The sequence below is a fragment of the Triplophysa rosa genome, linkage group LG24, assembly GCF_024868665.1.
Source record: "Triplophysa rosa linkage group LG24, Trosa_1v2, whole genome shotgun sequence".
In the NCBI taxonomy this organism is placed as follows: Eukaryota; Metazoa; Chordata; class Actinopteri; order Cypriniformes; family Nemacheilidae; genus Triplophysa; species Triplophysa rosa.
The window spans coordinates 5,005,680-5,149,858 of NC_079913.1; the positions used below are offsets into that span (position 1 = coordinate 5,005,680).

General features: G+C 39.7%; 5 protein-coding genes and 1 non-coding gene across 21 annotated transcripts; all 6 read right to left on the reverse strand.

The window, feature by feature from the left end:
- Positions 1-8,750: 8,750 nt before the first annotated feature.
- Positions 8,751-23,734, reverse strand: asb13a.2 (ankyrin repeat and SOCS box containing 13a, tandem duplicate 2). Its single transcript, XM_057324082.1, has 9 exons — positions 23,590-23,734; positions 23,243-23,430; positions 22,770-23,061; positions 22,461-22,652; positions 20,484-20,671; positions 20,227-20,383; positions 20,003-20,137; positions 19,560-19,751; positions 8,751-18,642 (listed from the first exon to the last, which is right to left on the reverse strand). Exons 1-9 carry the CDS (start codon positions 23,630-23,632, stop codon positions 18,515-18,517), a joined length of 1,515 nt encoding a protein of 504 aa, XP_057180065.1. The 5' UTR covers positions 23,633-23,734; the 3' UTR covers positions 8,751-18,514.
- Positions 23,735-24,156: 422 nt separating this feature from the next.
- gdi2 (GDP dissociation inhibitor 2) lies at positions 24,157-32,264 on the reverse strand. The gene is made up of 11 exons (XM_057324754.1): positions 32,131-32,264; positions 28,458-28,565; positions 27,874-27,973; positions 27,467-27,601; positions 26,959-27,157; positions 26,640-26,771; positions 26,429-26,528; positions 26,159-26,330; positions 25,914-26,058; positions 25,757-25,811; positions 24,157-25,430 (listed from the first exon to the last, which is right to left on the reverse strand). The coding sequence occupies exons 1-11, from the start codon at positions 32,173-32,175 to the stop codon at positions 25,275-25,277; spliced, it is 1,347 nt and encodes a 448-aa protein (XP_057180737.1). The 5' UTR covers positions 32,176-32,264; the 3' UTR covers positions 24,157-25,274.
- Positions 32,265-32,837: 573 nt separating this feature from the next.
- On the reverse strand, positions 32,838-34,950 carry ankrd16 (ankyrin repeat domain 16). 2 transcript variants are annotated; one of them, XM_057323598.1, is made up of 7 exons: positions 34,560-34,950; positions 33,897-34,117; positions 33,755-33,797; positions 33,576-33,684; positions 33,339-33,500; positions 33,187-33,265; positions 32,838-33,068 (listed from the first exon to the last, which is right to left on the reverse strand). In XM_057323598.1, exons 1-7 carry the CDS (start codon positions 34,832-34,834, stop codon positions 32,914-32,916), a joined length of 1,044 nt encoding a protein of 347 aa, XP_057179581.1. In that variant the 5' UTR covers positions 34,835-34,950; the 3' UTR covers positions 32,838-32,913. The 2 variants fall into 2 exon arrangements, with proteins under 2 accessions (XP_057179581.1, XP_057179580.1); XM_057323597.1 differs by having other exon boundaries at positions 34,500-34,950.
- Positions 34,334-34,421, reverse strand: trnay-gua (transfer RNA tyrosine (anticodon GUA)). Its single transcript is given in 2 exon segments — positions 34,334-34,369; positions 34,385-34,421. It is a non-coding gene; the product is annotated as a tRNA-Tyr (tRNA).
- An 88-nt stretch (positions 34,951-35,038) lies between the features above and the next one.
- pcloa (piccolo presynaptic cytomatrix protein a) lies at positions 35,039-81,179 on the reverse strand. 14 transcript variants are annotated; one of them, XM_057323590.1, is made up of 28 exons: positions 80,774-81,176; positions 78,129-79,278; positions 75,703-76,791; positions 64,962-65,273; positions 58,290-62,493; positions 56,460-58,006; positions 55,476-55,874; positions 53,834-55,367; positions 52,543-52,611; positions 51,358-51,446; positions 50,981-51,056; positions 49,114-49,239; positions 47,486-47,594; positions 47,295-47,356; positions 47,009-47,202; positions 46,869-46,919; positions 46,172-46,302; positions 45,461-45,487; positions 45,030-45,123; positions 44,188-44,259; positions 43,732-43,981; positions 42,404-42,589; positions 41,041-41,202; positions 40,164-40,305; positions 39,912-39,967; positions 38,977-39,111; positions 38,654-38,799; positions 35,039-38,263 (listed from the first exon to the last, which is right to left on the reverse strand). In XM_057323590.1, exons 1-28 carry the CDS (start codon positions 80,953-80,955, stop codon positions 38,120-38,122), a joined length of 12,738 nt encoding a protein of 4,245 aa, XP_057179573.1. In that variant the 5' UTR covers positions 80,956-81,176; the 3' UTR covers positions 35,039-38,119. The 14 variants fall into 14 exon arrangements, 12 of the variants coding, with proteins under 12 accessions (XP_057179573.1, XP_057179569.1, XP_057179571.1 ...); XM_057323586.1 differs by having other exon boundaries at positions 47,033-47,202; positions 53,834-55,874; XM_057323588.1 differs by having other exon boundaries at positions 40,164-40,263; positions 53,834-55,874.
- An 8,247-nt stretch (positions 81,180-89,426) lies between these two features.
- Positions 89,427-120,557, reverse strand: sema3aa (sema domain, immunoglobulin domain (Ig), short basic domain, secreted, (semaphorin) 3Aa). Of its 2 annotated transcripts, none has more exons than XM_057324232.1 (17): positions 120,044-120,557; positions 109,582-109,742; positions 107,557-107,619; positions 103,439-103,558; positions 101,192-101,285; positions 100,989-101,108; positions 99,650-99,792; positions 99,085-99,199; positions 98,898-98,967; positions 97,217-97,361; positions 96,527-96,746; positions 96,276-96,367; positions 96,074-96,115; positions 95,798-95,955; positions 94,198-94,265; positions 93,968-94,113; positions 89,427-91,901 (listed from the first exon to the last, which is right to left on the reverse strand). In XM_057324232.1, exons 1-17 carry the CDS (start codon positions 120,153-120,155, stop codon positions 91,146-91,148), a joined length of 2,625 nt encoding a protein of 874 aa, XP_057180215.1. In that variant the 5' UTR covers positions 120,156-120,557; the 3' UTR covers positions 89,427-91,145. The 2 variants fall into 2 exon arrangements, with proteins under 2 accessions (XP_057180215.1, XP_057180217.1); XM_057324234.1 differs by lacking the exon at positions 120,044-120,557 and adding an exon at positions 114,997-115,106.
- Between the last annotated feature and the right edge of the window lie 23,622 nt (positions 120,558-144,179).

Below are 144,179 nucleotides of genomic sequence, written 5' to 3' on the forward strand. Positions count from 1 at the left end.
AACTCGATGTATCCGGGTATTTGTTTTAACACACTGATTCATCATGCGTTGTACTGGTTCTAGAAGTCACTTCAGATAAGTGCAGAAAGAACGTTCCAGAATGTCAAGTGAAGTAGTCCATTCAAGACATGCATATACTATGAAGCGTCGTGCCCACTGAGGCACGTGGTTGTTACAGGAAGCTCGGTTTAAAATTTGTTAGGTTGATAAAACAACGCTTACGAGGTAAGATGTGAACAGTCTCATCGCATGTAAAACAAACCCTGTATTACTAGACCAACACGTACCTGAGCCGTCGGGCAACTGGAAACAATTCTGAACAATCTGATGCCAACCATCTTATTCTCACTACGGGATGATTACATTATATTCCAATGTCATTTAATTGTATTCTTTAGTAAACAGATGAGGACATGAACTTCGAGTGAGACTGGATGTAGTACAGCGATGTGTAATGCTGCAGATATTTCCAGCATTACCTTATGAGGCCTCCACAAGGAATACATCATGTCATAGCCGTTGCGGCTTCGGGAGAACAAGACAAAGGCGGCGGCGCTGCGTGAGAATGTGTGAGTGCATGCGTGTCAAAGCGTGTAAATCAAGACGAGTTTTCATTGCATGCTCATTTAACCTAACCTGCAGCTCGGGCCAGGACGGAAGTTAGCTGTAGGAAGTAAACTAAGATGCATTGTACACCTGTATGAAATAGGCCAAGGTGAAATTCAAACCACTGTTATAGTTTATCAACAACAGTCATGTCTTAATAACACTTGTTTGTTTTTCTTAAAAGCGTGCATGGGGACCTGGGTTCAAATCCAAACAAATAATAATGAAAACTTTTTATCAGAAAAATTATGCTTTTTTCCCAATTTGAATGGCTATAATGATTTACGCTGTACGTACGCATACAACACCAGCTTTTCTAGTAAACACTACGATAGTGAACACTAACATCATATTAAAAACAACTTCCTCTGGAGTCTGAACTGCAATAACATTAGCGCCACTGTTAATTTAAGGGTAAGACGACGTCACAGAATTACCCAAACAACCTCAAACATCTGACACCGAGATCATTTGTTTACAAACGGATCGTTTATTAACTCGACACATTTACACCCGAAGCCCACAGTAACCGTGACACACCGGCCACCGATCCTACCTCAAATCATCAGACACATCGAAAACCACATGCCATACCCACACATTTTTTTAGCATGATCACTGGCATCATTTTCTTTTTATCAATTACAATATTTGTATATAAAGGATTTTATTGTTATGCTTTTTGTTTTGAAGCCATAACCATTTTATGACTTTCAGAGTGTCCTCACATTGCTCCTGTACCTGCGTCATATGACAAAGGTAAAAGTTAATTGCCCCGAAAGACTGTAACTTCATTATGTGTGCTTTTGTATCTACAGAAGAACAAACAAGTACGCACTGATTAAGCGGCAAAAATAAAAGTCTTTGCATTTGAAAGAGACAAGCTTTTAATTGTATGAATTCATTCATATATTCAGTGGCGTTATAGGTTTGGCGGTGGGACTTCATTTTTTAAAAATAATTGTAAGCTTTTAAAGGATTCACATCATACAAATATATGCAAAATTGCCACCTTGTAGAGATTAGGTTGGACAGTTAAAAATAGTATTTTGTCTTGAATGGGACATCAATAGCACCATGAAAGTGTGTGCAAGGCGCTAAAGCAGTAGTCGTCTCCAAATAAGAACGGCCTGTTTGTCAGCAGACCAAAACTGTAAGCTATTCACAGACAAGTCTTCAAAGCAAAGTGGTTTGGCTTGGGCGAGAGAATACATTGCCATTTAACACTAATCGTACACTACAGTTCTACTTCACCCGACCAATAACCAACAACCAACATGTGACTTCTGAACGAATTGATAACCGCTCGCAAGGAATTATGGGAGATGCACGTCTAAATGCATGCCCTGACAGCAGTGGGAACTGTGCGTGCGATAGACTATGAGCTTATTTAGGTGTGATATCGTATTGCTGTCGCTTACCGTTTTTAGGGTTCCCCTGGCGCTCCTCTTAAGCCTGCTCTTTGTCACGTCCGGCAGCACAGCCCCCCGAACGGAACACTCCTTCCGTCCCTCAAGCATTCAGAGTCTAAACAGGGATGATATAGAGAGAAGCAGAAAGGAGATTTTCATGTTAAACTTTTGAAACTCAAGCTCCCCGAGAGACACAAGGCCAGACGCAACTGCGGCTGAATTTAAACACGGCGTTTTTTGTTCTCTGTGGCCCTCGTCAAGTACAAAGCCACCCGTAAAGCACGGTTTATTTTATGTTGCTTAAACACAGGCGATCGAATGGAAACAGACCAGACGCTGTCACGAGAAGAGTTTTTAAATTTGAGTGTTTTCTGTCAAAAGAACAAGACCACTGACCACACAGTATGAAGATTTCCTTTTGATTTTTGTTATGCTACAATATTTCACACCGTTACACAAAATGACTTCTTTTATTTAACCCGTGGCGTACTGCAAAACGATTTTAGAGTCATAACAGGTCCTTACGACCACTGTGAAATTTCAGATTTGATACGGCATTCTATACCTAACTAGAGAGGATATCTGGAAAAAAAACATCAGGAGAAAAAACGTTTTCCTTCACCAGACGAAAACAAACATGCTGAAGCTGAACTGTAGGAAAACTCTGCTCAGCAATCTTTACACCTCCCATTCTCTCACAGACGCTCTTGTATTCTCTCGTTCTTCCTAAATACAGTACATAAATCTCACAGGTTTGCAGTAACCTGCCTTTATTTCAACCTCCAGATCCCTTCGCAGTCAAGAGCGGATGAAGCCTTTCATGAGGAAAAGGCCGGTCCCTCTGCAACCCATCAGTCACGGCCACTATTAACACTTCATCTCTGCGCTCTGCCCTCGTTCTTTCATTCCCTCGTTCAGCAGTCTTTTCCCTTAACTGAGCCGTTTCCTCAGGATAGGAGGGGTGAGGTTTTTTCCCCACTTTCTTTCCTGGCACGTTAATGAGGCTATGAGGCCCGAGTACTCTTCTTAGATTACGATATTCCAGACAGACCCAGTACGGGCCAGACAGAGAACCACTTCTTTTGAAAGACTAATCTTTTTTTATTTCGATGTGTCGCACTCGTTTTTTTTTTATCGTCATAGAATATTAACTAGATTACGTTTCATATTTCTTCCCTTGTTATTTTATTTGTGAACCGCTAACATCACCAAACTGCAAAAATAATGATTGTTTTTACACGTTTTAGATTCAATCTGCTATTGGTCAGCCCTACAAATTGTCCCATCCCCAAACGCCCGTCATTGGTTGAGTAAACGTTGCTTTGACAGACTACTTGGGCTGCTCAAACATGACAATGTTTTGCCAAAAACACAGCGCCAGTGTTTACACATCTTAGGGGAGTCAACCTTCAAATGGCGTACTTGGCAGTCCGTGTACATTAAGCTGGAATACTAAAAAGTACTTTGGCATCAAAAAAATTGCACACTTCAGCTTCTCTCTCACAACATGTCAACACGTTTCTGCTTATTCTCGTCCATTACATAGCTCATGGAGACTGCGTTTAATCTCCGTTCATAATGTGCTTTCTTTTAAAGACCGAAACACGTGTTTTATTAAGTCCGTGACCTCATGCTCGATACTTCATTTATAAATGCGAAGGTCGTGACCTTTTATGTATTCTTTTAATGACGCTTGGATTATCTCTAATGCCATTTAAAGTAGGCTAATATGAACAGTCAACATTATTCTGCAGACTTTTCGGGTACAGCAGAGCCGATCAGACCTGTAGGGCAGGAATGAGGTCTGATCATAACGTCATTCTCCGCTCCACTGGCCATAAGTGTAATTACCTGTCATCAAATGCCAAACTCGGTCTTGCTTAATCTAACACACACGCATGCTATTTCAGTTTCTGATGGGAACGCTGACAGATGTTCGTTTTAAAAAGGAAGTATTTGCGGCCCGATTATGTGTGCGCGCTCAATAATGCTGGATTTGATTTCCATGTTGAGAATCAATGTAAGACATTAACAGATGTCCATATCAGTCCTGGTTTCTTATTAGGTAAAGGTGCGCAACATCACACCATAGGTTTTGCGTCATAACTAGCAGCTTATCTCTTGGTAAATATCAGTTTAGCTCGGCGAGTGGTTTGCTGTCATTCAAAAACTTGCCAACATTTCATGTGACTTCTGAGAACAACCCATGTGTCAAACATACTTGAGACCAATACATCAAAACGGTGCACCTAGTGACAAAACACATTGCAAACAACGTGTAAAATTACTTTAAGATGCATGGAATTGATCTCATGAACATGGCGTTGCAAGCATTTTATCGGTTTCATAATCACCAGTACCATCAAAAAACTGTGAACTAACATAAAGGCATTACGTACATTTAAAGGGACAGTTCGCTCAAAAATGAAAATCTGCGTATGACTTTCGTTAGAACACAAAAGAAGATATTTTGAAGAATGTTGTAACCTAACAGCGGTACCCATTGACTTGAATTGGTTTTGTGTCCACATGGAAGTCAATGGGAGCCAGTGTTCTTCGGTTGCCAACATTCTTCAAAATTTCTTTTGTGGTCTGCAGAAGAAAGTCATACAGATTTGAAATGACAAGAGGGTGAGTGAATGACAACAGAATTTTCATTTTTGGGTGAACTATCCCTTTAAAGTGGAAAACTCTTTCGTTGACTTGCATCTGTCTAACCATCTATAATCTGCCCAGATGCTGTTTTTATTTAAAACCCCATTAAATCAACTTTCTGAATCACCTTTTCTAAAGCAATAGTCCTTCGTTCTATATAATCACACCTTCAGTAAAATGTACACCCGACTGCCTGACGCCCAGGTCCCTGCTGTACAGATCATAGAACAATAACTGGCCTCCATATCTCTCCCGTTTACTGGACCTGATGCTAACAGGGTGTGAAACGTGTCTACAGGCACTCCAAGACTACCGTTTTCTGCTGCCCAGACAGGAAACAGGAGGCTTTGGTGAGAAAAGAATGGAAAAATAGTCCAACAGCCTCCCGCAGCTAATGTTAATGAACGGGCTTATTATGACCACGCCGGCACGGCATTCACACGTAAGGCTTGGATTTTAACATCTGCACAGACAGAGAAAGTAAAATGTCTGAATATAACACGCATGCACAGGTTTATGTATGCTGGTTGGTTTAGTTCTGCAGCCGCAGGGCCGCTCGGTTTGATTGGCAGGTTGCCTGAGCGCTTGGCTGTGTTTGCTGCTGATGCTTGCAGTTTTTCCCAGCGTGCTTTGTTTCTTTAGCGCCGATTCACTCGCTGTGCAAACAACACTAACACGGCCCACTTTAATTACTCTTCATTTCCTCTGCTTCACCCACGAAAGAGATTAATCCTGTTTATGAGCACACACACAGACACACGAACTTGTACACAAATATATTTGTGGGGACCTTACATAGACTTCCTATCATTTATATGGGAATTGTTTCACCTAGACAACATACTTAAAGAGAGATCAAATTTAGACTTTTCCAATTTTATCACAGGACCTCAAATGGGTCTCCGCCGGAACTAAGTGAGGATCTCATTGTCTGCCATGAAAAGTCAGAGATTTCAACACAGTTCACCCAAAAATGTGAACATTTGTCATTATTTATTCACCCTCGTGTCATTTCAAACCTGTATGACTTTCTTTTGTCTGCAGAACACAAAAGAAGACATTCTGAAGAACATTGATAACCAAATGACATTGGACCCCATTGACTTTTCTCTAAATATCTTCTTTTGTGTTCCACAGAACAAGAGTCATATACTGGTTTTGAGTGAATAATGACAGAAGTGAGAATTTTTGACTCGTCAAACAAATTATACTATGTGCCTGTGCATACACATACGAATTTCTCATTTAGATGCAGCCATAACATACGTGTTCTGAACATGAGATAGTGGCATCACCGAGCTCAAGTCGGTAATGCGTCTAACAGACCCTTTTTAAATTGTCAGTGAGGTTAGCCGCAAGTGGTTTGGCCTTACGGGCAGACATTAAAAGAGCGATTCTAGGGAATGCTCGGTTTTCCGGCCTGCTCTCCTCATACAGGCACAGACGGGTAACTGGGCTCCGTGCGCTGGCACATCAAACAAGCTGATCAGCTCCCTCCCCTCTTAACAGCGTCCATCACGTTCCCTTGTCTTCGATATTTTCCGAGAAGCGGTTAACCCCAGACTGTTGGCCCTGGAGTGTTTCTTCCTTTGAGCGGCTTGGATTTAGATCTCCGAAGCCTCACGTGCACCCTTGTGCAGACCTGCTCTTTCTTCAGATCTGTTTTTACTCCTTATTCTGACATTTCTAAAACGTTCATGTTTCATGCAAACTCGCCAGTTGACCACGGTACAAAAAGCAGCGTGTGTTTTGTGAAACTGAGTTTTATACTTTGTTCCTTTAGATCGTGTTGAATAAGATAAATAGGGCGGGAAAATAGTGGCACTTTGTTTCAATTGATCGTCGGTTCCGTTAATGGTTAATGGTTAACTGGTATGTCAACATTCTTCTGGCAGTGCAAACATGGTATTAAACACTATTAAAATACTTTGACAGCGTTTCCTGCACTTCTGTATTAATACAATACACAAGCTGTAATTTTATGTTAAATCAGTCACATTAAGCGTACATTAAAAAGATTCACAACGGTAATGATCTATAAGTTGAGCTTTTGGGTACGATTTCACAGTTTGACATCATTTGGCATCAACATACACGAAAAACATGGAATTTTTGGACGGAAGTTATGAATTGCAGCTTTAAAAAAAAAAATAGGCTAAATGTTACCAAAACGATAAGTATTTGGTTTTAGTTTAGCATTTCCTTTTTGTTTGTTAAGTACATAACTAGGACTTCTTATTTCTCAAACAAGAATAGTTAAAGAACAGATACAGTGGATTCAGAATTAAAAGAGTTTTTATAATTCCCAGTACGCTAAAACTCTGTCTATCGAGACAATGCTGTACTAGTTTTTACCTACTAGACTTATTTGCATTTATTTCCTAAAGTCATACTTACATGCACAGCTCTTGCTGTACACCAAACAACTGAAAAACACGTCTAGAATGACCTTGAGATGATGGGGCCTTTGGTCTCTACCGATTTCAGTTTATGAGGCCAAAGAGAGTCTGGCAGTCAGAAGAAAACGCTGATGTCACACTCAAAGGCTTCTTTGTCTGAAAACTGCCGACGTATGAGCCCCGACACGGAGTTTGGTCTGAGTGCATGTGTGTGACGCAACGGCTGAAATTGAACGTCTAGCCACAGCAGATGTCAGAAGTAAAAAGCAAGCGGTTCAGCCATAAATCAAGTAAATTAGAGTCTACTCGTACACTTTAGAGTAAGCTGAAGGTAATGTATTTTTACCACAGATGCAGCGATACAGATGTTTTTCCTCTGCGCAGTTAGTAAATGGTCTCATAACCCATTTAGCGGAAAATTTATTATGGCCAACGATTATACCAATTAGTTTACTAACACACAAATATTGTTTCGAAATAGTGTATTTTTGACTTAGACCAAGTTAAAGACCTCCACTGACAAAATCGTCGAATGCAATTTTGATGTATTTTTCCTGAAAGAAAATGTTGTGCGAGACATCAAACTTACTTTTTTAAACAGCCAATAAGCAACAGTTATATAAAAGGGGGAAGTAAAAAGGGGGAGGGACTGTCTTACTTGAGTGGATGTGATTGGAGAAAATTCTGTGTAGTACAACATGAGTCATGTCATCTATATTTTTATTTCTAAAAGACAAATGGGCACGCATAGACTAAAGGCCATTTAAATTCCATGGGGTTGTTAATTATCTAGAATGATCACATCACATTTATCTTATTGGAGAAACATGTTGTTGTTTATTGCTGCACTTTCACGGATCTACGTGACTTTACAAGAGTTATTGACCATCTTAGTGTCGTATCTGCACTTACTGATGTATATGTCAAACTAATAGTGGCTAGATGCACTTGTCGACGTCTGCATTTGTAGAACATACAGTACTCCACACAATAGTCTTTGCTCAGCATTTAGTCATCTTTTTGGGTCACTCCAGTTCACATGCCTCAAACACAGACGATTAAATCCAGGTCGTCTTTTGCTAATAATGGTTGTCATTAAACTTCAGTCCAGAACATGCAGATCGTTTCCGGCTGAATCAGAAGGACATTGAATCTACGTTCAAGGGTTCCTGGAGTTGCCTCAAAAACATGCAAATGTTCATCACTATTAAAAGAACACAAGGTGCAAGAATGTGGTGGCATTTCGAAATGACAGGCTTTTCCATTTGAACTACTAAATAAGATCCGCCTGACTCCTAGCAGAACATTCTTCACCACGACTTCCAGGTTCATCAGCCGATCTTTTTACAAACGTTATTTAGCTTTGCGTCACAATTTCACATTTTGGTCCTTCTATCTGGAACAGTCCGTCCTATCATTTAAAGACGAGTGGCCGTCATCAAATCACAAATGAAATCACTTCTGTCTCCCAGTAAAATATTACACAATTCATTTCATATTTATTATTTATTTTTCCATCTTTGATCAATTTTCTTTAAATTGTTTTAAGTCTTAATTTTCTATGTCAATTTGCTTATTGGTATATCTTGTTTAATGATTTTATACACAAATACGTTTTTTAAGGATTTCTTGGATTGTGTTGTATGTGCAAATAAATAAAACAAGATTCTTGATCTCACTTTAATTATTGTGTAAAAAGAGGTAAATGGATGGTTTTACAGTTGATTTAAAAACAAAATAATCCAGAAAATCTTTGTGCAGATACTTAAAAAAAGAAGCAGGGAATACAACACAAACCACAAGCCTGCAAAGCCTAACCGGTAAGTATTTGACGGTTGACGTTATTAGATTTACAGCTAGACATTAATTTTACATTTGTATTAATTTCACTCTATTTTACCTAATTTAATATCAGCAATAGGAACATAACAGCTAACCATCTAATTACATTGCATAGGACTGAATATTTCTGCAAAAACAACATCTGCTGAATTCATCTGTTAAGTGTCAGGTGAAACATCCGACTGACACAAAGTAGTATGATGATCACACAAAGAGAAAAAACAGACAGGAAGATTGAGTGGAACTGGACTCAGACATGCTATGACAGAGAGTCCAAAATCTTGATCTGACCGGAAATCTAGACGCTTGGTTTGCATTAGTGGAAACAGGGCGTTACATAATACGAAGACCAATAGAGTCATAGTCTATAGAAAAACAATGTGCCATTCTCATCAGCAGTGAAAACTGAGACGTGAGCTTAAAACCATTACTGACTTAAAACAACAGTGATAAATGAGGAGAGAGAAATTCATTAATTGAAGCTTCTTTTCATACAACCTTAAATCTGATACATTGGTTACAGTAAATAACTTTAATAGCTGCATTAAAAGCCATTATAGAGATCGGGTCATGACATTAAATATTTAAGGTCTTTTTTTATGGTGAAATAGTTAAATGCAATCGTTTTTCCTTCACTGTGTCTAAAATTAGCACATTATATTTAGATCCTTTGTATTTATTTTAATTTGATCATAAATTGAATATTGTCACATGACCCCTTTAAGCACCTTTAATATGCAGTACTTGTCAATTTTTTAGTTGCAGTGCCAATGACTTTAAATAACACCACAATCCATTGTTTCCATTAGAGTTTCATTTTAGTTTCAATTAGCATTTTCGGAACCGATTTGATCAAAAACAGTTGAAAGAGGGTCTACACTTTTTGGGCCCACAGACAATAAAGTGCCATGATTGCATCTTCAAACCTGCAGCTGAAGCGGCCGCACACCCGACCGCTTACTCGTGCTCAGCCTCTGACCTTTCCGTTACCATTTCAGAAAACGTTAAAACTCACACCTGCCATCATTTCAAGGCCGTGTGCCCACCCACGTGAACACACACGTTTTCAGACCATCTTTGTCATCAGTATCATTGTGAGTGAGCGAGTGTGCAAAGCTTCAGGGTTAAAACAGAAAAACACTCATGAACACACACACACAATCTGTCAGAAGCATTTTAACAGTCTTATAAAATATTCATAGTGGTGTTCCCTCCTAAAAAACTAAGATTCGTCCAGGAGGCCTCATAATGAGATTTAAAACCGCTGACTGGCCCGCTTTTCCATTGACTGTTATTATACTAAGCTAATTACATATTGTATTCATTAACCGCACACCTTAACTTAATCCTCACAAGAAACATTCTTACATTTGAATCAAGACATTAGTATGTTTATTAAACTAATGTAGGTATGTGCACACACAAACTCAAAGCTATTTAACCAAATATCTTATTGAAGTGGTAGCAACGTGACATGCTCAGCTGACAGCAGGCAAAGAGCCCGTCTCGGAAAAGAAGTATTCAGTTTAAAAAAGTCACACTCTGAATCCAGAGAATTTGATTCCTGATGGTAATATGACATTTATTTTGCATTTTCTACCCAACCACAACAAGAGCATCCCAGACATTACGCAAGAGAGCGCCTTCTACCCAAAAGAAGCCATGCTGAAAACCAGCCAACCTGTCATTTAAACCTGCGGTTTGAGATTTTTCTTCAACAGTTTCTCCACGACAGCCAAATGGTGATGTCTTTTCAGTTTGTGTATTTGGAATTGGTTACTAAGTGTGAAAGAATTTGCTGATTTTTTTAGCATGTATTATGGGAGACTTATCCCTTTAAAGTAGCATACATTTCTATATGTTGGTTAAAGGAAAACCTACTCTAGAAATAGAAGTTCCTAAATGTTTTCATGTTGTCCAAACCCTTTTCTTTTTGTAGAACACCAAGGCAGACCTGACCAAATCTTTTTTCTATACAGTGAAAGTGAATGGTGACCGAGGCTGTCACTTCCTCAAACATCTCTTTTTGTGTTCCATGGCAAAAAGTAAACCATCCGGATTTGAGACAACATGAGGGTGAGTACAGAACATAAAAAAAACTTTTGGATGCACTGTCCCTTTAAGATACAAACATCCAAAGCACAACACGCTCTTCACAACTTATGACGTCAGGGCTGTTTAAGTGAAGCCTTACTTACAAATGCGTGTTTTAAGTTTATGCGATAACAGAAATGATAAAAAATAAAAATGATTTGAAGTTAGTACTAAGCTTAAACTTTAAAATCTCTTCTACACACAAACAATGACTTTTTTATTGGGATCTTATAAAGGACCACAACTGTTCAGCGTTAACTCACTGAAAAACAGATCTCGCAGAGAAATCTTCCCCCTCTTCAAAGCGAAAAGAAAAAGATGTGGTTTGATAGTATGTCCACCTTTAACAAGAACAATTTAAATTGATCTCATCTGCATGCTTGCTAATGCTTAGGGCCCTACACATGGGGTCCGATAAGTAAACAGGTTTACAAGGGTCATGTCCTTGCGGTATGTGCAGGGTGACCTTTAAGACATTGTGTGACTTCAGAAATTGAAAGAATGCAGGGAGGTGTCCTGTAGCATGACGGGTCAGGCAGTGATGGACAAAGCAGCTGTGGTCAGCAGGCATCTTTACCCAAATCCATTTCTTATACCACAGCCTACTGGACTTCACTATTACGATGTTTTGCCGAATGCGTGGTTACCAAGGTTAAAAGTCAAACAAGCTTTCAGCAGTAGGAGGTCTGTATACAAAACCAGTATCTCAACCGAGATACCTAGATGGAAGAATAAATCTCGCTATTACTAAGAACAGAGGAAGTATATGAGGTGTGGGGTCTTCCGGGGGTCAAACCTGAAAGTGAACAGATCCAGCGAGCTTCAAAAAGAAGGCACTTAAACGACTGAATATTGCGCTAAAAGCAATGCCAAGACCCGCAACGCAAACAAAGTTCCAGCTAAACCGAGACAAATGACTTATGACTTCTATAATGCACGTGAGGCACTTAAATAAAGATACAAACACGTGCCCTCCTGACTTTAACAAATCTAGACAGCACCGCGGCACACTTACAAAGCGGCCAAGGGACACAAACGCTTTATTCGCTAGCCTGCAGAAATTAGCCCTATAACCTCAACGCATGCAAGATGATCACGCTGGATTCCGCCCGGCCTAAACTGTGAACATAAAAGCCAAAGAAGAAAGGTGATCTGCGAGTAAAAGAATGTATGCGATGAAATCTGGAATTACAATCTCAGAATAAATCAACTGCACCAATGGCATATGTACAAAACATTAAAATATATTCATATACACACGCTCGACTCTGTAACTCCATCAGACTGGATAACTAGCTCATACAAAGACTATGTTGAGGTTCAAAAGGAGCAGGCGACTCTCAGGTGGACTTTTTCATGCCAGCTTGGCAGCCGGCAACATTTCAGAGCGGCCTATCTTATCGCAGCGCTAATCCAACCTTTAAACAGCCCTGTGCTTTGGATACAGCGTGATCGTGATTTATGCCAACTTGGTTTATGTAAGATCAACTCGGTGAGGTTGTGTTTGGTGGCAAAGCATACACGTGAAATATAATGCAAACATTGAGATAGAAAGAGAGAGATTATCAAACACTGTCTCAGACTGTTTTTATCTTAATAGTTCTTCAGAAATGCACAAATTTACAAATCATTTGTTTGAGATCAAGATATCACCATAACAACATAAACTTAATAAGATGGTGGTTGGGTGTCATTTTTACCTTGAGGTTGTGGTTATGTTTGACCAACAGCATGCAGCAAGTTCCATGTCCTAACAACACCTGATTGAAATGAGCATGATTCTCTCAGCCAATCATCATTGACCAACTGAAAAAGAAACGTGTGAACCTATGGAATACTAGCTTACTGCATACTGCTCACTGCATACTATTTTCAGATTTTTAAGCAAACAAGTTAAGTCTTGTTTTCTAAAATAAATCCCAATTAAGAGTGTTTATGCTTAAAACAAGCAATAATGTTGTAAGAAAGAATGTATTAAGTAAAAATGTAATAACATTTTAAATAAAATTCTTCGTTAAGAAAAATGATTAATTTCCTTACAACATTTGCTTATATTGTTGCTTGTTTCAAGCATAAACTTTCTTAATTTTAATGTAATGTATCTTGATCTTAAAATAAAATTATTTGTAGTGGTAAACAAGACAGAAAAACGCATTCATTTTTTTGCAGTCTAACTTGGAAGTCTAAATATGAATGAGATGCTGAATTGATTAAAAAACTGAAAAAATCTAGTTTATTTGAAAAGGAAAGGCACATTGAGAGTGTTGCATTATGGGATTTTTTGTGTGTGCTCTGTTGCAACAGTTGTTTTTTAGCAACAACAACAAAAAATGCTCTCAAACATGCCAAGATAGTAAAACATCTGAAAAAGAAAAAAACATTCGGCATCAAAATCATTATGCTATCCACATTCATTTTGTAGTGCTCTACTCTTACTGTACGTCCATTATTGTATCTATTTCTATTTCCACATTTTAAGAGAACCATTATGCCCACAGCCATTAAAGAGAAAGCTTTTAGCAATAAAACTTTCCTCGAAGCAACTTTTCATTTCTCTAGGTTCCTGCACTTCTTTGAACCTTCTAAAGGTATACGTGACACCTTGTAAACATCCACGAACACCGTCAACTTAGACAAACAAATAAAAGCGTTTTATTAAACCTATTTTTGTAACAGGTAACAAAAAGATGTTACATAAGGCCCGTTCAGCAAGGTCGGCCCTCCCTAACATCTCCTCTTTCTCATTGACATCCCAGGATGAACTTGTAAAGCCAGATCTGGAGGGCATATGGCTGCAGGCGAGAGCAGTCTTTCATAAGTGCAGAACAAATCTCGAACTTCAAAAATACTCACTAGTGACACACCTTGTCATTAGTGCAGTGGGTAATTGTTGGTTTGAAAGAGCAAGAAGCCACCTGGAGCACATACTGTTCTTGTTTTGATTTTCTGCATGCGAGCCGCAGCTCCCGGTAGCTCGGCCGGTGGCAGATGACGACCTCGTACTACATTATACAACCAAACATTTTTGCTCCATGGTGGGTACAGGGGCGGCAATGTACTCTGCGATCATTCCTTAACCGTCACACAAAAATTCCCCTTGAAGCGCACGAACGTAACTGGTTCAGATAACCGCATGTTATTCAAGAAGGTTGAAACACGCATTTTTACATTTTAATGTGAGCTAAATCAAAAAGAACAAAATGTAAAACGGGTAAGTGGGGCATGTCTTTGTAGATGGTAATGGTGTCGTAATTTCACGCCTCGAGGAAAACCCCCTGAAAAATGTTTACTGCCAAGCAGGCATGTAATTGAGGGTTGATCCAAAAATGATAGTGAGATTCAGCCCACATATGTAAACATGAATACAGACAAAAGCTTTAAAGCCACGGTAAACAACTCACGCAAAGAAATGCAGTACATTACGCCAAACAAGATTATAATAAAGTGATTTTTCAATTTAGATTAAAGAAGAATTTGATGAATGTTTTCGGGTTATTTCGTTTTAAGCTCAATTCATTTACTAGAAAAGATGAAAGGGATGTGTATGCCTCTGTGTGAGACACCTTTGTTCTCAGTGTTTGACATGTGCTGTGACCCGGGCAGCCGTGTGCGAAAACAAAATCAGATTTACCTTATGGAGCCACACTACTGTGACTACTTACTGCATTGTAAATTACAACATATCCCTGCTGAAATACACCAAACAAGTTCTACTGGTCTCAATACCCTTACAATACACTTCAATTACAAGGTTACAATACACCTCAATACACTTATGAACCAGTAGCTGTTTACCATTAGAACCTAAATGATTTGGCTGTTATTTCAATATGATGTGAAAACTGTTATGTTGGTTCCATAACCACCAACAAACACGCACAAAACAGTAGAAACCTACAGACACCATTAGTTTCCATTAAAGGAGCAATGTGGAGATTTTAGCAGCCCCCTTCCGTTCGAAGCACTATGGTGGCTGACACAGGACAAAAGTGTTTGCTTCTTTGCCAAGGAGATAACGTATTTACGAAATGCGCTCTGTAGAGCAGTTTGTCCGTTTAGGGCTACTGTGGAAACAACATGGCGAATTTCATGTAAGGGGACCCGCGGTGTATGTAGATAGAAATAACTCATTCTAAGATAAGAAAAACAAGACGCTTCATTGTTTATACACCACTGAAGACATAGTTATGTATGTTATATTGCATTTCTCTCAATAGATCCTCCTTATATTTCCACACTGCCCCTTAAAAAACATTTCTGTTAAGGTTTCTATTTTTCAGCAGTGATGTGAAATGTCAGAAAGACTTTAAGGATTATAGTTCATATCTGTAAACGTGCACCATAACAGATGATGATTTCTCCATACAATATAGTGTGCGTATACGCTGCATTCCTTTGTCGACGTAGCCTTTTGTCACAATATTTTTGGAAAGTCTAGAGTGCGCTTCAACGATCACAATCGTGTAGCAACAGAGACGGCTAAAATGGAAAGTTGCTGAGGTCACAATGTGGTGTGTTGCCTGAATACCCAATGGAGGGACTCCCTTTAGGAAAAAAACACACACAGATGGTAGGATCATTTTTCGAGTGAGCAAAAGCGAAGACAGATGACTGTGTATGAGTGTGTAGTCTAGCCTGTGCTAGTGTCAGCCGAACAGACACGCATTTGTCTGACTAGAGTTTTTTCTATCATCTCGGCTCTATTGTTTTGGGGACGGCGATGATTGTAAACTAGTGGTTAATGTTTGATATGTGGAACAATTCTAATGTTGTCTGTATATTGCCTAAGTTAGCACTATACAAACAAAGTTAAGTAACACAAACACAATGCAAAACGTCGTCTTAAAGGGATAGTTCACCCAAAAAGGGAGATTTTTCATCATATGCTCACCCCCATGCCATTCCAAACCTGCAGAACACAAAAGAAGATATTTTGAAGAATGTTGGTATCCAAACAACATTGGTCCCCATTGACTTCCATTGTGTGGCCAAAACCACAGAGACATTTCTTAAAACATCTTCTTTCGTGTTCCACAGATGAATGACTCCTAAACAGGTTTTGATCGACGTGTGGGTGAATAAATGATTTTTTCTTTACAAGTTTGTCAGTGTACGAGGTTGCAGAAAACAGTCCAGTGTGCAGTTTTCGAGCCGAGCTTGGCCTTCGTGGCAGCGCTTCATACGCACACATCTGTTTCTCATCGAGTCAGAATTCCTCAGTGGATTTGAGGAAATTTGTGCTTGGGATGTTCTAAAGACAAGCAGCGGACCATCTCACAAGCGGAATCTGCTTCATCTGTCTCCCGCAACTTCAGGTCACGATCTTTTCCTCCGAGAGCATCGTTTACAACTATCCGTAACCACATAAAGCTGTTCTCTGTCAGATATTTGCACCGGCACGAAAGCCTTGATTGCGTAATCAGATGAGTTGTTATACTTGCACGGAAAGGTTCAATGTCAATCAATTGATGAATATGTAGTAGTAAATCAACAGCAGCGTTCTGGTACTGTATGGGAAGATTTTTTTCTGTGGATTGTTTCACGTCCTGGTAGGTGAGGACCTATTGCTTTCAAAACAGCCGAGGCCATCAGCTTCTGTTGAAAAAAAGATGTAAAACTCAGAGGTCAAAGGTCAGGGGGACACTCACTGTAGTGAGGTCAGGCAGAATGGCAATGTTGGTTCTAGGCTAACAAAACCAGGGATTAGTTTCTGAGGAACTGCTCTCTCATTGACCAGTGCTTTCATGAAAACAAAAAGCTTTGTTTCACGTGACCGGTGCTTGCCAAATGAGCAACTGCAAAAAAAAAAGAAAATGAATTGTGTGATATATTTTTTAAATATAAGCACGACTGTTTACAAACTGAAAACTCAGATTTACAACATGCAGTGCCCCCTAGTGGTGAATCTAAAGACTTACAAAAAAGGCCAGCAAAATACTCCATTGGATGGTCCAGGAAGGCCAAACCTTAAACAGCCGCTGTTAACATTTTAAATATCCCTTGATTTCTAACTGAGGATTCTTTCCAAACAAAACAGTCTGGTTGAACTTAAAATAACCATGTTATTACCATAACATGTTTAACAACATCACACATGTATAGCACCCTAATAATTCCTGACTAAGCTAGTGTGAAAAGTATTTATGCCTCAAACAAACAAGCAAACATCAAAAACCAGCACCAATCTGACCATTCCTGCCATTTCAAAATCTGCAAAGTATAAAACACGCAAGAATTTGGTTCAAACAATACATATAAAAATCCAATCCTTTAAAGGCTATTTTTAAGACGAGTGCTGGATGAAGAGAAAAAGGCAGCATTCTTTTAATAGCAGCTGTCCTATCTCAGTACGCTTAATTTCAAAACACGGCTCTAACAACATTCCTGGACTCTCTCTGTTTTGAGGCTGGATGGGCTCTGAATAAGTGCACATAAAGAGGAACTCATTTCTCCAGCTCACACAGAAACACAGGCGCGCTGGATTCTATTTTTGAGCCGCCTGCTATTTATAGAAAATTCTGTACTTTATAAGAGGCCGAAGGAGGGAAATGGCATGTGCAGGAGGATCAAATGGATAAAGTTGTGTGTCAAACTCGTTTAAAGAAACATTTGGCTGGGCAGTTTATGGAAAACTAATATTTTTAAAAAGACAGGAACATATTTTGACCTGTCTGGGATGAGGAGGGCATAATAACATACAGCATTTTGGGGACATTTCATTACCATTTTCATTCTCTCACAGAAATAACAGCAAAGCAAATCTTGATATATGTTCCTGTTCTTAATTCATTAGTTTGTTTGTCGTTCTATGAAATCTTTCACGAAAGCACAATCTTCTCTGCCAAGAGCTACAACACAGTCAAAGATGAATAGCATTCAAGTACACATTCAAGTCCCATCCGTTCTCCTATTTAGATTAGAAAAACCTGGCATCACTTTTGTGCAACACAAACAAACAATGTCACAATACTTAATATAAACAGTCGAATATCACCGATAACACTGTTTAGCTTTATGTTTAGTCTGTGTTATAATAAATCTGCATTGAAGATTTATTTTTAAGAGAACAGTTAAGTGCATATAATGCATATCCATCTTCTTAAGTTCTTGTTTAAATTCACCTTAGTGATGATGCATTAAGACAACATATTTCACAGCAAGTGCCAAAGTCCTCTGTTGGGAAGTGCAGGAAGTGAAGGAAATGTAATGCTTACTATTGAGTCTACTGTGCTCCTATACTTACAGGTGATGCGTGTCATTTTTGCAAATGCTAATGGCACCAAATGGATTCGAGACTAAACATTCTTACCATTTGCCATTGGCGGGCTAACAGGTAGTTTATGCCCTCAAACTCACACCATTGGCTGAAACCTGAAAACGACACACTTCACCTTTAATGCTGTACAGTGGAAATCTAACTAGCGTTGGTTGTTGGAGAGATTAAGTTTTTGTGCAGTTGAGGTAAAAATCATCTTCCAGAGTTCCGGTTTTACGATCTCTGTGAATTCATTGGTATAAGAGATAACTGATAATACGGTTTGGAATATCCAGTTTGGTGATCACGTCCACAGCTCTGGTACCCAGCACAGTCCTCAAGGTGATACGGCTGAGCTGCTGCAGAGACAAAGGGTTGCCTGCAGAAACACAGATCAGCATGAAGGATTCTTACACTTTGATGCGATTCATACAGATTTGAATCAGACACATCCAAACCTAATTCCTCACACTTGGCCCTCCTACGTAAATAAAGACACAATGTCCTCTATTTCGACATCACCCTCCAAGGTAACCAAATAAAGACACAAAAACGAGCAATAAAAACAGCATTCCAGAAGATAAAAAGCATTTGTTTGATAAAGCTACATTTAAAGCTGCCGTGATAGACTAAAAGCAAATGTTTGCATTCTGAAATTCATTCTGGAATGGTATTACCAGGCAAATATTTATGTGCTCCTTGGTCACCGTTTCTTATTAATGTCGTTTACATTCTGGAGAGAGTGGCACTTGTTGCGCTGGGACAGAGTCGCCAATGTGTCTTGCGGATGACACTGGAATCCAGACATGACCTGACTAAACTAGAATTTAACTTCAGATCTCATCATCATAAACTTCCAGTGAATGCTCACAACATCACACTGAAAACATCATGAGCAGTACCAGGGAACTGTACATCTCAGTTTGGTACATCACAATATAAACTGTGTGGAAATTAGTGACAACATTTTACATAAACAACATAATAATTTCACTCCTCGTTTTATTTTTATGTAAAGAACATATTGAACCAATATGATGTAAATTCATTATATTATTTGTGAAATGTATCATTTGAAGTTAAAGTCATTATTTAGTTATCATCCACCATAAAAACAAATTGTCAGGCTACAATGAGAACATTTAACCATGAGCACCATCTAGTGGACACTTTCTGTACTACAACCCATGTACCGTTTCACAAACCTATAAAGGAAACCACTTCACATCAACACTGTCAACACAAGAAAAGCAACAGAGCTTGTTAAGATGTCATGAGATTTTGATTTAAACTCACTGTCACAAAGCTGAAGGCAGTGTGCTGCGGGTGTGTCCGGTCTCGTGTAGTTGACTGGCTTCTTATCCTGGTTGTCTCTGGCGTAAATGTTAGCCCCGAACTCCACCAACAGCTCGATCATGTCTAGATTGTTGGCCTTAGCTGCATGATGTAGGGCCGTCTCGTGTAACCTGGCGGCATTTACTTGTGCACCTTCACACAGAAAAAACCCAAACGAGAAGAGAAACATATATATTTTTTAATTTAATAAACAGCTTTAACTGACAAGCATCTTAAGCTTTGTTGATTTTCGAACATGCTTTGAATTTGTTATACAAATAAACACATTTTAAACCGTTTGTTTTATTGTTTGTGTGATAGTGGTTTACACTGCTCCCAAGTTATATTCAGCTCATAAAAATAAAATACAATTACGTTTCTTGGGTAATGGACTTTGAGTCTACCTGCATTAAGAAGCACCTTGACACAGTCCAGATGTTGGTTGGCACATGTCACATGTAGCGGAGTACCATAGTACAGATCATAAGCCTCAAGACTTGCTCCTTTAGCGATTACCAACTTCACACAGTCTGCATTACCTGCAGTCACATAAAGATGTTCAATAAGATTTCATATTAAAACATGATGTTATACCACATTTCATAAAAAGGCATCCATCAACACACACCTCCCATGCAGGCTTCATGAAGTGGGGAGGTGGTCCGGGAGGTAAGAGTGGGGTTGACTTTTGCTCCGTACTCTAGAAGGAGACTCACACACTCAAAGTTCCCGATGGAGCATGCCTCGCACAGCGGGGTGCTTCCGTCTACGTTCCTCGCGTCCACCTGTAACTCCAAGAGACGATATTTATTAGATCACTTCACATATTCTTACAATACAATCTGCATCATTTGAGTCAACTGGGTGTGTGTGCATCACTGGTACCTGAGCCCCAGCGTCCAGCAGCAGTCTCACACACTGCGTCTGTCCCCGTGTGGCAGCCTCGTGGAGGGGTGTGATGGAATCCACAGCCACAATATTCACAGAAGCTCCACTCTGAATCAAACCTTGCAGCACAGACACCTGACCCTGATACGCAGCCTTATGAACCTCTGTCCTCTCCGCCCAGAAACCTAAACATGCACAGAAGTCAAGCGATGACTAGACATGTATTGCCTACTGTAATAAGCAGAGCAAGCAAAATGCTAAAGTACTAGTTTAGGCCTACACTGCACCACTTTGTAAAGTTTACATTTATCAATAAATAATTCACAAACATTGTTAAAGTTATATATTGAAATAATTATGGTAAGATAGGTGTATTAGGCAATTCTAGAATAAATATAATACAAAAATGTAGCACCAGTTGAAAAAAATCATACCACTATGAACCATCAGTTGTGCGTCATCAAAATCATTGCAAAATTCTTTTGTAGTGTTTTAGGCTTTATTCCAGTAGGATTTAATTCAACCAGACATCCCACCAACAGAACCTAGCCCCAAATGCATAACCACACTGCAAAAAACGACTTTCTTACTTAGGCTTTTTTTCTTGTTTTCCAGTAAAATGTCTACAAATCGTGGAATCAAGATGCATTTTCTTGATGAGCAAAATGACCTAAGAAAATAAGTCTTGTTTTTAGTAAAAAAATATGAAATTTCAGTGAATTTGTGCTTAAAACAAGCAAAAAAAAATCTGCCAATGGGGTAAGAAAAATAATCTTGAATTAAGGTTTACCTTTTTCTTAGTCACTCAATTCAAGATTATTTTTCTTACACCATTGGCAGATTTTTTTGCTTGTTTTAAGCACAAATTCACTGAAATTTCTTTTTTTTTTTTACTAAAAACAAGACTTATTTTCTTAGGTCAGTTTGCTCATCAAGAAAATGCTTCTTGATTCAAGAATGTTTAGACATTTTTACCAGAAAATAAGAAAAAAAGACTTAGTAAGAAAGTCATTTTTTGCAGTGCAGTTGATACCTACAGAGATCATCATCACATTTGCCGTTAAAATCAAAAGCCTAAATTTATAGCAAGGTAATTAAATACATTAATTTATTAAGACTGTACGATCCGCTTAGATGTCATTGGCATATTGTTGTTGACTTGCAAGTTATGGCACGGAGTATCGTTACAGCGGCACTGCGGCAAACATACACTGTATGTATATACTGTAACTTACCGATGTCACCGAAAAAATAAGGTCGTGCTGTTTCCACCTCCATTTCTGTTTTCATTAAAACGGCTTTTACATTAAAACAGAACGCTAAACAAAGACCGAGAAAGGACGAATTTTGCCGTGTTTATATTGTGCGGCGTGTACTGTAGGTCACGTGGGCGCATTTATTTCATAACCAATTACGTTTTACTATGAATGCTGGGAGTTGTAGTTTCCAGTTCAATATTTTTACTTTTGGTTCAAATATAATTTTAAAAGCACAATTAACAGTTCACATGTTATAGTAACAATTAAATACAGATTTTGCATTGACAAAGTAATTTAAATGATTGCAGCACAGATTATTTAGGGCTCTAATTAACTAAATATATATTACACAAATTAAAAGATGTCCCTACTTTTCTGTCAATGCGAGTCATTTAGTTCATAAACGTAATACAACAAATAAGCCATCTCATATACATCGTTTTTAAATAAACCCAATTGATTTTCCTAAACAAGTCAAGATTTATATGTGAGGTAATCAATGATGCGATGTGAAATGTCCAGTTTTGGGACCACCACCAGAGCTCTGGTGCCCAATATAGTCCTCAGGACAATACGGCAAAGCTGCTGAAGAGACAAAGGGTTACCTGCACAAACACATTAAAATACTCAGACTCAAATACTGTCAAAAACATGTGATCATCTATCAGATGCCAATAGTCATATTTATTCTCAAACTGCAAATAATCGAACATACTCTCATAGTGCAACAGACAGCCATTGGCAGGAGAACCAATTTTTGTGTAGTCTCTGGGCTTGTTACCCATGTTATCGGATATATTGACATCTCCACCAAACTCCACCAGCAGCTCCACCAAATCCCCCCTCTCTGCTCTCGCTGCATGGTGCATCGCCGTCTCGTGGAACTTTGTAGCATTCACTTTAGCACCTTTGAGATATCACAGAGAAATATAATTACATTTTAATAAACACTGTGCATTTCAGAACAGAAGTGCATTGCACGATTACTTCAGCTTCTGAATTTCTAAAGAGGTATTCCTCCCACCTGCATTGAGCAGCAGTAGGGCGCAGTCAAAGTGAGCTTTGGCACAGGCAGCGTGTAAAGGGGTCCCAAAGTAAATGTCAAAGGCCTCCAGCAGCGCCCCTTTAGCGATCATGAGCTTCACACACTCTGGGTTACCCCGTATGCAGGCCTCGTGGAGGGGTGAAGCAGTAAGGGCGGTCAGGGAAGGGTTGATGGATGCTCCGTGATCCACCAGCAGCTTGACACTTTCTAGGCAGCCAGCAGCACAGGCGTGACAAAGAGGAGTACTGCCATGAATGGTGCGTACATCTACCTGTTCATACAAAGCCAAGAGTTGCTAGTGTTCCCTAGTAATTGAGACCATGACATCTGCCCTGCTAAATAAAATATACAAATTCTAATAGTTTCCAAAAGGCCAAGCAAATAAACCAGCTTTAGTGTTTTTAATTCCCAACAAATCCATTAGAATTTTGAGGGTTTTTTCAGCGACTCACCTGAGCTCCTGCCTCCAGCAGTATTTTAACACAGTTGGGGTGGCCCTGGATGCAGGCATCATGCAGAGGAGTGAAGTTGTCCACGGTCACTATATTAACAGACGCCCCTTCCTCTATCAGCTGTTTTAGCTGCACAGCTCGACCCAGAGACGCAGCGTCATGCAAAGGAGTACGATCAGCCCAGTGACCTACACATTAACCGTTTTTTATAGTGTTGATACAGCACACCAAAAATATAATCTTACTCCTCCACTACATAAAGTGCACATACGGCAAATACATGGCATTGAATCTGTTATTTGTAAGATTTTAGGTTAAATTAATATTCATTATACAATACAACTCACCTATGTCTCCATAAAACGTTGACCTGGCTGCGGTGACATCCATAATTTGATATACAAGTTTTTACTTTCTCCCCCCCACAAAAAAAAACAAAGCACGTTACATTCTGGGAAGGCAAACTTGTTGTGAAAGTCGTGCGCGCGGTTTGTTTTTATTTGCGACACTAGGGGCGGAATACGGCTAAACGCGCGAGCAGGATTGTGGGAAATTAAGTTTTTAGCGCAGTTTTGCGCTTACGGTCAAGATTCTTTTTTAACGAAATCCCTGTTGTACTGTGTTGGTAATATAAATGTGCACAGAAATAGTTGAATATACATCGCACAACGCCGCGTTTTTTCTGGACTAGTGGACTACAAATGATTAGAGATACACAGCAAATGTTCAACAAACTCAGAAAAAAGTAACTCATCTAAAATCATAATTTTATCCTCTACACCAAACCCTGTTTTAAAACACCCCTTGACACAGTAAAATGCCAATAACGTATTATTAAAATTAAAGTTTTCTTTGTAGTGTGCTGTACGGCTCGTCCTTTGAGCAAGTTGAAAGAAATAACAGAAACACTCAAGTTTTCCACAAGTTAACATTTTTACTTTGCAGTACAGAAATCATTTGAGCCCCGTTCGTTCAGCATTTGTTTAAAACATCGGTGACATTTTTGCGCAGGGCCATGGTCATGTCAATACTGCCAGACATTTTGGTCCATTCTAACACATCAGAGGTGTTGAGAACTTGGCAGATACTACCTGCTTCTCTGTGCGCTCTGAGGTGAGGGAGAAGGCGAGCTCCAACACACACTAGACAAGCAGATTCCAGACTAACAGTTAAGCAGCTTTTCCCATTGACGTGTGATAACCTTCCTGTTTAGTGGCCTTAAAATCACGCATTACCCATCAGAAAAGAGATGCAAGACAAAGCTGAAGAAAACGCCATCAAACTCCCACCCTTCCAACAAGTAGCACAATTAACAGCTAATAGGGGGTCCGAATCACATCAGCGTATTGCGAAATGAATACTGCATGGTTGGACACAGGTTACATGAACGATTACCTACACTGTGTGTGCTTGATGCTTCCATTCAAAGTGTAAACGCAGGAATAGGAGATATATTGAGAACAGAAGATTCGTAACTAGTTGAAGCACCAGTTGTAATTTGTAGGAAAATAGTATGTCTCCCTGGAAGTTATCTTCTAAGTAGATAGTTTTGTCTGAAAATAACTTGAGAAAAAAACATGTGCTGTTAACCTGACAGAACTCAACAGATCATATCACTTCTTTCACCAGTCGTCTGCTGCTTACCATGTTCAAAGAAAACACCAATTTTTTTCAAATACAGATTTCTTCACATCACTTGAATACATCTGATCATTTGGCATATTTGGACTTAACACATACCATGTCTAAGCACGCTGAGATAAAAATCTCATGATGGTAACTGAATATAGGGCATTGATATACAATCGGTGCAACATATATCTCATTTCCTGATTATAAAAAGCAGACTGGCAGAACCTTCTCCCCCTCTCCCCCTGAAAATGCTAAATTTGTAATGGTTTACATGAAATTCCATTATGGGCAAAACATACACGTGCATAGCCAGCTTGCCCATTTTTCTTTTTTTTTTCTTTTTTTACATTAAGATTATGATCGTCTGAATATGTGATATTCAAGAGCAGCTGGAGCTGGTTTACTGGTCGGCCCCGTCTCCGAAGATGTCGTTCTTCTTGCGTTCCATTTCGGCAAAGTCAAACTCTGTGCCCGTCATTCGCTTGTAGATGTCTTTGATGTCATCGCAGGTTGTTTCGAAGTGGGTTGTGGCATCATAGGAGCGAGAAATAAAGATCTAGGAACAGAAAAAAAAACATGAAATTGACCAAAATACACTGATATTATAGGGAATGATCATCATAGGTGAAAAATTTGACTAATCTTTCCAAACTAAAATGTACGTAATTTCTGAAACAGTCTTTCACTATGAAACATTTCACGATATGGACGTAAATACGTTACAAAGGGGTTTCATGTTGTCTGTAAAACACTTTATATATCACGTGAACGCAATGCAGAATATGCAGACACTTAACACTTTGAATCTCAAATTGAGAGGAACTATAAACACAACTTGTTTCTTATTGCTTACAATAACAGTGCTGCATTCTGAGGACCTACCTGACTGTCCAATCCCATGTCAGTTGGTGCGTGCAGGTCACTAATGCTCACAAACCTGCAGAAATATCATACGTGGTGAGCTAACCTTCTATATCTGATGACATCAAAGTATGTTTCAGAGATCAGTAAGCACACACACAGACAAACACAAACGTACTTCTGCTCAACCGGTTCCAGAAGGTCTAGGGCTGGTTTGATCTCTTTCTCGGGGTCGTTGGTTTCCACAGTGGTGCTGATAATGGCCACATATTTACCCTGTGCTGCCACATTGTGTGCGTAGGAGATCATGCACACGTAGATGTCTGAAAACAAATTAAAAAACAAGATTTTTATTAAAACCCTACAATGCATTTACATTTGCAAGTTTGGCAAAAGCATAATGTGGTTTCCTGTCAAACTAACCGTGCTTCCTGTTGACCTGATTCTGAGGGATGATGATCTGGCAGGAGTTGGCATCACTGGTGCTCTTGATGGGGTGGCTCATGATGCAGATGACCCGGATGACCTGACCAACCTTCTTGGCTTGGTCCTTGAAGTAGCTGGGGTCGCAAATCAGCTGCTTACAGCGTGCAATCTGACCATTAAGAAGAATGATATTGACGTTTCATGCTCATTCGGGAGAGTAATTTGGTGTCATGCTTGGATTCCACAACTTGCACCTCTACAACTCACCTCTCCTTCCGATTTGACGCCCACCACTTTGCCGTTCTCTATGACAATCTCCTCAATGGGCTTGTTTAGCATGTATGTTCCTCCATAAATGGCACTTAATCTGCAAGTGACAAAAACAAATTAATGAAGCATTGCAAGTCAAGCACATACAGGCTTAAAGTGATGTGAAACTGAATGTAACGATCAAAGGAAGTATGTGGTGAAAACTCACCTGGCGAAGCCTTGGGGCAGCTCTCCCAGGCCATAGAGAGGGTACAAATATGGACTCTTTCCATACCTCGCCAAAGACTCACTGTACAATTTAATCCTGTTTATCGTCTCTATGCAGGGCTGATCCAGGTAGCTGGATGGACACATGCAAACAGGCTTAACTTCAAGTGACAAACATGCTGCTTTTGTTTGATTTTACAACATTTTGTTACCTTACTACCAAGTACAGTGGACTAAATATGAATAAAGTTTTTGAAACAAACAATATTCTTTAGGTTCTGTTTTGAAGTGGAGGTTAAAATAAATAATTTTTGACGTACTCATCTGTGCGGTACAGAGCGAGAGCGTGGCCTGTGAAGTCCACAACATCCTGCCCGAGGTCAAACTTTTTGTACACATCTCGCATGGTGGTCTTGTTGGGGTCCACACCCTCCAGGGTCTTTGGGTCATTCTGATCAAAGTTGGCAACAAACACAAGGAACTTCCTGAAACGTCTTTTCTCAAAAAGTCCCATGAGGCCTGAAAGAAAATTAACACATTAAAATAATTTTTCAAGCATCAGCCTTAATGGCATAAACTTTATTTTGGTGGTGGAACGATAATGGGTTCACTATTCAGTTATATGTTGCATTTCTCATTTAGCATGCAAGCATAAAAGAGGAACTTCAAACTGTTTTACATGCCACAGAAAACACAATCCACTATAAAGTTCATCAAAAAGGAAGCAATGTAGGATGTCTAAAATCATTCTTCCTTTTTAAACCACGCTCAAAACACGCCAAGCAAAGGTAATGTGGAACAATGTCTCAACCCTCAAATGTCACTTACTGGATGCCAGTGCTTCTGTCTCAGTGGAGGGCACTTTGTAGATGCTGCCCTTTTTGTAGACGAAGCTGCCCTCGATCACTTTAAAGTCCAGGTAACGCGTCACCTGTGTGATCAGCAGCATACGAACCAGCTGACCTATGACAAAAAGGTGAAATACGCTCTAAGATCCTTTCAAAGAAAGCCTGAATTATCTTGGGGGCCAATGAAAAATATATTTTTGAGCCATTCGAGTGTAAAAGAAAACGGCCAAGGTACAAAATAAGTGTAACTGTGGTATCCAGCAGTTTCTGGTGCTGAGCTTTCCAAAACATGCTGTGTTTTTGACACTATCTTTGGCTTGAATTATAGATTCCAGGAAGTTATGACAAAAGTGTAAATAGACAGAGTAGGATGTTGTTGCTTTGTACCGTTGGCCATTAGAAATTTTGGAATGAGGTCCACGTTCCAGTCGCGGCCTTTCCCCATGGAATCAGGAGGGCTGCCTGGAAGGCTGAAACGCTTGAACAACTGTGAACAGACGGAGAGAGGGTGTTAGTGTGGGATGATCACAGGCTTGACATTCACTATCAATCCAAGCTGTTCAAAAACCATGTAAATGCCATGCGCCACACAATAGTGCTTAGCACAGGAAGCTCGATTTCACTACCTTTGTATACACAGCACATGCATTTCTCTTGCTTCATCTGCGATCTTTGATTTAGGTTTCACTGCGCTCAGCGCAATGTATTGCTATATCTGCAATACAAGGTATCACGGAAGCATAAAAACCTTTTGGGAACAGCCATAGTGTCCTATGATGCCTTAAAATGCTGACTACATAGGCACCTCACTAGTATTTGGAAAACAAACCGTTTCTGCACAACATCCGAATATTTCCCCAAGTGAGACATTCAAAGCAGTATATACGGCTGTCATCTCCCTTCATGCTACTTTTCCTCCTCATGGAGATTTAAAGAAGAGCTGTAGGGTCAGAGGTCAACAGGAGACTTACATCCTCCAGGGGGGTGATGGAGGCACTCTCCCCGCCATAGTACGAGTTCCTGTCCATGTGCAGCACCTTCTTCCCCTTCACGGACATGATCCCAGACAGGATGCATTCCTGCAGGAAACACAGCAGAGCAGCGTTAATACAATCTCAGATACAAGCAGCAAGGCCTCATTTTAGACTGAAAATCCTATTACATTACAAAAAATTGATGGAATGTTAATGTGGCTGGTTGGTATTTTGGGAACACATATAGATAAAAAAAACTTAATCGTAAGTTGCTTTGGATAAAAGCATCTAGCAAATATAAAAGTAATGCTCAGCAACATGTATTCAAATGTCTTTTTCCAGTGTTCTCAAACAAAGCTTGCATTATTTATTGTATAGAACAATACAAGCAGGCTCAGATGTTTTTAAAACAGGCCATATCACATGTTTTACTTGTTTTTATAGGAGATGAAACGTCCCGTATGCTTTACATTACACAAATTCCACAGCCGGAACAGAGAGCTCTCCTTAATGTAGCCTGTTTATCATTGCAGCTGTAAAAAAATAACCAACTGAACGAATAAAAGACATAAACTGAACAGGTACCTAACTAAGGAAGACTGAATTAAGGCCTTAAACAAGACTTTGAATACCACCCAAAACGATAGAAGCTTTGGGTCACACTGGCAGAGCAACAACAACTACAAATAATCATGCCAAAAGCTGTTTTGTAATTGTGCATTAAGACTCCAAAGTGCAATAAATTCAGAAATCGGTATTAAAGACAGATTAAGAGTTAAGAAGTCTTGCAAAATCAACTCCAGATTCACATTACACCCCATTTCAAGGTTGGAATTTGAAAAAGACTGAACCGTTCATTCTTCTCACATGACATAATAAAACATAACAGATCATGTGATGAGCGAACTTTACATGCAACGCAGACCACAGAACACCACCATCCACAAAAACACACTCTTAATGACATTAACAACAGTAACTCTTTAGCTTTTTGTCATTGTGGGCGGGCTCACCGATCAAATCACTCATTGGGGTTTGCAAGCAAAAAAAAAATGTTCAAAAGGAAAATGACTCCTTTGTATCAGAAGGATCAAGACCTTTGGCAGTCAGCAACATTAGTGTAATTTATGTTCATGATAACAGCAGGATCCATACTTCTGATATTTAACACAAAGCTATTGAATGTGACACTCTATTATCAAAAAATATGAAGTTTTAACCCCCCCCCCGTCTGTGATTGATTTTGTGGATGGTGTCCAAGCCATCCTAAGCCAAACCCAAACTAATATATAAAAACAGCACCTAAGCTTTGGAATCGTGTAAGCCAAACGGTGGTTAAAAGAGTTTTCAGCCTTTTGAGGTGTCTGAGGATACAAAACCTGCTGTTCTTCACTGGAAAAAGTCATTTCTCATGCCAACACTGGGCAAAATCAAAGTCCTCACAAATGTCCATGACTCAACAAGAAAACCATCTCTTGGCTCAAACAAGGGGACCGCCTAGGAAAAGGCCACAGTAAGAGTGAGTTTTAAAGCAAAGTTGTTTACATGACTATGGACTAAAGTCAAAAAGCTTCTTTAACAGCAATAAGGGTTAAACGTTAACAACCTTTCTAAACTTGAGAAGCCTTCTGCTTCTCAATACGGAATAAAGTCAGACTATGACATTCTATGGCTCTTTCAAGGTCTTCGACACCTGCAGTGATCTTGAGATTTGGCTTCATATGACTTGAGAATGTCAGCACGTTATTTCAACAAACCAAGCTTCCCTTTGCATTTTGAATTCAACTGCATTCCGCAAGCTCGATCATCCTGCAGCCTATTTGATTTCTCTGTTGTCTTTAATCTATGCCTGTCAATTCACTATGAATGATTCACCACATTATGCAGAGAATTAGTGGCACGTCCACAATAAGAGACAAGCCCAACACACATTATAAAGGCCAATACAACGAAAGCTGCCACGTTACAAAAAAACACTCATTTTTACTCTTGTGGGCTTCTCACATCCAGTCAGTACACTAGCCTGCTCAGCCTAAAGGGATTATGCAATAAACCATGTAATACCAAAGCTGTACTACGTTCAGAGGAACATGGATTCAGGAACTGTGAGGAATTCCTCATAAAAAGCCAAAAGGACACATGTCGCTCATTCATAGTGCTCACATCACCACCATAAAACAGTTTACCATTTTTGTCCGATTTGCAGAAGTAAACATAAGATGTCACTCTCGGTTCCTCAGCAAAAGATAGGCCAACGCCTTTTAGCCAAATGCACTCTTTCAAAACATGTCTTTGGTTATCTTTCCAGTAAAATGTATTTTGGTTATTTTTCTCTGTTTAATAAACAAACTTCATTAATTCATACAAAAGTGCATCCTAAACATCCAAAACCAGTAAGCCTTCGAAAGCACACTTGACAGTGAAAACATTACTATTTTAACTATCTTACTATCAAAACGTATGTGGCAATAAATTAACTTATTATTTTATGAAGGTCTAGAAGGGTGATGAGCAATAGACAAAACTGTGGACTTGATCCTACTATTATGACTGTTAGAGGGAAGCTATTCAAGGACCGTCCCACAAAACAAATTACGACGTCTGTAATGCAAAGTACAGTTGAAGTCGGGAGTAATTCTCATCACGGGTTTTTCCTGTCAAGCTAGATGTATAATCTCTATGTAAAGATTTACATGCCACAGTCGTAAATGCGCTGGATGATTTCATTCAAGAGGCCAGAGGATATAGGTTATTTATACACATTTAACTTGTTTTGTAAACATAACACAACTTTCAAAAAATTGTTTGTAAATTTGAACTAGTTTCTTACCAGATCAAAACACAAGCTATTACTTTAGACGGTAACGGACTGAAGCAATGAGGATTCTGTCTGTTTTGAGGGTGTGGTTGTTTACCGACCTATATAAGTGAAAAGAGTCATTTAAAAACTGGGCAGAACACTACTTCGCATTTCATTTTAAAGAAACAAGATGAATGTAATCCTCCACCCTTAAAATAACTATTAAGTCAGCCTCTTGTTGACCACCTTGGTAACGTTACTGCGGATCGTTCACCACTATCATGTTTAGAAGTTAATATGTAACATTACGTGTAAAATAGATTTTTTTAAACAACATATTTTAAATAAGCAATTCGTAATCATTTATAAGTCGGCCTCAAACAGACCCCATGCTGATTAACGTTAGCACTGTCAAACCTGCTGAATGCAAGAAAGCCACAGGAATAAAAAAAAACATATCGAGATAACAAAACGACATTCAAACAACAGCTTTTATAAGGCGTAACAATAATTACATGAAAATTAAAATGCTTTAGGACAATAGCCTAACGTGGTCATAAAATAGGGTACATTTGAAAGCGAGGCCTGCCAGACAGCGTTAGCTGCAGCACTGAGCGCCAGCGGCTAGCATCATTAGCACGATACTAGTTAGCACATAGGCTAATTAACACATCTGATAGAGTTAGAATGGACGCGGATTAGCATGTCGCTAAAATGAGCTTTTTCATAAATAGCCTGCTAGACTGAGCAGTCCGTTTACAGCACCGCCTAGCAAGACCGAAGCACACTTTGACTCTGCATTTTGTGCAGTTACAAACTATTCAAGCATGCGTAACGGGTTACAAAATATCGTATTCATAAATTAGATACCGTTAGCCCAGTTCCCAGCACGATAACATCGTATTCTTCATTCATTTTTCCTCGTCTTTAATCCCCTTTTCCTGTGCGTAGGGCCGAAGAAAATGGAGATCTTGCAAAGATGGAAATGAAAGAAGTGCACTGTCACGTCACCCTAGTGGGTGTGGCGGGAGTGGAAAGGGTGAAGACGTTATTCTTTTTCTGAGACACGATTGGTAGACTGTTCAGTCTATCACTGGAATCATTGAAGGGGGAGGAACTCATCAAATGTGGAACAAAACAAGTGGTGCTCGCTGGAGCGGGGTGCGCAGAGCTCGCGCAGCGCTGGCATGTCATCGGCGCATAAACCGAGCCGCGACACCGTTTGAGTGTTCTTTTGTAAAAGAAAACTGTATTTGTTATTCTTACTATTGCTTCTATTAACTAAGAATATGTACAACATATTTACTTGGGGTAAATCCGTTTTTACAGATTTTTTTTATTTTGGAGAAATGCACGTTCTTTAATAAAACACATAATCACAATAAACATAATACAACTTGATTGTCGTACGGCTTGATTAAGTTTAGAATCGAAAACTAAACTGAAACTAGTATAAAGGTATTCTTATAATAATCGAAAGGCTACAAAATTTAATCACAGTTGTTTGCCTCAGAAAAAAAATATTGGATAGAGACTTTAAATATGTAAAGACAAAAAAAGAATACATTTGCCGCATCATTTCATGAGAAAAATGTTTATTTTGCACATGATTTAAAGCAATAATTTATTCATAGTCTTAGATCTGGTCAAAATTTACATTTCAAGACTTTCAAACACCTTTCTTATGTCAGGTTTTTTGGCATACTGTCTGGCTGTATTGCCGGCATTGTCTTTGGTGTCTGAAAGTCCCAGTTGTAGTAGCGTCCTAACAGTTTCTGCATGCTGGCCAATGCTTGCCATGTGTAGAGCTGCAAAACAGACAGAGCAGTTTGTACATTGCATTCAAAAGTAATATCCAATTCAAGATTTTTTCAATTAGGTAAGAAATGCAGTGTTGTGAACCCATACAGTGTACAGTAGTTTTACCTGATCTTTCTTTTGTGTCTCTAGCATGCAGATCGGCGCCAAGGGCAAGCAGGTTTTTTATAGTACCCGTGTGACCTTCCTGAAAAATGAAGAATGAAAATTAAAAAAGATGAAAGAGATATATGTAGATAGATGTTATATGTGCAATTTACCTTAGCAGCATAGTGCAGTGCTGTCAACTCCAGCTTTGTGGCTCTTCCGTTTACATCGATACCAAGATTACGAACAAGAAAAGACAGCGCCTCCTCCTGAGCTGTCACAGAGGCCTGGTGCAAGGGCTGAGCTCCGAGAACATCAACCTCAGAGGCAGATGCCTATGCATATCCATAAACAGAAATATAAGCCATCTCAATACATAGGTGTATATTAATATTGAGTCTCTGCCTTACTTTGTGATTCTCGAGTAGCAATTTAGCTATAGCTATATGTCCATTCCTTATGGCGTCCATAAACGGTGTGACTCCACAACTATCTTTCCCATCAGGCACATAGGAGCACCTAACATGAAAACAGTATTAGCAATATGAAAAGGGATACTGTAATAAGTATTACTGTATACGCAAGTTACCTCTCAAGCAGAATCTTAACTGCATCCTCACAGCCATGCAGAGCTAGGAACAGATAAGAAAGATGATAAATAAATGCATGACACACCGACACAGAAGTCTGAAACTAACAAGGTGTTTCTATTCATTCCTGTTGTTGCTTACCAGCAGTGTGGAGAGGTGTCCTGCCAGTTTTACTCGTTGTATTCCACACCTCTGGTTTGGCCAGTAGGAGGTGCTGTATGATGGCTGGATCTCCTTCTCTGCATGCGATGTGGAATGCGTTCCACCCATCCTTGTTCTGTAGCATTGGGTCCGCACCGTGATCCAGAAGCTCGGAGACGACGTCAAGGTTCCGTCGGGTACAGGCCATCATAAGAGGAGTCCTAGTTTTTAATGTGTGACATTTATTACACGTGCAGAATCGCAGTGCATTTAAATGTAATTGGACCCATAGGAATCAACAAAGTCGTATTGCATTGAACTTGCTCAATTGTTCAATTACTGAACAACAGCTTTACAAATAATGATTAATGGCAGTATTAAAACTCGCACTAATGTATTACATTGATAAACAACATCATTTGTTGAGCAAAAAAGTTTCCTTCGAGCCGGATTCGAACCAGCGACCTAAGGATGCCAGTGATAAACCTCTACAGTCCTCCGCTCTACCAACTGAGCTATCGAAGGCGTTGCTCACTTCTATGCATCCTGCTAACATATCCTTTCAGAACATAGTTGTAAACCCTGATCGAATTTATTACATACCAGTCTGCTTTCTTTAAACTGTCTATTTTTGTTCCTTTGGCAATAAGATATCGCACGCACCCATAATGACCCATGGAAGAAGCCTCATGCAAAACTCTTTTGTAGTCGTTGTTGTACACCTCAATGTCCATGTCCAACTCGTCTACCAGATAACGTAAAATGTCCAAATGTCCGTATCTCGCAGCATAGTGCAATAAAGTATCTCCAGATTTCCCAAAATGTGTATAGATGACAGACTGCTTGTTGACGTGGTCATTGAGTTGGTGTCTAACTGTGCACAGCTCTCCGTGTTGAATTGCTTTGATTAAATGCTTTAATGTGCTTTCTTCCTCCATTTAGTTCAATTAAAGAACGATAAACAAAGCACATTTAATTGCAATAAACGCACTGCACGTAGCACCGAAACAGAGGAGTCGAGGAGCACGAACCATAGCTAAACACTCTTCAAAATAAAAGCCCTATCATTGTAATTTTAAAATAAACATTAATTTAGATATAGATAGACAGATAGATGTTCACAAAATAATTCACCTCTGAAGGAATTTTACATTATTTAATATTTAGACTTGTGGCAATAGCCTTTTATTTGACGGTTCACGAGCCATAGAAAGAACTCTCTTCAAAATAAAAGTCTCATTTTCATTTTAAAATTAGATAGTTAGATAGATAGACAGACAGACAGACAGGCAAACATACTGACAAACAGATAAATAAGTGTTTACAAAATACTTAACCTCTGGGAAAATGTTACATATATTATTTAATATTTATACTTATGGCAATAGCTTTTTATTACAGCACAATTTGCATAATTTATCAATACCGTTTGTGTACAACCACAAAAACCATGACAGTTGATTTTTTTCATCAGTTTACATTAAGTGGAAAACCAGACAGATTATACAAGCATATCTTTGTACAGTCAGCATACATATTTAGGTCTGATTGAAGTTTCATAATTTTTATCTGTTTGTAAATAGAATCTGGACACAAAAATAGTATGAACAAACCAACAACAAAACATGCAACATCCAAAGTGAAAACACCATACGTTTCCTGATTCTACTTGAGACATTGAGGTCAGCTTCTGTTCTTTATTATACATGGTTACATTTGTGTCTGTTGTGCGGGTCAAGTCCAGTTCATCGAGACTAGTATGGGGAAGCTTTTACCATAGTGCATGTACAACATGTAACACACAGATCAATTCACAATCGCTCCGTTCCTTTCCCCACACAAATGCTTTTTTTGAACCACAAAACTAATAGAAGATTGTACAAAAGAAAAATCTTTTATTTACACGGCTTTTTTATTATTTTTTAGGAGTGAGAAATTCAGTGTGGTGAAGTGAGATTTGAGCATGCTTTGATTATAAGAAAGTGGCTGTGTTTATTACAATGAATTAAGTCACATTTGTTCAAATGACCACTTGTTATATGATGCTTTGATCTCATCTAATTTATAAACATAAAAATTAATAAAACACATTCTGGGAGATCAGAATATATAGTGAAAGCTGAGCATTTCTGTAGCTAGTGCAATGAGTAACTAAGATAGCTTGTTCTTCCAGACTGCAATGGCCCATGACGAACACAACATGACTAGTCTGCTATGATCTTGTAAACACTCATTTTTTATGTACATTGAAATTCTCAAAACAAGCGGTTAAATAGTTACGTTTGGTAAGTTAATATCAACTTTTCTTTTTTGCAAACTTATTGTTACATGACCCTAAAATAGCAAAAATTGATAAAACAAGCATCAAACAAAAGACACAACCAAATATGTAAAAACAAACACCATTTTTCACATGGAAAAACATACAAAAATAAAAAAGTCCTTATTCATAATGCTTTATCTGTTCTCTGACCACTACATGATCGGTACACCAGATGTCTTTTAAATTGCATAGAATAACATATACAGAACCTGTGGATTTTGGTAGTCTCAACCCTTAACCCTGGACAATTAAGAGATTTCTATAAGGAGTGATGTGCCTGACACGGAAAAGATTAAATCCTATGGGAATGTATGTGTAAAAGGTTGTATCCACACTAATTAAAAAAATATATACGTAATTACTTAAAAAATCAATACAACAATAATGGCAATGGATTTAAGGGTATTTATCTGCACTGAATGGTCAGGTGGTCACAGTTTGGAAAGTATGAGATGGTGTGCTCAGCATTTAAATGGAATCTGTGCTTTTAAACAAAAAACATGTAAACTAAATACATAACTGCAGTTATCCATAATAATTTGTTAAACTTAAAAATGAACATATTGTGATGTCATCACCCAGATCCTCATTGTTATCGCACGTGATATAAGCATCATGCCTTTAAGAATAAAGATCAGCCTGCTTAGGCCATAGATCAGCCAATAACATTAAAGTATTACAAGGCTATTCACAAAAACCTGAGTGTTTAAGATTCTGTTTTATAATAAAACATAATAAAAATATTGTACAAGACATATGAGAAAACAATTCGACATCCAGACAGACACTACATTAGCCCATTAATTCTAAACTTTGATAACCAAGAGGGACTGATGGGTATTCATTTGTTTTGTTTATCGACCGCAATAAATAAACTCTTCTTTTTTGAGCAAAACCACTACATTCTTTAACTGCTAAACATGAAGTGCAACTCATATAACGAAACATTTTCAACTGATGCTGCGAATTGGAGATATGCCGTCACATTCATCAAATGAATTAACAAATCAAACCATTTAGCAAACAGGCTTATTTAAGCATTTCTTTCAATTAATCCTATTCATTTCCCACAATGCACCATCTTTAGCTCAGCAGAATAAAAGAGAGTTTGTTTGACATTTCAAGGATTAGGTATCACACAAACAAGAAATAATTCTTCTGTGAGTTTAAAGGATGAATTACCATACCAGCACAACAAAATCATCACAACACCCAATAAATCATATTTCATTCATTTATATCTGTCTATAATATACCATAAAAGTTTCTTCTAGACCATTAATAATATGCTTTAAATATCTGTTCTGTCAACACACAGTAACATCTGAGAGAAAGCAAGATAAATATCTAAAACTGAATTTGTCTGTATCATACAAAAATAAGGTATATGATATCTGTCATCTGTAAATAATCACAATTATAACATCCTCATATGATTGATGCACAAACATTAGACTTGGTTCCACAAGTCAATGAATAAAAGGGACAAATTACTAGAAATAAATGGTTAAACTTTCATTCTAGCATCTGTCTTTTGTGCCCCGATTTACACATTATTATACAATTATATAATACGTGTACATAAAAGTGTGAGTAAGTGCGATTGTGGGAAAAAGTATTCTTGTTAATGTAGTCTAGACATACGCTTGTGAACGCACACACTGGATACGATTTGCACACGTGAGAGCGTTTTCTACCTTTCACATGTTTCTTCGAACCCATGGTTTACTCTCCTGTAAACACTGTTATTCACCTGTTTCTCCATGGCTTGGGTTAGCACAAGCACACGTGCCTGTGCAACCGAGAAGCCAAGTCTCTGCCTACAAATTCAACAAGAGTATGGCGGAGATCAGCGACTCCACGTCCTTGTCTGTCCTCAAGCCGCGTCCACCCGTCTTCTCTAGGACTGGATCTGAGCTGTGCTGGCCAGCAGCTTGTGCCAGCTCACCACCCGTTTCCGCAGGTCCACCTTATCCAGCCACACGTACGCCTCGCCGATCAAGGTCTTCTTTACGAACTTGCCGCCGTTTGAAACCAGAAAGAGCTGCGGGGATAGGAATCGCATGTTTGAATGCATATCAAGTCAGGACATGAATGGAACGGTTCATCCAAAAATGGCAATTCTTTCATTATTTATTCACCCTCATGTCCTGATGTCTCTCATGTCCTGTATGACTTTCTTTTTTCTGCAGAACGCAAAAGATGATATTTTCAAGAATGTTGATAACTAAACAACATTGGACCCCATTGATTTCCATTACATGGACACAAAACTACAAATACATTTTCAAAACATCTTTTGTGTTCCACAGAAGAAAAAGTCATATACAGGTTTTGAGTGACATGAGGGTGATTAAAGGATGACAGAATTTTATGTGTTTATATGTGTCGCCTTTGGTGGACAATGAGCATTATTTTATTCGACATTACATACTTGAATGGAATGACCAGTTGGATTCATGCAGAAGCGAAAGGTTTCGTTGAAAGAGGGTTCGCGATCATGGCGACACACTCTGGTCTTCTTCTTGATTATTCTCTTCTGAGTGGCCACATTTACAACATACAGCTTCACATACAGGTCTGTAAAACATATCATGAATTGAAAGTCATATTCAATGTACTATGCATGTTCAACATATGCGAAAACAGGAGTTTAAACTTCGTTTGCAAGCACTAACAAACTGCTATTGCATTTAACTGCCTGACAAATTGAAATCTGCTATTATTAGTAAGTGCATATGTCTTGTGTCTTGTCACCTGGGAGGTGGTCGGGAGACTTGAATTTATAGGTGATGTTTCTGCACTGTAGGATCTCAAGCACCAGGTGTTCACCTTCTGTTTTCATCTCCTTTTTTAGGGCGATCTTGATCTCCCCCATCACCTGAGTTTTACCTGAAACCCACACAGAAACATCTTAATATCTATATTATTAATAAGAGTCAAAAATGCTTTACTCACTTCAGCTTTTAGATTTAGATTTAGATTTAGATTCAATTTATTGTCATTGCACATGTACAAGGCAACGAAATGTGACCTCTGCATTTAACCCATCCAGAGAGTAGTGAACACACGTATCCCCGGAGCAGTGGGCAGCTATCACTGCAGCGCCCGGGGAGCAAGTAGGGGTAAGGTGCCTTGCTCAAGGGCACCTCAGTTGTTACCCGCCGGCCCTGGGAATCGAACCGGCAACCTTCTGGTCATGAGTCCGACTCTCTAACCATTAGGCCACAACTGCCCACAACTGCCACAACTTTACAATACTGTACTAACATTTAGAGTAACTTACATAAAACAGTACTCAGCCTTACAAGCACAATTCACTTTGGAAATACAGCTGTGTGTGCTATGGCAAGCATTTTCACTAGTAAAAATGTGAATTCTTGATATCAACAATGACGTCATCACTCGCAGAAATGTGCATTCTTGATATCAAAAATTGAATTTCAACTAGTAAAAAACGTCATTCTTGATATCTGTAATTGCATTTTTACTAGTTAAATATCACAATAGGCTGCCATTCAAATTCAATTTCAGATATCAGTAATTCGTTTCTTACGTGTTAAAAATCTTATTTCAGATATCAGAAATGCAATTCTTACTAGTAAAAAACATAATTTTTGATATCTCAAAATATGGAGATACGAGGTTTCAGAAGGACAGCAGCGAAATGTAAAAAGTCATGCAAATATTACCCTCCGACTCGCCATGAGCAGATTTCACTGCTTCCATGCCGTTTGGAATCTTTCCACTAAAAAATAAAACAACATCGGGTTTCCGCAAGAATGCCACAAAATAAGGACAATGTAAAATGTAAGAACAACTAATTATACAAATTAATAAATGTTTATCTACATACCAGCACCTTTACCAGAGTGAAGAAAATAAAATCTTAAATTGAACAATTTTATAAACATATTTAAAAAAACAAAGAAAAAAACACTTACAATCTAGGAACCTGGAAAATGGCACTATCCACCGCATTGGTCACGCCCTCTTCATCCAACAGGCTAAAGGCACTGCCGCTCAGACCGCTGTCCAATGAGGCTGCAGTAACAGGAGCATCACCAGATCGATGGCTGCGGGATGCTGTTTTTGAAGTGGACTATATGAGTTGCATGAGTCACGTTCACTATTGACATAACTGTGTTGCCTGGCAACTATTGTTTTATAGGAAGCGAAGGGGCAGGGGTTGATCTCCACGCATTCACCCCATCAAACACACAGAACTATAGATACTAGCGTTGCTGGCAACATTTAAAGAAAGCATGACAGTACACCATAAATAGAAATATCACAGCACAGAGATATGCTAAGCACACGACAGAAGCTGAAGCTTAGAAAGACAGAACACATTTTAAAAATGTTTATTAGTAATTTGCATGTTTGTGCCCGAGTAATTAAATAACGCCGATTCTGTTATAGTTTTACTTTAAAAGTTGAACTACTTATATTTGAGCAACTGGGAATTTTAATGTGTTTTTATAATGTTGATGCATCTGGTATTGAGTGATGAGTGATGGTTGGATGTGGGATGCGTGACATTTCAGCACGTAATTCATGCACACAGTCTTTCCAAACAGACTCGGCAACACTAATACCAGGCGACATACTAAACTATCTTAGCGGTAATAAAGTTAAGCATTAATGTTCGGTCCTGGTTTTAGCACGTTGCGAGCCTGTTGAACCAGACTGAGTCTCGCTGCATGAATTTCCTGTGAAGTGGCAAGATTGTCCTCGCTAGTTCCGCTACAGATGTGCGTTAGTAACTCAACATCCTCTCTCTCTCCCACATCGGCAATCATACGAGACGTCAACTCTCACCTCCGTCCGGCTGCGGCCTCTCTTCCGACAAGGCTTTCCTGAGGGTCAGGTGAAGGCCGCCTGGGATCTCATTGGCCGGCGACTCGGACGGGGCTCTCTGAATGGTGAGCACACCGGGTACGCTGTGCCTGTGTTGCCTCAGGGCGAGGCGGTCGTTTTGGGCTGGGGTCGTATACCAGCCACAGTGGGGGGGAGGTCAGGAGAAGTTTGGAGAGGGGAGAAGGGAGGCGAAATGGAGACTCAGAGTATGAACTAGTCACAACACGGACACCACCAGCTTTACTGTAGGTCAGAGTCACGGGCTTGGGCTCAGTGCGTCCACTGAGGTGCAGTGTAGGCCAGCGAGAGCCGCAGAGAGGGTGGAGGCAGGATGGGATGGTGCAGGCGGAGGCCACATGCACGGCCGTCTCGGTGGGCAGAGGAGCAGCTGCTGAAAAGCCGGCCATTTGGGATAGAACACAACTCGATTGGACAAATAAGGAGGTGTTTAAAAAAAGAAAGGGGGGCTGTCCTTAGGGGCTCAGGTGGGGTTAGGCTCCGGTGGGTAAAACTTAATGCTAAATGTGCTGACAAGGGATGTCTTATTCTGGTCTTTACATTTTAATAATGCGATAAGCTGAGCTGTTTTTACTTCAACAGTAGGAAATGCACAAGTAGTCAGAGATTTCGGCACGTCTATGTGTCGAGTTAGATCTTCTCACAGCGTTTGAGAAGCGGCTTTACTTTGTTTGAATAAGATTGAGCACAGTTAAGGTCAAAACAGTTCATACCATTAATTAATATTTAATAAATACTTTTATCCACATTGACTAACACATTGACAATTCTCATTCCCTGGGTATCGAACTTATTACCTTACCAGTTGATGCATATTTAGTTGTTTCCAAAGTCAAATGATGCGTAAGGATGCTTTAAAACTGCAAAAATCGGCATCGTATTTTATAAAATTGTTCACAATTATAAATTAAGAAATAAATTAAAAACAGACTGATTCTTTGGAGACATAATACAGATGATCTCTGTTACTTCAATGATATTTATTATATTTTGAATTTGAATATTTGATTAAATTATTAGCCAGACTAGAAATATATATCAAATATATTTAAATATGGCTTCGGAGTTATAACTGCTGAAAAGTATGCTAAAAAGTAATAAAAGGAAAACAGGACTGATCCAATACGTGTGCGCTGGTAAGGAGGATGTGACGTGAACAGACTGTGACCACACAGGGGACCAGAGGAATATCAAAGGGAGAAAACAGAAGGAAAGGAGGAAAAAAGGGGAGATGAAAACAAAAAGGAGGAGGAACAGATGAGTGCGGAGGCAGCCATGCTGTGGAGGTTTTATTTGCGTCGTTTACTTGGTTGCTGGCGAGGCTGCTGGCCGGCAGCTTCGGTTGATGCTGCATTGTCAAGGTGTGCCCGGGCCGTGCCGCTTTTGCCGTGAGCACGGGGGCCTCCACGGGGACGGGCTTGGCCCTCGGAGAGGGACGGCTTCGATGTGCTGGGGCTACTGTGAGATTTCTCAATAGTGGGGACCTGCGTGTCTAAAACAACCAGAACCCAATTACCACAAGGGCTGTTTCATTCTCTACTTTAGACTTATTGCTGCTTTACTTTATCTGTTTATATTCTACATGAAGTACAAGTATTATTTCTTTAGGTTATTTGAAATGATTGAGTCTCCATGTACACTTCAGGTCATCTACGGTGCCCTAGTTAGCATCTGAACAGGCTGCTTCCTGTCTAAGTGGCCCTGTCACACCCTGAGTGAGGTGGCTGAAGTGAAGCGCTGGTGAGCTCAGCGCTTTTGTGAACTGAACACACATATATGGAGAGCAGGAAGCCAAAGCTAGGAAGCTTGAGTAATATATAATGGAAAGATCACGTGAAGGACAGAAAAAGAGAAGAGAGAATGGATAGAAATGACAGCAATAGAGGGATGAAGACAGTGCAGAAGACGAAGAGAGGAAAACATCACAACTGAAAGAGTGCAAAGTGAAAGTGTTTTTCTTGATCAGTATTTTTGTCTTGATTTTCAATAAAAATATTCCTTAAAACATCCTTAAAATAAATGTATACTAGAAGGAAAATGAAGTAAGACAGAGAAACTTTACATTGCCTTAGATCAGAGATTAGAGAACACATCTTGATAAAGAAAAACTCTGATTTACTCATGCAAATGAACGTTCTAAGAATATTTTGGCTACATTTTAAAGAAAGTGAACGAGAAATGGGACTGTTCTCCAAAAATGGTCCAAATGATTATGTACTGTGTTCCAAGTCTTCTCAAGTCACATAATAGCACATGTGAGGGCAAAACCAAAGTTAGTAAGAGATGAAAGTACTTTTGGGATCTTTGTTATCTTTCAAAGCTAGAATCCATAATCCAATTATTAAGCACATAAAAAAATCTGTGTACCTTAATTTATAACAGTAAGATTATAATGATTTATAATTGAATTGTCGAGTTTGTGTTCATTTGATATCAACCCACGTTTTGGATAAATTTGCCAATTTGCCAGTGGGCTTAGAAAAACGTAACTTTATTCAACTTTAAACAACCTTGTCTTGTGTTTAAGGATGTTTAGATATTTGTCCTGGAAAAATACTGATTATGAAAAAGATTTTCTTGCAGTGAAAGAGTGAGAGACGTTGCAGAGTGATGGCATGCCACGTTCGTTCCTACCCTTGGAAGGGTCGGGGAAGATTCCGTGACTACGGCTCTTGATGACGGATGATCTGGGCGAGTCGTCTTTGCTGTGGCTGGAGGTTTTCGGCGAGTGCTGGCTTCCATGTCCTCCGTGAGGTTTGGGCGAGTGTTGGCGACCATGTCCCGAGTGAGAACGGCGATGATGCTCACCGTCGCTCTGCTCCTTCAGAGGCAGCCATCGGGGGACGTTGTCCAGGTGAGAGGTGTTTGACAGGTCAATCAGTACCTATACACACATATAAAGTTTTGTGAAATGAAACCATGCATTTATACAAGCTCAAAATATTTTTTTATATAAAAGACTACTGAATGTATTTAATTGTAAAATGTAATTTCTAAGGCATTCTTTTTGCATTTTTGCCCCCATTAATTTTCGACTTTGGATACAATGGACCAGATGCGTCTTCACGGTTTGTTTAAAAAGTCTCTCACCTCTCCAAGAAAGTCATTGGCGGAGCTTTTGTCATAGTCCCACACACTGACCTCCAACGTCTTCTTCCTCAGCTAACCACACACAGCACATCATCAGCATCTTTATCATCCGTATCTATGTAGAGTTTTCTATAAACATCTTTAAAACAAGATAAACTACGATACACAGTAGACTCAAAGATTTATTTGTTCAGTCTCATTTTTTTCATATTAAATATAAATAAGATCCAAAAAAACATAACAAGATACACAAGTTTAATCCAGATGGTTTGGGGGAATTCAGTTAGTCTTCCTACCGTCATTCTAGCTTCTGACTTTCTATCTCAATTAAAACCCATTCGCCTCGCATCAATAGTGCGGTTAAAACGCATCAATCACATCTGTCAGCGGACGCCTTAGAGATCTGAAGACACTGAAGGAGATCTACGGTCTTAATTAGGCTTAAATACGTCTGGGAGACTGAAGACTTTTCTTTGTTTGCACCAAAGCCTTGGATTGTCTCCGAGGAGTCTGACATAATTGAAACCTCAAAACCGATGTGGAGTTTTGACAGTAAAAAAACATCTCCCATCAAAGTGAAATCAGATTTCTCTTGGCTTTTCTGACATCTGATATGATGAAAGTGCAACGTTTTCGGGAACAACGTATTATTGTAAAGGTAATACAAAATAAAACATCAATACTTGGCCAGAAAGAAGTGAACATTTGTCTTTTCTTGAATCTCTGCAGAAACTGGTGATAAAATTACAATATACGTTGCATTAAACACTAATTGTATTACATCATATTACATTTTTACGATGTTTAATAGCTAATAGGAGTCAGATAGAGAAAAAAATCACCTGTTCCAGGTGTATGTTTTTGTAGATGACAGTTTGGTTCCACTCCGGGTTCAGACTCTTCTGGGCGTGTTTCGACCTTCTTTTATTCTCGGCACTGCAATTGTATAACACACCACAAGAGGTCATCCTGAGGCACGAGTAGAAGACCACAGACAGGTTTTTCAGTCAACTAAACACTAGTCACCCCCACATTGATGGCAAATGTTTGCTGTCTATGGAAAATGGTTTGCACGATGGAAGAATCCTAGTATAAGCCCACTTGTGTTGCAGTGACCTTATACTACATTGAGAAAATGATCAAATGTTTAATGATGAAAGAAAAGGCAAACGAAGGCCCTGTAAATCAATAAAAGTGATATCATTTAGCCATTCTTGTCCGAGCACGGCCGGTCTTGTATAATATGCTGGTACTATAGTAAAGAATCACATACCTGGCATTCTGCACAACCATGACCTGACTGTGAAGATCCAGCATGCAGCAAAAACAGACAACAACCAGTGGTGAGTGAAAGCCTGTAAGTGTGTGTGTGTGTGTGTGTTTGCGGGTAAAACTGTTTTATGCAGTAGCTCATGCATTCATGCCCTTATGGAGCAGAGAGATGGACAGCTCCTGTTCCCGAAGATTCAATCCAGGTACTGCATGAACAGATGAGTGCCAAGAAATGGTCCAATGCACACACACACTCAACAATCGCTATCATTTTACACACAAACAGATCTGGCATTGATTTTCTCTATTGCTGACTCACTGCACACACAAACATGTGGACACACACACACACACACACACATATTTGAAAGATGCTCACAGGGCTTAGACAAATGACGCTCATCTTACAGACTTTGTGCTTATCAGATCTCGACGTTCCGTTTTAATTTTAAGAAAGCCACGTTAGTGTTTAAAGAGATCTGATATGTTCGAATCAAACATCTAAAAACCTAACTAGCATGTCATGTGTTAACACGTGCATGGCCAGAGTTTTGACTTGCATGAAGTCAGCTCCCCATTGCAGCTTATTCTAACCAAGAACCGCCCAGAAAGAAGACAGACAAACCGGTAAAGTTGACTTTTTTAAAGCGTGATGTTTAGAGGTGGGGTCACTCTGAAAAGTGAAAGTTTTAAGTTGAGTTTGACTACTTACCCTCTACCTGGCAGCAGGTAAACTTTAACAAATGGATCGGAGTAGCCGTTATTGTCCCGGGGTGCCAGATTTCGCGCTTGAAGAACGTGGACGATGAGATTGCCCAGCTGTTTGTCATAATTTATCTGAAGCTGCAAAATGAAAATGAAATCATCCACGTATGAAAAGTGTGTTCTATGATATTACTAATAAGGAGCATATCGCTGCTGTCGGGTGGAAAACGTATATCTCCACAGCTCTTTTTAATATGTTTCACTAGTTAAATATTTGTAAAACATAAGGGCAACCAGTAGTAACGTTTTTAAAAAACAAATGATAAAAACTAAGAAATATGGAGATACAAGCCCCTTTGACAGTGTTGATATTTTTTACACTTATATATTTAATATATAAATTAAGAGTTCCTTAGCAAAAACAGATTCATTTCATTTACTAAATTATATTCATTTTCATCAATCATGTTTTTATTGTGTTATGTTTTTGTGTTTTATTGTGTTAGTTTTTAGTATTTTTGAGTTATTATTACTTAACAAAAACAACCCAACTGCAATTTAATTGATATTATTTGAAATGCACAATAGAAAAACATGATTATTTTAACGCTTTTGCAAATAAACTATTTAAAAAAAAAACATTTCAAAACTAAAAAAACAGCATACAGGTTTTAAGCATACAGGTATTTGTAAGACATTTCTACCTGGATCTCTCCTGATACTGGGTGGGACTGAGTTTTTGCAACCTCAGAGCTCTAAAAATGAAAATCACAGCATTATAATTAATATAAGCATCAAACAAAAATATACGCATGTTTGCATGTTTCATATGCGCTCGCCGGACCTTGCTGTGGCGTTTCTTGCTTACAGAAGGAGACCCGGGTTGGCCGGGGCTTGGAACTGCACTGGACCCAGTTGATGCTGATGGCTTATCCAGAGCTGACGTAGATGAGGACGGCACCTGCTGCTGAGACACTTTCTGCAACTCTGCAGCCAGCTGCTTAGGGTCCACACCTGGGGAGCGCGGAGGTCTGTCACCTATATATTTAAAAGTGCAAATCATTGGTTTAGCGAATACAGAACCAATGAGGTTAACCAAGACATTGACGTCAGATGTGCTGTGTTCTCACCTTTGATCTGATCTTGAAGGTCGAGGTGTGAGCTTTCAGAATCAGACAGCATGTTTAGGTCTCTAGAGATGGAGAGAATTTCGAGAAAAACAAAACAAAGCGTTCAATTCAATCAATGACAATGCAATTTGACATTATAATGGAGAAATTGCACCCTTTAGAACAAGTAGAAATGTGAATCCGACACTCACAGTCTGATACAAATCTCTGCCTCTCCGACCTGATGACCTACCAGACCCTGGACTTCCTCGTACGTCTTACCAGTCAAGGAAATGCCGTTCCACTCCAGAACTTGCATTCCTACGCAAACAAACAAGAAGGTATAAAAATCAGCCATGGAAAGCGTTTCATTCTCCGCCAGCTGGAGGACAAACTGTTCTACACACTGCAACGCCACACTGTCGGCTCTTAAAATAAAACTTGTTATTTCCTAAAAAACCCTGTGAGAAAGGAAGAGAAATGCTCACGGCAAACACAAACTCATGCCCAAACCACTCCGATGGTGCACTTACACAGATGAAAGCGTGTCTTCAGGTAGGCCAGGTAAGATCTCTTTGGACGTTTTAAAGCTCCCGCTTTACGGTTGATGCTTGGACTCCCTGGAGGTCAATGTTTATGGTGTGTGTTATTTACAGTACATACTGTATGTGTGTTATTTGTATGCACTTAAAGTTAATGTAGTTTAACGTTATAGTGGAACTGTGCTGACCGTATGTATACACTAAGCAAGAAGAAACATTAGACATTTAACTGCTTCAGAACAGACGGGACAAGAGAGAAGACAAGAGTAAGCATGAGAAGATGAGATCAAATTAAATGAATGAAAAAAAGGAACAGATATGAAAAAACTAGAAAAGATATGATTAGACGAGAAGATGAAGGCAGAGGAAAGGAAGGAATACGAAGCAATATCTGACTGGGAGGAAGACAGATGAGAAGTGTCGGTCACAGTCAAAGCTCACAATGTTCTCCCACAATGCCCAGCTGATGTATATGGCCTCATAAATAAGCTTCTGTATGGACAGTCACTCCACTCCCCCCAGCTTCACTTTCTCATTCGCCACCCATCCCATAAATTACCACCTGCAGAAAGCAGCACAAAAGCGGGAGCCAAGCAGACCTAATTTACAACGCACTCTCGCCCTCCGGGGAAAGCAAGCGTTAATGTCTTAGTCACAACTGAGATCAAAAGAGCTTGTAAAATTCGGCTCTATCAAAATGGCTGAAACAGTCTATCAAAAAGTCCACAGCAGTCATGCGATTGTGAAAGTCTGTGAAAGGTTTCTTCCAATTCGATGACAAAGTTTAGCCGTCAGCCATCATTGGGTGAAATTGTCACAATGGGGTCGATTCCAACTAGGTAAAGTGTACAATTACATAACCGTGTTTTAAAATATAGCATTAAACCACAAAGCCGCTTCAGACAATTTCAGTGCAACTCTTCAGAGGCATCTCAGTCCAAGTTTCGATATAAATATAACACTCAACTCCCTTACCGGCATCTTCACTATCATTTGATCCCTAAAACACCTACACTGAAAACGCACACCGTGTGGGATACACAGTCATGAACCTTCAACTTGATTTTATTTTCTCTCTTTATCTCTCACATCCCGAATGAGTCATTCATGAGGCCCGGAGGTGAGGAATCGTGCGGATCAGCATCGTTTGTTTCTCGTGTCTCCTACTCTGAAACATCACATCAAATCGTGACCCTACGTGCTTCTCTCCCTCGGCAAGTCTGTGAATTGATACACCTCTGCAGCTCAAGCAAAACCAATGAACCCACAAAAAGAAAGGTTTTGAGAGTGTCGCTTACCTTCCACCATTTTTCCTGTCTGCTCTGCAGCTCCTCCAGGCAGTATCTTGGCTACGTACGCACCAATGTCACCGCTGCTTCCCGGCACCTCTTTTCCTCCAACTATGCGGATGCCCAGTCCGTTACCTGTAAAGAAATCCAAAAAATAAACACAAGCAAATTTATAAATCTAGTTTAGTTGGCTGTAATTGGCGAAGTGCTGCGATTCACTTTGTTCATGGGTTCCTAGGCCTTTGGCCAATCAATTTCCATGACTTCTCCATGACCTTTCCAGATGTACGAGTTTATCGGATAGTGCTTTTAAAAAGATTTCCTGTTTTATGCTACGTTTGCGTTTATATATCAATGCTCAAAATAAATATTATTGTTGATTGAATTTTAACACCATTTGAGCAACAACACTATTTTCATTTAACAAAAAAGTAGCGATGGAAATTTACGCCAAAATAAAAATGATTTCACCATTTATTCACCCTCATTTCATTCAAAACCTGTATATGATTCTTTCTTATGTGGAACACAAAAGAAGATATTTTGAGAAAAGTGGTTTTGTGTCCAGTCAATGGAAGTCAATGGAGCCAATGTTGTTTGGCTCAAAACGTTCTTCAAAATATATTTTTTCTGTTTCGCAGAAAAAACAAATGCAGAAATTCATAAATAAAGAAATACAGGAATATGTAGAGATGTAGAAATAAATGTAGAAATGTTGATATTTTTGAGTATTTATTTCTGCATGAATTTATTTATTAATTTATTAATGTACTTATTAATGAATTTATTTCTACACTTATGCATGCATTTATTTAGTTCTATACTTATGCATGCATTTATTTATTTCTACATGTATTTATTATATTATATAACTACTTAAGTCATTTCTCATCCTCCATCGAAAGACAAGTTACAGGTTTGAAACGACATGAGGCTTAGTAAAAGATGAAATGTTCAATTTTGGGTGAACTATCCCTTAAAAATATTTAAAAGATAAAAAACATTTTGGAAATACATCTTTAAAATACTGATTGCCTATTTGTAATAAAAATGGTGAACATCCTTGGAATTAACAGATGACTGTGCAAATATCTCAACAAAAATGCAGAAGGTTTGGTATTCTTTGTTCTGTGCTAACTTTTCCTTGACGTTAAATGTTGTTACATTTTACAACGAGAACCCTGTTTGTTGTGTGACAAGCATCCTGCAATTTACAATCCCAGTCCAAGACCCCTCCATCAGACTAATTACCAATGCACACATTACCTTAATTACAGTGCCACAAATGTACCCGTCACTGCTCACTTGCATAGCTTTTCATCTCGTTTCTTAAGGCGCCTGTTTGTGCGACGGTTCCTAATTACGAGGATAATCCGATGTGGGCATTACACGCCATTTTGAGCTTTGATGACTGATGGAGGTGGAGGAATGCCAATCTGCCACATCGCTGTAATGTCTGCCCTGTTCTAATGCTTCGAGCAAAGAGAACACATGGGAGAACCACACCTACATGACTGTCTAAAATACCAAAGCATAAGGAGGGGTTGTTTCCTTGCCGTTTTGCTCAGCTGTTGACATCACGTGTGTAATGATGTGGCAAAGCATTGCACCACAAGAGGACGCTGAAGGCAAATTGGAACAGTGGTAATGTGTCGTTTAGTAGTAGCCATAAAATGACTGTGCCAACATAATCTCAGCATGTTGAATCTGATATTTGAGTAGACATAAGCCTCGGGCGTCTCTCCATGCGGGCCTGGTAGGCGAACAGATTCTCTTTTATCAGGGGCAGCGGTCCCAAATGTCTGTCTACTTTGTCAAAGCATGTCGGTAAACCAAGTCGCACGGCATTTTGGGTTGGATTGGTTGCACATCTTACCTGATACGCTACGATCTTTAGAATCCTTCTGTAGTTTTATTCTGGTGTGAGGAAACGGGTAGTGTGAAGACTTTCCCTAAAGGGACAACACAAAGACAAACCAGATGAAGTATTTGCATGTCACAGGATTTTATATTTTATTTTTTGGGGTTCGCCCCAAAATAAACATTCTGTTAGCATTTATTAACCCCCATGTTATTCAAAAACTCTGTGGAACACAAAAGAAGAGAAATGTCTCCATACATATATGTTTGTGTCCATACAATGGAAGTCAATGGGGGCCAATATTGTTAGGTTACCAACATTCTTCAAAATGAATTGAATAAATGATATTAAATGTTTGCATTGCATGCTTACTACCAAATGTGATTATTCACCTGTCTTCGATCCACCCCTTGTCCGTTCTCTGCGCGTCCATCTCGAGGTTTGTCAAACCAGTCCGTCTCCTCTCGGCGCAGGTGGTACGCTTCGGAAAACAGATGGAAATGAAAACTTTACAGTCCTGCCTGTCAGTCTGTTAAAACTCTAAACGCCCTACAGTGTTGAGATATTAATATCAGCTACCAGAGACAGCCAAGCTAAACAAATGCACCAGTTTCAAGCATGCTGAAAGACCAAACAACGTAAAGCTATCTGGGGCAAAAAAGGAAATAGTTCTACAAACTAGAGCAGTTATTTTAAAATGCAAACTTAAATCAAAATAAAGCCCGAGGATACAAGATTTAGATTATATTGTTATGTGTTTTATATAATTCCCCATGCTGTAAGATTTAAAGCAAGTCAATATGATCTGTAACTGTACTGTCCTATCAGCAACTTCAGTTTTTATGAATGCTTAATGACCGACAGAAGGTCTGATGATAACTTGGCATGCCTGACACGTATCTCTCATCTACAGTGTGGGAGAAGGGAGTTTAATAGTGTAATTGCCAATCACATTATGTAACATTGCTTCCTTGAACATCAACAAAAGGCAACAAAAATCTGATGTGTACTTGACTTTTATATTCTTTTAATTCATCCTTTAATTCTCTTCTTGACATTTATTTGGTTATACATCATCATAGACAGATGAATAGGTGACCTTGTGTTATCAAAACAAACAATTTTAGTATTTACAGACCTGACATTCAGATGTAGAATGAAGTGACAGATGAAGATCCTATTACTGTATATGCAATGTGGAGACTAATTCTTGCAAATGTTTTTTCATCAAGACGTCTGTACTTGTATTACATTTGATATGCAAAATTATGACTAGATTTACAGGAATGCTGTTCTGTTCGTCGAATCGCAACAGCTGAGAAGACTCGTTATTTTTAAAGAGAAAGCAGTGTGAAATTCCAATTTAATCGCAGATGCGAGGGCTGCATTCACTAACGCAGCATTACATCAGCGTGCAAATTCACCACACTTCCTGCAACATGTTGTTATGGAGATGAATTTGCGCTCGATTCGGTTGCCTAACGGCTCATGGGTGATTGGCAGGTGGGTGGTCATGGGAGCGGGAGGTGTGGGGGAGACGGGAGGCGTGCAGGAGGTCTAAGGTGGTTATACTCTACCGTTGGCGACATTCTCATGTGAGTTTCCTGGATCGTCTCTGTTCAAACCCATCAGGGATTCACTTAGTGCTGTAACCAAGGCAAATGCATTTACTTCCAGGTGGCACATATGATGAATGCATCATATGCTGCTAAATGTATGGGGACAGTTACTTTATAAATGAAAACAAAAATACATGTTATTTCGGGATTGAGTTTCAGGTTGTGTGGCTTTGGATTCTTGTAACAACTACAATAACCATGCGTTTTGGAACACATAGAAGTAATGTTTATGTTTTTCATGCACTTTTATGAGGGGAAAGGCACAGGCCATGCATCGGCTACCATGTTACATACACATTAAAATCTTATGTACACTGTAAAATTCATGATATATTTTTTGCTGAGCAAAAACATAGCCCATACTATGTGAAGGCATTTAATATAGTTCTTGAAAGCGCAAAAGCAAGCAGAAGAACATGCAGGAAATTAAACATTTATCTAAACAGAGGAAGAGACGTGCACATCACTGAACATTTAATAAACATCAAACTTGCAAGCAGAAACCGAACATGCAATAATTATTATTGACACACATGGCTTCATAAATTTTGCGTATGCGCTATAACATTTCCCTGTGGAAGGGAACTAAACTATCTTTCAATAAATAATTTATATATCACTATAAACTAATATCTGGCCTTACAAAGAACACATTAAAATATCTAAATAATACAGGTCATATTGTGTATTTTTATGGAATATAATTCATTCAAAACTATAAAACAATTTTAAAGATTGTGTAGTTTTATGACAGATGCATAACCATACTGAGAAGAATATGCTAGAAGGCACTTTTTGATAACTAAAAGGTGGCAAATCAAGAATACTGTATATGCTGCTCTATTGTTTAAAACCAGCTTGACTAGCAACTTTTAGGGTTATTAGGCTATTATTATGCTACTGACAACAATAATAGTACACAGCCTGCATAATCATACGTTTTGTCATTTATCCCATCCAGAAAGCAAATGCAATGTTAGCTTAACATGCAGAGACTGAAAGCACGCAGTACAATTGTGCGCACAGAAGAAAAGGGCAGTCAGCAAAGAAATCACATGCAAAATACTGTTAGAAGAAAAAGCTGTTAGAATGAATTCTTAAGCCATTATTGTAGCATAGAATATCAAATCCAAAGAACTGTTGCCTTCACATAGTCATGAGCAAGCACTTACAAGATGAGACATACATGGATACAAATCTGTGTATGAAGTGTCACTCCAAAATGAAAATCTGTGGACAAAGAAATTACCTTCACTATCTGACATGTTGCCCTGCAGATCATCCATTAGCACATAGCTACGTACTCTTGATGGATCGTCTCTGAGATGTTGCTGTTGAGAATCCTGGAGAGAGAGGCATGATCCAAACTGATCACGGGAGTCTGCAGATATGGGAGGGAGAGGACCTGCGGATGCTCGTGCCATTCCCATTGGCTGACCCACTGGACTAAGCGGGCTCTCTTCCTCTGAGTTTTGTGCCACGATTGGGATACGCCCACGTCCACCCTGTCCAATGGGCAAGCTTGTAGGTTTTGACCTGCCTGATGGAGTCTGAAAAGCTGAGGTCTCTGAGGAGGGGTCACCTTCTGCTTTGAGTCTCAACGAGGAGCTTGAAGTGTCTCTTTTAAGGGACAGGTCAAGGCCGTACACAGAAGATGGTCTAGAAGAAGGACGTGATCTGCTTCCACTGGGATAAGCGGAATCTTCTCCCAAAGACCTCATACCTGGGCTCAGATTCAGGCTTTGGCCCAAATTGAGTGATCCTGCCAAATTGGCCCCAAGTGTGGACCCCAGGTATTTCTGCTGTTCAGCGATATTCTTTCGTAAACCAAAAGTGATCTCATCCTGTAGAAGTCTGCTTGATCTTTGAGAAGCACTACTTGACCCCAAGTAGCTACTATAGTCTGTTTCTAGACCTCTGCTATCCTGGATGGAGGAATATTTGCCAATGTTGCTGGTGTTTTTGTGTTTCTGATAGAGCACAGATGTTGGGAGTTGCTTGGCAGCCTGCTTTTCTAAAGTCAATCTACTGATGCTGTACTTTTCTGTTTTAGGGAAGGCTCTGTAGGCTCCACTGGACACTCCAGTGCTGGATGTATAAGAATGGGAGAGTCCAGCAAGTTGTTCCAAGCTTTCAGTGCCCCCTGTGCTTCTTCTGAACTCTTGCTTCAGTTGCTGCTTCAAAAGCTTCAATTCAAAAGGTTCTTCCATCGGGTCATCTTCATCTTGGGCTTTACCATACGAATGAATTCTGGAAGAGGTGCCAAGGTAGTCCGTACCAACATCTGCAGCAGTACGTCTCAGAAGTCGCTCTGCTTTGGCCAGCTCCCTCTCATAGCTGGTGGATGAAAGGCTACCAGTGCTCTTTGCAAGTTCCGCAGTGTCCTCCAACAGCATATAGCTCCTTGGTGTTTGATGATGTTGATCTAAGTCCGCATAGAAGGAGTCTGCAGACACATTGGACATTGGACTGACTGCCATGCTTCCAGCATGGTCCTCTAAGCTACGCAGGTCAAGGTGGTTACCATATTTTCCTCCCAAGTAAGATGAGCTGTCATAGTTTGTAGCAATTTTAGTGGAATCAAGTTCAGAGAGGAGAGCAGCTTGTTGCATGGCTTTCTGTTGCAACAGGAGCATTTGGTGGTAGCTCTGTTGTTGTGAGGCAGTTAGAGAGGGAACAGAAGAGTACATGGACTGGGATTGGTATGGCGACTGAGGCTGGTACAGAGACTGCTGGTACTGTGGGTACTGGAACTGGGAATACTTTCCGTACTCGTGTTTGGTCTGTGGAGGAACAAAGTCATCAAGTTCTGACTGTGGTGCAGTACGAGGTCTCTCAAGCCCATGTCCACCAACTTCCTCTCCACCTCTCGTCTCACGAATGTTACTCACCTCACTGTCAGACATGTAGTCACGGTCCTCTGCAACACTTTGTAAATAGGCCCTTTCTCTCTTCTCCCTTTCTTTGAGCAATGCATCCTTTCGCCGGTTAATTCCCATTTCCAGGTAACGCAGCTTGGCATCAATCTCCTTTTCCTCTTCATCCAGTTCAGCTTGCTTTTTACGCAGTTTCGAGGATTCTCTTTCAACAAGGTCCAGCTCACGGTCAATGTCCTGGAGGATCTTTGCACGTGCCATGTTAGTGTTCCGGCAGAGGCGCCGACGAGCAGAGCCAGTGCTGTAGGCTGTTTGGCCAGCATTAGTGGCTTCTTCCTCTGAGGGTGGGTTGGGAAGTGTCCTCTTAACTTTCTTTTGGGTGCCAGATGGAGTTCCGCTAGGAGAGTCCTTTGCCTTTGAAAAAATAAATAAAAAAATCAGTAACAATGATAACAAGATGACAATTTTCCATAAATAAAAAAATCCAAATAAAATAAACAAATAAAAAATTGTTCTTAAGAATAAGTACTTTTAGTAATTGTACTATATTTAACTATATTAAAGCTGGTTTTACAGAAGCACTTGAAACTAGAGTTTCTCCAGTTCAACTGAGAAGAAATGAAAACAGGAAGAAAGTCTCAAGTGGATTCTGCACACTCATGAGACAAACTCTATACTCAGTTATAAAACCACATACTCAGTTTCAGCTGTGCTGTTGCAATGCCTCTAGAAAAGCATTGAATAAGCATAGCAAATGTTAGACAAAACAGCAAGCATCTCAATGAAACCAGGCCATTCACAACATGAGAAAAACTGAAGAGAAATTTTGTATTTTTATCAAAAAAGTACTAGAGTGGTACTTTTGATAAAAATTCATGAAAATCTTAAATTAACCTAAAATATTACAGACAAATTTAAATGCATAATTGACTTCAAATTTGCACGTATGTAATGAATTATGGCATAAACATAACACTTAGAAAGATTACGTATACTCACAGAGTAGCTCTCAGAATACTGGAAATTTGCTGCAGCCCTTTCTTCTGCAGTTGGGCTCATGGCTTTGGGGTCAGACATTGATCTCTGTATGACCTTGGGAGCTCTAGGACTTGGTGGGCCTTTGGAAAGATCTGTGGCAGAGGGTATTCTTTGTGGGCTTGTCTCTCCAAGGGATTTGTCATAAGACAGATATTCAAGGGACTTGCTAGGGGACACACAAGGGGAAATGGGAGAGTAAAGTACTTTTGGGGATTTGGGTGGACCTGGGGCAACCTGAAGAGTAGAGGCATCTGCTTTCAGGTGAGGGGACTGGCCTATATCAAGTGGAGTGGGGCGTCTCTTTGGAGAGGACGTTCTGTCAGAATCAGGATAATCTACTCTAGTGTCTACCTGCACAGAGTGCCCTCTAAGTGTTCCCAAGGAGTCCGTTTGTACAGAGATTTCAGTAAGGGCCTGAACTGAAACCCCTCCTCTTTCACCCATGCCATTTTTACCACCACGTGCTCTACTACGCCTGCCTCGAGCTGGAACTTCCCATTCATCCTGGTCCTCGTCATCTGTCTGTACACAGCTATCAACACTTTTCTTTGCACTTTTCTTTTTCCTTCCTGCAGTGTAAGCCTTTTCAGTGTCATCCTCCTCATCGGTCTGGCAGCCACTGTCCATCTTTCTTTCTCCTACAACAAGAGCCTCTGGCAAGATCTCGCCTGGATACATCTGCCTGAACTTCTGTTCCTCCAGCTGTTGTCTGAGCTGCTCTTGAAGCCGCTGTATCTGCTCTAATTGCTCCTGCTGCTGAGCGTAAGTCTCCTTTTGCATTAGGAGGTGGACCTGTCTCTCATCTTCTTGCTGACATAATATTTGTTGCTTCATGGCCTGAAGTTCCTCCAGCTCTTTCTGCACCAGAAGCTGTTCTTGCTCACGGAACCTCTGGATCTCCTGCCTCTCCCACTCAAGTTTTTCAGCGAAATGTTGCTGTTTCATCTTCTCTAGTTCAAGAAGCTCACGCTCCACCTGGTATTGTCCATCTCCTGGAACCATGGGCGAAGACAGAGCCTCTAAGGAGGCTGCAATTGCCTCTAATGAAGCATTTGTGTAAGTATCTAGTCCTGCCACTGTGGTGGCAATAGAAACTACATCTGAGAGAGATGTGGTAAGGCCAGCCTTTGAAACACCAGCCTCCAGATTCAAGGGCAAGTTGTTTGGTTCCTCTGCTGTGGTTACAGCAATGGTTGACAGAAAACTGTGAGATCTAGTGAGAGGCTGATTCTGTAAAGTTGACAATGATGGCATAGTATCACTTGTGTGCATACTCGACAGAGAATTGTAAGATGTACTGAAGATAGAACCAGGCTGGGTGGTTATGGCATATGTTGAAGGGACAGGTGCTGCTACAGAAGAATAAACAACACCATTTGAACATCGTAGGACACTGGAAACCCCATAGTGGGTTCCAACTGCTGAAGTAATCCTGGCTTGTGTGTATTGTGGAACTGTCATTCCAGAGCACACTCCTGTTGCTTTGTTCGAGTAATCCACAGCTTCACCTGTTAAAAGTTCATTCTGTGAGATCATCAGCACATAAAAATAGTGTAATGTTAACAACACCAAGATAGCCATGCACCATCCAAAGGATAAAAAAACAAAACAAGCAAAATACCATTGAAAGGCATGCAGAGACATGCATACACATCCAAAAAAAAAGAATAAAAAGGACATGCAAAACCAAAATAGAAAACACATCAAAAGAAAAAAAGAAAAATTAGCTTTGAATAAGCAGAGGTAACTCATATGGACATCGACGAGAAAGATCTTCAATCTCATACTGACCTGACATTTTTCCAGATGTCAGATCTACAGCACCTTCTGTGGCCTCCTTGTAATCATAACTATGCTTACTTTTATACAGGAAAAGACCAGCCTCAGCCAAGTTTGTGTCAGACATTGATGGATTAATTCCACCGAGACCTCTCATGCCATAAGGAGTACGGTCATATTGATAGTGGTCATCCCTGTAGCCGAAACGATCCTCTGGTAAAGGGGCGGAGGGCTGCTGAGTTGCACAGCTCCCTGCAAAAGGAAGCTTATATACTACATCACAGCAGACAGCAGTTCTTCCTGCTGTCAGATCTACTGGTTTACCATCATCCTCCGTAACTACCGCAGTAACCATCTCTGCAGTGGAGCCGTTCATTGTAACTATGGTCTGGGCAGGTTTAACAGTGGTGAGGTCAACTGCACCTGATAAGCCTATTTCTAGTCCAGGGGTTATTTTTGCATTAATGCCATTGCTTGTAATTGTAGGAGCTATTGTTACAGGAGTGTGAGTTTTACCCACTGTTGTGGAGAGATTTATAGGTTTCTCTGGCTGAGAGTCAACGGGTTTGTATATAATTTGAGATACAGGCTCAAAGGATTTAACTGTCGTGAGTTGGAGAGGCATTGATGTGGAATGAGATGTATCATTGCCATAAGCTACAGTGGCTGTGCATGTGAGGATGGTGATGCTGTCGGTAACTACAGATACTGAGGAGGTATCAGTGCTTAGGTTTACAACAGATGACTGCACCGCACTTTGCTGACGTACAACAGCATCAATAGCAAGGGACTGTCTTCTTGACTCAGAGGAAGACAGATCCACACCCTTCATGGATGTCTCTGAATCTATTTTTGGGGTTCGAAGATCTACCACCTCACCAGGATGGTAAACATGGCCATTCTGTACTTGAACTGGTTCAGGTTTCATGCTTTCGAGAGGAACAGGGACACCAGTGGGTCTTGGAACAAGACATGGAGGTGGCGTTCTTTCATGCACAACAGACACTGTGGTCCTTTGGAGTTCAGTTGTAACTACCTGAACATCAACATGGGGGATTATCGATTGAGGCTGTGTTGTGGCTGAAATAACCTCACAGACGTGGCTCATGCTAGACACAACCTTTTCTGGGCCACATATTTCTTGACTTTCAATAGACTTAGTAATTCGCGTGAATGCCAGTGGTACTCTGGTTGTTTGTGGCTGTGGAGGTGGTTGAGTTTGGGGATGTGAGGAAGGCTGTTTCTGAGGTGACTCTTGACCAGGACTTGGGGCTTGGGTTGTAATGCTGTCTGTAGGTGAACCAGGCTGAGATGGCAATGTAATAACAACATATGTATCACGTAAAACCTTGGCAAACCTGGGTGATGAGGGGGACCTGAGCGGAGATGTGGTTCCTGTCTTGCTCTCAGCAGAAGGACTAAGATTAAGGGCACTGTCTGCACCGAGTATTGTAGGTCTTACTGAAGCATGGGCTGTAAAAGTTGGCTGAGAACCAGTTATAGGTTTGGGAGCTATAGGTGGTTTTACAGTTTCCCCTGGTTTGTGACTGAAGGTAAGGCCTGCAGGTATGGAGGATGGCTTTGGTGGTACAGGAGGAGGAACATGGGGCTTGTAGTTTGAAGCAAGAGGCTGTCTAACTGGTACACTGTCCACTGAGGTTGACATTCCCACTGGAGCAGTTCTTGGAGGGACCTGTGGTGGAGTCTTTTTGGGATACACAGAGGGTTTTGGTAGTGTTGGAGGGGGTAAGGGTGGAGGAACTGGAATGTCTGCTTTTTCCAGAGATGCACCTCTACGCAAAACTGCAGGTTTGGGAGGGACAGGTGGAGCAGTTGACACAACACTAGGTGCAGTAGATACTATATATTGAGGTACAGTGGGCAAAGAAGATACACTTACAACTACTGGGGGTGACGGTCTTGAAATTACACTAGGAACTAGTGTGGAAAAAGAGTCAATTTGACTTAAGGCTGATGACTTGGACAAGTCAACAATACCAGTTTCATCAACATCTTGATTTGTCTCTGAGGCATTTTGCGAGACAGATGATACTGCAGGTGATGCTGTTTTTTTTTGCAGTGACACATCTTCTAGACCTGACTCTGAGGCTAAAACTGAGGGTAATGTTTGCTGGAAGTCTTCATTAACAAGTGGCTTTGTAGCTGAAGCTGCAGCAGTCTCGCATTCCTGTGCCTGATCAGTAATGCTCTCTTCACCAGATTCCTCTTCACCCGAAGAGCACTGTGTCACTCTCAGATCTGGTATAGGAAGTATTCTTCGTAGAGGTGCTGTCTCTGTTCTCTCAACTTGGGCATCTGTTGTTTCTAGTGTAATGCCACTTAGATCAGGGCCTGCTTGAGTTGGACTAGTTCCTGGAGTGAGCACTGCTCTTTGTTTTTTCATAAGATCTTCATAAGCTGCCTCTGCATCTAATAACGGTCTTCCATCCTTACCAGACTGGCCAGTGACAACTGATGAGATGTCTTTACTTGAGTCAGTAGATGGGAACAATATTTCTGATTTAGGAATATCCTCTTTTGGCTTGTCATGTGTTAGTTCTTGTTCTTTAAGCATTATCTCTTTTTTCTTTTGTATCATGTCTTCATAAACTTCATCTGGAGATCGCAAAGGTTTTTTGGGCTTCTCGGATACAAGAAGATTTTCTGGTACCTTCTCATAGGATCCATCATCAACAAGAGATTCGTATGCATAATCTTCTATTAGCATGCCCCCGTAAAGAGATTCTTTCCCAGGTGGGGTTTCCTTTACCACAGTAGTTGGAGATTTGGCCTTAAGCATGATCTCTTCATATGCCTCATCTGCACTTTTCAATGAACGCTTTCCCTTTTCTTTGGAATGAACTTCAGCATGCTGCTCATCTGTTGGAGAGTAAAGGGACACTGATGTTGGCAACTGATAGACTTTTTGGACAGCAACAATTTTCTCTGGGAGAATTTCAAAGCTCTCTGTTTCTGAATCCATGCTTGGGGAGAGATCGGAGCAGGAAGACCTACGGAATTCCTCCATCTCTGCTTCCTGCCTTAGCTCTTCTGTGGGAGATGCATCCTCGATTGGTGAGAGGTTGCTTGGTGGAGTTTTGGGCCTTTCTCTCCTTCTCTGTGCCCGTATCTCCTCTTTGTCCTTCTTTGACTTTTTCCCTGAGCCCTTCTGTTTCTCCTGTTCTCTCAGTAGCTCCTCTTCCTCTCGCAGCTCGTCTTCCTCAGACGAATCCTCAATAGTGGGAAGCATCTGGCCTTGTTGCCGGTGCTTTGCTTTCCTGTGCTGCTTGCCCTCACCACTAGATCGAACATTACTTGGGCTGCTGCTGTCACTGTCTTCATCAAGAGAAGACAAAGATGTTGGAGATGTTCCTGGTGTAAAACTGGATGCATGTAAGCTAGAAGAACCTTCACCTCTAGACCTATCATCAGGAGAGTCTGTAAGACTCTCCGGTTCACCATCATCAGATGTCTGGCGTACAGTCGCTGTACTGTTAAATTCAATTGTCTTAAAATGGCGAATGCCAGTTCCACTGTCTAATGAAGGTTGTTCACCTTTAGCTAGTTCCTCAATTTTTGTCACAGAAATAATGCTCTTTCGCTCTGGTTCATCTTCTGGACTGATGCTGCTCTTTTTGAGAAGCCGTCTTGACTTGGCTGACTCACTTTTGTCCTTATCATCCCTCTTCTTCTCATGATCTTTGATTTTCTGTTTGACTAGGTTTTCTTCATCAGACGGTGATGCATCCTCATCTGCACTCATATCGATGATCTGCTTCCGAATGAACTCTTCATCCACAGAGGCTGGACTCTCTATTTCCACTTCTTTTTCTCCAACAGTCTTGTTCCCCTGAAGTTCAGGTGAAGGTGCTCCGTCACTACTGTCTTCAAAAATATCTCCTTGGATATCTGTTGGAACAAGAAGTTTTTTCCTCTCTTTTTTTGTAACATCATTATTTTGATCATTAGTTTCATGTTGGTCTTCCTCTGAACTGGGTTCTGGAGACGTTGGCAGCACCTCCAGTCGGCGCTTGACCTTGGAAGTTTCAGGTGTTGGTTTCTCTTCGGTCGTTGCCTGAGGTTCTAGTATCGGAAGGACGGTGCTTTCCAACTTGGCCAGGGCTGTGGGACTTGAGGGGCTGCTCTCTTTATCTTTCTCACTAGGTTCTCTCAATAGCTCATTGTCTTTTAATGGAACAGAAGCCTCTTCCATTTTCTGCAAAAAAATAAAATAATTTATTTAGAATTGTGAACAGAAATAAAATGCATAATCAGGAACATAGATATAAACTCTAGAATACAGTACGGTAGTGTGCATCTTAATATCTACTAGAACAGGAGTACCTCTACCACTACATGTACAGTTACCTCTTTAGATTCATCAACTTTATAAGACTTTATCAATGGCTGTAGCATGTCATCCTTTTTCTCTTGTGGTTCAGAGGTCAGCACCCCCTCCTCTGAATTCTTTATTTCCTGTTGGCTAAATGCAGTGTGTGGGGAAGCTAGTTCTACAAAATGGTCTAGGCTATGGGGCAGACGTTCGGCTGCGCATTCATTTCCAGTATTTTGGGAGATTTCTAGGTCAGCTACAACTGGTGGTTTTATCGTCAGCTCTTCCTCATCTAATTTATCTCTCTCTCTAGATATGGGGGATGCTACAGCAGGGAATTTTATTGTAGTGTCTTGTTGTGACGGTTGTATCATTTGAGGCTCAATTTTAGTCCCTGTTTGTATGTCTTCACACTTACTAGTTAAAGGATATGAAGAGATTTCTATTTTCTGGTCGGTAAGACCTGATAGAGACTGTTCTAAAGCCTTTTCTGTGACAACATCAGGTATTTGCCTCATTTCTTTCTCTTCTAATGACATCTTTTCTACAGTCTCTGGAACTTTGTTATTATTAACAGAAGTGATTGAGTCATCCTGACTGACTAGACATTTAGTTTTGTCAATAACAGCCTCTGACTCTCCTTTCTGCTTAGAAACATTTTCTTTATTTATTTATTCACTTTCTTCAGAGGGTAAAGAAATCTCATCTGTCTGTTTTTTGGATTCAACCATTACTGGCATATCTGCCACAACTTCTGTTTCTGGTTTGACCATGTCTACTTTATCTGCTAAATTTAAATGTTTTGGAGAAAATGCTTCTTCCACATTCTCCTCTATTTCTGAACTGTTCAATACAACTTCCTCAACATATCTTTTCTCAGCTTCTACATGCTCAGTGATTTGCTTTTCTGTTTTTGAATCTCTCTCTTTCAAACAGTCCTTGACCGGTTCAAAATGTTCTGTCAATGTTTCCTCTGTTTTAGGAGCAGCCTCTAAAATAGCTGGAAGGTCTGCATACTTCATTTTCTCTTCTGCATCTAGATTAACCTCTTTGTCTGACAAAGTCCCATCAGAAAGAAATTCAGCATTTTTGATGTCAGACACAGTCTCAAGAGTAACCCTCTGTTCTGTTGTCTTAAAAATCTCAACAATTCCACCTTGGTCGGCTTGATCTGACATACAATTTTTTATGTCTGTTTTATCTGTGCTCATGTTCTCCTTTGCCATTGAATTATCCTCTTTTTCCTCGCACAGCTCTGTACTCAACTGCTTATTTGAATTATATATAACTTTTCTATCTTCATTCTCCACAGTTTTTTCTGTGGACACAAGCTCAATACTTGGATTGAAGGGCAGTGATGAGGGCATGTCTAATTGTTTCTGTGACGTGGACTCTTCGGTTTCACTCTTTTCAGAGTTTTCTTCTTTGTTTTCTACAGAAACAGCATCTGCTATGAGATTAGAGTCTCCGCAAGTGACCTCTGACTTTTCAGAAGGGTCTATCACCTCTGACTTTTCTACAACAAGCTCCTCTGTCTCACACACATCTAAATTATGTTTTGGAAAAAACTGCATAGATTCTGTAACCTGGTTTTCCTCTGAACCATCCTCGACAATGACCTCTTCTATGATGCCATTTTTCTCAATTTGATCTGCATGATCTTCTAATCTCACAGAAACATCCAGATCAATATTATGAGATGGCTGATCATTCCCTGACTCAGCAAGGGTTGGAGCCTCAATTTGTACAGTGGCCTCAGGTTTCTCCTCTGGCACATTCCCTATGCTACTCTGATCGAGATCAGTAGTATCTGTCTTGATAGGATTTTCCCTTACAGGTTGGTTATCTACTGCATCTACATTAGAGGTGAGTGAGATCTCCTCAGAATGTTTTTCAGTAGCATGACTGTCTGGTTCATTGCATATAGGAGGAGAGCCAGCACTGGGCTCTGTAATTTCAACCTGCGTATCTGGCTCTGTTGTTTCAGTGGATTGTGAATCTACTGGAACAGCTTTTATGTAAATAGCCACATGGGCCTCAGTATGTTTTTTATCAGCGGTGTCTGGTATAGATGCTTCTTGTGTAGTTTCAGGCTCTTTTGTAACAGTGTTAGCATATTCTTGGTCTAGTACCTGGCACTGCTCTATCTCAGTTATCTCAGCTTTTTGCACTTCTGCATGGGCCTCAATTTGTTCTATACTTTCTCTACTTTCAACATCGGTTGTCACTTCTGAAAAATGATGTGAGGCAGGGGTATCTTCCATAACCGTTTGCTCAGGTAAAGTTGACACACCTTGTGTGTTTTCAATAAGGGTGTCAGGGGAATGTTCTGCACCCCCTTCTGGTAGTACCTGCATGCTGTCTGATTTGACCTCCTTAACTGCATCTGTACTTTTGACATCTTTAGCATCAACTTTGGCTGAGACGGGTTCAGCCTTGTCAGCTGAAGCCTGAGTTATGCTGGGCATCCGCATTAGCCCTTTGGCATGGGTGGCAGTGGGTGCAGAAGAGGAAGGGGTGGAGGATGTAGCGTGGGCTGGGGAGGAGGGAGGGGTGGGTTCGTGTTTGGCTGGCAGCTTGGATGGAGAGGGTGGAGGTGGCATATCCCCAAGTTGCCCAGAAAGAGCCCTTTGAGTCTGGCAGTTTAAGCAGAGCCATTCATTCTGTAAAACATAAGAGTGAATACCTTTATCATTTAGAAGTCTTGAACTATGAGGTTGCATTATTAAACAAAATATCAAACCATTATAACTGTACATGATGGATTTCGTTCAACACAATAAGTTTTAATGCTAAAGCTAAATAATAACAGCTTATAATAACAGAGTATCTGGAGTGCTTTTGATTTATGTAACTTTGTTATCAATTTATCATCAGTATGATATACAGTATAATGAAGCTTCACCAGTTTGGTGTCAGAAAGATTTGAATATGCAAAATGTACCTCAACTACAAGGTTGGTGGGTGTGTTGTTTGTGTTTTTATAAATGTCCATTGTTAATTGTATAGTACAGCCAACACATTGCTTTATGGTGTCAATTAAGCAGATTAAGCCATGATTTATGTTATTTCTCCAACTTTACAAAAGGCAAACTGAACCTAGCTGATGGGTATCGCAGATTCTCACAGTAGAGTGAGCTAAGCTTGTCTATTTAGAGCCAATTAAAACTGTTGGCAAACGCATAGGCCAGTGCAATAAAGGAACTGCTGTCTTTAGTTGTTTGTGTGGACTAGGATCCTTTCACCATAATTTACTTTGAGCAACCACATGGAAAAACTACCACTGCACACCGAAGTTGTCATTTGAACTGTTCATGATGTCACATTTTTAGCCCACTAGAATGCATTTCAAAGTTATCATTTAGTAAAAAAACAACTAAGAGATACATATGATTTTCATGCCATCAAGTAGATACTAGGCTAAGTGCGCCACAAACGGTGGCGTCAGAGATGAATATTACATGTTTGTGGGGGGATGTGAATGCCACATGCAGGCGGCATCCCTCTCAAGAGGAATCATGCCCCACTGGCTGACGTAAATCCAGAGCGATCTATGTTAGGCTCCAGTGCTGAGGCATGCCTGTGTACATTCTGTCCCCATGGTTCCCCCATGACTGAGCTGCAGGGTTTAGTCTAAATCTAGAGGCGGCATGGGATCCCTATGTCATAAGTTGGCAGACACATCAAGAAACAAATATTTTACAGCACACATGATGGTGTGTATTGTGGAATCAAATATGTATTTTGTAAGGGCAGATCAAGGACAAAGACACACGATCCTAATGACATACCATATGAGATGAAAGTGAGATGTTAATGTAACCTTGTGGAAGTTGTTTGTATTTCAGCAGTATTAAGTAAGGTACAGTATGTAAAAAGAAAAGGAAATATTATCCTCCCTATCAAATGACAACATCACACCGCCTGGTTAAAAGACCATGTTTACTAACAATGAAATGTTGGTTTTGTCAGGACAACGTCAACAAGAAGAAAATGCTGTTTATATGTTTCTTACTTGCTAATGTTATTAAAAGCATTGAGATTTAAAACAGGGGGAATGTTTTAAATAATAAAAACATTTCATCACTAAACATTGTCACAACATTGCAGTAATGTTTTCCAAATTACATAATCCATCAGATAAGTTCTTCATAATGATGTGTGCTATCACATTTGACTAAATGTTAAATGCTCTCTCATTTGTAAGTGGATAAAAGCGCCTGCTAATAATGCTAATAAACAAATGCAAATTTAAATGTACTTACAATGCAGCATGCAAATAAGAAAAATGAGTAATTCAAAAGCATTAAAAACAAGTTACTAAAAAGCAACAAAGGTGCATGTGCAAAATGAAATTTTGATCATATGTGAGAAATTTTGACCTAGATCAAAATGCATCTGTTTGACTTGAAGGATATAGAATCGCAACATAAATTTTGAGTCATTTTCTTCAATCTCTGGCAAATAACAAAATCCACCCCTGCATGACACAGCTAGACCACTCGTGTTCCAAATGCACTTGGTTTACTAGCCTTGCAAACTGAGGTGTTAAATCCAACAGCCTGAGAGGTGGAGAGATTGTAACTTATGCGAAATAACTAGAACTCAGTCAGTTACATGATTTGAGTCTCAGGCTATAAACAGTGCTCGTCTTCGCCCCGTTCATGCTTTCATATTTGCCGAGTCAGCAGACAGGGAAAACAGACACGGGTACATAGAGCTCTTTTATGAGTGCTCATATCTAATATAAAGTCAGACATTTTCAAAGCGTCTCAGGGGAAATTCTTTAAACAGAGGCCCCATTTTTGGGCACATTAATTTAGCGCACAAACCTGCATCCTCATGAAACGCCCATAAACTAGACGCAAATTGAATTTAGCACCGTTTCATTCTGGTGTGACTGCATTGTGTTCTGATTTGCATAATTCCTTTAGCAGATTGGATGCTAAAACAATACAGAACGAGCAAATGAACACTGTCAGTATGTACAGCTAAATTCTGAACAGACAAATGATTGCGTCTGAGATTTATTAAAGATTATTTACAAGCTAAGATGTACAGTACAAAATGCTTCAATGCTTCAAAGCAATGTCTCTTCCACACTCGCTGTGTTTGTAAATAGCACCCGAGGCTCATTTTGGATACAAAGTGAGTCATGGGCTGTGCAAACAATAGTCTTTTCTAAGGATGTGTGTTCTAGAAACAAATACAATTTACCGCTAATGCCACAAGAGTCTGCAATTTTGGCATTCATGTCCATCGTCTAAGTTGGTTCTAACTATCCTAAATTTAGGAGTAATTGCAAATCGGATTCATCTTTCTTTTTGTGTAAAAACACTTACATGCTTACGTACATGTTATGCACAAAAGCATGAATGGGTAGTTAATGAGAACCATTATCCTTAAGTGGACATTACTTACAGAGATCAATCTCTCATTTGCAATGTGATGCCCCGTTCAGAAAGATTTTCACTGGCTTTCTCTTGCTATCACACTAGAAATCGCTAACTCAACCCTACATAACTGAAGGAAAGTATCTACTCCCAACTCAAATCAAAACAAGGCTGTATAGCAGTTAATAAGGAAAATTGTGCTTGAAAATTCTAAACCAATGTTGCTAAATCTGTCAATAAAGGTGCGATACAGAGCTAAAATTATTTAAGCCCACAAAGATTACATTATTTTGCTAATGCAATCCACTACCTTGCAAAAATTAACTGTTACCAATAGTTCCTGCCAAAATGCTTACTACTGTTATAACTTTACAAGAGCGCAATATGTTAATATGGAACCGCCTCAAAACAGTCTATAAAGATCTTTTATTTTGAATGATCAAAATACCATTGTCAAATTGTAGTAGAAGCAATAACAGTGCAAGTGGCCTGAAAAATGGATTAGAAACCTTTGGAACACTCAAGTATGTCTTTGTTTGCATTATGTTAATAAATATCAAACAATTTTAATAACATATAGTATGGCACAGATACTTTTACATTTCAAAATGATACACATGTTGTTCAAAGACAAATGTATTTGTACACTTTCTGGTTAGTGGAACATGCCATTAGATAATATGATTCACAACACCTATGGTTAATACAAAAGGTCATCTGTGTACCACTATTGACCTTAAGAAGCTGGGAAGAGTAGTTGCAAGATGTGAAAGCTAACAAAGTGTAAAAAGAAAATTTCTGAGAAAAGGTCGAGCATCTGCAGACTGTTATCTACTCCAATAACATTTATGGACTTCCAAGTACACTTTACACGTCCAAATACTTTTTGGGGTCACTGTTCACGTTTTTGCTGTACAAAATGATTGTAAGTAAATGTTTTTAAGGACTAATAAAGCAGACTGTACATATGCCAATATTATGCTGCATATTTTGTGGACTTTGATGTTACATAAGACCTAATTCTCTACATAAAATTTTGATCAATAGCTATGCGTTTTCACTCATTTGTACGTCTATTGTAAACATAACTTTTTTTTCTGGATGCAAATAGATATGAAATCAATGACCTTTCCTCAGATTTCCTCCTCTCAGATCTAATATCATCTCCACCTCCTCTCTGAATCTCAACTCTTTATTTCTCCCCTCCTCTCACATCCGGCACCCTCGTTCTCTCATTATCTAGCTGCAGCAGGTCTGTGCGAGGCTGAGACTTCCTGTAAGACTGTGTATTGGCACCATACTGACTCCTGATGCTGCCTGCGTGGCTCAAATGTACCACTAAACGTACGAGACAGTAGCTGAGACACTTGGCTTAGAAACCTCCTTTGTAGTTTTGAGGCCATCTATAGGCTGGTCAGCTATATTTTGCTCAGCCATGAGCACATTTTTGACCAATAAAATGCTGGAAGGTCAATGTCCTTTTCACCCAATAGCATGTGTAACTGACTAGCAATAAGCAAGCAGAATATTATGATCTCCGACATAAACCGACACAAATAAACAAATCATGTTTGTATTCATGCACACATTCATGCACACATTGACAGGTATACTATAAAATAAATAAATAATAAAATAGAATAAAATAAAATAAAATAAAGTGTGATGTTCAGTATGTAGTGCAACTTAAAGTGGTTTATAATACATGTAAATATATGAAAACACAAATAAATTAAAGTCTCTAACTCACTCACTCTCTCTCTCACACACCTTTACCACATCTAAAAATACGACTGCTTTCAAAACATAAGGGAGAGGATAGCATGTAGTGGATTCTGCAGGAGTGTGTCTGGCCTAAAAGACAGGCTTTTGATCTCAAAGGAAAAATGCACACATCCATTCCATACCAATAAAAGCTCGCTGCCACAAAGAGAACCATCTCCTGTAATGCAGCCTGCAGACATTTTTGGCTCTGCCTCTACCACTTTGGCTATTTCTAACTCAATGCATCAGAGAGTACTGAGAAGCGGCTTTGTCTGCAAGACAGACAAACCAAAGAAAAGTCTATAAGTTAGCATTCCTAGTCATCTCAATGGAAGTTTCTCAACTGGTACCAAACCCGTCGCCATTTTTTTCGCCAACCACAGTTTCAGCCAATCATGTGACCAATCATCTCCAGTTTGCAAAAAAAAGACACAACGACTGAGTGATGGCAGAAAATATAGAAAATGGTTTGTAATGGACATTTTCCATTGAATTGACTGACTTCAAATGGAGAAAGATGCCGTGAAGAACAAAATGGTGAAGTTATGGGATCTTCAAGCAGGAAATAAGAGGACCATGCCAACCAGCCAAACCATGACCCAGTGAGACAAACAGACCATAGACAGGATGGAGAAAACATACACTTCAATTAAATTCAAATGATTATACCTGGTAGAAATGACAAAGACGAGGACAAAATGCAGAACAAATGGAAAGACCATTATGCAAGCACACAATTGGACAGGTTATGCTGTCGATGAAGAGAGCCAGAGGTATCAATGAGAAAATACAAAAATGCTGTCTAGCAATCAGAAAGCAGTTCAAGATATACACAGCAAACGTCATAATCAAACAGACAGGTGGACAGATCTCCATGGCGATGGAAGGCACACAGACATGCACGTCTGTACTCTGTACACATATAAAGTGATCAAACAGACAGATTGGGAGACAGGGGCGTAACTATGGGAACAGAACACACATACTGAGGACGATATGAGCACTTCATCAAGACGGATTGTCAGTTTTATGCTGAAATATTACGGATAATTGCCATAAATTAACATAAAGGTGTTTCTTAAAGATCTAAATGAAAGTTCAACACCACCTAATACACAAAGCAAGAATACTTTATAGACCAATGTAGAAGACATAAGCAACGCTGGGCCCAACGCTGGTCCAGAAGATCTTCCTGTTTGAGTTTTTTTTAACACTGCACAAACATTTGAACAAAATATACCCAACATCACATTTAAAACTGAATCAAAATGTTAAATGAATATCTTTAAGATTGAATTATACATGTAAGATTAAATAGAAAAATGAAACCAGAAGTGCGTCTGAACCAGTGTTTATGTTTTGCGAAGTCCTTGACACAGGTGAACAAGCGTCCCAAAAGTGAAATCGATTGTAAATGCAAAGTATTTCCGAGTGAAACTGGATATTACAAAATCTAAGGATCTGAATTCATCCAACAAGAATTGATTCTGTTTTGGTTAAACTTATGATTGTAATATACATCTGCCATTAGTCAGACAAACAGACTAATTTAAAATAATTAAATCAATGTTTATGTGTAAGACTGGCGAGAACGCCTAAATTAACATTGCAAAGTTTTGATAGTGCCACAGAGTCAAGATGTTCACACTTTTCTCAAAAATCAACCTAATTATAGGCTTAACATTAAGTTGTGATAGGAGGAAGTAAAACATAACATGCTTTTAAAGATAGCATAACTTCTAAAATAAGTGTTTTATATAATTCATTTTAAGATGTGTAGCAAAGATGTATCTTATTGAATTGCATCCATATTTGGCAAGCCTGAGTCAAAACAGGTCAAATGCAAAATGCGATTGAGCCTGCACTACAGCGATAGGGAGACAATAAAACAGTATAAAGCCAAACTCTGATTCAGGGAGGTGGTGGATTATGTAAAATCCGAGTTCTGTTCTGAGGGAGGCCAAGCAATGCTTTATGTGACCCGGGGGCAGAAATGCAGAGGATGGGGGAGTCAGCTAAATGTATTAGGCAGCTGGAGTGGGAGGTGGATGGGTCATAGTGGGCGTGAGAATGTGGGCGTAACCCTAGAGAATGGAGACATGACACAACCAGATACAGAGTCTGCATCACGAAAGCAAAAAAAATGGAAGTGAAATCAAAACCTTTACATTATCATTGTGCGAGAGGATTATTTGGGCTGTTACTGTATGCATGGAATGAGCAGATCATGTTTTGAGGAGGGGGCACACTGTAGGGAGTTACAACACATCAGGTGGCCGGTAAGTGACTCAAAGCCTGAGGCAGATGGCCAACCAAAAAAAACCAAGAGTGTGAAATCTAATCCCTGGTCCAAGTTCTCTGTGGGACTGCTGTGAAACTGTCAGCGCTGTGCCACATGGAAAAAGCGTCACACCTGATTTGTCCAACAACGGCTTGCTCATTAGCCAAAAGGGAAAAGGTTACATCTGATTGGCTAACAGGGTGTTGCGCAACCAAGAGCAGCCTTGCCAATTACGAGTTCCGTACAGTAAAAATATTCTGATGACTGAATGGGAATACGGAGCAAAGACCATTTAAGCAAAGTCTCTCCACTTGGCAGCAATATTTGCATTGCCTCTGGGCAGCTACGTAAGTCATACAAGACTAAGTCCTATATGGGATAAGGCTCATTAATTTCTATGAAATACAAAATGAAATGACATGTCAGCACATTTTTCAAAAAGTAAGGCCATACAAACAACAAAAGATTTTGAACTGCTGGTCCTGTAAACATTGATTCACAGATTGTAATGCCTGGGGAGAATTTCAAACCTCTCAATAACAAACAGCTAGGAAAGGCGAGAATTGAATAGGAATGAAGAAAATGACTTTTTCTGAGAAAAGAGATGAAATGGGAGTTATGGGAGATAATAATTCAAGTCATAAATCCATGGGGAGAGAACAAACGAGGTGGTGATACAGCACAACAAGGAATAAACTGCACTCGGGATAAGTGGAAAAACCCCATGGAGAAGCTGCGTTGCTACTGGAGAGACAGAAGAAAGAAAACAGAGAAGATAATCTTTGAAAGTGTTATAATAAATCTAAGTAAATATTGAACGATTTCAAGATATGGCTCTCAAATGGCCTACGGACAAAAACTAACAAAAATTCCTACACACAAACGCGCACTCAAAGATGCACACACGCATAAATGCTTGTCCCATGTTGTCACGGCAGCACACGCAGCATTGAAAGCTAGCAGTCTGAAAGACTAAATCTAATCTCCAGTGAGGATGTTCTTCAAGTGGACAGACTTTAGCACGGATCCTGATAACACAATGGTGTATGGCCCTTAGCTTTGTTGATCGGACCGATCTAACAAATAAACAGCTCTCAACAAAGGTCAAACAGTCAAAACAGTAGACATCAACAATAGCAAAAGAGGCTATTCTAAGAGGAAATGACAGGATTTCCAGTTGGGACGAGTGGGTGGTACTTGCCGCAGGTTGCAGCCAATGTGCAGATTTTTGGAGTTGACAGATTTAAAATAAAATCACATATTGTATGCTGTGCACAGAGCTAGATGTGTGATTTCATTTAGATGAAGGACATTCAATTTGGCACAGAATACCAAACATGTTTAGAGTAAATCTCATAATCGAAGTCATAACGTATAACCACTAGAAATCGTGTGAACTCACAAAACTCCAAACAAGCCTAAAACATGAGAATGTTTTTTATGCAAGCCTGTTTTTTCTTGCCAACTTTTAAATGGCCATGCATCAGACATTATAGCCATTTACAAAATCTTGCAGTGTAATCCAGTCCTTAACTCCTTATACCAGTGGTTCCCAAACTTTTTACAATGGCGTACCCCCCCCCCAGGGATTTAACATCATTCTGCGTACTCCCTTTTCTTACAGTCACAATTGTAGTCTCAAACATTTTTTTATTGCATTTTAAATAAGTGTAATTTTCTTTTATCAAACAATAAATGATATATGACTCATATATAAATAAATTACTCACTGCTTAATGAGACGGATGTGCTTGAAATGACTTGCATAACTCTGTGATGTTTGGTTGTATCGGAGAAAGTCTGAGTCTCAAATCATTCTCTATGCAGAGTCTGTGTCGATATTTGTTCTTTATGTGGGCAAGTGCTGAAAACCCACTCTCGCAAAGATACGTTGTGGAGAAGGGCAGTAATGTTTTCAAAGCGCGATCGGCTATGGCAGGATACTCTACATGCAAAGCTATCCAGAAGTCTGTCAGTAATTTTTGTGCGAAGTCACATGTGGTACGTAAAGATGTGCGCTTACGCATGAGTGGATGCATACTTTTTGATTGGATGTCATGAATTTGACCTTTTATGGCATTACGTGACTACTATTTTGCTGTGTGTACACTAGAGGGAGCACGTCTTTATATTTAGCTTGTGAGAAAAACATGCCTGGATGATTGTCAGGTGCGTTATAATGAAGTAAACAGTAGATTTCAGGATTTTGTTCACGTACCACCTCCGTCACCTGGCGTACCCCCGGGGGTACGCGTACCCCAGTTTGGGAACCACTGCCTTATACTATCAAGGAATCAAGTGTCTCAGACCAAGATGGTGGACACATTGATCCCAGCTGAGTTAAGTCATTGGCTGTACCATGTGAGATGAAACCAGACGCACATGCTCAAGATAATCTGAAATAGACTCACTGGATTAGACAGCAAGCACAAGCAACCTGGTGTAGCAGCCCATAATGAAACACACTAGGTGGTTTACACGTGACGTGAGTGCCAACAAATGTTGTGGTGCATGTGGCAGCAAAGCCCAACCCTTTCATTGATAGACAAACATGAGGCGAAGCAAGTAGCTTTGAAGAATTGCGTAATTAGCCAAAAGTTGCTCTCTCGCATGGAACATCATATATACAGTACTATATATATATATATTAGTGCTGGGCAACATTAAATTTTTTAAATCGCATTAGTCGCATGTAGCCACAAGTCAGAAAGCATTCAGACAGCAGTCTGATTCAGAAAATATGCTTTTGTTCTTATTATTATAAGAAAATTCCAATACAAACGAATAAAGCCATGCGTTAAGGGTTATAATAGAAGCCCACAATCTTTAAGGTTACACTCCTTTTGTAACAACTGATTTGGTTACCACCCCAATTTAGTGATTTCTTTCCAAGTGATTTATTTTTGTACCGTCTGTGAAACTTGCTAGAGTTGTTCTAGATTTCTAATGATGATAATGACATCATAAAGATACACAGATTTAGAAATGCAAGTACTGAGGCTTGATACATCTCTATGGCAAATGTTGCTTTGTCTGTCTCTCTCTGTACACTGCTGGGGAAGACCACTTTATGTCCCTCAGGAAACAATTATTAGCTCTTAGTCACACAGGCAGTTAACCTCAGTGGACAGACTAATGTTGATGTTGAATTTCTATTCAAGTAGAACTAGAAGAAAAAGCAGAACTAGACGAAACGTAATATAACACATTTTTGTAAAAATTAAAGTAACAAAAATCCAAGGCCTGTATTCTTCAGCGACAGTTCTGCATAAACCCCTTACAATGATTTTCGCCTTTTCTTTTCCAGTGTCTGTACATGTCATGTCAATGTGAAGGAAGTGATTCATTACTAATTCAAAGCCTTTAAACAAAGTTTCTCACTCCAATTTTCGTTTCTACCTCCTACCTTCTGTGTTCATTAAATAGCAAAGGCTAACTTCCAAACAGAAACCAGCCAGCTGGTGAGTCATCTGAGATGGGACCATGAGCCTCTCCCCTGTACTCAATACTCACACACAAACTCAATCTCCAGGAGCCTCTGACAACAGTAAAGAGGAGATGTAATGGGCAGGAGTTGATTTACGACCCTATAAACTTACAATTTGCAGGTTTCAATCCCAATTAGCATAGAGGCATTCTCTTTGAATTTCTTACCTCTGACAGATGTGGAGTGGGGTTAAATCCACACAGGTTGCACACAATCTTCTGGCACGCTGTACAGGTGTTGTAGTTGGGCGTCTCTACTGATCCCACATTCAGCTGTGCTTTACAGAGCGGACAGCAGGACTGGCCATCAGAGCCTGAGACTTGAGTCAAAGGCTCCTCTGCTTTCGCTGATTTTGAAAATGTGTCTGCCAATTCTTTTCCCTCTGCAGGTGCGGGTTTTGGAGATGCTGGGTCTTTGGAATAAGCGGGTGGAGTGTCGGGTGGTGACTCTGAGCCTGAGTCGGGGGGAGATCCAGGTGGGGACTCCGCACCTGACCCAACGGGGAAATCAGGGGGCGATCCTGGAGGAGATTCAGGAGGAGACTTTGGTTCCTCCCCGGTGATGAGATTGGTGGCAGAGCTCAGGATGGACGAGCCAAAACCGAACATTTTTCCAGACACACTTTCAGATGACTGAGATGATGGTGGAGGCTTCGCTGACTCTGTGAGCCCGGTAAATCCACTAAAAAGTTTCCCAGTGACCGACTCACTGGCCTGAGCTGTGGAGCCACCCTGAGGTTTGGACGCTCCACCGAAACTACCAAAGAGTTTCCCTGTGACTGATTCTGTGGCCTGGGTACCCGCAGAAGGTTTTGTTACCTCTGTCAAACTCCCAAGACCAAACCCACCAAAAAATCCCCCTCCGTCTTGTTTTGGGGTGGTTTTTGCAGGAGAAGGCTGGGGACTACCCTTCGGGCTTTGTGCGGGTTTTTGAAGCGGAGGAGGCTGTCCACGCTTGGCCCCTGGTGGGCCAGGCTGGGGTCCCTGTGAGGCCTGTTGTGGCCCTGGTCCAGATTTTGGTGTTGCTGGAGGTGTAGATCCTTTCCCTGTGTCAGCAATACTCTGTTGTTTGGTTAGCATTGGGGGCTTCTTCCCTGGCTCACCCTTGGAAGGTGATCCAGACAGTGGCTCTTTCTTTTGTGGGGAGGGAGGGGCTGAGCCCTGCTTGGGGGGCTGTTTCATCATGGGAGGTCCAGGGGGTTCCATGCCACCCACTGCCCGCTGCATCTGACAGTTTAGACACAACCATTCCTTACCCTGTAAGAACAACCAGAGAGTAAGTCATGCATCACAGAAACGCATAATATTATTTCTGATTTAGAATTGCATATATTATACATATAATACACAAAGTCATTACAAATATCTCAAAATGCTTCATGTTGGCGATTCTTCAGTTAAGGGCAAAACTACAAAAAATTTAAAGTCTAATTATGTTTTATATACATTTACAAATGTATACAAATGTGCTATCCTGTCATATAATTTTTATCAAAACAAATAAAAAACCCTACAGTATGATATTACAAAAAACCTATGACTGTTTTTTGTAGTTTTATTGGGAGTTATTTCAATGCATCTAAAAAGTTAAAAACTCTGGGCAGTGGCCAAGCCTGGAAATGTATTATTTCAATATGCTTGGAAAATCAATAAAGAGTAATTAAAGAGATGCAGTAAAAGCCCAGATTACACTCTACCCTGTAAAACCAAAATTATTTTCATTACTTTGAAATCCTTCTGAGAAACTGAATAATTCCACTGATTGAAGAATCACCAACATACAGTGTAACACTGAAGAAAAACATTTATAATACGAAGAAGCACAAATAAAATATTAATTTGCTGTGAAATTCCTGTTATTAAAAGCCATTCATCCTCGTTGGATAAAATTGCAATAATAACAGATTGACATAGTAAGCTACAAGAGTCACAACTTTATGGCCTAATTACTGGAATTTTGGTGCCCTTTTAGTGTATTGGGTTTGATTATGGTTTCATTTCAATTTCAATTCATGTTGGATTTACTTTCAGCATACTTTAATTAAAGCTCATAGATGTAGACTCTCAACACAGTGAAAAAAACATGTTTCTGTTTGGGTGATGTTAGTGAACTCGATAAATGTCTGCCCTCTGCGGCAATACTTTTCACCAAATTTCAGGATGAGAGGAGACTACTGGAGGCTGTGTCTCGAGCAAAACCAATAAAAGGTTATTAAAACAAAACCCAGCATGGCTTTAAAACACCTTAATAGACAGATTTTAAACTGAGTTAACAAGAGTCTTCCATTTTTAGTCACAGAATATGGAGTCTGGTGGGACGTTTTGCTTTTTTCTTATTTCCTCCTTTCTCATTTGTTCGTATTTCCTCCAGAACTCGGGAACAAAAAAGTGATTTAAAAATATATTTGTCATAGCATTTGCAGTGCTTGGAGAGATATAAAGAGCTGTGAAAAATTCTTCTGAAAAGGAGAATCTTTTTTATATAAAAATTACTGTCATTTCATCTCATTCTTAATATTAATATCTGGACCATGCGCCTTCGTAAAGACAAGTGTGAGAACTATGAGTGAAGACAGCAGATATATGTCTCTTACCTCAGAGTCTGGGGGACTGAATCCGCACAGGCTGCACACCTGCTGTTTGCATTGAGTGCAGGTGTTGTAGTTGGGTGGCTGGTCCTTGGCCTGCACATTTAGTTGTGTAGACTTACAAAGAGGACACATTGTCCCGCCAACTTTCCCCTGGACAGGCCCAGTTTTACCAGGCCCTTCTGTTTGAGTTGCTGGACCAGGTTTACCCTGCTGCTGAGATCCAAGTCCACCAGGTTTAGGCCCTTGCTGTTGAGGTCCCGGTCCACCAGGTTTAGGCCCTTGCTGTTGAGGTCCCGGTCCACCAGGTTTAGGCCCTTGCTGCTGAGGTCCCGGCCCACCAGGTTTAGGCCCTTGCTGTTGAGGTCCCGGCCCACCAGGTTTAGGCCCTTGCTGGTGAGGTCCCGGTCCACCAGGTTTAGGCCCTTGCTGCTGAGGTCCCGGTCCACCAGGTTTAGGCCCTTGCTGCTGAGGTCCCGGTCCACCAGGTTTAGGCCCTTGCTGTTGAGATCCCGGTCCACCAGGTTTAGGTCCTTGCTGTTGAGGTCCCTGCCCACCAGGTTTAGATCCTTGCTGTTGAGGTCCCGGCCCAACAGGTTTAGGCCCTTGCTGTTGAGGTCCCGGCCCAACAGGTTTAGGCCCTTGCTGTTGAGGTGCCGGTCCACCAGGTTTAAGCCCTTGCTGTTGAGGTCCCGGTCCACCAGGTTTAGGTCCTTGCTGTTGAGGTCCCGGTCCACCAGGTTTAGGCCCAGGACCACCAGGCTTGCCTTGTTGAGGTGGCTTACCCCCTTGCTGTGGAGGACCCTTCCCGGCCCCACCCTGTGGACCAGGAGGCTTTCCATCCTTCTTGGAAGCCCCATCCTCCTCCTCATCATCACCAAAGAGGCTAAATTTTGGGATGCTGGCAGAGGAGACCGCAGAAGAGACAGCACTTAGGGGATTGGCCCCACTTAGGAAGCCAGATGAAAACATGCCGGTTCGTGGCTGTTCTGGGTGTTTGGGCTCCTGCCGAAAACGTGATTCAAGGAGACTGAGAGAGGAGGGGCTCCGTCCAGGCTTTGGCTTAGGAGGCGGGCCCTCTCCAAATGCATCTACAGTCCGACTCTTACTGAGACCCGATAGGGCTCGGGTTCCACTAGCTTGAGTCTCTGGTGGTCTGTGGAGTAAACAGACATAGGGTAAATGTTTTAGTCAACCCAAGAAAAAATCTCCATTGTACTTTTACAGCTAAATCAACTCAATTTATTTGTGCACTGCTACTCTGGATAAATTCCAAAAATAAAAGGCAATGCAGACAAAGTTGTCAAGCAATCAATCAATAACATAAAAGTAAAAACAAAATTTATATAAATCTTAAAAGACAACATGGCGAAAGCATTAGTCAAACAAGCAACACACATATCCTCAATCTGATAACATGTGCATTTTATTATAGCTGTCAACACCATCTGATACATTTAACTACAGCAATAAATCTATTCAGACACATCACTAGTCCAAGGATTTATTTCAGCACAACAAACTTTAAACAGTTAATGCTTGTAGCGGGTGTTATTTTACATTAATGTTAGTGTTATGTATTTTTTAACCTATCAAACAAGACTGTCACTTAATATCCAAGATAGGTCTACCGAGTGGCGCTTTTCAGCACCACGGAGATTTTCAGCACCACGGACAGCGAACAAATGCATTTTAATCGCATAAAATGGTCGGTCCTCGTTCTCAGGTGTTCTACACACGCATGCCCACTAAAATAACCAAAGCGATCAACGAGTACGATGGCATCTGTGCTTGCAATGCTATATATAGTCATATTAATATTTATACGCCCTTCCCCCATTTGCGCTTGGGTAAAAATAACAAATTTACGCCTATGCAACTTTAAAGACACGATAAAATGAGCTTTCAAATAAGCACTGCTTGTGTTTTATGAAAGGGAATGTCGGTCGCGTGCTTTCACGGGATTAAATGTTCACACACTTGTGTTTAAAGGCTTGTTATTTTCAGGCAGCGCTCATGACATCACCTACACAGCCCATAGGAGGAAGATGGAGTGTGCATGGAAAACGCAATGGGTTAGTACAACACAGATCTGGATGCACAGATGACGAATATGTAGCCGAGAGAACGAGGATCATTCATATTTTTAACAAGAAATCTACACTGCAGGACATTTGATTTCTGCAAATAATCTTGGAGTATTGTGGACGGAAAAATAATCGAGAAGCGATTTCAAGACAACAACATTGAGGAAATGCGATGTGCACATCCACTGACCCTTCATAATAAAGATAACCACCCTTATTATGGACATTACGCATAGCTTAAATATAGAAGTGCAGGCAAAAGTGTTAACATTTGGAAGTACTATTTAATCAATCTGCAAAACTGGACTGCATTACATCTGCTATAAAACGATGGTTCACACACAGCCGATCAACGCTCTCGATTACAATTGCGTGCGTGAATGGGTGTGATCCTGTTTTGCATCGGTACCGCTGTCGTGATGTGCCATCATGCAATGCCCCGATCACAACACACCTCTTTCAGCACAAGAACGAGCGCTCGGGCACTGAAGGGATGGACATTATCATTACTGCATTCATTTATAAAACGCTGTTTTGCGCGCACCCCTACGCGCTTCAACTTGCCTGGACTGCGCTTTGGCCATAGCGGCCACGAGCTGCTTCCTCTCCTCCTCGGACAGACTGCTTAGGTCTGCCTCCACCCCTGAGGGCATCTGGATGAAGCCACCCTTCCCATCGGATGCGAGTCCCGCGGGTAATCCAGCGAGCGCGCCTTCACCGCCTTCCGCGCTCGCTTCGTTCCCCATGATCGAGCCCCTTTCTCTTAATGAGTCTTAATGTCCGGATTAAGGCGACGGTCTCCGTGTCCACGGTTGTTTTTAACGCTTGTCATTTTATTCCTCCATTTTAGTCGATGGTCTTTTTGGTAAAAACGCGCATCCCGAGCGTAGAGCCTCTCCGTGCGGGTCTAGGTCTACAGTTGTACGCCTGCCTCCTCCATCCAACGCGCATGCCCCGCCCCTCACAGGTGATCGTAAGACGTCGCCGTTAAAAAAAAAAGAATTAAAGGGGCAAACCGCCTTGAAATTAACTAATCTAATAATAACCCTATTTATTCGGCATTCAGAGGTATAGCTAATAATTTCTCAATTAGTTAACTCTTTTGGACGAGAGCAATCGGTTTGTTATATGGTTACAAAATGTATTGTAACATTACAACTTACCACGTTACACACATTACCTACAGATATTTAATCGAGGTATACTTGCTTAAAGAAAATAACTTTTACAAAATTCTAATGACTCACATGACAATAATAGAAGTTATATTGGTTTTAATGGACACTAAAATGGGCTCTGTGGGTCTCTCTAGATAATGTGTTGGCTTCTATTGGTGGGATGTCATCTGGCAGATGGGAGCCAATATATTTACCATAAATAGAATAAGACCCATAACAATACTTCATGTTTTCCTTAAAGTATGAAAAAAAATCTATTATAATGCTGTATCAACTGGTAACGCATGGTAAGGCTGCCTGGAATACACGCTGGCTCACATTTTATGTCCAGAAAAAGATATATATTTTAAATCTTTGCTATACGGTCACTTCTAGAGTATCTGAAGTTACTTCCTTTTCTAGGCTTTAAAATGGTATAAATATTATAAAATTTACGTTACATGTTCTATATTATAAAATAAATGTAATTGAAATTATTGTAGTTTAGACTAAAATTGAAACAGAGCTTTATCCTCTATTTAGAGCTTCATACCTGCCGATAGGTTTAGTCATCAAACCACTGCCTACACCGCGCTCGCACACATCCATTCACAGACCCACTCTGTGCGTATGTCTCCTGCTGAATAGGAATCGTGAGTCACTGCATCAATATGTTCCATAAGACATCAATGTGTTATTGGCTCATCATAGCTTTGCCAAGGGCTATATAAGACAGAAGGAGACTCTTCATTGACTTTAACAGCATCAGTTTGGGAGGACACACTGTTCACAATGCAATGCAAACTGTTGTTTATCCAAAAAAATTCAACATCAGATGGTATAAAACCTTATTGTTTATGCCCCACAAAGCAAAATCACACGGACATATTGATGCTTACATTATATTAATTTTGCTCTATGCTACATGTCATTAAGTAGGCCCTTGTTCTTAAAACTGTGCACTTGGAACTGAAAGCCCCAGACATGCAACTTATTATTCTTAGCAGCCTTGAGGAATGACTAAATAAAACCCAGTCTCCATTAGCAACCTTTATTTATTCCCACGTTTATGCAGAGATCAAGCGGACTGTAGAATCACAATCATTGTAACATCAACACACCACTGAACCAAACAACACACCTAACAAAAAAATCCAAAACAAAACGATAGATGATAAAATGATAGAAATGTCATACAGGCCTATAAACATATTTATTAAAGTATAACGGGTGACATTGAGTAGCAAAGTAGAGACAGGGCCAGTAAAAAAATCTTTGTAAAAGTAGGAGCATCACTAAAATGCTTAAAAATACTTACAAAAACAAGACATTTAGCTGAAATATGTAAGAGTCATTCTGAATTTACAGACCCGTGAGGTGACATATCAATTTATATAAATTTGACAGATTACAGGTACCAGTGTTAATTTTTGCTGCTTAATGCTATAGAGATCATATTACCCGCCCTATTGCTGAATTATTAAAGACATCTCTTCTATATCTCTAAATCTCAAATACAAGACCCCAGAGTCATGGCATAGTGGTTAACAAATAGGCATTTGACCTTGTGAGCCATGTTTGACCTGTGTGTTCGAGTCCGGCCTGCTTTATTTTGTGTCCTGTGTCTAGTGTAAAATCAAAAGCGACACAAAGGCAGAGAAAATACACGAATAGCGTACTTGGGAATAGGGTCGGAACCAAACTCTGCAGTAAAGAAGATCACCAGAAATACATTTGAGCAACTGCTTGTGGATGTTTACAGTATCATATATGGTTCAGTTCTGAAATACTCGTACCAAAGAAAAAAAATGAAACAACCTTCACAGGGTTAAAAAGTCAAACGTGCTTAATCACAGCAGCCCAGAGCGTAGCTCTCCCGAATCAATGCCTGTGGATGTCTCTCACAGTGCGTGAAATTCCACGATGACGCTGTTTCTCAGCATCCATCGCTGTGTTAGTGAGAGCAACACATTCGTACACGCTTAGGCATCATTCGGCCCTTTCATATGGGTCTTGGTCAAGCACTGAGCGGTACACAAATCGAGTCATGCTACTGCATGCTATTCCTGTAAGTGGATATCAGATTCCTCTAATGGTGTTTCTGGCTTCCTTATAACGGTGGAGGTTAAGCGTTATCCTCTCCGCCCTGCTTAACAGCCCAGTGACGGCTGTGTGATGTGACAGCGGAGGCTTATTCAGCCTAGTCCAGAGCTCCGGGGGGAATTTGTCCTCTGTGCGACCAGCTGGAGTCCCCAGGCTACATAGGAAATGGACTCTTATCAAGAGCCACAGAGCCGTACCGATCTCTACACATCAATTAATGAGATCAAACGGCATTAGCAGTACGTTAAGCCCTATATTACTGCTATCTGCTGTTGACACTAATCACAAAATACAATGACAGACAAGACACGGATTACGATTATGGCAGTTTGGGGTTATTCTGTCCTTATTCCCTCTCTGTCGTCTACAGTGATGAAGGGCAACCCGGAACAGATACTGAGGCTTTCCTCGCACAGGGCTGACCATCAAAGCATACGCTAATGACCTTAACGCTCTGGAGCCGAAGTAAATCACACACACAAACATATAAAGTAACACACACATACATGTAGAGGGCACAGTGCTTAGACTTGTGAAGACGGTTTCAAAACTACAACGTAAATAAACATTAGTGGGCATGCACGCTTTTGTGGCCCAAACTTAACTTCCGGTACACAGCCACAAAGAATAGAGTCCCTGTAGACAAAGTCCGTTTAGGGAAGTAGTGCCACTCAGCAGCTATCTTTGTAACGCGCCTCCGGGCAGTTTTTATGTAATTCAAACAAGACGTAAATGGAAATACTGATATTTCTACAATCGGTAGCTAAAATCACAATTGACAAATTTAAAAACGACATTTAATAATGATGTAAACTGTACTGTAACGTTTGTTTCCTATGGTCAAACTGCGCTTAAAAACATTATCATTTTGCTTTAGATACTGCGCAAAGCTTCGCTAGGGCGGCCATGTTGAGCGTTGCGTTCACCCCCATTCATTTCAATGGCAGTGAATCTTGTTAATATTAATATCTTTGCTGTAGATTATTTCTTATAACAAGCAAAAGAAATAACAAGAAAATTACATTAGCTAGCAAATTAAAAGTACGTCTAGTCAAGTTTTAATTTGGTTACCAGTAGAAGAAGCGTTACTTGACTAAACTTAAATGCGACAAAGTTAAACGACCCTTTTATCAAATTGTTTATTTAATAAAATTAACATACAATAAAATATTAGTATAAATTCATATGAATGTAAATGACATAAATATAGTTATATTATTAGCCACTAGCCAGACCGATCAACAAACACACAGCGGAAGTTTGGGTCCGATGAAACTGTCTATAGGTAAGACAGAACATTTTTTTACAGGTTTTACTGTACTATTTACTGTATTAATACTATAAGTAATTTTAATTTCAAGTTAATTTCTGTATGGGCACATATCTAGGCTAGAGAAAAGTTATTGAATAGCGAAGCATACTGTTACACCATTTCGGGGTGTGATTTTATTAAGTTCACTCACTCACATAAAGAAAAAACATTTAAAGCTATTGGAATTCAATTAGTGGTTTCTAAACAGGGTGTTTGAAACCAACATACGAAAGTACAGAAAACTCCAGAAAAACAACTTTTTGAAAAATATCCTGGTCTGCCCTAGCCTATTTCCTACCAGACCCTATCATGTATGTTTAGTATGTATGCAAGTGTATGTGTGACTTACAGCGCACACAGAAGCAGAGAAGTGTAACTGAAGCCTGAAACCCAATCACACACACAGCGCGTCACTCATTAAATTTGAATATGTGCTTCAATACAGAAAATATGGCTTGCATGAGTCGGCAAATGTCTATAAGGGAGATAAAACACCTCCACAACAAAACAATTCACACGTTACGAGCCTCATATGAACCATGACTATCCAAAAAACAGCATAGAAGTCTTTATACACAATCTGTAATAATGTTATTTGATGTTTCAGGCCACCTGTGAATACAATACTATGGCTGCAAAGGTGATATAAGGCTCACTGGTATAAGAAGTGACTGCGCACCCTCGCACACACAACAGGTGGAAAAGTTATACTGTAAGTTCTGCTAAACTGAAAGAATTAAAAAGAAAAGAGTGACATTTTTAAAGCAATAAGGTCACATACCTTCGGGATAAGCTGAAAGTCTGTTTGCTGTGGTACTTGAGAGTGGACAGGTCCTGGTACCCTCTGTTCCCTCGGGACACCGTTTCATTTGTGATGTATAAGTCACATTCTTCTTAGACAGCCTACATGGGCCTAATTCCTCCCTTAACACCCTGATTTCCCTCCCAATGAGCACTTATAATTGCCCGGTTAAAAATACTCTCTTAAAGGGGTGGTGTTTCTCTCCTCTCTTGCTTTGCCTTGCATCTGCCTCGGTGGAAAGCACACCACCTTTAATTCTCTAGTACACACGCACCTCTAATCTGCTTTCTTATGAACCACCGGCCAATCAGAGAGTCTAGAATAAGACACAAATAGAGCTGAAGTCACTTATACACAGTGCACATTTAAAAACACCTGCATGCATGAATAATAATATACAGAGAAAATCTCACGAAGCTAACTAAAAACATGTATAAATACAAATAAAAAAATGAAATATTTTATTATACGTTGTACAAATTGTTATTTAATTTTGGACCATTATGATTTTAATTAGATTTTTTCCCAATTGAAGGAACAGTTTACCCACAAATGGTCCCCTTTGACTTGACCACAGTCATTTTTATTCCTACTATGGAAAGTCAATGAGGACCATTTTTTGGGTGAACCATTCCTTTAAGCACATTTCCTATTATTCTCAGTAAAGTGAAAATCATTTCATCTAAGAAATTGTACCTTAAAAGATTGATGCCAGGGTGAGAAGGACTGACAAGGCAAATCTGTATTCCAGAGTTCCTGTAATTCTAATATTGTCATGTTATTATACAACTGCCAACACAAATTGACACCTGACCTGAACCTGAATTTTGAGCTGACACTGTTAAGAGACATTTTACATTATTGTAGTTTACAGTCTCTAAACTAAAGGGCAGATTTGACAGAACATGCCCTTGACAAATCCATTACATAATAAGGCTCCAAGTACCTCTTTCCTTGTGCGTGTAGACATTTATTCAGGCCAGAGTCAAACAAAGGACATGCTTTTCGTCACTTTCCTTTTGATGGTATCTTAAGGTCACTGTTGTATCCGAGATCCTGACTTTCTTCGGCCACTGCCAGCCTGCTCCCTTTCTGCAAATCAGCCCAAGTTCTCACCTGTCAGTCAAACCGCTACTGTAAGATTACTAGTTTTCCCATGTTGCTTTGCATAGATTGTTCTCCTTTAAAAATATAAATTATAATGTACCAGTTTTGTTGGATGGGGAATGGTTTACAGGAAGTTAAAGTTCATCCCCTCCAGCGCATGCTGTGAGAAGAAGAAAGGCATCACATACTAATGAATGCAAACTGTGGTGAGATCGCCTCTATACCGCTCCAAGGTCTATGCCTCAAAGCTCTAAATAACAGACTGAAAATAACATAGAAGAGATTTGTTAAAGAGATGGGCGAGACAGGGGAAGAAATCAAGAAGGCAAGAAGAAGGGGGATGGAGAGAAGGAAATTCATTAGGTGTGGTGAAGTGTACCATGTTCATCAAGGGCAGACCTCGTTTTAACTCTATGAGCCTGAGATTAGGGGCTAACGGGGGTTGAGCTGGGTGACCGGTTGCTGACTTCATTGTGTGTGCTGTGATGCTAAATATAAATGTACTGCTTGAAACCTAGACAGGAGGGAGTCTATTTCATTATGGAGTAGGAATAAAAAGGCACCTTCTTGTCAGATAAATTTTATGGCTGCCGTTCTATCACCTGATGATGATCGGGCCACTAGGGTACATCCCTCAGGGATCCAGCGTTTCCATAGTAACCAAGCACTCCTGTCCACCTGGGAGATTGTAATTGGGGGGTGTTTAACTGACACTTCTCAGACAACTGTGGGAAACAAGCGGCTGATTATGCTGAGTTTGGATGTAAAGTATGACGTGGTCAGCGTTCATTGTTAGGAGAAACGTGATACTAAATTAATCTTCCAGCATAGTCAGCAAACAATTTCATGACCTAGATTGCATTCATATTTTTACTTTGTTATAAAGAGAGACTCTTTGACTGGGCTATGACACAAATCCTTTTTCTACAGAATGGTCAGGGCCAGGATGTGATTGGGTCGGATAATGGCCTCTGATTCACATATAGACAAAACATCTACAAGAACACACTCACACATGTTTTGTACACTCATAACTGTGTGCTTATCACGCACGCACTCTCTGAGTGACACGCTTGCTTTCTGAGGACGTGGGTGACATGATGGATGTGTTGAGGGCAGCTTGCTCTCCTACATAAATACACTCTCTTTAGGTCAAGCCATGGCCAATAACATTCAATTGAGTTTGCACCTTAAAATCAACACTCCTTAGTTATTCATAGCATTTAAAGAATATGTATACAAATTACATAAAAATATATTTGTAACGGTATGTCGTATACAATCGCTTGCAGCATAAAAAGACGTTGCACGCCATCTAGTTGCTAAGCGTCTGAACTGCGTGCTTAAAGACACGTCATTTTCATGAAATTAAATTTCTTTACAAAAACTAACTTCAAAAACATACATAAAACATACTTCTTTAATTTATGCTGGTAATACACCTACAACTTCTATCGTATCCAAGTAAACTATTTTCTTTACCACTTCTACAAATGTAACCACACATGCATAAGCGAATATCAGGTCACTATCAAAATTTCTTGTCTGCTGCTTGTCTTATTTATTCACTTTTTACATTTTATTCACGGCAAGCTACGTTGTAACGTTTAATGAACAGAAATTTAACAAGTAGTTAAAAATGTTTGTATACATTTTGCTTTGCATTGACGCTATTTAAAACAGTCAATTTCTAAACGTCAAACAGAACATCAATAGAACATTCCAAAATAAATGAGTTAATCATTATAAACATTACAAGAAGTAAAAAAAAGCAATATTTTACTCACCTCACTTCCACTGTATGTATAGGCCTATCTTTGCAATAACGGGGGTGTTAAGCTCCAAAAGTACCATAATATTAGTCAGTACAACTCCTGCAAGTCATTCATGTCCTCTAATGCCATATGAGTGCTTTGGGTACAAAACAGAGCAAATTTGTATCTGCTATTTTTAGTCATTAGTTACATTAGTCACTTGCAAACATTAGCTACTACAACAGCGCAGAGCCGCCGTTTCTTTGAACTTGGCGGGTGACGAGACACGTGACAACACGTATGAGGGTTGTCGCTCCTCCTCTTTTTCTTTATAAGGAAGCTAGCGCACTGCGCTTCCGGTTACGAGCATACAAAATGCGCACTTCTTAAATCCCACGCAATTTTGTAAAACTTAAGGACATACAATAAAGTCTTCTGCACACTTTGTTCAATTACTAACTACCTTTCAATACGTAGATAAGTTTGATACGACCAAACTTTAGTCAGCTGCTTTTGCCATATAGGTATCAGGAAGCTTTTTTATGGTGAAAACCTATTTTTGGATTATAGCCGAAGAAACTGATTGTTTATTGGATGCAGCATCACATTCCTAGTATGTGAGGTTTTTCACACAGGTCAGGTCCAGCTTGGATCAAAGTATCTTTCATTGCCCAAAAGGTATTTTAGGAACAAAGTAACTAAACAACTAACAGATGGGCGATTAAACGCATTCAGGATTCTTTCAGTGTTTTATAAAAATACACACTAATGCATATTATTGTATACAAAGAAAATTTGCTTTTGAAAACTTGCCAGTTGTCTACTTAAGTAACGAATGAAATAATCAGACAGTATTACTGTATGTAATAGCGATGAGGACACTTTGAAAAGCGTCAACAACATTCAGAAATACATCTGTTCTCCAAATGTTGCCAAAACACAGAGACACATACAAATAATCCACCCAGGGCCACCCTGAAATTATAGAGGAAATATTTATTCAGACAACCAAATGCATGCCAGAAACACCAATTTTACATAACTGACAGCTCCCTTCTACTCCCTTCTTGCGCCAACCAGCTCCAAATCAACTCCATCTGGAGCAGGGAGTGGGTGGGAGCGCCATCTGGTGGATAAAACTCAGTATTGGATTTAAATGTCAATTTTGTTGAACAATGGGGAAACCTTGTATGTGAAGACTAAAATACTACATTAAAGAGACAGGGTATGTTTAGATGGGGTGATCTTTGCAAATGGCAAAAATCTCATTTCTCACATCTCATACATCTTGCGTGGCACGTAAAGGACCTTTCACACAACATAATGGCAATAAAATAAAAGATGGACAAATTCACATGCAGTGTGAAGACCTTACCCACACACTTTTTAGGGAGATTCACAGCTAATTCTTGGAGATGATTTATTAAGTCTTGTTGGTTTTGCACAACGATTTACTGATTTAATAAAAGATAAAGACCTGGCTATGAAGAAAAAAGAAATGAAAGGCAAAAAGAAAAATCACAAAACTCTAATCATACAACTGCATCTGTTAAAGTTTAACAAGAATATTAGGGAAAAGAAAAAAAACCCCAATTGGTCCATCTAAGGGTATTGTGGCCTGTCAGTAACACGTTTACAACCGAATAGAAAAAATATCAAAAATAAATGCAACCCTTTGAACAATAAACAATAACCAGCAATAAATAATCACATAGAGTTCCGCTGTATATATGTACATATACTAGAGTTACTCTGCATTCAGCCTAACATAGACTGAGTTAGCAAATTAATGACGCGATTTGATGAAATAAGAGTAATAATAATTTAGAAATACACTACAGACATTATGGAACTATCTTAATAACATCCTTTAAAAAGATGCCATTGTTTACACAAGACATTCTTTCATTTTTAATTCAACCGACATTAAGAACTATCGCCTCGACTTGTGCGATCTTAAGATAGATCAACTACGTTCTGGCTTGGAAGAGCTTATTCATTACACTCATGCACGTTGTATTTGCAACCTAACTTTTGGCAGAAAGGATCACCACAGGTGTTGACTTTTTAGTCCGCCAAGCCCACCTGATTATCTCAAACATTATGAATTACACGAACATCAAAACTCTTCTGAGGATGAAAGCTTAGACAAGCGGTTACCGAGGCATGCCTAAAGTCTTTCACCTTTCATATCCATAATTAGTGTGGTTTTATATACAGTACAATGCTTGCTTCTATAGTGGCTATATTACAGTCTTTTACAAATGATGGTTCGCTCCGAAGCATCACATTCACGTCCATATCCTGTCAACAAATACAGACAAGTACATTTGAGAAACAAACACCATGTCGTTCGATACCAAAAAGCACATCGTATTCCCTTGGCACCATCACATCTCGTCTCGGAGGTTTTTGGCAAACGTCTCGGAAACGTCCTGCTGTCTTGAAAGGGTCTTGTGGATCGGCACGCGCTTGTATCCTATATGAAGTTTGGACATTCACTAGTGAAAGAGGTCTTTGCTGTTACATCACAACAACAAGGTGAATGTGCTTTCCCGGCATGAACGTGATTCCAGTTAAGTTCACTTTTATAATCTGTTCGTTTACGTATGAATGACTGATGGCGGATATCGTTGACTGTGTGTGCGTGTGTATATTTATGATCATGTCTGTCAGCTGTCAATCAATCAACGCGTCTCTCTCACACGCTGCGCGGTGGTCTCTGCTGTTCGTGGGTCCGACGATTGCGGCCCCTCTTGTTCTCCTGAAGCTGTTTCCATTTGGCTGTGTTTGGTGGTCCTCTCTGGGGGGTCTGGCTACCTCTCTTCCCCTGGTTCTGTTGTGATCTTTGGCTCTCCGAAGCACTCTGGACCTGCGTGCTCTGGGCGATCCCTCCGCTGTCGGGTTTGGTGGTCTGGCGCTCCGTGCTTACGGTACTTACTGGCATTTGACTCCGTTGTAGACCAGCTGACTTGGGCAGGACCTGAACGCTGGGATTGTTCGGCACCTTGGGCGCGTTTTGGTTCCTCTGGCCGTTCTGATTCTGCGCCGGGTTCTGTATGCTCTGAGCGGTGGTTTGAGGTGATTTATCTGTTTTCACGCCAGCGCCAGCTCCGGGGTTGATTTTGGGCACTTTCTTTCCTTTCGGCTTTCTTTCTCTCTTCCAAACCCGCTCGCAGAATTCGTCCACGCTGTTGAGATCGGGATGCTCCAGGAGGCTCATGAAATCCCGGTACCACAGTTTGCGTTTGGGGGTGGGCTCTTTGTCGCTGGATCCCGCTCGGAGAAGCAGCTCACTCACGCGCTGAGAGGGGATGACCTGCAGGTTAATGCGACGCAGAGGCTGGATGAAGCCGTGCTCCACAGCGTGACAGTGGTAGACCCCCGAATCAGTTTGGGTTAGACTTCTGATCAACAAACCCTGGCCTGTAAGACTCATCCGCTCATCAAACATAATCTGAGAGAGAGAGAGAGAGAGAGAGAGAGAGAGAGAGAGAGAGAGAGAGAGAGAGAGAGAGAGAGAGAGAGAGAGAGAGAGAGAGAGAGAGAGAGAAGTTTGAAAACCCATTGACAATTCGTTTTCCCCAGAGGACTTGAGGTCAATTGGTAGATCACATACATATGTGAGGTTATAACCTCTTTTGATTTGGCAATATAAATCGTGAAATATAATATTTCAGAGAGTGCATTTATTTGTTACCAATATATTGAACCACTGACCTTTGCAAGGATTTTTAGCACAGTAATTGAAATATAATGTAGAAAAGACGTATGAACACTGCTTTAAAGTGCAAAAAGGTAAATCGTCTTTATAAATATAAATCTTCTATACTCACACATTTTGTTCTTTTTCTATTACCATTATAAAATATTTGAATCTGAATAACTGGGGCCACACCAGGATATAACACTCAAGGTCAAATGTGAGGTTATGGGATATACCAGAGCTCAGTTTGGAGGTTTTCTTACACAGCAGGCAGGCTGAAATCTGACCGTTATTAAATTAACAATGATGACCGTCTGGAGTAAGGTGTTACTTTAGCACTATTTTTGTCTGATCGTATCTGAAAGAGAAACACAGCTGGTGTAAAGGAGCGTCTGTAGGTGGGTGGTAGGGGGGTCATTATGTCATATCCTGTTCAGTAAAACACATAATGTGCTAGTAATATATACCTCTTGACCTTTGTTAAATAACAGCATTTTACTAAATACTGATTACATTAAAGGTCAAGTGTCTACATTTTGAATGTTACATATTTTTAAATATCACAATGTGGTTATACAACTACTGTATGAAGAATGTTTTGGTATGTAATTTCCCCAAAAAGTGCACATTATGGTGTGTTTAACAGGTCAGAAACAGCAGCAATGGCTCAGCCAATGGCATGGAGGGTTGTTAGCCGAACAAAGGCAGAAACATTTAGATCAACTGTATAAACTATTTTTTTGTGCTAATGACACTGAAATGACACGCATTTTTATGCTATCCACATTCAAAATGTATGCCATATATAATGACTTCAACGTTAATCAAAATTTTCCTTTATGTTAACTGTCTATATATTAAACAGTGTTGGGTAAGTTACTCTGAAAAAGTAATCAATTACTAGTTACTAATTACATATTCAATAGTGTAATTAGATTACTGTACAAATTACTCTCTCCAAAAAGTATTTAGTAACATATTACTAATTACTTTCTATATCCTAAATCAACCTAGATTAGTTAAGTGATTAAAGAATAGACATGAAAAGGCTAATTTAATTAATTCAAATAAATAATATTAAACTACATAAAGTAGTATTATTAACTGACCAAAGTATTACAAATGTGAGAATTATACATTAAAGCAAGGATTTTAAAGTTAGACTTAGAATTTTGATGTCAATTCCACTATTGCACACACATATTACACAAAGTACTTAGTTTAATTACATCAGAAGTAACTAATTAAATTACAGAAAAATAAGAGTAATCCCTTACTTTACTTTTTCAAGGGAAAGTAATTAAATTACAGTAACTAATTACTTAGTAACTAGTTACACCCAGCACTGATATCAAATAATTAAAAACATATTTATATAATATATTGAATAATACATCAAAATTGCCGCTTTTTATAAATTGAAAAATATAGCCGCTTGGTTCCATGTAAATGTATTATTTAATATACTGCATTATTTTGCAGTATGCTCCCATGTATATTTTTGTTTCGTAAGGGTAGGCCTATTACAGTAGCAATAACACTTCAATAAATTAAACTTGTAGCGCTAGACTGTTAAAACTCTCAGACTGCCAATATGAGGAAGCTTGTGCTCTAATGTGTGAAGAATCCGGAAAGCTCAAGTCGAACTGAGAAAAACATTTCATATATAATTACAGTGGCTATGACATGAGAGGCCACAGTGGTTTCTGGGTCTCTAAAATCTTATGTCTCAAAACACACTTCATTCAAAAACACACGCTGTGCCAGACTATGTTATGTTATGCTATGCATTCTCAAGTGTGCGCGTATGCGTGTACCTCAAGTTTATGTTTGTCGTTTGGTTTCTGGAGCTGCCAGTAGATTAACGCTCTCTGAGATTTTGGGCTGCATTCCAGAAACATACTGCTGTTCTCTACGCCATACACGCTTCTTTCCTCCACGCTGCTGTAACCCTCCAGATCATCTAACACACACATACACATGCAAATAATGTTCAGTACTCATCCGACTGTTAAAACTAAAGCGTATACGCATATATGTATATTACCATTGTGTTGTAAATCTGAGCACTGAGAAAGAGGATCTCCATTTCGGATGTCCTGGCGTCTCGTTCTCCTGTGGGACACAGATAGAGTGGATTGGTTATATGTGCATGCTGTTGTGTGAATCTTATGGTATACATTTACATATACACCAGACGCTTTAGACCAAAGCATCTTGAAGCAAAGTATATGACTGATTCTCTTGGAATTGAACCTATGACCCTGGTGTTGCTAGATCTGTAACACTACCTTATCAACACCACTAGAGTGCACTGTTGCTTCAATCACTGAACTATATTTTACCATTGCTATTCCGGTCCTGGAGGGCCAGTAATCAACCCAAATCAAACACACCTGAACCAGCTGATCAAGGTCTTGGGCATAACTTGCAAATTACATACAGGTGTGTTTGATTTGAGTCTGAACAAACTCTTAAGGACAGCGGCCCTCCAGGACCAGAGTTCAACAGCCCTGCCTTATGCACTTAAAGGATATGCGTGTAATTTTTTGACTGTAAAATATTTTTGCTTTACGTCAGCTTAACATACGGAGACAACTATGAAAGTAAACCATTCGTATAAGTGGATTTGCTAGAATAAACACCGTTCCTTTTTTTAAATCCTGACGTAGCAACTCAAGGGCGTGAGTTTGAAATCTGTGTGTCCAAATGATTGAAGACGGCTGAATGTTTTTACCTTATTTTTTGCAATTCCGTTTCATGTCCCCAGAGGCGTAAAAATCACACACACTACGCTCTTAAGAATGTCGGGGTACACTTGATATGTAATGGTGCCCCAGTTGGTGTTCAGAAATATGACTCAATGGGAAATATTCCATGAAGGCCGATATGGAATTCCAAGCCTCAAAAGCTTCCAATATCTCTTAATAACAGCCCTGCCAAGGCCAGCACTCTTACCCTTTCACAAATGTACTCAAAAGCTTAAAAGATTTCTCGTGTTGAACTGAAAAACACTCCCAATCTGCTGTGAAGGTTGGCTGATGTCGAAAACGTTTAGCTGCAGTAGGTCTTGGGGAATAAATCTGAAAACCTGAGATTCTGTGTAAAACACCTTGTTTTGTCATTTCCCATAATCCTCCACTTTTCCTGTTTCTTTGTTCATATTTTAGTGTTTCTTTCTGTACATCATTCATTATGTGGTTCTCTGGGTCTTCTCGTGTTTCGCTAAGGCGCACACGCATTCCTCAAATCTGGCCTTCTAGGCACGTGCGGTAGGTGCGGGCGAGACGTCTGCTTTGCATTTCAGGCACAGTGAAAATATTTGGAGTGGCGCAGACCATCGTAGAGTCGTGGACTTCGAGGGCGTGTCAGGCTGCGGTTGAGCTGACACCGCGACCCACTTCTTACTTTGTGAAGGTGTAGCTGGCACAGTTTACATAACTAAAATAATGTGTGCGTTGTGTGAATGTGCACCAAAAGTATGCCATAATTTATGCAAAAATATAAGTAGAAGTGAGGCATTAAACATAAGTAGGATCGGTTAAGATGACTTGCGGTACTCGGATGGAATGACCAATCAGAATGAAGCATTCCAGAGAGCCGTGTCATAGTATATATTACATATAATGGTATATGTATATGCCTACCTCTTAGCAGTTGGAAAATATCTGGAGCATTCGGTCCCGTCCCATGCACAATACGGATCCCTCGCCAGGCAGCACTCCGCGCACGCTTTTCCATACACCTCACAGCGGTGCAAAGGCATCTGGGAAATCCCTAATTCCGACCCCAGGTACAGCTGTTGCTGTTGACAGATGAACACATACGTCAATTAGAACAAATGAGCAGCACACAATTTATTCTCAGCGAACAGCTTGTGAACGGTAATTTGATAATTTATATGTAATAGCAAGCAGACGTACTTGTTTGGTGGAAAGCTCCATGGCTGTAATAGGTGTTGGCTCCTAGAACGGAAAACAGAGTTTAAACTTGTTGGAAGATCCAGGGATGTTAGTTTAATGACATACTACATCCACACAGATTTATGAGGGAGCAACTGAATATACTTGAAGGTGCAAATTATAAGGATTTTGATTCTCATAGCAAGTGGAAAGGCAAAGCTACCCTGAACACAGTCATCTCCTCCAGCACGACTTCCTCCAGATCGTGCCAGCTTTCCCTGGGAATGGTCACCACCTTCAGCACAGTTCCTAAATCTGATTCAGAAACATATTTTCAGGATGAATATATGCAATCTATCTTTGTCACTTCAATTGGAAGGGCATAGTTAATCCAAAAAATACAATTCTGACTATATTTTCCCACTCAACATTTAATCTGTTCTTATTTTGCATGTATTGGTGGGTTGTACTTGCCTGTGCCGATGAACATGACATCATACTGGCCGTCCTCAGCTTCCACGCGGTCCACCACCAGCTGATTGAACTGGTACTCGACGTTGGTGCGGACAACGATGGGCTTCCCACCCATCGGCTGCACAGGGTTGTACATGGCTGGGTGCAGGCGTGCAAATGTGATGACATCGTCCGGCAGGTCTTTGGTGGAGTCGAAGCCTCCGAACGTTTTGCTTGGACACTGGAAGAGAGAAGAGGGGGTTAAACTTGAAGTGATGCAGAAGTTAAAGTTAGCCTGGCAGTCCTGTTATTTTATTGTGGTATTAAATTATGACAAACTACGATTTTGTGGTCATTAAAATAAAAACAAATACGTACACATTTTAAGTGTGCAACACTATAAAATTATAAAACAGATGAACCATGTTTTTGTAAAAAAAAATGCACAGCTGTGACTGCACGTCATTTTTTTCATGCAGTTTTATGTCTATCTACCATGTCATTTAGACTACTGGACTTTATTACTCGCCAGAAAAGAATTGTTGTTTTATTATTATAAATAACACAACACATTATATATGTAATAGTAATTTATTATAACAGTGTAAAAATAACATGCCTCACTGCTTTATTGCGCACAGATATAAAGCTGTAGTTTGTCAGAAAAATTCACAGTTTTTTTTTATGCCAAATATATTTGCCGGTACTCACTGTGCCAGGACGGGGGTATGGCACTCTGCCCTGGAAGGGAACCCACTGGTAGTTTGGCCCATCCCTGTGGGCATATGGACCCAGAAATACCCTTCGGATGTCTGCCATACTATACATGCATATAGCGGATCCACGGAAGATATTACTGAAAGAAGAGATGGAAAAATAGAGTAAAAACAATTTCATACACTACATGACACGTTTTTAATAAAACATGCAATGAGAATGAAAAATATAGAATTTTAGAATTAGAGTGTTTCAAGTCAATATAAAACACAACCCATTTTACATCAAAAATCTGATGATTTACATATAGTATAATGAGGGTGAAAATGAAGGGATGGCCTAAATTAGATTTTTAGTATGTGACAGGATAATGAAAAAGTGGGAATGACATAGCAGAATGGCGCCAGGTGGTTGAAAGGGAGGTGTCGAAAAATATGTGGGCTTGATGACTTCAGTTACAACATTTCGATCAAAACCCCCATATTTTTGGTTTGAAATACATAAACACAATAAGACCAGAAATGTGTATAATAAAAGTACATTTTCATTTCAAGTCGAAATCCATGTGCATTTGCTGATGTAAAAAATTTGCATATGTATTACTTTCTGTGTCCAAGCATTTATTCTCCCTGAAACAGCCACAGGGCCAAACACACTGCGGTGATCATCCCAAAGCATTTGTAAAATGTTAATTAGTATGAAAATCAATTAACCACAGGGCACATGAATACACTAATACTCCATTACTCAGTCAGAGACTCACACACATGCCCAAACATGTGCTTACACACTCCAATACACACGCAGACTCCGAAACAGCGAGAGATAAAATACAGATCCATCACTGCAGCGTTCAGGGCTCATTAAATAGCAATATTAAAAGCAAGTCCCCAGAATGCACTTCTATTCATCTCTGAAACAGGGCACTTAGAAAACCAATTAAAGCCATCTAATTCTTTAAAGCCCGTAATTGAATTTTCGAGTGTTGTGTTCTCCGCATGCATTAGGAAATCAGTGAGGTGGGAACAGACGAACGGGACGGGCTGGGTCCGCTTGTTGTGCCCCTCTCGCTGTTCGACAGTGATTAATCGTGATATGTTTGTCCTCTTTCACATCTCGTGTTTACAAGCGCACACACCTCCGAACACGCACACGGAGAGCTCATCCATCATTTTAAAAGTCTTTTTTTGAATATCGTTTATCTGCTTTTGTGACTTCCACAGCCCCGCCCCTCCAGAAGGCCAAGCGAGAGGGTGTCTGGTTGGGGAGCGGGGTTCGAGTTACCACCTTAATCATATTTCCTCTGAGCCGAAGCTGAATGCTGAAGCAGGTAGAAGGGGGTAAAAAAGCAGGATGAGGAGGAAATTCCCATCCCGAGCACTGCGACGTGAAGGGTCTAACCAGATTAACGGACTGCAAAGCCTCTTAAAGGGCCAAACATATCACACATCCTAAAAATCACTTATAGGACAAAAGACAGCAGACATGGAAAGAGTAAACAAACACGCAGAAGGAAAGGAAGGCACACACAAACAAAAGAAAGGAAGGAACAAACAAAACAAAGGAAGGAAGACAGGAAAGAATGAAAGAAACAGACAAAAAGGGAAGGAAATACAGGAAGGAAGGAACGAACTAAGAAAGAGAGAAAGAAATTCGTCAATATGCTGAGCACTACCTGGATGTAGTAAACACAGCGTAGATGACAGGATTCTTTGGGTCTTTAGCACTCATTAGAAAGACGTCCTCTGCAAAACATACATTCTAATATAAAAATGTGCATTTTAAGCTTTTATTTATACGTGCATTCGATTTTAGATTTTACAGATGTTCAGACAACACCTTAAAAACCACACAGTACTTACGCAGCTCATCAAAATGTGTGTCAATGCCGCTGAGTCCCGGCACAGAGCAGGTGAGCTTAGCTTTCAAGAAAGTCGTCCATTTGTTCACGAGACTCCTGTGTCCACCCATATCATTCTGAAGAAAACCCAAAAAATCAGATGAGATTCAGATTCTCAATATGATGCATTCCCCATCATTAGAAACTGTTTCCCCCAATTATTCTGTCATCATTTACTCGCCATGTTGTCATTTCAAACCTGTATGACTTTCTGTCTTCCGCAGAACACAAAAGAAGATATTTTAAAGAATGTTGTCGTAACCCACGGCGGTACCCATTCACTTCTATTGTATGGACACAAAACCAGTGCAAGTCAATGGGTACCGCCGTGGTTCTGCTACCAACGTTTTTCAAAATATCCTTTTTTTGTGTTCTGCGAAGAGAGAAAGTCATACAGGTTTGAAATGACAACATGGCGAGTAAATGATGACAGAACGATCAATTTTGGGTGAACTATCACTTTAAAATCTAGAGTACATGTATGTGATGACTTTGAGTGTGTCGTATGTTTCTGTGTGTGATGTTACCTTACACAGTTGTCCTATCCTGGAGATAGTAGCTTTGCCTGTGTGTTCACCATCCATGGCGTTTTCTTTGAAGAACAGGAAGATCTTATCATCTTCAGGATTATCGCTCTCGGGGATCAGGTGTATTCCAACAAACCTTGGGTCTGGAACACACACACATACACTCAGAGCCCTGTTCAACCGCAATGTCCTTTGAGGACAGCACTAAAGAGAATACCAAAGAAATAGAGCTAAACAAATTCACCCCGGAGCATCTTTGGAAGTTAAAACACATCAAGGGCTTGAATTAACCCATCATAGCTTTTCCGAAACGAGCCAGGACCTCTGTATTGGCAGTTTAGAGGATCATTGTTATCCATCCGTGACTGCTTTCTCCCCGAAACGAAATGTAACACGTCCCCCACCCACGCGGGCGGCACACGCGCGCAGCTACATGCGGTGCTGCGTTACAGCGCAACGGACCCGACAGGATGTGAGGCCTAAACTGCGGAACGAATAGGCGGAACAGACATTTCCCGCTGGATGACTACGTTTGTCTATAGAGACTGATATAGTTCCACCCAGACGGGGCTCAAGTCATTCAATACACTTGTTTCTGAAAGATCGCTTCATTCTGAGAAGCTTACCGATGAGATAGCTGAACATTTGTTTAGTAGAAGCTAAGCTTCTTTGAAGGGCTCAAAAAATAACCATCAATGGCCATCCACCGCATGGTTTGAAGATACACAGAGGCCCGTGTGTCTATTGATAAGAGTTTCGCTAGAATATCCATGTGACTAATCCTCTGAATGACACTGGCTCTTTTGTGCCAGAAAAAGAGAGAGACATTCATAAAGGCAAAATGGAAGTAACGTCCAGTGTATCCGTGGCAACAGACGGCAGGGATTAAGGTGAGATGAACGTTTTCAAAAGCACCTTTCCTCATGAATACACTGACCCTGGGCACGGCTGCATGAGGACTGAAACGAGAGCCATTCGCGGGAACAGCTGAGACGGGATTAACTTCATGGGAAAACACCGAATGCTTCTTCGAGCTTGATATTGACCTTTTGTGTTCCGTAAATCCACAAAAATGCGGCGGGTATGTCAGAAGAAACACTCAACACCACAGTCGGGCTAATCTCTGCTGCAGACATTCACAAAGAGGCCTTTTCCCACTCTCACACAAGTACACATACACACATTTATGTGCACAGACATACACTTGTGATGGGAAATCCATGCCTTTATATTTATTCTACACCTGTCTTGAACACTACTTTCTTAGACATGTAAGAAAAAGGTGTGATTACTTAAGCGGGAAGAATGCATCAGTAAGCATCTATACTTCTCTATTTACCATTTAGCCATCTGGAGTCATGCTGCTCGGTCCTGATTGGATGATGTGATCCGAGCGTGCGGAAGATGGCAAAATCTCGACCCATAAAATCCGCTGATGTTCCAGAGTAGAGCTCACCATCTGCCAAGTGCATGAGAACGTCAGTCACCCGATCTCAAATCTGAACACAGTCGACATCAAATCGACCAAAACAAAAAACTGACCAATCAGGAGTGAGGACGACAGCATCTTCTGATCATAGGGACTTTTCCCACGTCCGTTCTCAAAGTGGTTGACATCCAGTCTGAAGATATTGTCCTGAGAAAATGGATAACAAATTAAACATCTACAGCAAAATGGAGTCACTGATAGGCCAACCAGTGAGGAAATATAGCTTAATGACAAAAAGTGCTTTTTTTAATGTTGTTTAAGACATGTTTTTAATGTTTTTTTTGCTTAAATGTAAAAATATAGCAATGACGTCCAGTCTCTCAACGAAACCTATTCCAGATTGAAGTATACACACTCTCAACAACCCCGACCTGACCTGAACGATCACCAATTGCACCATGCAAATTACCTTAAAGGGGTGCTGCAACGGTGTGTCATTCATTCTGACTTCTTTACGATGTTAAACGTGCTGTCTTCTCATGCTTAACATTGTCAACTTGTCAAAAAACAAGTTGGGCGTATTACGTAGTATTTCTGTGCTCGATACACTCCCCCAGCGATCGTACAGGTTTTGGAAAGTTTTTTTCGAACATATAAAACTGTTTCGTAACAATTTCTCTTAGTCCCTTATTGGACAATTCTCCCGGAAAATCACGCGGCACGCCCACGCGGCAGCAAGGAGAGCAGGAGAAGGAGCATGCGCAGACATCACTTTCACTGCAGGAGAGAGTTAGCGAGCATACGTTCGCGAAGTTCAGGTGTTTGTTTGTTCACTGCATTTGGGTGATGAACGTTATATAAACGGTGGATATAACGCTGGATTTGGAGATCGTTTGAAACTGATATATGGGGGAAAAAAAGAAAAAAAAGCCGTCCCAGCACTAAAAGATGCCGGACATGAACCACATGAGTGAAACTGATGTCTGTGTTTTGTTGGCAATGGGTGCGCACGTGCTTTAGTTCATCCTACCTCAACAAACCCCCCCCCCGCACACGCCATATGCTTTCGGAAATAATCATACAGCTGTATATATCTTTTATAAATGTGATCAAACTAAATACTCTTCGAAGATACGAAGTATGCAATACTACTCTATAGGTACTCAAGATTAATATGAGATTGGCAGAAACCGCATGTGCCGCTTTAAGCCCAGATTTTGTGGCAGTGTTCTCGCTGTTCCCGATTTGCATAAGTCCTTTAGTGAAACAAGAGTTAAAACTAAGCAGACAGTGTGTGCGACCAACTGGCACATCTCCCCAATGGTACACTAAGAGCGTGATGATTAACCATTGAGGATCAAATGTAGAAAACTGCACTGACATTTTTTCATCACAGAAAGGCCATCTCATTTCCCCCAGTTCACACATTTCTAAATAACACACTGGATGCTTTCTGACGTGCTCATTTTCTACTTCACTGGTCTGATATTGTTAACAGAGCAAACGTTAGCAGAACATCAACCACCATCAACTTTCTTTTCATTGCTTTAAATGCTTTTGTGGATGTTGCCTTTGAAATGCGTGTGCTTGTCTGAACGTATGCTTTAGTGCTGTAATGAAACTGGACTGTATGTGAATGTGCTCTAAATGTGAATGTTTTACAGGTAGTATATCAAAGATCAATTTAACAATAAAAGTAATGTCAGGTTTTGTGATGGTCTGTGGTAGGGCTGTCACGATATCAGATTTTCATTACATGGTTATCGTGGCCAAAATATTTTACAACGATACCGCGATAACCATCACATAAAAAAAAGCTATCAATCAAAAACATCATTAACTTAGCTTATAGTGTGTGTTTTTTTGTCAATAAATCATAATAAAATATAAGTGCAGGGATTAGAGAGTTTGTACCCATTGTGACTCTTAAGGCATAATTTTAAATGGGTGCTGGAATTTACGATATTATCATATTTGTAGCTTTATCACGATATCCATAATCATGTTTTTATATTATGGCTATTGTCAAAATCGGTATATTGTGACACCTCTAGTCTGTAGTAATAATTATATTTAGCGTTACATGAAAACAAGTTTATGATATGCCTTTATTTACTGTAGATGTAAAGAGTTTATTTGCAAAAAAATCATGTTTTTTTATTGAACTTTTTTTGTTATCATTATTTTAATGTATTTTATTGTGTAAGTAAGCTGTATATTTTATGTACTATTACGTAATTAAAACAATCCAACTGCAGTTTGATTGATATTACTTGGAATGCACAATAAAAAAAACATGTCATCTGTTTTTGCAAATTAACTCTTTATGTCTAAACAAATGTGTTTGTGTGTGTTTATACCTCTGCCCGTTTGCCCATCTCCAGGTAAGCACAGATAGGATGAAAAGCTCCAGTGCCACACACGTAAATATGTGTCTGATTATAAGGCTGCAGTACACGCACATAGTTTGAGCAATCTTTCTGAAAAATCAAAACACAAAACATCATTAAAATGTACTATACAAACCTAATATATAAACTGATTTGAATGTCAATCAAACATAAAATCCCATGTTATGTGAATGGCACAGAAAAACAATTTCTGTTTATGAAAGACTAATTTCTCATTCTAAAAGTCTCTGTTTAACTCCTCTAATGCTATATACAACCTTGTGATGTGAGAATAGTTATTAGGAGAATACATCTGCTATAGACTGACCTTAGAACTGTAATGAATAAGTAAACAAGACATTTAGATGCTCTGTAACTGTAATATTTAGGCATCATTAAAACCCCTTTGAGCTCCTGCAGGATAAATGATTATAACCCTACCTATTTATCCATCTTAATATCCTGTCAGACAACTCTTATTAGTATAGAAAGCATGTGTGTGCGTGTGTCTGGTTTTGATGATAGGTAAATGTATAGCACATGTGTCGGGCCCCAGCCTTCTTAGCGAGTTGGCGAGAGCCGATGAGTGAATTGCTTAATGTGAATGAATGCTCTTCAACTTCCTTTCATGATACGTAAGGGCCGGCTTCAGCAATAATAAACCTACACCGGCAATTGCAAACACACACTCGCACACAATGGCGCATTCACGTGTACCTGAGCGCACACGCACGCACCTTTCCATAGCAATTGAGAAAATAAAGCGGGTCCATCTGTGTAAACACTGATGGTTTGTGCAGACGTGTGCTCTCCGCATGGGAGGTACTGCGAGTTGTCGTTTAAGAGAACACAGGAAAGGGTGTTGCCATCTCGATGTGTGCGTTTTAACCACACACGCTTTTCGCTGCATATGTGTGTGTGAAGGAATAGATAAAAACAAGACTGTTTCCTTCGATTACGTTTAGTTCGGTTCGGTTCGGTTCGTACAGATCTTTACAAAATAGATAATAAATGTCAGCATCAACAGATCTTGGCTGAACATTTTGTTTCTAGTAAATCTCATGAAACAAAGAAATGAATTAATTATGGTTACTTTTGTTTGCCCTAAAAGCAGGACAGAACATCATAAATAAAGTTGTGGGACACAATGTGTAAAATCCGCTATCCACTAAAAACAAAACTCTGACTCTCTAAATTAAAATTAAATCTCTTAAAGACCTAAACACATGTGTGTGACCCATCTTGGCCAAGCAACACAAAAGCACTTAAGTGTCAGCGTCAGCGTAATGGCTTTTCCAAGCTAAAGGCAACGTATGTATTCCTAACATAATCAGTCCACATGTGCTATAAAACTTCATCTCTCCGTGCACTGAGCGACATGTTTGAAATTTCCCATGACTGTTATTGTTTTAAAGGCCCTTTGCTTGCTTTGCAAGAGCCAAGTGCAGCGTTCACGTGAGACAGAGGTGGCTGAACTGGCACTGTTTGCCGTTTACTATGTATACAAACCACAAGTTGTAATAAGTGGGTGGCGTGCTGTAATTACAGTGTAACTACTGTGTAATTACACACATACAACGCTGCTGTTTTATCTTCATGGCCCATAAAGCTGAAAAATGAGCATACCCTATGTAAGTGTGAGCTATAAATAATACAGTACCATCTCATATAAGGTGTGAGGGGTTACGATTCACGAGCATAATTATGTACATTATTAACAACAGAGCAGCGACTAATTTTATTCACAGGAAGTATAAGTCGTGAAACGATAATAACAGTATAAACCTTGACACTTTCAAAATGGATGCAAGTTACCAGGAGTGCGTCAATTTACAAACATGAAACTGAAATATAACTTCCATAAGCTTGATGAAGGTATACTGTAGAGATTGTGTATAAATAATGCATAAAAGTGTACAAATGGTTTCTAGACACAGCAGCTTGTCATTTATTTTGTAAAGAACAACAGTTCTCTGCTGTGTAATTGTTTATGATATGCATTTTAATACCATCGGGTATTGTTTGTTAATATTTAAAACTAATATTCGTCTAATAAATATTAACTATGAATTTTTTTTATTGTTTGCAATCTACATGTATAGCTACATAACTTTGGGGCCAAGTCCATTATGGTGCAATCTCGTCTCACGACAACATAGGCATGTTACATAAACAAACATAAACAACATCATAAACGTTATGTGGCCCAAACTGAACTTCCGGTAGACCTCCGCAAATAATCTATAACTGATGAGTAGTTTTAATTCAATTCAATACAATAAATATACAATGAAATATTAATATAAATTAATATTAATTTAAACTAAATATATAATAAATTGGTATATTACAACCTAACATAGACCGGAGTTTTACTTCAGGGCAGGCGCATATGTCCAATGAAACCGTAATAGACATAAATCTCTTTATATAGCTTAAATAATTAAAAATATATTATGAAATAATAAAAATAAATTATTTTTTATATTCGTGTAAAATAAAACTTTTCACAAAGCAAAAAATAAAAAATGGCACACGTGTTGTACAAAAAGAGGTGTATGTCAAAAGAGGTATAAAAACAGCTGCTATAGTGGAACATGACGGGTTTTTTTGCCAGTTTTGGGTCCTCCATCTTCATAAAAACCCACGCGCTACTGTAGGTATGTAATTTTGTTGCAGGAAACACAGTCATGTTGTCTGGAGTCACTCATGTCCAACAGCAGGTCAAATGTATTATTTAAATAGATCCTTAGAATGGACACAATTATGAAATGCACTGCTAAGACGTCAAAACCTCTAAATTTCACATGAAATGCACCAAGAGTTCATACCAGCTGTCATTCTGGGCTTGTTTTTGCTTCGCCCAGCCAAGCCAAATGCGAGAACGAAGACATTTATGGTTGCGGAGAGGAAAACGTGTTGGTAATACCCTGATCAAGCATTCATGCTCACCCGCTAGCGGCTTTCAAGAACTCCAGAACAAACATTTTCACAGCATGCAAGAGCCTAAATCAGGGCTGGGTGAGGTTGGTGTGTGCATGAAATGTCATACAAATAACACACTGTGTGTGCCTATGGCTGTTAGGGGCGATTCACATTTCGCATCTTGGGAGCAAAGCGGTCGCTACGCACATGTGGTGCGGCGCGCAGATTTTTCTAGGCGCCGCATCGAGATGGAACTAGTTAAACTTTACACCGCGAGTCATTTGATTAGAGAAAGGGCGTGTTGTCCGCGCGGTTTTAGATGCGAAATGTGAATCGGGGTTTACTGTGCTTTTCAGGTGCATACTGTAAAAACGTGATTGCTTGCACTTAATTGCAATATATTCTGTATGGTGTCTGTATTTAACAGTGTGTCTCAGAAGTAGGTCTGGTGAATTATCTGTGATAATCCTGCTCCCCTTTTGCCCCCCATCTCAGTGGGAACCCAGCCGTGAAATTGCCATCAGATACACACACGCAACTCTGTCTCTCTCAAACACACACCTAACACACACATGCACGTGCGCAGACATGCACACACAAAGAGCGAGAGACTTCTGGGTTGATAAATCAACCATTTCTGTACAGAAGGTCAAGGGTTGCATTCTAGGTATATAAACTCTATATGAGGCCACTCTATAAACTATAAATATGTGCACCAGCAAAACTCAAGTAACAAACATTACATTCTTAAAAGTTCAATACAGTTTTTTAAGTTATTAATGCTACATTGTTTGGATTGTAGATATGATATAAAGAATTAGAGAATACAAATCTTTTGCAGAACTATCAATTACCAGAGAAGCAAACCTGTGATATTCCTCAGTTTGTAAGTGTTTGCAGTACACTTACGATATGTTTGCACTTACAATTGAAGTTTTATTGATCAAGATGTTTAACCTGGACAAACAATACACAGTCTTGACAAGCGCACCAAACCCCTGCAGTGTGTGTGTTGTCAGCAATGACACGTGTTAAAATAACTTAATGATCTTTTTGACCAAAGTAACAGCCAACTACTATGAAAGAGCCACACACTAACATAAGCAAGCCATTTTAGGTGGATGTAGTGTTGGGATACAAAGAAGCTGTTTTCTGAAACTTACCCCCAAGTCTTTTCCGGCCCATTTGCATTCATCACGTTTGGAAGGCGTGGCAGGCCAGGCGATCTATAAAACAGTGCAAGACAGAATGTGTGAGAATGTGCCGGGCGAACACACAGAACCGCACACGACCAACTATGACGCGCCGTGTGAAACCTGGCTGTAAAATAACCAACGATTGCTGCCTGTCGTCCTTCTGCCACCTCCATCTGTGACAAGGATGGTGAAAGAGGATAAAAACTACCATTCGCTTTATCACGGGAAAGACTGTGAATCGAGCACACATACAGTCTATACTGTACACGAGTGGCTGACATGAGATACTTCTGGAAAGTTCACGTCCTGTGGTGTGACACAATTATACGCCATCTAAAACTACATGCTTCAGGCTAAAAAACAACATTACAGTAATTTATCAACAGTATATGTGGCTTTTATGACCTCATATGAATGAAGAAATAACACTGAATATACACGACCTGCTTTATCACTTTAAGTGACATCGACTTACAGTAAAAACACATTTTGATTGTATGAACTACAGTAAAACAAGTTTAAAAGGAAACATTTAAAATACTACATCTGTGCAAGATTATAATAATATCATAATCACTGATCTATTTTAATATGGCTCAAAAAGACTTTAGCGGCATCTAACGGTGAGGTTGGGAATTGCAACCAACGGCTCAGTCCACCCCTCCTCCCTCCCTTTCAAAGCACGACGGTGGCTGACACAGAACTAAGATGTCGTCACGTTTTCGCTTCTTTGCTGAAGGAGATCATGTATTTTATTTAATTTGTCTGAAGACATTGTTATGTATATTATATTGCATTTCTGTCAATAAATTCTTGAATTACACACTGGTCCTTTAAGGAGAACTCTTAATATCTATCCTGTCTCTTATACATTCATATAAACTTTAACCTTAAAACTTCTAGAACATGTTATGCCTCAACTAGCCAGATACAAATGTGTTTTTATTCTTCATTATCTTTCTCCATGAACAGCCAAGGTATTCTGTGAAAGTAATTGGGTTAATTGCGATAATTTTCCAAACCACTAGTTCCAGGTTCTTATCTTTAAATGATGCCGTTGTTCAGTATGCGTGTGTGTTATTTCAATAGCCACATTTAACCCTTCCAGGGAAAGCTGATAGAGTTATAAAGCAAATGGTCTGCAGCCCCTAGGACAAAGACAGAATTATAGAGAGTAAAGCAAAGTAATACAATCCAGAGATAGAAAAGAGAGAAAGATGAGATATGATCAGAGAATCAGAAACAGAAAGAGGCAGTCTGAGATCAAATAGAGAGATGGAAAGAAGAAATAAATGAATGCAGATTTGGGTTGTGCAGAAAATAAAAGTAAGATGGAGATCTCACTTGACCCCTATAAAATCATTCACTTACATCTCACGGCTAAATGTAGGAGGAGGAAAATAGCCAATTCAGACGATAGGCACAAGCAAAGTGCTCAATGAGGATATGGCCTCAAAACAAACAATCAAAGACATAGTGGTAGTCTCATACAAAAGCATGATGTTTTTATATGAAGAATATACAAAGTATTTTTAGTAACTTATATTGAAGCAATTTACGTTTCTGGCTAAATTTAGTATTTTTTATTACAAAAATAGTCAAAACTGAAAACAGTGGCCAAAGCATAATTTGTTGACACAAGACAACAGCAACCAAAAAAACCCCTTCACATCTACAACTGATACATCAGACTTCTGAAAATAGGTTTAACTAAACAAGCCGTCTTTCTGTGGTCCTGTAACTTGTGATGTGAGGCCAGTTGCATAAACTGCTTAGTCTTACAAGTCAGTCACCTAATTTTTTTCTTTAAGACTGGTCATGCCTTCTTCAAGTCGATTACATAAAAAGGCAGATTGGTCTTATTGAAATCTGAAAAGTAAGACTGATTAGTCCTAACTAATTGCTAGTCTGTGAGAATAGTCGTTAAGACACAGTCTTAACTTGGCAGCTATGTTTATGGCCCGTGCGGTGTGTTGTGTGTGTGTAAGTCACCTGCTTGAGATCTCTGTTAATGTTGACCAGGTCAAAAGAGAAGATGTGGTCCTCCGCTCCAACCAATAATCTCCCTCTCTCCTCATCCAATAGGAACGTGTCGTAACCTGAACTGTTTGCAAAGCCGGTGAAAGTCAGTAGATTTCCAGATTCTAGCATTTCTGAAAGACAGAAAAGGCGAATGAATGCATCTTATTTGCTTTATTAAACAGAATACACATTTTGTATCAGGTTAGGAGTAAGTTAAACAAGAAGGTCCCATAATGTGTCATGATTCTGCCTCATCATGTCATGTCTTTCTAGTTCTAGTGGCAGGATCATGACAGAGCCTCATGTTTAGTGTGAGAGAGACATGATATTGTTGTTATGACGTACCATGCGCTCTCTCAGGTCTCGTCTTTGTTCCCGGCCTCTCGTCTCCTCATTATTGCTTGTTAATGGTTTCATGCCCTGCACCTGTTCCCTCTTGATTTGATCCCTTATTTAATGCCCCTGTGTTTTCTGTTTTGTGCTGGTTCATTTTGATTCGTGTGAGTGAGTTCCTGTGTTTAGGTTAGTTTAGTCTAGTCTAGTTATTTGTAATTTATGTCAAGTGTTGTCTTTAGTCTTGTCTAGTGTAGTTAGTCTATGTTCCTGTTGACCCGTCGTGTTTTATACCCTTGTTCTGTTATGTTACCCCTGTGTGGGTTTTTGTTTTATTTTTATTATTAAAAAGTCTTGTGTTAACCCCTTACCCGCTGTCTGGGTCCTCTGTCCCCTCACACTCCGATCATGACATAATCCACCAATTATAAACATTTTCTATTTATTGGACTTGTTTGCAGACATTCATATACTGAGACTGAGAATACTTTTACAGTATATGTGTGTATATGTATATATATATATATATATAGACCACCAGCCAAGAGTTGGAAAATGCGCAGCGAAGAATGTTGCATGATATAATCACACTGTAGCAAATTATTTATGTGAGGTTAAGACATAACCGGGTAGAGACAGTAACAGAATAACCCTTAAACACGCTGGTTTTCAAGTCCCTGTTGGTTTTTATTGTCTAAATAAAGTCACAGCATCCTCAAAACCAGTTAGTATCACATTTTTGTCAATAAAAGGAGACCACAGTTCGAAGCAAATCTATGAGAAGGCAAACTCAAGATATCAATTTATAATAATATGACCCTATCCCTGATAAATCCCATACCTAGAGGCCACTAAAACCAAAAAACAACCAATCAAGTAGATCTGCTGTGTTGACAGTTCTCCTGATAAATACAGAATCTGCCAAACAGCGATAGATTACACTGTAAAAACATAATGGCCTGAGAAACAACGACTGCCAGATCTGTCACCATCCCAGTAAGGAAACAAGGTCTCACAAGCATAAGCACAATACACTCCACGTGAAGATGAGATGAAGTGAGAATGATAAGAATGACTTTGGAAATGGCTTGCAGAAGCCACAGGCCAGAACATCTGCTCATGGGAGAAGGTGGGCTCAACGTCTCTGCAACGTTTCTACAACACGCGAACGATATGTAATCGACAGTGACAGGCAGAGACTGCAGCCTCTCTCTGGAGTCCAGATCAATCCATTCCTATAGTAGCCATCTGCGTTCCTCTCCGCTAAGATTCAGGACATCTGTGCACTTGTGTGAGAGAGCGAGCGAGAGAAAGCGTTAAAGAGAAACAGACCATCCATCCTTTGCTTGTATCAACAACACCACATACTGTATCAAATGTAGAACAGTATTCCCACAAGAAAAACTGCACAATGGGCACAGCTCGGATTGTCCATTTCAACAGCTTTTATTCTCGGCTTAAAACACAAGCGCTTTATTAACCAGTGACTAAAGTAATACCCAGATATATGGATTGTGGGGCTATATGAGTGAGAAACTATTTTGAGTATATTAATTCTCTTCTAAGTCAGACTGACTTGATGTTGTTAATGCTTATTGCACTAATATATACTACAAAATAAAAAAGGACAAAAAAGCCAATGTAAGTTTTTATTAGGGCTGTCAAATGATTAATCGCGATTAATCACATCCAGAATAAAGTTTGTGTTTACATAATATATGTCTGTGTAGTGTTCATATTAATTTTCAATTCATAAACACATACACATACATGCATATATTTAAGAAAAATATACAATATGTTTTTTTATAAACGTTTATTTATCATTTCAATTATTGGTAAATATAAATAAATACATCTAAATATTTCCTAAATATATATACATGTATGTTTATGTTTTTGTATTAATAAATACAAAATTAATATGCACAGTACACAGACATATATTATGTAAACAAAAACTTTTATTCTGGATGCGATTAATCGTTTGACAGCCCTAGTTTTTATGTTATGTGCAAGGACTGGAAGAGACATGAAAAGGAAAATCTGCGTCATGCAAAATGGTCAATTACATTGTTCAACAGTGAGTATATAAAAATATTTCACTGTGGATTGCAATGATTGACCAATAAGTCTTCGAGACAGATGTGAAATAAGTATGGATGTGTTTTTCATAAACTAAAAAAAGGAAGCAGTTTTGGGACAGTTGGGTTATTTTGGTGGGTTATTTTCACATTTTTTCTGTAACTTTTTCTGTGGTCTGTTCAACATTTAACCAGTACTCGGTTTCCAGTTTTCAACCAGCCATTTGTGGAGTGTAAACTAAAAAAAGGTTAAATCAAATTTGAACATTATAAACAAAGCACAGCAACTTATGGTATAAAAGGGTTTTATCGTGTGATGTCATAGGAGAACTTTATAAAGTTCACAAAAAATATATATTTTTTATGTACTTAATAGTATATAGACAGGAAATGAAATTCACATGTGCGAAAAACATATAAACATATGATCACATTTGCATCCTGTGGTGATCCATTATTGTCTCTCCTGTTTTTGCCAAGTGGTTGATGTCCTTATAGGGCAACATCATGTTGACCCTGGGACAACATTTAAATCAACCAATCAGATTTCAGAAATAAATTTACAGTTTATTTTAAGTTTAATCTTCAAAAGTGTTCTAAAACCACATGTTTACCATGTGATTACATGTGTTTTTACGTATTGTTTTACAAATTCAAGTGGCTTTTCTTAAAGATAAAGTCTATGGTAAGAGAAAAGCAACGTTCTCTGTTGAAATGTAGAAAAACCTTTAAACGCTTCACCTTTCAGTGTGAAGTCAAAATAAAAATCACACCGATTTCCTCCTGCCACTCTTTAGTGGACAATGGAGAGAACGTCATGTAAAGAAAATTCATACCATCTCTCCCTCGCTCTTTCTTCCCCTCTCTTCACTTCATCTTCATCCATCATACTCATTCAGCCCTTCTTTGCATCGTACGTGCCAAATATTCCTATTCTTAGTCTCCTTCCTTTCTTCTCTGTCAGTGAGTCCATTACGGCTGCTTGGTGAAGTTCTCCACACCCTCACTCTCCTGCCATTCTGGCTCAAGATCTGACAGACGCGTCTGGCAGTTCCGCCATTCTCCATTTGAAAGTGAGCGACTGGTGCTTGAACTCTGAAGACCAGGCATTTTTTCTTAAATTGCTGCCTTGGCAAGACCGCCACAAAAAGTAGCCTTCATATGGTCTGCGATCACACAAACACATACGCGCTTTATCTGGGGCTACATCTCCCTGGATAAGAGTTTAAAGCAAATGGAGTGCGAGTGGTAAAGGAGCCGAAAGCTAAACAAAAGTCTTTTTTACTCTCTCTCTCTCTTTTCTAAGGACATTGTCTACAAATGTTCAAGTTTAATGCTATTGAAATGAAGCAGTGCAGGTTTCTCAAATACAATTTACAAACAAAAAGATTTTTCTTTAATCACCTTTGCTTTGCAAGCTTAACAAGAACCAAAACAACACAAAGCTTTCAGATGGACCTAAATCTTGGTGTTGCAAGTGCATGTTCTCCCGCTTGAGCTACAGGAACACTGCGCTGAGTATCTATAGGTGTGTATGCGCGTTTGAGGCGGCGTATGCGTGTGTGCATGCTGCCTCCGTGCTTCAGCTCTGCCTCGGGCTACTTACCATCCCAGGAGAGCAGGGGAAGTGAGGAAAGAAGGAATAAAAAGTGAAAGAGTACTGCAGATGGTTTTGGGCGCTACCTGTTTATTTAAGTCAGAACAATGGCGTGCTTCAAAACACACGTCGTCTACCCTGACACGGTTTTGGCAAAAGTTCTCCGTCTCTCGTGCTCTCAATGGACTAAGTGTGTGGCTCGCACTTGTCGGTTCTGTGCTTGAGAGAACTTTGATTTTAGAAACAGAGATTTGCTTAACACGCTGTTTCGGTTGTTGCTTTAGGCCCTGGGATGTGAATAAGCCCCTACCCAGATAGCACAGTCCATCTGGCTTACGTCTATTTGACGTCTGCATTTACATCTGCAAGACATCTGCAATACGTAGTTTGCTCATCTGCAATACGTCTCGGAGACGTCTGAACGTCTGTAATACCTCTGCTAAAGATCTGGAGATCTGCTGCGTAAAAACATCTGCTAAACATCTTAGAAAGAGCTGTTGTACATCCATTCTAAATCATAAACATCTTACAGACATCTTCTAGAGGTCTATATGACGTCTGACAGCAGACATCTCCGAGACGTATTGCAGATGAGCAAACAATGTATTGCAGATGTCTTGCAGATGTAAATGCAGACGTCAAATAGACGTAAGCCAGATGTATGTGTGCTATCAGGGTAGTTTTGCTTCATTTTAACTCGCTCTCGCATGCAACCGGCTGCAGGTTTTGGTAAGTTGCCCCGGTAACCGCGCTGGGTCTCAGCCAATGAGAGCTCGGTCTAGTGCGAGAGTTCGATTGACAGCTCGAGAAAGGCTGTCGAGAGAGGGTCGACACCCACGGGGCCGTTTCATTGACACCAACAGGAAACATAATAACTATGTCAAATCACTTTACGCTCATTAGGTTTATTAAAAAGACCCGTCTAAGAATGGATGATTTATGACACCGGCTGGTTTGAATGTCAAGGTTCCATTCATAAAGATAATCGATGAACAAAATACACATGCCTGCCTGCCTACCAAAAGGCACACTTCAAGATAAATGTTTTTACTAGACAGTCATATACGCAACAATTGATATTAAGAACGCAATTACAGTTATTTTTCTTTTGAGTATTTTTTGAAAAACAAAAAAGAATGAAATGAAATATGACAAATTTTAAATGGGGGGAAAGTCCCAAACAAAAACATGCACATTTATTGTCTATAGTGTTAATGTTTTCATGTGCTGCAAGCGCATTTGTTGCTCCGCTAAAAACCCAGCGCTCTCCTTTCATAGCCTGCAATGCAATACTTGCGCGCAGCCGCTCAAGATTCCAGCGTTGCCCTGATCCACAGAGAGAGGAGAGAGTATGTGGAACCATTTAATTACCCCTGAATCTGCTCGCGACATGACGGGTGAACCGCAGAGTCTGTTTAAAGCTGGCCCCCGGCCACGGGCTGTGCGGCCAGACACAGCTAAAACACAATCCTCTCAGCAGCGCTCCAGATGACACACAAACACAGCTGACGTACAGACAGCGAGAGATTTCAAAACATTATATGCAAACTTAAGCTGAAGCAGAGTCAAACTACAACAAGACAAATTATACATAAGGATATATAAACACAAATATGTATATAAGGATCTGACTGCTATTGTTTGTAAATATAGAGAAATATAGTTACAACACCCTAACCTAACATTTTTTTGTAGATTTAAATGTAGACATTTATTATAGACATGTATCTGTATATCTTTGTTTATAAGTAGGACACAAAGTTTTCTGAACATTTTTTCTGTGGTTTTTTATATTAAATAAACAATAAAAAATAATATTTTCAAAATTACCTAAATATCCCTAAAACAATATCAACATATCAACAAATTGTTCTTGCATAAAGCAAAAATAACTGAACTTAAATATCTACGGTATGCAAAATTCCATCTCGGGTAAATTTATCCTGTGTTCAAGAAATTTCTAATAGAAAAGACAAAACACTGATGTCCTCAAAAGCCATTTTGACCATTTTCCAGTAAATTTGAGAAGAAGGCTCTCCTTGCAAATCTGTCGCTTAAAAAGCTAAATCAATTGTGAAAAGCACTTCAGAAGTAAAACAGATCGATGAAATAAAAAGTTTGACAGAAATATGGCCACAAAGACGACACACTTAATATAATGTTCACATCTCAGTCATACGAAATCTGACTCGTCTGGAAGTGCCTGTCTAAGGACGCTACTGAGATTCGACAACAGGTGCGCCACTTTCTTAAACACTGGACCCAGTATCCACTTAGTAATCTAATACACAACATATGAAACACAGGTGTAAACATACGCTGCATCAGAATAATCAAACACATTGTTTATTGATAACTACACATTGAGAGGAAGCTATAGTAAATGTATAAATTCATGAAGTGTGCTGAGACTCATTAAAGAAGCGATAGAGCGGGACTAACCGAAGGCCGTCCACACTAGACTAAACACAACAGGACAGGGTGATATGTAAAAAGGTCAATAAGAACAAACCCTTGCCACAGCCAGCGAGTAAATAATTCATGCCACAGAAAGACTTCAAGTGACCTTGAAGATTATATGAGTTTGTGAGCTGAAGAAAAGAGAAACTGAACAGGAAAGGGGAAATGGAAACGGAAAGCACAGACAGCAAAAATAACAGATAATAACATTATAGTCGAGCAAATAAATAAAAGTATTGACGCTACTGACATCTTTATTTTTTCAGTATAAAACATCCCAGTTGTATCTCTTTTATAACAGTAGCTGAGGCTCAGCACATATAATTTTGCATAATTATTAATAATAACATTTAAATATAATAAATATAATAGAAAAAGTGATATAATAAAAACATAATAAAATAGAATAAATATATATTTTTTCTGATATTATTAAAGTTTTTTATTTTAGTTTTATTGAGGCTTTTACATTCAAATTGATCTGCTGAAATTCAATGTTAGCCTGTTTGAGACCCTTATATTTCTTTGCCAAATAAATAAAAACCTGCTTAAAGCCTATTAAAGAGGAAATAAGAGGCAGAACTATCATGTTTGAGAAAGAGGGAGAGAGACTGTGAAGAGACAGGAAAGAGATAGCTCTCTGAACAGACGAGCCTGTGAAAGAGAGAGAGGAACCGACATCACTCTCAGCCTCCATATAATCATTCCCATCCTCCTCAAATCCTGGCCCGTCGCCAACTTGCACTTCACCCGGCAGCTAGCCTCCAGTCTGCGTCCAGTGCGGTCGGGCGAGCAGTGTCTATTTCGGAAGATTTAGGCTGAATTCCGACGACTCGGAGTCTCTCTTCTTCCCAGCGTCGCCCATCCCAATCCATCCCAGAAGGCTATGGGGCAGGGTAATGAAACGGGAAGCCTGGTAATTATGCTGTAGTGGGTAATTATCAGGTTGTTTCACAAGCACTTTAAAGTCCCCCATGCACCATTTTGGGTTACCCCGGGATTGCCTTTTTACAAGGGGACCCCCTCCATCAGAGCCACGCGCCCGCACATTGCCACCTGCAGGGGGCACTATCTTCATGTTCACCGACCACCGCCACCCCAATCTTTCAGTACGAGACATCTCAGCTGGTTTTTATGACTTTTTGGGCACACATGGAGCGTTTAAACCCTACCACTAATCCTACAGTGTGAACTGGCAACCTCGTAACCACAGGTTCGAGATCCCGAAGGCAGTTTTTAATTTCATGCCAACAGCATGTGACGAGCATGTGAAGGCCCGTCCCGCAAGCATCCTCGACACGCTGACAGACGAACGAGCCCGTTGATAGCCCTGACAAGAGCAATTTTCGCCGACGGCAGTTTAAAGCATGCAGCAGGAGGAATAAAAAGACGACGTGGTGGCGTTATAATTACAGGGAAGAGAAACGAAGAGGAAAATCTATCGTGCCGTCGTTTAACAACTGCGCCCCGCTAAGATGGATCTTTCCTCCTGCGAACGCCCGACCGGTCTCCCAGGAGGCAACATGGCCGCAAGCGTCCCTCATTCGCAGACTACAACTTGTGATCGATCAACGTGCATATGTGAGAAAAAGATAGCGTCCTCTCGGGTGAGCGCGCGTCCCCGGAGAGCGTGTCTGCGTGTTTATTTGGCTTAATTACTATGCTGCATTCACAGGGGGAGTGAATGAATGACACTTCACTTAACGACTATCCTCTTCTGGCCAACTACTGCTGTCTGCCCACTGCCTTCATTAAAACACCCCCCCTCGCACTTTTCCTCCATCCTTTCTGCTCTTGCTCTCTGGGTTTTAACACTCAGACGCTGTGTGGGTGTGAACAGCGGTCTGTCATACAGCACAGCATCAAAAGAGCCATCAGACACCTGTGGACTTGACTCTCTCTCTCTCTCTCTCCATCACACACAGCTCTATCACCACAGCCAGGTGTCTAATTATCCAAGCCTGCCTCCATTCTCACACATACTGCTGGCCAAAACACATTAGACACATTTTCTGTCTCACACACACAAATTGCATGTATAATTTCACAATTTTATTCTGATGGGAAAATGTTTTATCGTGCGCTATATGCTGTATGTTGGGGACGATTTTATACTAAGGGTATTAAAAACCTAATAAGACATTTATTAGGTAACAAAGCTTGCTCAGCAGTCTTAACTCATTTTTTATCCGTTTTTTTTTAGCAGAAAACAAATTATCCAAACGTAAAAATAAAATTACATTTTTCAATTCAAGTGTTTCTTTCGAAAGCAGCTTTAGAAAACATTTCAGTATGTAAAGTAGCCATCAAATGTAGGCGTCCGGTGAGCAAAGTGAAGAAAAATAAAAAAAATGACAAGGTGGCTAATTCGTATGAATTTGTACTGTATACTTTAGTTTGCTTTTGGACCAATGACAGTTTAGGGATGGGACTTCACTATTGCTTTTTTCTAAAAACATATGTACGATTCAAATTATACAAATTTATACAAAAATCAGGTGGGCCAGTTCTCACAAAGCAAACTGTATAAGTCATATTAAGTTGGTTTGATATTCATAACAGAAAAATGCGAGACACCGAATTTTACAATAAACATTACAAACTATAAAAATAATTCATAATTTTCTATTTAAAAGTTATGCAGTCACATAAATAAAATAAAAGAGTCTTAAGAGGTCAATACTCTCCTATTGAGCAAGCCAAAGGCAACAGTGAAAAAGAACCAAAATCTCTCAAAATATATTGCCCCCAAAATAAGAGGACACATATAACTGCCTCTTGCACCCAACTTTTAAAATGTTGTTACATTCTTATCTGTTGATCAAATGAAATCCAAACACGGCTATTACAACACAAGAAAGACCTACCAGGAATCTGATGCAAAAACACCCATTAAACTCACAGGTGGCATAAGTTAGAAAAGCATCTTGGTGACGCAATGTGTGACTGTTTTCCCACAATGCTCTGGGCCATCCAAGCACAATAGCCTTAACTCAAAGAAGCATGTGATTGAACGCAGGTGGATGTGCATCTTTTTTATATTCAAGTTTTTGCCTCTTCTTTTAAAGTTTAACACCAGATGTTAATGCTCAGGGCAACTAATGTCTTAAGTAAAACGTCCCGGCGTATCCTCGGCTCGCTCACAGCGCATTCTCAAACAAAAATAAATCTTCCATTTCACCCATCCTTCATTCCCTCAATCTATAAAAGAAATGCGAGGATGTTAAATGGCACACACGGACCATACAATCAACACAAACACCAGCAGCGCAGATTTACTAACAGAACAGGCGGCTATATTTACAAAATGAGGGAGAGAGAAGCGGCGAGAGACAGCGAGCGAGATCGCCGCCACACGTAGATGTGTATACTTTTGGTCATGTTTCTGAACAAAGAACCACAGCCAGCCCGCCGAACTTACATTAAAAAGGAAACGGCCTGAAATATGCCAAAAATGTTGCTGCTTATTTCCGTGGAAGATGAAAGCTCTGGGTTACAAAGAGGCTTCTATAGTCTGGATCTCTCCGCTGTCTCCTTTAAAACAGCACAGCGTGGAGAATAACATGTAAGATATCACCACCAGCATCACCCAGCCGAGTGCACATACCCATACACTGTGTATATTTTAAATACCTGCCTATACAGGTCAAGATGGGTAAAGGTGAGAGAGTTTTTCCATGAAACCCAGACAAAGCAAATAAACTCTACGTAAGTATAGCTTAAAAATGAATTTAAATTAAACTTGTTCGTATGCACAAAAACCCACTCATCAAAACCAGTGCCATTTCTGTGTTAAACCTATAACACAGACCTCTGACTAAACCATGTGGAAGAGCCAACACATACGGTACCAGATGTCTAAAAACACTCCAAACATATAAAACAATCTGTCATATGCAGAACAGGACGCAAAACAAGATGCAACACTAAAACAAGCCGCTCCGCTTTTAAAACTCACCCTTATAAGACAGCTTCAGTCTGGGCACATTCTCTTTAGTGTGCTGGGGTGCAACTCTTCCAGGTAACGCCACCCCGCACATCAGCAGAAAAATCCAAACCAGGTAATCCATGGTGCTGGAGCGCTGGCCTCCAGCCCAAGGGGGCTTTTAGCCCACAATGCCCAGAGCACAGTGCTTCCCTGTGGGATGGCCGAGATCTCCGCAGTCCCTCCTTACTTCAAAAGATCCAGTGCCTGGAGCTTCTCCCCAAGGAGGCAATCCGAAATCAGATCCCGGGAGACGGGGGTTCACATGGCTCCATGTGGGGGGCGTTTCAGTGGTCGTGGGGGTAAAGGTGTACTCCTCTGGGACTCTGGGTGGGATGGATGGCTGAGTGGGACCGAGTTTGTGCGAGAGGTAGAGTTTCAGCAGGGATCCCGGTTGACTTCACGAACATACGCTCTCTCTCTCACACACTCGCAGACCGCTTCTGGTTGTGTCCACAGCTCAGGCTGAATGAGAGGGAGAGAGAAGTACGCTGTCCACCGGAGCGCAGAAAGGGGAGGGGTGGAGGAGGAGGGAAGGGGAGCAGCTAAAGGGGGAGGAGGTGATCTACCTATCTATCTATCTATCTATCTATCTATCTATCTATCTATCTATCTATCTATCTATCTATCTATCTATCTATCTATCTATCTATCTATCTATCTATCTATCTATCTATCTATCTAATCTATCTATCTATACTAATTCTATCAAACTAATTACATTTGGGAATACTGATGATCCAAAAAGCAAAAAATGAAAGTGTTAAAAACATAAGCAGCTTTGTTTGCAATGTTTCTCTCTCTCTCTCTCTCTCTCTCTCTCTCTCTCTCTCTCTCTCTCTCTACTTGTCGTAACAAAGTCTCTGATAGACAGAGGTGTTAATGTGTGACGTTTCACCCCTGAGTGCTAAAGACAAAAGTACCCGGCAAACACCAGCTGAGCGCGTGAAGGTATTTCGCAAGCTCGCAAAAGTGTGCTTAACCAGTCACCATACATCATCGGCTACGTAAAAAAACCCATGAATCTATCATTGCCATATGCAAGTGTTTCCTGGCTTCACAAGCGGGTCTGTGCCAATATCTCATCACCCTTCCACCCAAACATGCTCTTTAGGTGTTTACACCAAATAGACTTGCAGGGATGATAGACAAGATCCTACACATCCACACTTTCTTAAAAGAACAGTCCGCCTCAAAAAGTGCAAATCTGTCAGCGGTTACTCGCCCTCATTTCTTTCCATGCCCTTAATTCCGTTTTGGGCACTCTTTAACGTGAAATTCTTCAAAAAGTGGTTTATCTGGTTTGTGTGCTTACATACATGTATATGGAGTCTTCTGAAGCCATGTGACAGCTTTGTGTGATACTTAAAGGGATAGTTTACCCGAATAGAAAAGTCCTGTCATCATTTATTCATCCGCATGTCGTTCAAACTTGTTTATGTCTCTTTTTTTCTGTGGAACACAAAGGAATATATTTTGAGAAATGACTCAGTGGTCCATACAATGTAAGTCAATGGGGGCCAATGTTGTTTGGTTTCTGACGTTCTTTAAAATATCTTTGTTTGTGTTCTGTAGAAGAAAGAAAGTCATAGAGGTTTTAAACTGACATGAGGATGAGTACATAATGAAAGATTTTTCATTTTTTGGTAAACTATCTCTATAAAGATATTATTCTTTGGCAAAGCTACATGAGCCTTGTAATGTAGTCTTCAGGCAAGTCTTATGACACTATTACGGTGCCAATGCATTCTCTTTCAGCCTTGAAATCTTCAGTCCCTATTCATTGCAATTGCAGTGAATATCTCCTTTTGTGTTTCACAACAACAAGAGAGTGAGAAAACGACAGAATTTTCATTTGTAAAAGGATAGTTTACGCCAAAATGAAAATTATGCCATCATTTACTCAACCTCAAGTTGTTTCAAACTTGTATACATTTCTTTGTCCTGTTGAACACAAAAGAAGATATTTTGAAGAATGTTGGAAACCAAACAGTTTTGGGGCACCATTGACTACCATAGTAGTTTCTTTTCCTACTATGATAGTCAATAGTGACCCAGAACTGTTTGGTTACACTTTCCTCCAATATGTTTCTTTGTGTTCAGGACAACAATCAAATCTATACAGGTTTGAAACAACGTGAGGCAACTGTGACTTAAAACAATCTGTGGTTGAGTCTTCATCCACCCACAATAGACTTTGCATCCCAGGTAAGTTTGTGGGCACGCAGAGCTTTTCCGCCGCCCGCCGCTATCACCGTAGCATGTAGGGGATTTGCCAGGCGCCGTGTTCTGACTAATGATGTCTTAATGAATTGCGACTTGCAGCACGCTAAAACGAGATTGCTCATTGACAACTAGTTTCCAGCAGGCTGTCAGTGGCAAAGTGGTAAATATAGCCTGCGAAACATGAGCTGCAGTGCGGAGAGGCCACCTCGAAACGTGGCAAATGGATCCCGTCAATCACAGAGACTGATGAATACGACATTTGTGTCGGGAATGTAAGCTTGTCAAGCGTTCCCAGCGAGCGTCTGTTATCTCTTGTGCTGATGCATCGGGTTTTTGGCACCTGTTAACGTGGCTGTGATGTGCAATCTACTGTATGTATGCAATTTGTGTAAATAATTACCTACGCACAACTTATGACTAAGCCCGTGGGGAAACGTTAGTTTTGCGGTGACATGCGGCACGCAGGAGTGTAACATGTATGTACAGACAAACACACGGAAGCATGCTCTCGCTCAAAGCTATTTACCCAATCCTCTTCTTAAAAGTTTACTTTGACTTTGAGAGCATTTCACAGTATGAAACTGACAATCTAAATTGCTAAGACAACATTATACAACAATGTGTAAAGGATGTTAATATTTTGTTTAAAGGGATACTTCACCCAAAAATGAAAATTCTGTCATCATTTACTCACCCTCAGATTGTTTCAAACCTGTATGGATTTCTTTGTTTTGTTTAACACACAGGAAGAAATTTGGAAAATTTTCAGATCTCCCTCCATTGACTCCCATAGTAGGAAAAAAATATTATGGGAGTCAATGGGGGGTGAGATCTGACATTAGAGATCGTACAACCAAAACTGAAATTTCTGTTATAATTTGCCCTCCAAACCTGTATGACTTCCTTTCTTCTACAGAATACAAAAAAGATATTTTGAAGAATGTTGGTAACCAAACAACATTGGCCCCCATTGACGTCCACTGTATGTACTGTACACAAAAGCCACGTACAGGTTTTGAACAACACAAGGGTCAATAAATGATGATGCATTTTTATTTTGGGGCAAACTATCCCTTTACGTGCCTATAGGATTCTGCATGTTTGCATGTACATTACGCGTCAGTCTAGCAGCTGCAATTGAAATAAATACATTTTTTCCGGGTAGCCTATCATAAATGTCCATAGATTCAGCTGCACAGTAGGAACGCCTGCTAGAAACCAGAAGTTCAGCGCAAACGCCCTTTTACGGGAGTTAAAACTGCACTATCATGTTTTACTAGCCTTTCCTGTGCTGTGCGCATTAGAGGTCATTGTCATGACTATTATGATAACGGATGGCCACGTTCAAGGTTCCACTCCACCAGCGGGAACTTCCTGTTGGAGAGGTCACACTTCCTGCCCAACTAACGCACAACAGTGACGTCTCGGCTTTCTGAATCACTCCCGTGTGCCACCCTGGAACACTAAATCATCGGACTCTCTTAAACCGCATGTGCGTATACACTTGTTCAGTGACTCCTCGAGGAGTTTTGGCCAAGGTGAGCAGTGGCGCCCCCAGGATTTTTTTTATGGGGTGGCACAAATGGGCCAGTACAAATCTTAGGGTGGCACATTTCAAAAAATGTATTATGCCTGAATCTAATGGTTAAGAGTTTTGACATTGCCATTAATACCACTGGGAACATGTAAAGGTTTTACTAGTATTATGATTAATAAAAATTACTACTATTATTCTAATATAAATATAAAAATAAAATTATTTAAAAATCTCATTCTGGTTGGGGGGTCCAATGGGGGGCCAGTGACTTTTTGGGGGGGCCACGGCCACTGAAGGTGAGGGGAGAAAGATGGAGGTGGAGGAGAAGAGAGATGGAAATGGAGAGGAGGGGTGTAATGTGTGCCTAGCAGAAGTGTCCTCACATCCTCCACTCACAGCCATGACAGCTCAGACGCCTTGGTCTGCTCAATCAACACATGGCTCTGCGAAAGAAAAGAAAGAGAGAGAAACGCTCAAATCACATCTGTTCATTAAGGACAAGCATGAAAAATAATGAAAAATATAATGCACGTTAAATTCACCACAAAATCAAAAGTAAAAAAAGATATTACATATAGAAATATATAGAAAACTGGCATGGTACTAATGACCGCTTTTAAAAGAAGCTAAATATCAGGACATAAAACAAGCTTCTCTCTCTAGAGACTGTGGAAGCAACCCAGGGGCCGTATCAGACTCCAGAAAATCACTTTAGAAGAGATCCTTCTGGAACACTAAAGCCCCCTGCAACTCGGCTGTCCTCCATGACCTGATGTAATAGAGAGGTGTGCATTACCAGCATGAGGGAGACAGGTGCTGATGAGAGAAAGCGGACCGTGATGATGTTGTGGGCTAAGACACATGTTCTGTTGTTCTTAGTTCTTAGAAATACCAGAAGGAGATAAAGTTTGTTTTAGAAGAATGATGTTCACTGTCTATACCGTACATGATTAAATCAGCAAAAAAGAGCTGTTCCCAGTGACAAACATGAAGGGTGACTAACAGTAATAACTTATGGCAAAAAAATCACGCAATATGGAGATACAAGGTTACAGAAGGATAGCAGCGATATATTTAATAATATATATATACAGTATATACAGTATATATTTAAAAGAATACTATACAGTGTGCTTCACATTTCCACCCATTTCCACTGCTTTAACAGGGTCTTTTCTAAAATTTAATCCTAAAACTATATCAAATTAAGGCTTAAACTACATTCTGAATATTTTATGTGTGGACTTTGTCTTTGCACACATCGTGAAGTTTATGAGGCAGCTCACAGAAGCCACGTCACATGTATTTCTCTGAACTTGTGGGTGTGTTTGGTTCATTTAACACCTCCTGCCCATTTCCACTTGGGAAAAGGGGGTGTTTCCTCCATTCCCTCAGAAGTGCAAAGAGCAAAGGTCGACTTTTATTTCACAAAAAGAGGTCACAGGCCTTGCCATACGGTTGACGGAAGTTTCATAATCCACTGTTCCGCCCTCCTCCTACATATGCCCCAACCTTGACACCCTCACCACCATGAAATCTTTTGATATTAAATCTTTTGACTTAAAAACTGAAAGTTTATAAAACCATGCGAACAAATGGCGAATAACCACATTTTGCCGTACGGGCAGAACGGCACCCTCATAAAAGCCTTTAGTAAGTGAGAATCAAGGTGTAGAAACCAGGGTGAATTTATCAGTGAGTTGGTCTATCATGGCAAGGGAAGCATCCCGCAGTGTTTTCACACAGATACATCCGTTCCAGCAGCGCATCGCCGGGCTCATCGAGTTACAGGAGTGATTTACAGAGCAAGAAAAAATGTGCGTTTGAATCATAAAGTCTGACAGTGTCTGGGCTTGTCCTGCGGGTGATGTAACGTGAGCGGGGACCAGCGGGATGAGGTGGAGATGTGTCGCGGTGTAGTTTAGCGTGGGAGAATCTCATGTTAATATGAGCACGGATGGAAAGACTTTGCACCTGGCTCAACTTGACAGTGGATTTTCGGGATTGCCAGTTAACCAAATACATCACTCAAACTAAACTCTAAAGAAAAAGCAGAAACCAAATCAAAAACATAATGTGCAGGCTACTTATATAGAGCAGCTTGGACTTTCTAAAAAAACAGCTATTGGTTTTAACAGCTAACAACCTAAGATGGGTTTACCCGTTGAGTATGTCAAATCAACCTATTGAAGAAATAAAAACATCAATTATAGTGCTAATAACTTGTTTTAATAGACTGCAATCCTAAAGAATTCAGTAAAGACCAAACAACAGTAGTTCACACACAGGGCAGATATCAAACCCACTTTCAATAGACGTGCAGGTCTCAGCTCTGGATCACAGGAGTTTATTGTCCGATAGATCGCTACTGATGTGGAAAGACCGAGCCGAGTTTGTGAGGAACCTGAACTAATCCAGGAGGCAAAAGGTCTTTTTAAATCTCATGTATATGTAAATGTTGTGCGGCGTCGCTGAATAGCCCGTCCGCAGAGCTTAACTCCATCGGCTGAGACAACAGAAAAGCACTCATTATTTCATCTGTAACCCAATCAGAAGGCTTATCCCCGCAGAAAATCTTCCCAGCACCCCCCAGTCAAGGTGAATTGGGGTTAAGAAGAACAGAGAAAGAGCATTAACTGCTTTGCCAGACTGCCGAAATTAAAAAGCAATCAAAAGAAGAATTTCAGCTACAGAGGTCAATTGCTGTAAGGGGGCTAATAAACAAGGCTTGTTCGGAAATAGCTAAAAGGCTTCACTAAACCTACCGTTAAGCAAAATGAGAGTTTTCCCAAATTCCCAATTGCACAACATGCAAACTTGTGTATAAACAAGAGCAAAGTGAATTGATCGGAAAATTAGCCCAGAGCTTAAAGCTTAAGAGATTTATTTTTGTTTGTGACACAACGGCCGATCCGGCAGTATAGATACATTTCATTGTGTACATTTTTTTAATGATTTACCTTTACAGTAAATCTGAAAAAGTATTAAATTGTTAAATCTCCATAAATTAATCAAAGTCCTTAGGATTCGTCTCAAACAGACATTTTTCTAAAAGTTGTTGACGTTGCCAGCTACTGCTGGTCATCGTCCAGTTCGGTCTGTGCCAAGGTTAAGAGCTCACGGAGGAATTTAGATCCAGCCCAACAAAAAACAAACCCACATCAAGGTCCTTTTTTCTAAAATAAAGGGACACCACGGGCTTATATAAACCTAAACTGTATATCATGAATCTCTGCTTGTGGTTTATAAACCCCTGTTGTCAGGAGCTGAGCTCTTCAGCTTGGAAAATCGTCACAATTCCATCGCAGTCCAGCCTGCGTCTCTATTAAACATTTACACGCTTGTGAAACAAATAAAACTAACCACCGGCCCTCACGTTACGGCCAAGCAGAGGAGTCGAATTTAATATGGCGCTGAAGCGTTGCCAAGAAATATCAGGGTAAAACAGAGAAAGAGTGAGAGACGCATCGACCAGCCACTGTAATCTTCTTTCGTATGGGGATCTGAAACCTGATGATGTGGAAATCATCCATTTATAAGGGCTGTTTTTCATGTAAACTTTATTCGATTTGCCTTAATACACAGCTTTTCTGCTCAAGTGAGGAAAATAATGAGTCAGCCTTTGACTTCCTTTTGAAACCACCTTTTTATGTCAAACGTTAAAGGTAGTTTACCAAAAAGTTAACATTTTTACTGTCATTCGATCAAACATATGGAAACGCTTCTTTCCATGGAACACAAAAAGTTTAATTTTCTTAATTTTTTCTAAATGAAATGAAAGAGCTCAGACATTATGATAAACATATTCTTAGGTGCTCCAAAGAAAAGAATCATACAGGTCTTGAATGGCCAAAAGCTTAAGGGTAAGTAAGTGATAACAGATTTTTCATTTTTGAGATAACTGTCTCTTTAAATGTACAGTCTGACATGAGGAAACTATCTTTTGTGATAGGAGTGTGAGGGTGGCTGATTACGCGAATAAGCGGATGCTCGTCGGAGTAGGTACTTTTTGTCTTTGTGCTTTTCCTGGACATTGAGCGTTTCCTTGGAAAGAGCTGTTAATGCGATGTGGTGTCCTGATGACTCACTGGGTGTTTGGCTGTGGTGATGAGACCCAGCTGTGAGCACGAGCGCGTGCGCTCGCAATACGAGAAAATTTTGTTTTCATCACGATAATGCGCAGCATGACTGTGGTTAACAGCAGCCACTGTCTGTCGCGGCAAACATGGATGGAAAACTAAAACAATATCAAATAAATATATATTTTTTAATGTTTACATTTACAATAATGTTCCATTTATTAAAGAGATGCTAAACACAAAGATAGTAGGGACAATAAATACTTTTTTGTTTTTTGTCAATTTTGGGCGAACTATCCCTAACTAAATATAAACTAACGATGTGCTATATATTTTTTATAGCATTTAATAGTCTTTGTTAACGTTAGTTAATTGCCATCCGACTTTACATTTTTTTATATTATGCATTTTTATTAAAAAATGAAAAAAATGAAATAAATGACTGCTATAAAAGTATTGTTTGTTGTTAGTTTCATATTACCTAATTTAAACAAATGGAACCGTAATGTAAATGGTTACCTATTTGTATTTATTCAACACAGCAATATTATCAGCACAAAAGGTAAAGAGTTAAAAATGAGTTATGGTAAAGAAATATCACAGTTACAAATAACACTATATGTGAAAACTATTACCATTTAGTTCAGCCACAAATGAACATTGTGTCCTTATTTACTCACCCTCATGTCTGTCCAAACTCGTATCCTGTTACTCTTTCTATTTAACACAAGTTTTAAAAGATTGCGCAGCTTTCGGCATACAATGACAGTTCATAGTGATGTCTGTCGAGCTCTGCTGCATTCCCTGCTAAAAAAAACACATAAGGCATAAAGCATAAGGGTTTGAAATGACATGAGGGTGAGTAAATAACGGCAGAATTTTCATATTTGAAGTGAACTCTTTCTTTAATCATTCTTCAGGATTGACAGTTCGTGATGGTTTTCACCTGTGCATTACACCACAGTTGGAAGAGACTAATGGACACATTACCCAGAGGAAATCTTCATATGTCATGCGGGACATGCTTTTGGAAAGCATACGCACTTTTGTGCCCACAATTGGGTTACACACACATTAGTGAATAAGGCAAGTCAAGAGCTATTCAGGAAATAATGGAGCGCAAGACAAATTGTTCAGTTGCCATTTAGGATAATGAAGGAACGTTTCTGCATGCAAATGAAACACCGGCACGTGCTCGTCCATGTCGCCACTGTCCTGTTCTCATTCCATACCCCCCGCGGTAAAACAATCACAAAAAGATGCATGGGTGCTTATGGGGTCATTCGGCCTAATTGAAAATCTAATTTAACAGACAAGGCGGCATATCTTCTCAATAAAGTGATTTCAGCCAAACTTTGATTTGAATGTCCCATGTGGCCAAGAAGAAAAGCTTTCTTTCTGGGATAAATTGAGTGCCACAGATAGAAAATGTTCTTCACAAAGCCCATCTGATGAAATTTTAAACAATTTGTCAAATTGTGATATTTTCCCCCAGCCAGAATTTCTATCACTACAAATGTAAGAGCAAAAAGTAAAACACAAGAAAACATCACTGCTTTGTAGTATTTGTTGTAATTTGAGATTTCTTTTAATCTGGCGTAATATATTAAATATTCATTGAATGATAAAGTTCCACGACCTGCTCACCAACAACATATTTTAAATGCATTCAACAGTGAACTAAATGAGAACAGAACTGATTTACGCTGTGGGAATTCTTCAGCTCTCCAACACGCTTAATTGAAATGAGATGTGTTCTGTCCCTGGTATGCGTTTCACTGGGTCTGCAGCCTTTGTACATAAATAAGCCTTTTTTTGGTCGTCATTCCATTATGACACGCTATCCATCTGGGACGTCTTGTGCGCATTCTGTGGTCGCTTTAGCAAATAGGCCCCTATTCAACGCTGGCATTGGTGTTTCTGACAATAACTTTGGCTCATGAAGTGAAGGCTTGTCTCATAGTTTGAGAACTGCCAACTCATTGCCATATCAGCGTGAGCAATATCTCAAAAACAAGCGTCATGCTGAAAAATGTACAGTACTATTCTGATCAATCATATCATGACCTAAATTTATACGGTTCTGTACTGAACAGAGTTCAGATTATTCTTATCTGGTATTCAACACGGTTTTGAAATAGTTATCGGCTGGTCAGAGCTCCACTGGATGTGTCCACCGCAGAAATTCCCTGGCAGAAGATCAGTCTCATTCATTCCTTTCCAAACAATATCATCTTCTCCTAAATCAGCGAGACACTTCAGAGAACTGACGTGCTACTCTTTGAAAGCAAGCCCTTGTCCTGCTGGTGGGAACATAGCTAAAGGATCAGTTAATGACCATGGATTATACCTCATTAGATCCAGATACATACACAATCTATGCTTTTGTATCTATGTTTATCATAAATGAGTCATAACGGCTTCACAAAGAGTAGACAATGTTTTGTTCTGAATATTGTAGCTATACGAGGACTAAGAGTTATACAACATTAAAATCTTTGCAATATTTACTATGGTTTTTATTATTTGGTTGCAATGCGCTTTATTAAGACAGCATTTCACATTAACAAGCACAATAAAAGGCCTTAAAGAAGTTTCTACAACTATTATTTATTATATACTTATTATATCATTTTATATTCTGTATAATTGTTATATATCATCATATTTTTAATGTATAAAGGAAAACATATCTTATGCAGCCTAAAAAAGTACTAGATAACTAATTTGATTTAAATTTATCCACATTTTTAGTCATACCAGAGCAAAAAAAAAAAATTTTTTTACTCATCCTCTTGTCATTTCAAATCTGTTTGACTTTCTTTTTTCCGAAAGAACGCAAAAGAAGATATTTTGAAGAATGTTGGTAACCAAACAACATTGACCCCCATTGACTTCTATTCTGCTGACAATAAACCACTGAGACATTTCTCATAAAAGGGTTCCGCGTGACATGAGGGTGAATAAATGATGACATCAATAAATAAAGATATCATTGAAGTGTCATCAAAATCAAAAACATTTCTTCAGTAACTTTCTACATTACAAAAGATGACACCGTTGGATAATATGTGGCTTTCAAGGAAGGATGTCACTTAAGATGCGCCTGCAGTGCTGATTGTAAAGTTAGACATGAGGGCTGGCGGCAGGTAAGCCACATCAATCACCTGTGTGGTTAGCATCATGACTCGCAGCCTGCACCCAGAGGACGCATACCACAGGACTCCTGTCCACTTAGTCTAAATATCACACCAGCCCTTCGCCTTCAAAGATCGTTCCGCATTCATCTCACTGCTAACAATGCCGCATCCGGGCCAACGGTTCATTCATTACCTCTCATTGTACCTTTAAGCATGGCACCACAATGTGACAAAACGCAAACCTCTTTTCTTTTAGAACAAAAGTGGCAATGTCCTAGGGCAACGAAACCAAACAACAGACCAGTTGTCAGAGCGGCGTCTGTCGATGGGTCTGATCTTCCATCATGCTCTGCCTCTGATGTTTTGTGCCATTATCCGTTGGCCCAGCGGTGTTTTTGGAGAGATTTTCCTCTGGTTAACTGTTTCTACACCGAGATGAGGGAATCCATGTTAGTATTGTTAGTTTTGGATGATGATACAGTCCAGAGAACAGTTTATGGGAACCTGTCATTTGACGCCCAGCAATTTTGGTGACATCAAATAATAACTTATTTACTGTTAAATGTTATGTAAACCTTTGATATTGATATTAAGTTCCATGCCCGAGCACAAAGGAGTATACTTTTACAATTACAGGGTGTAACCGTGCTAAATCTTAAATCCTAAACTCACAAGGAACGCAACAACAAACTCTACGACGCAGCGGTGAGTAACAGTTTCCCCTCATACATCTTTCATAAAAATATAACCTGTTGTATTTCTCGAGTTACGACTTGAACAGCCAGATTTGGAAAAACACAGACAGGCCATTGCGTTTTTTGGCTTTTAGCTCTAATCCTTTAAATGGGGTTTAGCCGCCCTAAGAAAACGCTTTTGTAAACATCGCTTGTGCTATAGACAAGTTTCACCTATTCAGCTAATTCCTTTATGATTAGCGTGGCTTTGCATTATACGTGCGAGATTTACCCTAAAACAACATTAGTCAGAAGAATATGTCCTACAGACGGCCGTGCGACGTATGGGCTTGCCCCGAATCTATACATCTCTGTCAGCGTACGATCGCGAATAATGCCAATAAACTGCAGCGAGACAAAAAAATGCATGTATGGCTCACGCGAGAGTAGTTCGGTGGGAAGGCGCACACACCTGCCTGTCTAAAGCTCTGTTTAGGAGACCACCTTAAGTCAATATCGCTGACAAATAGGCATAAATGAGATTAGGGACTATGACTCATCAGAACGAGAACATCTACCACAAAAGAAGCTTGGGTTGAAATGTACTTGATGCGTGTAGCAACACATTGGATTAATAATAATCGCCGCAGAAAGATATGAATGGGTTTTTGTGGAACAAACTTTGGTGATTGATGAGTCACGGAATAGGCAAATATGTTTACAGTGTTGGACGATCATTTAAAACTGTGGTTTGGAAACAACAAGCCACTCATAGTTTGAAGTACGTTCAACTATGAGTTTTGGAGTTGTCCAAAATTTGACTTTTCAAGGCAAAGGTTCTTAAAAGACCTCACTTTATTATAATCTGAAGAAGCTTTTTCAACTATAAAGAACGTTTTGTGCAACAGAAAGTTTCAGCTATAGAAAAAGGTTCTTCTATCTAGCACCTTCATATTTTAAGAGAGTAGTTTGAATCTTGTTGTGAGGTTGTTTAGACGGCAGAAAATTAACTCATGATGCCCAGGCAAAACACTTCAGGGCCCTTCAAGAAAGACCAGCTTCAGGCCCGTGACCCTTCGGCTAATCCAGACCCAGCTGCACCCAATCCGTCTGGGTTCGACGCTGCATCACTGCAGCCCTGCGGCGCTAAGCCTCCAATAAGAGGCTTGGATGAGTCTGACAACCTGTCAAGCTAAATACTTAATTAACCGTCTAAAGTCAACCTGGAAAGAAAAGAAAAGATCTACTCAAGTATTGCCACAAGAGAAGAGGCTCAAATCCTACTCTCCTCGCTTTTATTATATCAGACTTTTTCTACATGCCTTAGGGTGCTCTTCTAATCTTCTGTTACAACTTTAGCTACTTCTGTTTTTTTTAACAATGGCAAAAAAGGATTGGAATGAATTGGGTGTACAAAAAGAGAAGTTTGATATTGTGTGAGATTGTTCAACAGTTTTTTGAAATGTTAATATTAAAGGGACTGTTTATGTAGAATTATATAAACAAAGTAAAACTAAATAAACAAACAAACTAACTAACTAAATAAATAAATAAATGTATTGCTTAAACTAAATGTGTCAGTCTCATCAAACATGACACTTCCTATAGAATAATGTCATTAGGAAACTTTTTCTACCTTCGATTTTACAAAAGACAGAGATGAAAAAATAGTTTTAGAATTAATTTATTATATATACATTTTTAAGTTTTTCATTTCATAAGGAGAAATCCACTAAAATGAGTGAAATTAATATATTTTAATATTATTTCATATAATTTGCTATTTAAATGTAATATTAAATTACATTTACAATTATTAAAGAAAAGAAATACAAAAGTACTTTATACTGTTTACAGGTTCCATTTTAACCGCAAAACTGTGCTTAATATTTTAGAGTAAATAGATGATTTCGTTGAAAGTACGCACCTGGCCCGAAGTTCCGGTCTGTGCACGTTTGGTTCTAACAATTTATTTCATATTTAATTGTATAATAATTGCATTAAATTAAATTAAAACTACTCAACAGTTATTGATTCCTTACAGTGGTCTACCGTGGGTTAAGTTTGGGCCACATACAACGTAACGCATGTCTATGTTGTTGCTGCTGAAACCGTCTATATTAATATATTACTATTGGACGATTTTTGAATATTACGAGCAATCCCAACATATTTTCATCAGTTCTTTGCACAAACTGTAAAACTCAGTCAAAGCAGGCTAATGCAATCTCATCCGAAGACTCCAGCTTCACACAAAGTCACTCCATTATCACACATCCCCCAATGCTCCACTTAAAGACGACAGTGATCAACTGCGCATAACTTGTTTGTTTGCACAAGGTGAGGCTCTGTCAAAATCCAGTCGGTGCTGAAGAGCCGCGCGTCTGATGTAAAACAGAATCTCGCCTCACCTTCCTCTCTCTCCTCCATCAACGCTGAGTGTTTAAGCACTCCATCTCCTATCATCCATAATGTGTTTAGAAATGTCACACGCAGCCCCTTCTCTTTCAATCACTGTAATGTGTTTGACTGTGCTAACCCTCTTCCCTGTGGCCATGTGTGTAAAACTGTCACACACTCGTACGACGCTCTTTCAGCGTAATGTGTGACGTTACGTAATGTGTAACGTGTAACGTAAGTTTTTCAGGCATATTGTGTATAGCAACAGGACAATGTGCTGGATTGAGTGTAGTATGTGAATTCTGTCTACTGTGTAATCGGAGTCAGTGTAATGTGTAATCCGTTTCTGTGACCTGCAGTTGAATGAGTGTCTGAACTCTTCCAGGTGTATCATCAGATTTTCCACTTCTCTGCCATCTCAAATCTCTCCTCTCCTGAGCCACTAAACGTTTCTTTCATTTCAACCCCCCCACACAACTTTCCCATTTTTCCTGGCTTAACCCACTTCAAGTCAATTCCCTTTTATTCTAGACTACAATACACACCGTGATGGCTCTTGAACGTTTTGTTATTCTATCTCGTTTGGCCTTATTTTGCACTTCATTTTCCATCACCAAACTTTCTCTTTCTCTTTCTCTATCTCTCTCTATGCTACCGTTCCAAGATCCAGAGGTTGCAAAAGAAAAGCGTTCTGCACCGTGATAACAATAGCAAAGTTCCAGTGCGGTGGAGCTAATGATGTGTAGCTGTTAACCTCAGAGGTGCGGATTCTGGCTGTGGAAAGATCACCCACGGAGAGGTGTAGACCCCGACTCTAAATGTGCCCCACATCTTAAAACCTTTACAGTTTATTTTAAACTGTATCCAAGTTGTTAACATGCTTATTTGAACCTCAAACTCTTATCCCAGGAATTACACACTAAATTGATCTTTTTCCCTGTTATATTTGATATTTTCACCTACCTACAGTAGACTAAACATGGAGTTTTCCAGAACTTCTGGATGTTATCTCAGCTGAGCATATTTGCCTTCCTTCATGTGTTAGAAAGTTGACCTTAAATTCACAGCAAATCTGAGCAGCACGTCTAAATCCCTGGGCACCAATTTTCTTATTAGCTGATAATGCCGGTCTGTGAAATGTCAAATAAAAAGCTTATGGATTCAATAGACGCAACAAGGAGAACAATGATTAAGGAACACGGTCTGGCTTGATGTCCAGTCCAAATTACCATTATAGTTTTCAGTTTTATTAATTTTTAGAATTAGCTTTTTTATTATTTTATTATATAATTTAGTATAATTTATTATATTATATACATTATTAAAAATATTATTTTATTTATATTTTATTTTATTATTATTTTTTTTTATTAGCCAAGTGCTTTTGTCATTTGACTTAAATATCTATTTTTTATATTATAAAATGCTATAGAAGTTTCAATTGTTTTTAATGAAGATTTAGTTAAGTTTATATTTTTAGATAAAAATTTTAGATCTAACTATACACTTATTTTGGTTTACAGCTGAGGTAACATTTCAAATTTTGGTTAGTATGAGTTTCTTAAATAATATTTAGACTGATATTTTATTTGATGTCAATTAACAGAAATGCTAATAGCAAACTAATAACCTTGCCTGAAAAAAAGCAAGTATGTACTTTTGTCAGTGTGAGTGAAAGTAACCCATATGTTCAAAGGGAACGTGGAGAGCACTCGCATAGACGGATGGACATTAATAAAGGCACAGCTCACATAAACACACTATTGTTCTTTGAAGTTTCCCTGTAGCCTTGCGGAGTGTAAGTCATACATCACACTCAGCCACACACGGGGGTCCTGGGGGCCGCGGCTCCAGCCTGTCCCTCCACCCTCAAAAACCCACCGCCCCTGCAGCGGCTAACACAGCCCGTGTGTCCCCCAAAAATCATCTTTCCCAGAGGCTTGAGCCCAAGGTTAACAATGGCTAGTTGTGTGAATGGAATCTACTGGAGGATCAATTGACCTTCCCCATGCATCACACAGCGGATAAAGCCGATGCCAAGTCACTAAAGAAAGAGAGGCACCATTAACAGGTCAAGTCCATGAGCAACCCTCTCATTACAGACTATAATCTGCGAAGACTTTGTAGTTCCAACGCTGTGAAATATCTGACAATGTGCCAGACCGCAACAAATATCGCAACACAAGTATGCATTTAATTTTTTTATCTTTTCGCCTATAGTGGGCATGAACCTATAAGCGTCATCAGTTTATTCTTTCTACTGTCATGGCAAAGCAACAGTCTGTAAATGTCGTCTCTATGTCGCCATCTCTGTTTGAAACATAAAATTACAGGTTACTTCACAAATTTATCTTCATAAATCAGATTATATCAAAAATTGACATTTTTTATACAATTGGGAAAACATACACACAATAAATAAATACTGTGTATTTAATAAAGTTGACAAGCACTTTTTAATACTTTTTATTGGTTAGATATTTGCAAAACCTAGCAACTAAAGAAAATGATTTATGGCGAAAACTAAAACTAATATAAATGTGGCGATATGGGGTTTCAGAAGGACAGCAGCGGTATGTGAATTGCAACTGAAAAAAAACGGAAAGTTAAAGTTGATCAAGCTTCCCGAACTTGGATTGTTGGCACAAAACATTGAAGGTATCTCTCTCTTCCACAGAGTACGTTGAGATCACAACAAGAACACATGTTAGGAATAAACGGTACACAGGGTCCGTGAGCTAGAATTGTATTGGCCAAGCATGTGTCAGCATCTGCGTCAAACGTGTTCCTGGCTTATAAGCAAGCCCAGGTGGAATCTACTAAACTGTTTTCGCATTGCGAATCTGAGGCAAAATCTGGTGAATTCTGTGGAACGCATCTAAACATATAAAATGTTTTAAAAGAAGCTGACACTACAACACCATATTCTGATGTTATAAATTGCTACAAATTTAATAAACGAAGACAGACAGTGGGTTTTTAAAAGTGAAGTCCATCTGCTACACGCCACCTCAGTGCCTGAGCGGCACAGGTGTGAATGCTCCCAGCAGGCAATTTTTCACCTAGATTTCAGCTAGATGAGCCGGATTGAAACTACGTTTTCCCCGAAGCCCTTTGGCTCTGTTTGAACAGGGGTCACCGGTTTAACACAAAGTCTCTTAATGGACGCAGGCTAGAGAGCCGGGGTCAAAGTGTCATGTTTGCTGTGCCTGGGGCATATCACAACACACAGGGCCAATGGCGGCCAAAGAAAGGTTGAAAGAATCAACGTTTGCACAAGCTGAAGCTTATCTCCATGTCAGAGGGAGGAATTGTGATAGAGGAGGGGAAATGAGATTGAGAGTAATACAGATACAAAGGATACTAAACGAACACTTGACAAACGTGAGTAATGTTTGGATTCACATTTGGCAGGTGGACAGAACATTACAGACAGTTTATTACATAATATTACATTACATCAAATTGCAAGAACAATAGTTATGTTCTCAATAAAGTGATCCCAATGAAAAACACAAGCGTCAATCAAAGAAAACATCTGCTGCAACTTGTACAACTTCAAACAGCCTCGCCACGACTCCATGTGGTGACATATGTGCAACATTCATCACATTAATCTCCCAAATACAAAGAAGATGAGGATCAAAATCATGAGGGGGTTTATAGGTGCATTTAAACAGAAAGCAGGCATGTGTCATATATATAAGTTGCAGATGACACAATGAGGCTAATTTCTAAAGAAAACTAAAGTTAGGTATTTCATAAAAGTCTACACCATTAAAAAAGTGAGACAGCCCATGATAGCCTGTGAAACTTAGGCAGGAAGAGCGCCAGATACACAGAAAGAGGAGTATAAAGACAAACAGGAGCTACACATGTGGACAGGTTGGTTCTTATCAGGGTGTGTGATGGAGAAGATAATGGGGTGATGACAGCGGTGGCTGGTATCCAGATCAATCAATCACAGCATGCTGTCAATCAAAGTACTGATGCTTTATTGACAGAGCGCCACACCCCACGGACAACATTAACACCCATTCAGACTATCTCACAGTGCAAAGAAAAATGTGTTTTTCATGGCAGATGCCTTTTAACTAGATCAATAATGGGATGGAACAATTTTTGATGATGGAGCTGTGGTGCACGTGGCTCTACACATTGAGCCATGAAGATCATGAGGATGTTATGATGAGTTCAAGTCCACTGAACAGGCAAACAGGTCAATCATTATTTCTTTTTGGATAAAAGAATTTTCAGAAAAAGATGAAATACTTGCTATTGCATTATGGTTCTAAAACTAACTTGATCATTGTGTTGACAATGAAAAACGGCAAGAAAATCGTCCGGTTAACCTCACATCGAAACCCTCGGCTCATTCGACCTTTATCTGACTGAACTGTAATGCTTCACTTGTTCCATTAAAACCCAGAATCACACATCGATAAGAACCAGCTCGACATTAACCTAAACCCTGAAGCCTGTATTAGCCGACTTGTCAATGTCATTGATAAGCCATTCGTTCTGGTTCAGACTGATACGACACAAAACTGCATGTTCAGCTCATTACCCATAATGCAGCAGCGGCCAACAAAATATCCATCCATCGTACCCTATAATGCAGATTTCTTTAACATTTTGTTCCAAGGCATAAACCTTTATCTTAACAAATAAAACACTAAAACACTAAAACAAACCTTAAAGAAAAATTAAACCCTAAAGAAAGACAAAGATTCGATGCTCATTATCTTTGAAGCCATCTAATATGCACTTAAATTGACAAAGCAAAACTTTAGCAGATAAACCCATTAAGAAAAAAGGAGCAAAAGATATTAATGACTCATCATGCACTATATATATTTTTGTCCAATCAAATGCTCAAGGTAACTAGGAATCATCACATCTTACAGTACATTGCCTTTACATACTGCATCTAACCATTTCTGCTACCACATTTGTCTCTCATCTATTCCTCACCTTCACTGGCACACCAACATAGTCGTCTCCACCAGGCTCACCGGAGAGGCTGAAAACAGACAAGACCAATTTTCTGCTAATTGGAGCCCCGGAAATTGTTCCTCATTTTAATTTACTGCCACACAGCAAGATGGACATGTGATCCACCATCGTCCTCCTCTAGTCCTGCAGGTGTGTGTGTGCACGCATGTGAGAGAGAAAAAGAGATGGATATACACCATCCATTGCCTTTGCTCTTGTAGGACACAGGTGCAAAGGTCACGCCTCCAGACATTAATATGACTTAAATACAACATGAACTCACACTGAGGTCATGCGCATTGGGAGAAACACGCAGGCCCTTTGACTCCCATTGCGGTTTTTACAATGCCAACCTTTAAAGCTGCCACGGTAATTCAATTGATTTCATATTTTTCTTGAAACCCCACGAGGGATGCGGTCAGCTGATTTATCAAAACTGTCACAATATTTCAATAGCCACAAGACACCCTGGAACATTTTTCGGAGCCAGAAAACGATGGCATATTCAGATGAGAGTAATCTATTAAGACATACCCGAGCGTAATGAATCACAGCAGACTGTCGGATAACCCGGGGCACGGGCCATCAGGTGCTGTCCTGAACAGTCGGGGTGAATGAGATAAAATCTGAACAAACACTGGAAAAATAACATTTCTAAAGGGGATTACATTATTACTCATGACCCAAGCCCTCCTTTGGTACGTGTACACCTTCCTGATTGAATTTCGTAGAGGAGGAAACAGATAAGAAATAAATGACTTCAGTATGGAGAAAATGTATTTAGTATTTCTATTGTATAGCATTATTATACAAGTAGGGCTGGGCAATAATATTGAACATTATATAAAATTAAGCTACGATATTGACTACAAATAAAATCCCTTTCATGAATCAAGATTGATTATGATAGATAGAAAATAAACATATACTTTAGCTATATTGTCCGGGTCATTTATTTACCTCTGTCCTTTCTGTTCTTTGTCTACCTTCACTCCATCTAAACCCCCATTTCCTGTGACATTCCGTGACTGCTTTTTCTATGCAGGTCTGGATATCTCTCCATGAACCGCACTCTCTTCTTCTACCTCTCTGGATTCAAGTTTCAAGTTTAATATATTTCTAAAGCACATTTAAGACAACCGCAGTTGACCAAAGTGCTGTACATAAAAGTGATAAAATTAACAACAATAAGGTAATACAAAGACAAAGAAAGACCACGGCTCTCAAAGGGGCCATCCTCACTAACAAAGGTTGTTTCTCTGTACCCTTGTATTTGTTGTTTCAGAGCAGCGGGGTGAGATCTCGCTGCAGAGATGTCAGGAATGTTTATTTGGGATATACGAGGCTCGCCACATCTTTGACAGTTTATATGCTTATGGAGACAATAACATGGCCTTTTGATGGATCTGGTGGTTCGGTTCGGTTCCATTTTAATGACAGCGAATGGAACTTTTGAATGAGTGCGAGCATTTTCTCCCTGGACCGAATCCAAGCCTCGGATGAGAAGAATCCAGCACATTGAGTTTATTTACCGAGTTAAAACTCGACCGCCGCTCGTAATGAGAGGGAAATTACTCTGAGGCTGCAAAATTTCTACTGCGAAATATGCTGCACTTACATGCACGCACAAACACACCAAAGTTATTTGCTTTGAAATTAACCATAATAGGGGCAACCGGGGCTAGTTGTCACATGTGGAAGTTGTCACAATGGGTATCTATAAAGTTGCGAGTCAACAGACCAATTACACAAATGCTTGTTTTCTCTAGCCGTGGTTTTGTATGTTGGTTTAAAAAACTTTGTTCAAACCTGTCTTAAATTACAATCATTTTTGAGAACTCTATCTTCCAAACTAGCTAATTTCATATATTTTTGTAATAGCGGTTTGGTAGGAAAGTGAATACATTAAAACTACACTGGCATACATTAAGGAAAAAGGTTAAGTATAGACATATTTTAACTATTTAAATGATACACTTTATAATGTCAAAGTTTTAAAATTATTGAACAAATTATAATTTTACATAACTGACAACACTTTCTCTTGTCCAAATGGTTTGATGTTTTTCTATTTTACATTTACATTGTTTAATGAATGAATTAAGATTTTTTTAGTTAGGTTTAATTTAAACTTTGCAAAAACGAGACACAATTTGCTATTTAATATCAAGTTCCAAATCTAAAAACGTACCCCATTTGTGACAACATGCCCCGCTATATTGCCAAGCCCTACAAAGGCAAAACTATGCTTTGAAGCAAAAAGTGTGACAACTAGCCATGATCACACCTACAGTGACACCTCAGTGACGCAGGCATATCTGACCTTGCCTGACATTTACTCTTGGTCATTTGTATCCAAAAGGCTTGCGATGACCTCGCTCTACACCAATCGATGTAGAATGTTTTAACACTGAATCGCATACTGATCGATAGGGCGACATTGCCAAACACAGATGTCTATCAGATGAGCATCACTCAATAAGACAGGTTTTAACCCTGCTCATCGGCCACCCAATCGATGAATACACGTTCCAAAAAGCTCATCCATCCTGTGCTGGCATGTTATCCAACATCTGACACTGTCATTTATCTGTGTGTGATAGCGCGCTGGTGAGATTGGATGTCGTGTTGCACATGTAGGCAGTTTTAATGACACTGTGACCTTTCCTTCACGGAGCTGTGGACGCATGGTCTCTGAACTTGAATAAATCCTCCTGTTCAATCTCACGGCTGTAGTAGGGCTGTTTCAATCTATCAATCTCTGGAGAGCACACATTTATACATGCACACCATTTGAAAAAACTCCTAACCCAAGTATTGAACTTTGGTGCTCAACAAACAGGGAAAGCTCAAATCATGTTGTTGGAAATCAGTCTGGAAATGCTTTTCTAACTGGACTTATATTTACCTGCTGGGCAATGAAACAGCAACCATCAAACTTTGCACCGCAGGTCATGTGACAAGAACCAACCAATCAGCTTCACCTTTTGTGGAGCAATAAAGAAAAGCTCAGCGAAGATGTAGACACAGCATACATAAATCTAGTAGCAGGGTCTGTTTATAGAGGTATTTTCAGTGCATATAATCCATATATCCTTTGTTAATACCTCCTCATCTTAACGGCAAGCGTGGACCATGGTTGCTCAGCAACGGCAGATGCCAGGAGAGCGCAAGCTCCCAAACGCTTTGGAAAAAAGGGGAAAGCGACACAGCTCGCGTGGTTTTAGACGTGAAATTTGAATGGCCTCTATTACAGTTTTTAACAGCTATTTTTTTTACAGCGCCAATTAAAATAAATTGCAAATATATATAAATAAATAAAAATGTTATGATTATATATTTATTATATTTTCATTTTATTAGAACATATTATATCATCGTTTTATATAAAAAACGAGTTTACAATCATGGGATGAATTTCCAGGTACAGATTATACATTGATGCTCAACACCTCCGGGTTTCTACAATGAGTCTTCACTCTTCATCTAACTCTACTCTTACTCTTTCTTTCATAGCCTTTGAGTCACTATGGCCTGTTCACTTTTAAATTACTCTACACATTGTTTTAGTTTGAGAACCTTCATGAATAATTCCACTCACTCCCCGTCTCTCATTCTTTCTGTCCCCCTATCATATTTTGCAGAAGGTCTATTAAAACAGCAGATTCTGACAGTAACTGTGAGCGGTCCGTTGTGACTGATACAACCATCCATCATAACACTTGGTATGTGTCTCCTCAGGGACCATCTACACCTCTGGCCATTCCCCTTAATGAACTGCACCCATCACTCACACACCTGTGAGTCAGGCCTGCGTGTGTGGGCTTAAACTCAATAAAACATCCCAAAACACTCATCCATACTGCATGTCCGGGCTACCATTTCAAAATAAGTAATAGAGTACAGTAATGTGCAACAACACTGCTTTTTAAGTTTTATACATACACATTAGCAGCATCTGTCCATGTGCGGTACGCTGCCGTTCTATAATAAGACCGAAAATGTATGATTTTTATTTAAAGACCCAATAAAATCGCTTGACACGAATAGTTTTCTTTACAATGTTGGAACAAGAAATTTGGGCAGGACATATCAAAGGTCCTCGTCCCTTCCATTTTACTAGCCAATAGACTAAGATGCTTTGGTCCTGAATATTTAATAAAATACAGATGCAGAAATACAGGGCATATGAGTCAAAGATTAACCACACGCATACAGAGGAGCTGCTGTTGCAACAAACATGCTGATGCAGCAGTTTAGAAACGGATTATGGGATACTGCAGATGCAATGCAGCGCAGGACTACAAAACACAGAGAAACATACAGCAAACACTGCAGCAATGCACGAGGGGCAAAAAAAGCAATAGGTGCAGTAACAAATGCAGAGGAGGTTGACAGAGTGCTTATTAGGGTCAGCGAGTTTAATCGCTGTCGGCAAGACCTCTGCTTTTAAAAGAAGGAATGCACACGACACCTACAGATACTACCTGGGTGGTGTAAAAGACGTTGTTTTGAAACCTAGTCAGAATTACAAAAATGTCCAGCGCACATCGAGTTTTGTGAGTGACTGCTGTGGTAAATAAGACGATGGAGGTTTTGGTGGTGGCGGTGATGGGGGATTGGTGTTGGGGGATCAACGATGTGGTTTTGGCTGGGGTGAAGTTATGTATGAGCTTTACGAACATAAAACACTAGTCGTGTCTCACGTATACTCTAGTAGAAGGGTGAAAGATAGAGCACAGAGGCACGAACACAGTTGGACACATAAGCTTACACACAAGTTTAAACTTTCAGCCCCTCTAGCTTCGATCATCAGATGAAAAGAATAATAAGCAGGAAAACTGGTCCCTATAGAGATGGATCCACTCCCAGCCATGCTCACTTAAAGAAGTGTGACATTTCTGCACCGCTGGCATTAATGTAAATGCAAAAACATTCCTCTGTCTTCCATTGGTCAGACTAACAGATAGTCCCAACGTGGCTTTGTCTTGACACTCAAAAACACAAATGTTTTAAAAGGGCCACAATGGTTACACTTAATGTAAAATCACTTTTCCC

What these genes read in the sequence shown, in the direction of transcription:
- asb13a.2 (XM_057324082.1), bottom strand. Translation starts at nt 23,632, where the DNA reads ATGGATGTCACCGCAGCCAGGTCAACGTTTTATGGAGACATAG. An exon ending in AACGTTTTATGGAGACATAG is followed by an intron (nt 23,431 to 23,589) that starts GTGAGTTGTATT and finishes GTTAATGTGTAG; the next exon opens with GTCACTGGGCTGATCGTACT. An exon ending in CTGCCTTCAGCTTTGTGACA is followed by an intron (nt 18,643 to 19,559) that starts GTGAGTTTAAAT and finishes GTGTTTCTGCAG; the next exon opens with GCAACCCTTTGTCTCTGCAG.
- gdi2 (XM_057324754.1), bottom strand. Translation starts at nt 32,175, where the DNA reads ATGAATGAAGAATACGATGTTATCGTGCTGGGAACTGGGCTAACG. An exon ending in GCGTCAAATCGGAAGGAGAG is followed by an intron (nt 26,331 to 26,428) that starts GTGAGTTGTAGA and finishes CTTAATGGTCAG; the next exon opens with ATTGCACGCTGTAAGCAGCT. An exon ending in ACATGGGATTGGACAGTCAG is followed by an intron (nt 25,431 to 25,756) that starts GTAGGTCCTCAG and finishes TTCTGTTCCTAG; the next exon opens with ATCTTTATTTCTCGCTCCTA.
- ankrd16 (XM_057323597.1), bottom strand. Translation starts at nt 34,834, where the DNA reads ATGGAGGAAGAAAGCACATTAAAGCATTTAATCAAAGCAATTCAACAC. An exon ending in AGTTTAAAGAAAGCAGACTG is followed by an intron (nt 34,118 to 34,499) that starts GTATGTAATAAA and finishes ATTAAAAACTAG; the next exon opens with GACTCCTCTTATGATGGCCT. An exon ending in TGCTACTCGAGAATCACAAA is followed by an intron (nt 33,501 to 33,575) that starts GTAAGGCAGAGA and finishes GGATATGCATAG; the next exon opens with GCATCTGCCTCTGAGGTTGA.
- pcloa (XM_057323585.1), bottom strand. Translation starts at nt 80,955, where the DNA reads ATGGGGAACGAAGCGAGCGCGGAAGGCGGTGAAGGCGCGCTCGCTGGA. An exon ending in AGTATTCTGAGAGCTACTCT is followed by an intron (nt 55,875 to 56,459) that starts GTGAGTATACGT and finishes ATTTTTTCAAAG; the next exon opens with GCAAAGGACTCTCCTAGCGG. An exon ending in CAACATGTCAGATAGTGAAG is followed by an intron (nt 52,612 to 53,833) that starts GTAATTTCTTTG and finishes CCTTGGTTACAG; the next exon opens with CACTAAGTGAATCCCTGATG.
- sema3aa (XM_057324232.1), bottom strand. Translation starts at nt 120,155, where the DNA reads ATGGATTACCTGGTTTGGATTTTTCTGCTGATGTGCGGGGTGGCGTTA. An exon ending in GCTGTGTTTACTACATCCAG is followed by an intron (nt 97,362 to 98,897) that starts GTAGTGCTCAGC and finishes CTCTTCTTTCAG; the next exon opens with TAATATCTTCCGTGGATCCG. An exon ending in TGGAGCTTTCCACCAAACAA is followed by an intron (nt 95,956 to 96,073) that starts GTACGTCTGCTT and finishes ATCTGTCAACAG; the next exon opens with CAACAGCTGTACCTGGGGTC.